This window comes from Tiliqua scincoides, chromosome 4 (assembly GCF_035046505.1).
Source record: "Tiliqua scincoides isolate rTilSci1 chromosome 4, rTilSci1.hap2, whole genome shotgun sequence".
Lineage (NCBI taxonomy): Eukaryota > Metazoa > Chordata > Lepidosauria > Squamata > Scincidae > Tiliqua > Tiliqua scincoides.
In genome coordinates, this window is record NC_089824.1 from 27086986 (window position 1) to 27231164 (window position 144179).

At 43.6% G+C, this 144179-nt stretch overlaps 1 protein-coding gene across 1 annotated transcript; it reads right to left on the reverse strand.

The window, feature by feature from the left end:
- Positions 1 to 538: 538 nt before the first annotated feature.
- On the reverse strand, positions 539 to 87215 carry SDC2 (syndecan 2). The gene is made up of 5 exons (XM_066625221.1): positions 86610 to 87215; positions 9365 to 9476; positions 5705 to 5841; positions 3395 to 3533; positions 539 to 1773 (listed from the first exon to the last, which is right to left on the reverse strand). Exons 1-5 carry the CDS (start codon positions 86667 to 86669, stop codon positions 1610 to 1612), a joined length of 612 nt encoding a protein of 203 aa, XP_066481318.1. The 5' UTR covers positions 86670 to 87215; the 3' UTR covers positions 539 to 1609.
- Between the last annotated feature and the right edge of the window lie 56964 nt (positions 87216 to 144179).

A 144179-nucleotide genomic window follows, 5' to 3' on the forward strand; every position in this document is an offset into this window, starting at 1 on the left:
CCCTCCCAGCTGGAATTGTGGACCTGCATTTGTGACAGGAGAGGAGTAAGCAAGCAGAGAAGAAAGCAGTCCTCCCACTCCCATTCACTGCTTCTTCTTGGCAAAATTGTCTGCTGCTGCTTTTTCTTGAAGAAGTTGTAGACAGTTTTCCCAGACACAATCACTGTTCTGGCCAAGCTGTAGGTACTCCTTTCCACAGAGACAGACAGGTCTGGAATAATGATGTTACTTTTCCACATTGCTGGTCTGAAGGGGCAGTGAAAAGTATTTTTTAAAAAGCCAGTATAGCACATGGAGAATTGAAACTTTGTAAGTGTGTGAATTTGAGCTGTACAAAAGCTCATATGGGTTAGTACTTTAGGTACATGTACATTTTAATGAGGCTTAAATGCAATTTCTTTTGTGAAACTCTTGTTGGCCACCTTTTGGGCCTTTATTTCCAACGAACCTCTTATCATGTACTAGATACAATTTGTGATATTATGCACAGAGGTGGCAATGGGCAACAGGGAGCAAAAAAAGATGCACAATAAATATCTCAGAATTAGGCCACATGATTTATTCAGTAGTGTTTATGTTCCCAAATTACAATTTATGTCTATCCATGTAAGACTACAAAAGTTACCAGAATTGTCTGTGCTTATAAAATACCAACATTTTCTTTTTCTTTTTTTTACTGTTATATACTCATTAACACCAGTCTGCAACAAGTTACATAGAATCATAGGCACTTCAAAGGCTTTAAAAGACGTTTACAACTTAAATGCATTTTTTTAAAGAACAAAAAAAAGAACAAAAAATTTTTAAATTCCTCCTCGTACCTTCAAATTGCAAGAAATTAACAAACAGTGGCCATAGAAATTTGCAGCAACCTCTTGGAATACTGTTACGAGTCTTTGGGTTTTTGTAGGCTTGTCAGAAGCTTACTGCAAATCTCCCTTAAAGATAATTTGTTTTGTAAGGGTCCAACTACATTGCTTGCAGTAATAGTCCTATTTTACACATTAATTTGCTGCTATAAGTTTCAATGAAGCTGCAGGAACATGGAGAAACAAAGCAAGGTGTAAAATGGATTTCTGACACTAAAATTTATACAAACTGGGAGGTTAAAGTTCACATAGCTGAAAAAATACATTTACACTAAGAGTTACCATAATCTGAGTTATCCGAAGACAAATTGCACCATGACAACTACAAGAAGGCATTTTTATTTTTTTTGGAAACAGATAAATTAATGAAATAAAAACTAACTTGTAAGATCAATCAGACATGCTGACAAAAATTAAACAACTTTCATTGAACCATAGGATAAAACAATCATTTTTCATTTATGCATAACGTTTCAAAATGATTCAGTGAACATCAATGGCTATATAAAATAATGTCTTGCCACTGTTATTCACAGAACACTGCAAAATGTTAAGATTTTACTTTACATTTTCTTAAAAGGAATACATGAAAAGTTTTAAATACAATGGGTTTTTTTTAAATCATAAAGGTGCCGTTAAAGGCTCTTTAATGAAAAAAAGGTTCTTCATTATTCTATGCAAAAAAAAGCTTTATTTAAAAAGTTCAGTGATCTCTTAAACAGAGACACTAAGGAAGAGTTTTATGCATAAAACTCTTTAGTAGGTGCTTTCTGGTAGGCACCACTGGAGGGTTTGCGTTCTCCGAGGTCATAGCTGCCTTCATCCTTCTTCCTCATACGATAAACCAAGAGCAAGATAAGGAAGATTGCAAAGAGAAAGCCAATAACTCCGCCAGCAATAACCGCTGTGAAAAAAAGAAAGCAAGAGAACAGGAAGTGATGTCATGAAGGATGCCAAGGAACAGTGCATAGTTTCCAAGTGGTATCTCTCTGGAGAAAATTAAACGATTTAGGGCGCAATCCTGACCCTTTATGTTAGTGCTTTCCAGCACTGACAGAAGGGCAATGCAGCTCTGAGGTAAGGGAACAAACATTCCCTTACGTTGAGGAGGGCTCTGTGAGTGACACCCAACTGCAGGATGCAGCACATGTCCCATTGGCACCGCTATGCCAGTGCTGGAAAGCACTGACATAAGGGTTAGGATTGCGCCCTTACTGGGTTTTCAACACTTCATGCAAAAAAAAAAAAAAAGGTAATTTCAAGAAGAAAATGTGTTGGTACACTTAAACATAAGGTTTAAATTAGGTTACTTATGCACTATACAAAGAAGTCCTTACGCTTGTTCATTCTAAATCTCCTACCCCGTTTAAATGTAAGGTTTAAGAGGATGGGAGATTTAGAATGAACAGGTGTAAGGACGTCATGTAGTGCATAAGTAATCTAAGGAATTTGCTATCACAAGGTATGGTGATAGCTGCTACCTCAGGTGGGATTAAAATGGAATTAGTAGAGGTGCCTTCAGGTGAGTAAAATGGATTACAGCCTTAGGGTCCAATCCTATTCAACTTCCCAGTACTGAAGCAACTGCATTGCAGCTCTGAGGTATGAGAACAAACATTCCCTTTCCTTAAGGAGGTCTCCATGACTACCCCCCTCCCAGTGTGCAGCACACCCCCCATTTGCACAGCTGCATCAGCACTAGAGAGTTGGAGTGGACTGGTTCCCAAGTCTTACCGAACATGGGCTTACTTCTGAGTAAAAAAACACCATTTTCAAACACCTCTAGGGATCACACAAATTCATTGAGGACAAATGTATCGCGGTCTTCCTATGATGGCTGTATGCTACCTCCAAGCTCAAAGGCGGTTCACACTACTAAATACCAGTTGCAAGGGTGTAATGGAAGAGTAGCGGTATGTCTTCATTTCCTGCTTAAGATAAAATAAGAGCCCTGGTGGATCAGGCCAAAGGCCCATCTAGTCCAGCTTCCTGTATCTAACAGTGGCCCATGAAATGCCTCAGGGAGCACACAACAAAATACCTGCATATTGTTGCTACTCCCTTGCACCTGGCATTCTAAGGTAGCCTATTTCTAAAACTAGGAAGTTGCACATGCCCATCACAGTTTATAATCTGATGCACTTTTTTTCTAGAAATTTGTCCAATTACGTTTTAAATGCATTTAGATCAGATGCCATCACCACATCATGTGACAAGGAGTTCCGTAGACTAATTACTGCTTCTGGGCTTCATGGAGGCAGCTGGTGGGCCATTTTTGGAAACAAGATGCTGGTCAAGGTGTGATGTTTTCCTGATCCAGCAGGGCTATTCTTAATATACAAAATAAATGATTTCTGTACACACCTGATGGTGAACACTACTGCTATCTCCACATGGAGAATGAGGCTATGAGATGTGACTGTGAGTACATGAAAATGTGCGTTTTCATAGAGAGGACCAGACTCTCCTACACTACTTTTCCTCCTCCTTAGGAAGCTATAGAATCCTTGATACATTCCACTCACCTGCCAATACTTCTGTTCTCTGAAAAAGGTTTTCTGAGTGTTTTTGAGTTAATACATCCGTGTCTTCACTTGGTTCATTCTTGGCATTTCTGTTTTCATCAGGCTTGAGAATTTTCTTTTTATCAATCTCTTCGGGTGACTGGAGCACAAGAGGTAAAAAAAAACAATTGCACTGAGTGAACTCAGACAAAACAGAACTACTAACAAGTATTAACATTCTCAGTTTAACGTTCTATATTATTGTGCACTGCAGTTCAACACTTTATGTTTACTTAGAAACCTTAAAATAATTTTTTGGGCAGGGGGACTGGAAAAAATCTGTTTCCACATTTGTTGCTGGAAGCCTCAAAATGCTCTTAGGCAGCAATCCTAACCAATTTTCCAGAACTGACATAAGGGCAATGCAACTCCAAGGTAAGGGAACAAACATTGCCCTACCTTGAGGAGGCCTCCATTACTGCTCCACAACTGCAGGATGCAGCACATGCCCCACTGGCACAGACAGCTATGCCAGTGCTGGAAAGTTAGTTAGGATTGCACCCTCAGTGTAATATCTCTTAGAGTTCTTCTGCATTACAAAGATTAGCTTACTTATATGAAAGAACATAATTGGTCAAATTTCTTACTGAACAATTCAATGATGAAGCTCCTTCCAAATTTTTCTACCTTGTACAGGTGGTCCTCTGTACCAGCGGATCCAGTATCCATGGATTTGCCCCCTTCCTGCACCCATTACAATAATTTAAAAGCTTACCACGGTAAAGTGTTTCTTGCTTTTACAGTCACTATAACCTTGCAAGCTTATAGCAAACTGCTGGCAGCCTGAATGTTTGAAAAGACTCGTTGGCAACCTTCAGTCTTGAAAGACTATGGTATAAGCCTACAGCACCCAGTATTCCCAGGCTGTCTCCCATCCAAGTACTAACCAGGCCTGACCCTGCTTAGCTTCCAAGATCAGGCATGTGCAGGGTAACAGTTGCTGCTAGATCAAAGGTTAACAGGAAGCAGTTAACTTCTGCTTCCAGTTATCCTTCAATCTAGTCTTCAAGTATTCAGGTTTGAATATATTTTTAAAGGATGTTCTCAGAAACCATTCCTTTTGAGGATTTGCATTTTCGCTGTCACATGCAACACATTTTACAGGTTCAAAATTCATAAATGGAAGCAACATTTAAAAGGAATTATGGCCCATGAAGGAGATGGAAACACACTAAAGGGTTGCAGCTTCTAGGTCAGCGATTTTCAACCAGTGTGCCACGGCACATTTGTGCCGCAAATGGTCAGCATGTGTGCCACAAGAATTTGGGGTAGGGTCATTGATTAGAAGGGCCATTGGGGGATGTGAGCCCCCTTCTAGTAGTGCCGTGTGCCTTGTCAATTGTCAAAAAACTGATGGTGTGCCTTGACCATTTTAGCACCTAGTCAATATGCCATCAGATGAAAAATGTTAAAAAGTGCTGTTCTAGGTTCTTTGGTATAGCCAATCTGACACAACTCAAGAACAGCAAGATGGTAGCTTCTGGTGGCAAATTTTTCAGCTATACATATGTAAAACAGGAAACATAAAACTGCTTATGTAATTTAAAAGCAGTTACCTCCTATGTGACAAAAACATCCCCACCCCTTTCAGACGCCAGGTCAAAAACTGGTTCCTTTAAGACTATCTTTGGGACTGATTGACAGCACATCCAAATTTCCAGAGCCAATGCAGCCATGCCAACAGGGTGTACATTGCATCCTGCGGGGGAGGGTAGTCATGGAGGCCTCCTCTAGTAAGGGTTTGTTCCCTAACCTAACCTTGATGCTTCATCGGCACTGGAAAATTTGATAGGATTGGGCCCTGAGTTGGTGATCCCTGTTCATTATGTGCAGTTTTCTTACTCTAATGGGCTGTTATTTCTTGAGTTCCTGCTGCACTGTGATGGATTATGATCTTTTGGTTTCTAAAGTCCATGTAATTTTCTTCTGACTTTTAAAATGTTATTATCTTAATATCATGACACAAGGATGTAAGCCACTTTGAATTCTTTTTTTTAAAAGTCAGGCAGACTTTTAAAAATGAAAAAAACATCATTACTCGACTCATTTCTCCAGTGTAGGTCCTCCCTGATTTCAGAACAGGACAAAAAGGCTTTGCGGTTCTCTTAACAGACTGCTACAATATCAAAGGAGATATCTTTATGGTAAATCCACAGTTTTGCACTAAATCTAAAAATCCTCTTAAAGCATATACCAAATGGCATTTAAGGCTATATTACACTACTGTAATATCATTCTTAGTATAAATATAAATAAACCTTCTATGCACACCTTTGTTTGTGTGGGTATCTTGGTCTGTGTTTTCACTGTGGTTCTCTCGGTTCTGGGTGCATCACTCGTTGGCAGCATTTTTGGAACCAATCTAGATTGCGTTACTGTCTCTGCATTATTTTCCTCTTCTTCAGCCCCTAGAGCATACGAAGAACATTAATGGAAATCAATCTGTATATGCTTGGGCCTGAGGAGCAGCATGTTCATCACAAAAACAAACAAGCTCAGGGCAAACTGCAAAAAAGATCATTAACAAGCAAGCATCACATCAAAATTGTCAAAACAGCAGCATCAAAATCAAAACAAGGTGTACAGATAAAAATGTGCCAAGCAGTTGCCCCCACGAGCATCATGGGACAAGCTTTCTACAATCTAGAACAATCCTAGGTAATTACCATCCTAGGTAATAAGTTCTAGAGAGTGAGCATCACCAATGAAAGAGGCTCTGCTACGCCATTAGTCAACCTCTGGAGATAGCAACATACAAAGCAGTTTCACCTGTTGACCTGAGTTTACAGGAAGGGTCACATGAGATAAAGCCTATGGAGATCTAGACATTTTGGGGTGCAATGTAAGAGCTGTGAAACTTTTTCCTGACATCATCGTGAATGGGGCAGATCCTTTTTGAGAAGGCCTGTGACAAACATGTTAGACTGAGTCACAGTCCCAATCTCCACATTACCATACAATGGTTGAATTTACAGTTACCTGTCACATCAGAAGAGTTCTGCTGAATAAGAACCAAAAGGTACCACTAGTCCAGGATCCTACTTTTCAATGGCCAATGGGATCCTTCTACAAAGTCCCACAGGCGGACAATTAAGGCAAACCCCTCCTACCGTTCATGCCTTGCCTCATGTTAGGAAAAATGCAGGAATGGCACACAAAATTTCCACCTGGATAAGGCAAAGTGTTTCTCTCTCCATCAGAGGCAAGAATCACAATCGGATCTCTTATTCTGAAGTATCTCGGCAGGATCCCTCATGCTTATTTTCTGCCATTTTGGAAAGAACCCTCTCTAGAAGCCATCCTCACCATTTGCTTTTTTAAAGAACAGAATTTAAGATAAATAATTTGAAGCCACACCTCTGTTTCCACACACTCAAGGGGACTTTTGGCTTGCACCTTTCACACACGATCTTCACTCCTGGGCCACAAACTGCACTTTGATATAGAAAGGGGCTTTCACAAGCTGTTACTGATATGGCATTGGGAGGGTGGAAAGTTCAATGTTCAAAGCAAAACAGTTCTCCAAAAGAATACCTGAAGAGCTCTTTGGTGGCTGGCTATAAAGGGATGGACAGAATTGAAATTGCTACAGAACTGCCAAGATGAGAATACAATCAATGAATACAAAAGATTACCGAACCTCAATATGACAAACCATTCACAGAAACATCTTTTGCAACTATCAGGACAGTTTTATTGGGCAAGTACTGCAGTTTCCTTAGATCAGCTTGAAGGCTTCACCTCAATATGCTAGTTTTCTATGTATAGGGATTTTTATTTTTCAAAAGGAAGTACAGGTATAACCTAATTATCCATGGATTTTTCACCTGCGGTTTTATCTCAATGTGATGAGAAGGAAAATTAAAGGAAAAAAGTCATTTAACAATAGCCTTGTTAATGCGAGAGAGGGCAGCTGGCTGACAATCCATCAATCATTCTCTCTCTAGGCACTTAAAATAGCTTCACTCCAAGGCAAGTGACCCTCCCTTCCCCCCTGAGCATGTGGAAGAATGATAATCACTTTGCATTCTTTCCCAGCACTGTGCTCTGGCTGAAGGGAGGGGTCACTGGCAAGGAGTGAAGCCTTTCTAAGTGCCTGGAGAAAGACTGATTGATGGATTCTCTGCCTAATGATTCTGTCTTATATCACAAAGGTCAGAAAGGCTGTTTTTAAATTGCCTAGCAAAGGGACATTGTTTTTTAAATGGATTTGCTTTAATGCGATTTTTGTCATCCACATGAGTTGAGGGAACGAAACCTTTGTGAATAAGGAGACTCAACCTGTACATACACACACACACACACCTCTTGTAGTCTGAAGAAACAGTTCAACCACATGATTCGCAGTTTGTATAGACTAGCTCTTAATTATTCAGGTGCTGGCTAATCAACAAGTTCCAAGATTATTTTGTGAAATTTATCAGGTTAGAAAAGGACTGGATAGGAATCAGACTCTATTATATAGTGACTGTTTTACACTGGCATTAAACATTCACTGCAATTTACACAACTGATTTAATTTCCATTTTATTTGTATTGGCAGCACTTGGCTTCTTAGGTTTAGTTTTCCATTACTCAGAAGCATCCAACCAATTGCACAGGAGGCAGAGGGGGAAAAAAGGCAAGCAGCATGGTACAATCGTTTTACATCTAAAGAAATTACCCAGTTTGGATCTATTCAAACACCAAATCCCTTTTCAGTCTCATTCTCTCTCCACCTTACCATCTTATTTAACAAATCCAACAGAATGCCAATGTTAAAATTCACACATCTAAACTCCATAAAATAGTTACATTCTGCAAGAGGAAGTTTCAGAAAAATGCAGGAAGTGGTATAACTATAGAAAAGCCCATGAGTTTCATGGTGGGGTGGCAGGGGAAGTAGGAGAATGGGACAGAAAGCTTCAGTTTTTTCCCACCATACAGTCAGCATTCCCACTTCAATTCCCCCCACCCCACAACTCAGTACAATGTACTTGGTAGCTATGATGTATGCCAGGGGTCTCTAAACTTTTCGGCCGAAGGGCCGGATCAAAATTTGGCACAGCGTGTCAAGGGCCCAAAAAAAATTAAATATAAAATTTAAGTTAATACATTAGAGATAGAACTTAGATGAATGAATAATTGAATGAATGGGTTCAAATGCCGAGGATTTCTCCAAGCACCAACACAGTCCAAGAAATAAAGCACACACTGAAATGGACCCCTATTCTTTCATCCCACAAGCACAACTCTGGTTGTGTTTGGTCAACTGGGCCAGAAGGGCTCAGGGGATCAGAGACTGGCTGTGGGCTGGACAGAAGCTGGCTGCGGGTTGCATCTGGCCCCAGGCCGGGCTTTGGAGACCCTTGATGTATGCCAAGTTCACAAAAGGCATATAAAATCATAACTATGTTCATTAACAGAACTTCTGTGGTTCATTATCTATTTATAATGTGTAGTCAATGAGCCACAATTGCATCACCCCAGCACTGTCTGTTCTAGTGGCTGTCTGCTGGTATTCCTTGGCATCTTTTTAGATTGTGAGCCCTTTTGGGACAGCGAGCCATCTAGTTATTTGATTTTTCTCTGTAAACCGCTTTGTGAACATTTAGTTGAAAAGCGGTATATAAATACTGTTAATAATAATAATAATAATAATAATAATAATAATAATAATAATAATAATAATAATAATAATCTTGGTTGCTCAAATTTACCCCCTGCCTTTACAAATCCCTCCAGGATCACTCTCTCTAAATGAGACCAACACTAGTGTTTAGAAACGAGTGGTTCTTAGCATTTCATGTAAACAACATTACAGCTTCAACAAGTATTCAACTGATAAATTGATCTGCATTCTACAGGATTGGATTCTGACCTTGTACTTGTGGGTTATGGACTATATTACACATGTCAACTGACGTGTAATACACGTATTTATGAACTTACCTGAGCCTGAACCAGAAGTATAATCATCGTCGTCAATTGGATAGACTCCTGATGCTTCTTCAATGGAACTGTTGTCAAGATACAGGTCTTTATCAGAGGTCAATTCTGCTCTCTGGAAAGGAAGGTGAAACACACTAAGTTAGTCATTGCATTTTTGCACAACAAACCACTACTAATGTCCAATTCAATTCCATCCCAGTAAATCATTAGAAAACATAGTAGTAGGCAACAGTTTAAAATCAGTCAGCCCCATGTTGCTGGGGCCCTGGAACAAAGCCCCCCCCCCAATGGTGCATTGGGTGCTACCCACTGCAACCAATACTGAGAGTACAGAGGTCAGCCCAATCAGGTGGACTCTCTGATGGACATTGGCCCCCAGGCAGCACCCAACAAGGCCAAATGCCTGAAGCTATCCTAGGTGGAATCTTGCTATGAGAACATCTACTAAAGTCAATTTGGGACTTTGTTGAACCAAGGATAGACAACAGCCATGGAAAACATGCCCACCTATTTCTGACAGTCAATATTTTTAACTTTATTTTAAAGATCTAAGCTTTGTTGGCTCAGACCATGAACTTCAGAATTTGCAATGTATACCTTAAATACAAAAGATTAGCATTATGAGCCCCCCTCCAGTTATTTTCCAGCTTTGCCACTCTCATAATTGTCCAAGTTCTCATCCTTCCATCTATCCACGCACAAGCCTCCAAATCACCTTCTTTCTACCAAGACATCAGCAGCACTGAGAAATTTAGATTTCCTGAGGTTACTAGTGCCTGAGTTGCTGCCACAGTGTGCTCCAGACACTGGAGGGCCAAGTCAGAGCTCCCTCTCTTCCTCCAAATAATGGAACAGCACCAGATCAGTAGGTGGGAAAGAGACTCATGGGGGGGTTAGGGTAGTGAGCGGATTGCAACATATCCTCAGTGATGTCACTGGGATAGAATGAAGTCCAATTTGACTTGTAACAAGCCAAATTATTCCCTGATATTTGGGGGGGGGGGACAAAGTGACATGTAAACTGGCCCAGAGAACGCCAACCAGAAGTTTCTGAATCTCAAGATGGTAATAACCTCAGCCTTTTAACTTCAAACCTCTCACTTTTTCTTTCTTCCCAAGAGCCACCACAGATGAGAGCAGACAGTCCTGGATTAGACAGACCAAACAGTCTGACTCAATAAAAAAGACAAACACAGCAATAGAGTCTTGTAGCACTTTAAAGGCTAAGCAATTTATTTCTGCACAAGCATTTGTGGACTGCAATCCACTCCATCAAAACATTCATGCAACAAAGGGAGCTTCATATTGCATATATGAATACTAAAAAGTATTCACATAAATGCAAAATACTTTCAAAATGCATCTGACATTTATACTGTTCATAACAGTGGTAACTCATGATGTGATTGGAAAAGACATGGTGAAATGAACTAAAATAATTGACTCAGAGGCAGACGCTCCAGACACACTTCATTTCACATCAGGTGCAAAGACCTGTAACAGAGACCTGTGAAGCCTGGCAAAGGCCACGTGGATGGCCCAGTACAATGATTACTGTAGCTGTTGCTCTCTCAGTTTCAGAACAAGAGAGGAGAAAAGGTAGGCAACAAGTTGCCATAACATTGTGCTAGCTTTCTGTGCCAGAACAGGAGCACAGTTATTTTAGCTGGACTAGACACCTAGGAAAGACCAGTGATTAGAAAGGTGGTAAACTGGTCAGCGAGAGAAAGGGAAGAACAGCAGAACACAGAATTCTCTCCTGAATAATTATCTGTAAAGTTCACAAAACAAGGTTATGGCCAGTATAATTTCCAAACCATGGTTTGGAAGTGCTTTGCAGGTTTGTGTGCTCCCTCAATCTCTTCCCCTTCCAATCCCTTGTGTTCTCAGAGCTCCCTCATGACTAGCACTGTACTTGCACCAACATTTTCACTAAACATAATTAGCTCCAAACCACAGTTCAAAAGATTGTTTATTGTATTAGCTAATAGCCATCACAATAAGACAAAACATATAAATCCAAAAATACATCAAGATACAAACAATGATAAAATTAGGTCAAAATCAAGCACAAAAGGCTCCTACACCCATCATATTAAGGAATCTCCTTTACAATCTACCGCTATTTCCCCCAGGTAGTTGGCACGAATAGTTCTGGCAGCTTTAGCAAACAACGCCACACTACAGGTGACCGATGGGTCACAATCGGAAAGTAACCAATACAGTTTCGTAAGTGTGTTCTCCCCTTGAAGGGTAGCCAAAATAGCTCCAAAAATCTTACCCTAGGATTTTGATAAAGCTGACAATGAAGCAGGTAATGTGCAATATCTTCAATCTGTCCTTCTCCGCAAATACAAAGCCTCAAATGCCTGGGAATGGACATATATCTGCCATCTAGAACTGCAGTTGGCATAGTTTGAAAGCGCAGTTCAGTGAACGCCTTTCTCAAGGAGGCAAAGGTAAGTGAATATAAATATTGCACTCTTGAGTGGCTTGGTTTCAGGAAACAGTACAACTGGGAAAAATTTGAAGATCTTACTATATCTAAGTCCTGATCATTATCCAGTTTAAACATCCATTCCCTTAGCATTTGCCAAACCACAGTTTGAAACCATGGTTAATTTTTTTAAAAGTGGGTTTTGTAAACAGTGGTTTTCAGCATGAACTAGAGTTCATTAGAAAAGAGAGAAAGGAGGAGAGAAACAAGCAAGAGGAACACATGAGCCTGTAACATAATTTCAATGTCCTAATGATGTTTAGGGGACTGAAAAGAGTCATGTCTACATTGGTCTTGCACCAATCTCAGGGAGTTTGAGAAGGACAAAGGGCATGTCTCATAAACCTCTCTCCTTAGCAGGTGTGGACATAACTGGTTCTATATTTTACTACATAAAACAATGCAATAGATAAGATTTATTAAATAGCAAAGTTCCAGACAAGGATGTCCCCTTTGGCATTTAGCTGAGGCCCACTGCAAGAGTTGTAGAAAGCATTCAGCGCACTCAGACAGGGATTGCATTCCCATCCATCAATTATTATCCCACTTACATGGGATATTCTTAGAGTATAATGCAGCAAAATCCTGTGACCTAAATTCTTCACATATTACAAGCCAATGATCATTGGAGCCCAGTCTGGTTACTGCATAAACAGGAATAAATCTAAATCTAGTGGATGTACCGCAGATTAGTGTCCACTAAGCAGTAAATACAGGGTTAGTTCCAACTCAAATTATGGGCTGAGAGTAGATTGCACATCTGGGAGACATCAGCTCATTACAAATCATCAACAAATTAAAAAGTGATTTCTGCAAAATCATGTTATATACTCCTAGCTCAACATTCAATGGTAAAGTCAGTTCTTCCCCAACCACAAATATAAAGGACGAAGTATCTATGTTGGGTTTTGTCTTGTTTGTTTTGCATTTACGTCTAAATAAGAACAAATTCAAAACTTCAAACAATCTGCAGAGGAATAAGGCAAAGCATGTCTAGAAAGTGCTTTCTTTTCAGGACCAGACACCAACACTAAACAGGATACCATAAAAGTTACAGCATCCACTTTTAGATTTTTTCAGCAGACAGATCCAATGTGCAAGTACACAGAGTCAAACTCAAAGTATACCTATATTTAGATTTAACTCATTTTGTAGTCACTTCCTCTCCCCAGGAAACCAAAGAAGGAGACTGGAGATCTCCAAGAGAATTCTCAGAGCTTGTACAGTACTGATAATTCCCAGGATTCTTTGGGGAAGAAATGGCTCTTTCAAAATGTAAGTTGTATAAAACCAACATAAGCTTGTATAGCAATGCATCCAAGAGAATGTTTTCAGATAAAAAAGAAGAAAAAACCCCTTATTTAACTCTATCTGGAAGATACAGAATGCTGCATATAGGAGAGGTCATGAGTGGGCATTTTTTTCAAAAAGTTATTGAGACTTTTGTCTGTGCACCATGACCTGTGCACCAAGACCTATCCTTCACTCCAATTTTCAATAGTGTCTTCTGGGTATAAGAAAGACATAACTATATGTAGACAATTTGCTTCTTGCCCCTCAAATTGTTTACCCCCAAAGAAGAAGTGCTAGCTTTTAAGTACTCTCAGTTGCATTTGCCCTACATCAAATTATAACATTTCTGCTACCTCAAATTTAGTACAATGTATTAAATTTATAATGTTTATTGGGTTTACGCTTTCAAGAATGTAGCTCATTGTTACATGGAAGGCAGACAGGGATGTTCACAAGTTCATACAAGAAGACTGTGACAAAGGTAGTGTTAAACTAGAGCCAAATCCAACATTCTTCTGTTTCAGTTTTCAGGCTCTAAGCAGCGCTTTTTGTATGCATGTGTGTGTGGGGGGAGAGTATTTCTTGAAAAAATCCTCAGTACCATCTCTCTCACTGCCATTGTTTACTTTTTGATGTTTCTGACACTTTTTGCCTCTTCCTGGCAAAAATTACTGCTGCCACTTCCTGGATTAGTTACATGGATAATCTCATGTTGAGTGGGATGATGTTATATAGCTAGCTAGATTTGGTTATGCAATGACGTCACTGAGAACAAATGAAGTGAATTGGAGCAATGGGTGATCCCAGTCAACTAGACATCTCCTCATGAACAAAGATTTGGCTACAGGATGAAGTTATTCAAAGTGAACAGAGTCTATTCAGAGCGAGGGGAAGGCTTCCAGAATAGAGGAATACCAATCACTATGAGATGAAGCATTTTTTCCAATGAACAAAAAAACTCACTCAACAGTAACTTTATGACATGCCTTGGATTTTTAGGATAATCCTAAAAACTAGGATTTGGGGCTTACTCTTCCTCAACACATATGCAAACTCAACTTTCTAAGATGTTAAAAAAAAACTGGTTTCCAGTAGGAACTATTAAAAAACCTAAACAACTGTTTCCCCATTAAACTACAAGCCCTTTATTTTTTTCTGTTAGAATGTGCCTTGGCTTCTTCAAAGTCAGGGGAGTAACACTCTACAATGGATGGTTTCTAACTAAGATTTTGGCTAAAAATGCAGTATGCTCAACCAAGCACTCCTTCCTCAGTACACAATAAGGCCCAGAACATCTGTCTGAAAAATCCCTCCTCTGAGGAGGTTGAATGGTCCTCAAAAATCAAATTAAAATTCATTGCTTTCTTTCCCAAGCTTTTCCCAGTACCAAATGAACCCAAGACACACACAGACAGAGTGAGAGAGAGAGAGCAAGAGAGAGATTATAGAGGTTCTTAAGACATGCGCCGCATCTGTTAATGTGTTTTATATGCTTCTTGACATAACAAAGCTCTTGCCCAGACTTAAAAAACTTCTCAGCTCCAATGGAGGATGAGTGATGCCCTTTGGCTAAAGAAGGCTCAGCTAATCTCACAGTGCTCAAACACATTTGCTGCCTTGACAAGGAACTGGAATAGATGCAAAACTTGTTTTGTAGAAGTTTATGCAGAGACCCGATGTCAGCAAACTGAAGTAGAACGCAGGCAGTTTTACTGCCCCAAAGCAAAAAGAGCTATTCTCTCATCCAACCCACATTCTTTTTTTCAGAAACTATGGCCAAGTTCCCTGGTGTGGCTAGAATTCAGTTTATGTACTGAAGAGAATGTTTTAATGCACCACTATTCTAGGCTGCTAGCTCACCCATTTCTTTAGCAAAGGCTATGGGTGGGCAGCACATTAAGCACATTAGAAATGAAGTGGTCTCATGCATCCAGCTGCCATGGAATGATGTGCTATAACACACACATTTAGAAGCTACATTTTGTCTTCTCCCACCCCTACTTCTATGTCCCACGCAAACTGCCGGCTTCCAGAGCCTGGGAAGAATCACTCCGGAAAGAGACTAATGCTACTGTGAAAGTGACATCATAGCAATTGCTGCCACTTCACAATCACATCCTGACAAAATTCCCAAATGTCCAATACTTTGAGTCTTTCCCATAGCAGGAAGAAACCTTGACTAGGCTAAAAGGGCAAACATCAGGCAAACTCAGAGCCCAATCTTATCCTTCCCCTCTGCCAATGCAGCCATGCCAAGAAGGTGCACACTGTACACAGTGGGGGGAGTGGTTGGATTGGGAGGCTTTGGAAAGGAAAGGAAAATTATTTCCCCTTACTCCACTGTAAGTCTGCTGCTCCGCAATGGGTCTCCTTGGACCTCAGCAGGCTCTGTAGCTGGCACAAGTCCAAGGAGAAGAAACACCTGTCAATGTCAGCAGGTGGGCCCAGGCAGTTGAGGTAGGGAGGGGATGGAATGGAGTGAAAGAAGGAGGTGATGGGAGCAGGAAGGAAGGCAGATTTGGCCCAGAAAGAGGGCAGGTTCAGCATCTTGCAACTTCTAATACCATTCCAGGGCCTGATTCACCTTCATGAGCCCACTCAGATTTATGCAAGCCATATTACCGTCGCAAGTCCAGCTGAACCCACTGGGCTGGCAGAGGCCTTCCCTGAGGACAAGGAAACAAATGTTCCCTTGCCCCCAGGGAAGTTCTCCAGAGACCAAAGCTGCACTGCAGGATGCAGCAGACACCACATTGGCATTGCTACACAGGGAGTTAGGACTGGCTGTAAATGCATAGGTATGCACTTATATATTTGTGTACTATTTAGGTTTATACTCTCTATGATTTCTGTACAGAGTTCTCACCTATCAAATGTTTATGCCTAATAAAAGGTTTTGTTGACTGTTGACTGACTGGCTGTAAATGAACAACAAATCAAGTCACAGAATAACTGTGACTGGGGTTGATGCCTGGGGTTGAATTATACATGACATGACATGAATGTTCGTATTTCCATATAGCAGGTCTGGACCACAGTGCAAAAGGAGATGGAGTTAACCCCTTTCCCCTGTACCACAGCCCCACTGAAAGTTGCATCCTCCCACACAGCTGCTCTGTGCCCCAAAAGGAAAGCTGTTATGGGCACAAAACACACAGAGACCAAGAAGGATGGGATGTTTTATCCTAAAGATGCAATTGTTTCCTTGAGTAAGGGAAAATACAGTGGAACCACAGTATCCCACTGGGGTTCCACCCCAGAATCCACAGTGGATACTGAAATCAGTGGATGCTGGGGTTCACCTTTAAGTGTCTGGGAACAAGGGTATAGAAGCTATACTGCATTCAGCCACTAGATGGGATGAATAATGGAATCCAATTTCCCTGGGAAACAGATAACGCTGTGAAGAAGCTGGTCCAGAATCACCCAGCTTGGAGTAGAGATTTGAACCCAGATCCAAATTTCTAACTATCACACCAAAAACTGGCTCTGCACTGCTTGCAAGTGATGTATAACAGGTTCCTATTTAACAGTTTCACTAAATGCTTTTTCCTGCACCTCTAGTGGTCTTTTCCCCCTATGGCAACAATACTTTTGCCTGCACAAAACACAACCACAAACACCCTAATCTCACTCAGCGTGAAATCTGCTACTCTGTACAGAGCAGGATGTCTTATTTTACTCAGCTCAGATTCCTTCTCTTAGGCCTTTCTTTTATTTAAACTGAAGAGTGACACACAGCTTATATAAAGTGATTTAAAGTACCAAAGGACATTTGCAGATCTTCCTTATGTAAGCACAAAACAGTGCTAAGTCAGCATTTGCATGTGTATCAAAAGTAGATTTGGAACATGAAAGCTCAGCCTTGGAGTTGAAAACCATGTTCAGGATTATGCTCTTGCCTAGCTTACTGGTGTAGCCACTAGTAGTAGTAGTAATTATTGTCATTGTGCTACAGCATTCAGAGCAGCATTCAGAGTATAACATTCAGAGTAGATCCCAGAAAGATGTTTCGTGCTCCCTGTATCTAAGAAAAGACCTTCCTCCTGAGTGAATGCATGTACTCAGGGCTCTAAACCTCTCATTGCAGATAAAACCCAACTTGAGCATTTCCAACCATGTTGAGTAAAACAAGCTCCAAATAACTGCCTACACTGGTGTTATGTGCAATGAAGCAAGGTGGGTTTTGTTTTTGTTTTTTAGAGATGGATGTATACTAAGACAGACAAGCTGCTTTAAGCCATAGAATGAAATTATGGAAAACTAGTATTGCTTTCTTAAAAGCATATATACAAAACAAACAAACATTAATAGATTATCAGATTACAAAGCTGAAAAATCAGATGAATCTCATCACAGAGGCTGACACATTATTAGGTCTCCTAAGCTGCATTTCCTTGGGCATCTTCCCTTAAAGTACATGTTTCTTTATATGGTGGCTACAATGCTACAGGTTAGTACTGCAGCTTGATTTCAACCACAAAGAAATGTTGTGGTTTACATATATGCTCAAATACCCTATTAATTTCTATTCATTACCCATTTTGTTTATATTCCGTCTTTCCTCAATGAAGCTCAGAAAGTCTTGCACCCAGGTGGTAAACAGACTCAGACTTATTCAGTTGCTGTACCATCCAGCTTCAGACAATGCTTGGGAACCATCAATGTTCAAAAATAAACCATTTCCAAAGTTCTGCTACATTTTTAGAAAATTCTGTTCACAGGATGGTCAATAAGATGACCTCTTTCAGATATGGAAAAGGGGACCACATCAACAGCTTCCTGCTTGCTACCTTTCATACAAGCAGAGTATCTTGACTAAGCCCACTGGGGAAGGGGAGGTAAGAAATTGAAGGATATGCTTCATGGAACACAGTAAAAAGATTCTGTGGATTTTCCAGTCCAACAATATACCCAAAACTGAGTGTGCTACAATAGCCATTTTCAACCAGTGTGCCATGGCACATTGGTGTGCCACAGTCTGCAGGTGCCACGGGAGTTTGGCGGAGGGTAATTTATTAGTAGGGCCAATGGAGGTGTGAGCCCCCCACCAGCAGCATGGTGTGCCTTGTCAATTTTCAAAAACAGATGTTGTGCCTTGACAATTTTAGCAACTTGTCAGTGTGCCATAAGATGGAAGAGACTGAAAATCACTGTGCTACAATTAGGATTTCACAACTGTTTGTGTTATGTATAAAACACAGCAATGAAGTACCTTAAGTTAATCTTTTAAACAACGGCTGCAAAAAGGTACACGTGGAAGTATTTGGGCAATATCTGATGAAATCTCATCAAGCAAAAAGGGGGCTGTTTATAATGGTCACAGCAGGGAGTTACAGTACTGCACATAGTACTTTGTCCCTCCCTGGCTAGCAAAACTCTAAAAACATACATACATTTGCTTGATTGTGTAAATGTATACCTGTTGCAGAATCCAGTTTTTCCTTAGCATAAAATTTGGTGTAGGACTTGGATTTTTTTTTTTGTTTCGGTGCAGAACCCAACATATTTGGAGTCAAGCTTTTTATCGAAAACTGCCAAAGTAAACAGATTCACATTTCGAAGTAGCCAATCACATGACTGAACAATTTCTTGGGGTCTCTGTTACATGATGAGCTAAGAAGCAGAAACTTTTCCCCCCCTTCCTAAACTTAAACCAAACCAAGCATATTTGCTCCTTTTATCCTCCCTGTATCATCTGAATTAAATGTTCAGTAAAAATTCACATGCATGGGTATTTTAGGCACTAAATTTATTCTGTGGAAAAGCAAAGTCTTCCATCTACATATTGCAATCGCAGCCACAACACAAAGAGGACAATATTTAACTCCATAAAAATGTTCAGATGATTCTGGAGCCTCCAGCTACCATATTTATGTTTGTACTTGGACGGAATGCAAGCAGTCAGCTCCAAAGAAGTCAGGCACTGAAAACTTATCTGTGATTCAGTCCTCAAGCGCCTCTCCAGACTGATACTTTAACACAGTGGTTCTCAAACTTTTAGGGAGATTTACTTCCTAAGTAAGTCTTTGCGGGGGGAGGGGCAAGGACAGCGATGCGACCCCCCAGGATCATGTCACTATCGGGGGACACTTTCACTTACTTTCACTTCCAAAGGGCTGCTGGAGGCTCCAGGAGGTGGGGGGAGCCCCACACAGTCCTCCGCAGGGCTCTGTGATGCTTTTAGAATCTTTAGATAAAGTAACACAAAGCACTTCTTTGCAAACGCAACTAGGAGGTGCTTTGTACTCACTTTCCTGAAGATTCTAAAAGCACTGGGGAGCCCCGCAGAGGGCTGTGCAGGGTTCCCCGTACCTCCTTCACCCCCTTCAGTGACGCAATCCTGGAGAATGTGTTGCTGCCCCTTCCCTTACCCCAACCCTTAAAGGGGCAGAAATAAAGGAGAAATATTTCCCCTTACCTCTGGGTAAGGGCTGCTGGCCCCATGGGTCTCCTCGGACTCGCACCACCTCTTGAGGTGGCACAAGTCCAAGGAGAACGGAACAGCTTGAAGCTGCTCTGTTCTCCCTGGGAACGGGGGTTGGGATCTGGCATAACTGCCAGATCCCAGCCCTGCCCACCCCCAGAAATTGGAGTGAAGAAGAAATTCTTCATTATAACTCAGATAGTAATATGACTGGAAGGTATAGGCAACTATCAATCTCTGCTGGTGTCTGTTAATGACAACATGGATCAGGATTGTCAAACATAAGGTCCATGGGCCAGATACAGCCCACAGAAACACTTTATTCGGCCCACATGATAATTGGGCTGTTCCAGCACTGCCCATTTTAGCAGTGCCACTTCTGCTGAAGCTCTGAGAGGGAGAGACAGAAAGAAGCCTCATAAGGCAAGGGGAAGTGGCAGACCAAGAAGGGTGAGAGAGGGAGATGCTGCTGAGGTAATGGGAGAGTCCAATTATCTTGCAGGCACCCTTTCGGCAGCGCAAATTCTGCCGAGGCATCACTTTGCCCAGCACCTGGCAGAAGAGTAGTGGCTGAAAGGTCGGCCCCAGTGATAACTGGGCTCTCCCTTAACTTGAAACTATGATCAAGGTTTGCATATTTTTCTCTTCTATATTTGACAACTAATGAGTTCCTATGCAATAACCAAGTGCCAATAACTTCTGGCCATCACCTGCTTAATGACATCACTTCCTGCTTAATGACGTCACTTCCGGCCTTCAGCAGGCACCATGCATGCTATCTGGCCTGCTGCATGAAACAAGTTTGACACCCCTGAGCTAGATGCCACATTTATTCCTTTTAAAAGTGTGCTGAGGATCCTGATATCACTAAGCAACCCATCTTGAAGATTACATACTTCTTCCTTTAAAAACAAACCCCCCAAAAATCTGCCACTGTTACTGAGGTTGAGAGGTCCACCATTTCCCCCCTTCACTTGTCCTAGTTTGCTCAATCAGATCCATTTTACCCTTTTCAGAAGACCTAACATTTTCCTTCCAGCTGCTAGAGAATGAGACTTAATGATTAAAGCTGCCAAGGTAACCTCACTGGCATGCACCCTGATAACTCATCACCTAAACAGCCTTCCCTCTGCCTCGCTGCCCCAGCCTAGCAGTGATTATTGTAATCTCTCCAAAATGGTCAAATTGCAAGGCATACCCCATGGAAACCTCATTCCAAAGAGAGCTGCTTTGAAATACAGGTTTTTTTAAAAGCCTTAATAATAGCTGTAATCCATAGTACCTGAGACAAGGTTGGGCAGAGGGACAGATCACCAAAAATCTGCCAACCTCAAAACTCCTACTGATTCTTTTCTAGCTGATGGGGGAGAAGGGGGGATAGAAGTGGGAGAGAAGATGTATGCTTTAGTAACTCAAACATAAATTTCATACTGCTCTACCACAGAAGAAGCTGAAGAATATTTTGGTTTAATCCCTCCTCAAAATCCAGCTTTACCAGTGAAGGCTTTGGACCACAGTAAATGGTAACCAGGTCCATATCTATGTGATACACACTTACAAATGCATCTCTTCTTAAAAATAAAGCCAACCTATCATGTGCAAATATCAAACCAATCCATGCTGCAAGAATGTTGCAGTTGTTCAGGCTTTGTATCCAGGCACCCAGTTTCGACTTGGTTATTAAATTTTTCACAAGACTCAGGAAACAACAGCCACAGAATACAGGAATGGCATTGCTTTTATTTTGCAATTTGACATTTTTCATGTTTATGGTCACACTCCAAAGTACTTCGGAGTGCTATCGGGAACTTGAGGGAGCACACTCAACCACTTTTTGAGGGAGTAATAAGCAGCAGATAAGCCTATGGATAAGGTGGCTACCCTTTCTGCTCCTCTACAATGGAGGGAAACAGTGAATCTAGAATGGAAGCACTATATTCCCGAGAATAGCATATATGCAGTAGAGTAGCCCAAGGGGTGGCAGCACAGAAAGTAAGGCATAGTTGAGTACCTGCGTGTTGCTGTCTATACCTGGGATGGTGAGTGGGAGGGGCCACTTACATGGCACACTGTAGCACCTGCAGTACACACCACCCTCCGGCTACACTACTGCATATATGGCAAACCCTGTGGGACTGGCTGGAGTGGCTTCTTAGATCTCACATTGCAGCTCCAGAGTGACATTCTAAACTGTCACAGCTAACTAGGCCAACATGAAGCCCTGGAGCTGCTGCAAGAGCAGGAGCAGCTCAGAGCAACCCAGGTCCTTTCAGGTGAGAAGGCATGGGCCTAGGGCAGCTGTGCTCTGATGCTTTAACATAGTTGTAATCCAAGATACAAAATCAAGGTGATTATTTCTCCTCTGAGTTCCTACAAGGAGGGAAAACCTGGAGTCCCTTTTCATTGACTGGAGCAGCACATTTCCTCCTATAGACTACACTGACTGCAGGGATGGGGAAGTCTGGAACCCTTAACAGAGCCATCGGGTACCTTCCTTCTTCATCATGTCAACCAATGTGTGGTCAAGTGGTCCCTTCACAATCCTTCATCTGAGGACAGGAGTTTACACTCTGTAATGCTTGAAGGAAAGAACTACAAAGGAAGTCACCTGAGCTGTGTTTCCCTTGGTCCAGCCTTGCGGTGCCACAGGCACCCAGGAGCATTTCAACATACATGGGGAAATTGTAGAGGGTCCTGGAGTCTTGCAGCCCTTTGGCGAGCCTTCCCTCCACAGCAGTGAGCCCACTTCTGGTTGGGGGCTCTGGAGCTCAGAGCTTTCTATACTGGGAATGGGCTGTGGTGGCAGATCAGAGTTCAATGCTGCAGAAAGAAGCCTCACCAAGGGGGCTGCAAGCCTCCAGGACCCTCCAGGAGGTTGCACAATCCCCCCAGATATGTTAAAATACTCCTGAGTGCCTGCAGCACCGCAAGGCTGGACCAAGGGGAACACAGCTTGGGTGACTCCCTTCGTAGTTCTTCCCTTCAAGCATTACAGAGTGTAAACTCCTCTCCTCAGATGAAGGACATCCCACTACCTGCCCCCGACAAAACTTATCAGCAGTTCTCAGGCTCCTGGAGAGTTTGAGAACCACTGTACTATAAAGTTTTCCACACACCATTTAAATTAAGAGTTCCGAGTCCCCAAAGCTTGGAAAGCACATATGCCATTCCCTGTACATTTTTACTCCTACAGTCAATGGTTTTGTCCTAACACTGAAGACTTCTCTCCAAAACCAATCAGCACACAAAAGATAGGAGCAGAAAGGGCCCAATCCTATCCAACTTTCCAGTGCTAATGTAGCTATGCCAGCAGGGCATGTGCTGATCCTGAGGTGGGAAGGCAGTCATGGAGGCCTCCGCAAGGTAAGGGAGCAAACATTTCTTTGCCTCAGGGCTACATTGGCACTGTAAAGTTAAATAGGATTGGGCCCCAAGTCTCTCAAAAAGACTCTTTTCCAATTTGTATTGCTTCAATTTGTGCAGCTGATAGAGCACAGGGTAATATATGGCTATTTTCAAGCATCTGAAATGTATAATGATTAGACAATCTGTAAATAGGAACTCCTAACTGGGAGCAGAAAGCTGTTTTCCCAGGGGGCAATCCAAAGATTTAAATGTGTTAAAGAGCTGCTTCTAGCCAACAATATGAAAAACTTATAATTAGCACATGAGAAACAGGTCCAAGAAATCCACCTTCATTAGAAAACAGAGTTTAAAAAATGGCATAAGGAAATGATTTTGAGTTCGCCCTTTCCAGCTCTGAGGCCACAAAATTCACTGCGTAGTTTTTAAAAACATGCTTCAAAACATGCCAGCTGATCCAGCCTGCCATGCCACCGAGCCAGCAAACTAAGAGCCCAACTTGGGCTGAGTGCCACAGCTTCGTGCTGCTGCGTACTGTCGCAAGCATGCCATAAGGCACATTTGAGAGCCTCACCGCCAGGCTACCGCCAGCACCAACCGATGCTGGGCTAGCGCGAGGTGGACACCCAGCCTCCGAGGTCCGTGAGACCGCCGAGCCGCAGCATAGTAAGTGGGGCGGGGAGGAGGCATTTCAGGGAGGGTGGAGGCGAGCAGGGGGCGGAGAGAGGGCGGGTGGGAGACGTGATGGGGAGGCAGGGGGCGGGCAGGAGGTGTGCTGGGGGGAGGGAGGGAGGCGGGTCCATGGAGCTCTGCTCCACTGGATCCAAGGTGTTCGTGGAGGGCTCATCTTCGTGAGGTTGCAATCTTCTGGAGTCAGCTGCAGGGCCTTTGGGATTGGCTTGTTGCTTTTCTGGCCATGAGATAAATGGTAGATGAAGATGAAGGAGAAGCCAGTAAGGCAGAAAAAACCCCACTATCACCTTTACCTGCAGTTGTCTCTTTAAGCTTGAACTGTGCCCTTCCCCCTGCAACGAGCCCAGAGGCATCAGGTACCCCAACTACTACCCTATAAGGAGGATAAAAAGCAGCAAGCAAGGTACATTTCCTTCCCTCCCAAAGTAACCCCTTTTCAGTTGTAATTACAGGTCAGCCCTCTTTATCTGTGGATTAGGTATCGAATGTGACTATCAGCAGGTGCTGAAAGCATGGCATCAGATTGACCTGCATACACACACACACACCCTCACAGAGGAAACCAGAGCTGTGCTCCAGTCACATTCAGAGGTATGGCATGGCCTGACCTGCAGATTTCATTATCTGTGGGTTTTGGCATGCGTGGGGGGTTCTGGGAACAGAACAGGCACAACTGTGTTTCCAATTGTTTGATTTTATGCAAACCGTTCTGGGAGTTTTGTTGGCTGAAGGGTGGGGTACAAATGCTTTTGCCATTCTAACTGCAGCAGCTATGTCAGGAACTCCTCATGGAGGGGGTTGTCAACTGAGTTTGGCGAACAGCTTCCGGAAGATGACATTATGACAAAAGGAACACAGTGAGTACATAGAATCCCATCCAGTGGTTTGTGTGCCTGCATTAAGCCAAACCTTTGAAACACATAGATCTCAGTATTACCACCTGAATATTCATCCAGCAAAATTCTGAACACCACACACACACCTAATGCTTCTGGCAGCATTTTTAGCTTCAACATGAACACGGCTATGAAATGGAACAGTCTGAGGGGCCATCCATTCACATCTTTTTTAAGCTTTCAGTTTTTGAAAGCAGCAATTACTGTGTAACCAGTACATCTAGAAAATGGGAGGAAGGCTCGGGAGCCAGTGCTGACATAAGTAGCACTTAAAAATACAAGCCCGTTAGAATGCAGATTTCCACTTATGTAATTGATGGTTATATGATAACTAAACTCGTCCCTCTGTGTGTTTCATATGTAATGGCATACTGAATGGTGTCAGACTATGCGGTTCACCAGTGAAGTCAGAGTAGTTCCTCTTATCTGGCAGCTTTCCATTGTCAGAAGAGAGGACGACACAACAAAAAGTAACAATAGCACCTAGAATATTGCTAGTTGTTTAGGCAGATGCACAATAACTATGATTAATTCAATCACGCAGCACACTGACACTCCAACAGCACTATAGTACGATTATACACACACGGATTAGAATGTGCTACTTAACAATTAGTGTTGAATCGCAGCATGGGAAAGAAGGACCTCATCAACCACAACTGGAATCACTTCTCAACCTACCATTTTTTGAGTGTGTGTCTTCTCTGGTGACTGTTGCTATGAGTGTTCTATTTTAGGAGTACTGTTCGAAGAAAGCATAGTGCTTCTATTGTGGCAAGAGCTCTAGGGTCATTCATTCAACTTTTTCAGAAAGTTACTCAATAAAAAGGCGGCTGCCCCAAACAATCTCACAAGAATGTTGCATAGCAGCTATCAACAGGAAATAAGATCCTTACTGCAGTTTGTTGTTGTTTTTTAAATGAAAATGAAAAATGTGCTACTGAGCCATTAACACTAATCATCAGAATATACTCAGTTTCCCTTCTTAGAATTTAAGATAATTCCCCTGTCAATTTCCCCTCCCCTGTTCCACGGTGCAATTCATTTGTTTCAAGACTGCTTCATATGAAAGTGGAATATCACTGCCTTTAAAATACCTGTATCAACTCGTATGGAATATGACTGCCTTTAACTGTACGTATTTTGGGCTTTTTCCTCTAACATTTATATGCGTTACACTTTCAATAAAATTGGGGTAAAAAAGAAAATCAGAAATGCTTGTGAAGGAATTTTTTTTAAAAAAACAATGTTGTCTACTAAAATTACAAATAAATAACTACTTCAGATACTGCTACAAAGACTCAGGAGAATACAAGCCTCATGCATGCATTTTTAAAAATAAGCCTCAACGGATTGCTATTTCACTGAACTCCACTAGGATCCATTAAAGGTTTATTACCACTAATAATCCCATAATCTGTGAGTACAGAGTCTGGATGGAAGACTGAGAGCTCAATCCTGTGGTCGGTGGCACGGCTCCATGCCACCATCCACAGTTGCAAACGTTCTGTAAGGCACGTTTGCAGGTCTCACCACTGGGCTCCCGCTGGTGCTAGCCCAGCACCAGCAGGTGCTGGGCTAGCGTGGGGCGGTCGCCCAGCTTCTGCGGCTCGGCTGTTTCCCAAACTGCAGAGCAGCGGAGCGGGAGGTAGAGGCGTGGACGAGGGTGTTCCGGGGTGAGGGGAAGTCAGTGGGGGCGGGTGGGAGGCGTGCTGGGGGGCAGGCAAAAGGGGGATCCACGGAGCTCAGTTCTGCAGGATCCAGGGCGCTCGTGAAGGGCTGCACGCCCTACACGAGCGCCTTTTCCTTACTGCCAACCTTTTGGTTAGCAATAAAGTTAGTAGCCCCATTGCGGGGCTGCTTACCTTACTCGGGGGAAGGGGACGAATGTCCCCTTCTCCCGAGGAACCTCCCGCAGTAGCGCGGGAGGCGCAGGATTCGGCGGCAGCCCTTTTTGGTGCCGCCAAGCCTGGGCACTCCGGGCAGCTCAGGACTGGGCTGTGAGCTACTTCGTATCTCTGCTAAAGAAAACTGCCTTAAATAGAAAACCAACTACCCACCCCATGCATTCAAACTGTCTGTACAGCCATGAAACAAAGGAGCAATCAGAATTTACAGCAAAGAAAAAAAGAGTGAACCATTCATATACTGCAAACTTAGCAAAAACTCAGCTGAAAAGAACACAGAAAACCTTTTCAGAGATTTATTTATTGGTTACATTTCTAGTCCAAACTTCCTCAGACAAACTTAGGCCAGCATACACCATAAGAACATAAGAAGATATAAGAAGAGCCCTGCTCCATCAGGACAATGACCCATCTAGACCAGCTTCCTGAATCTCACAGTGGCCCACCATTGTTTCCACCCCCTCACACACCAATAATCTTATCTTCACAACAATCTGGTGAGGTAGGCAAGACTAAGAGATAGCAACTGGTCCTCAGACAGCTTCACGGCCGAGGCTGAAGCTTCACGACAGCTTCATTGTGACCATCTCCCTGCTCCAAGTTCAACACTTCTACAGCTCACCAGATTTTTCTTTTTAAAGCAAAATACAGGAATGCCTTGCACTTTGGTCTGTTGTTGGACCAGAGCATGAATGAAAGTAAAAAAATGGATGAATGTCAAAGCATAGCCTCATTTAGCATGCAAATTTATTTTGACCTGTGAAAAGTATAAGTAACTATATAACACATGTGAATGCGTCCAAAGCCTAAACAAACAGAAATAAAAGTAAAATAAACATAAGGATGTTGAGGAATGTCATGGAAGATTGGATGAAATTAGACAAAAGAGGAAAAAACATGGACGAAATTTGAAACGTGGTTATACAGCCAGGCACCACTTAACGATAGGAATGCAGACCAGCATCCCTGTTGTCAAGCAGGTCTTGACACTACGGAAAATCCGAAATCCTATCTACGCGCTGTCTCTGGGAGGCTCAGAAAAGCCTCCAAAGGTGAGGGGAGCAGAGCTCCCCTCACTTTCAGAGGCTTGGGGGGTGCAAGCTCCTCACCAGCAGTGGTCGTCACATATGCGAAGTTCATTAAGCGGTGCCTGTAACTGAAAACAGCTAAAAGAACAAAGTGATGAGTGGATGAAGCTAAGTGGATGAAAGTCATAGTATTGTTGTATGGAGATAGCATATTTTTCCAAGACATGTTTAAGACTGCATGCATTCACTTTATCTTGACTATCAGGCCCTAGGGACTGAAGATATTGAAGATAACCTAGGTCCTAGGGAGGCTTTGCTGTCCCTTTTCTATCTGAAGTGCAGCTGGCAAATATGCAGAACAGAGCCTGTTTGGTTGTGGGGCCCAGACTTTGAAATTCTGTGCCTCAAAAGGCCCACCAAGCCTTACTCCTTTCGAAGACAGGCAAAGACGGCCTCATTGAGGCAGGCTTTAATTTACTTTCATTTGTACTCCCTAACGATGGACTACTTGACTGTGCTATAATTTGTGGTTTTGCACTGTTATTGTGCTGTTCCTCTTTGCATTTTCCTGCTACCACTGTTTTATTTGTATTTCTCAAACAGTGATTATATACTGCTTTGGGGGCTTTTGCCCAAAGATAGCCTATAATTTTAAAAGTACAAACATACAAAGCCACATTTTGCTGGGGGCTGATGAGTGCTATGAAGTACAGTATATTAGGTTATTGGTGAGGAGCACTGTATAATGATTTCTATATAGTGCAAAATAATGGCAGAACCAAATGAATGAGACATAGAAGAAAGTACCTAATGTGCAGTCAGACCATTATCAATACTATCAGCTAAATAGTTCATAGGAAAAAAATCAGGCTTATCTGAAACACTGTATTATTTAAAAGAACATCCAGCCAGTGCAGAATTAGCTATTGGATGTCAGTGGTCTTTTTTAATAAGTCACAGAGATGCTTTAAACCAGTGTTTCTCAAACTGTGGGTCACGAGCCCATTTCAAGTGGGTCCCCATTCATTTCAATATTTTATTTTTAATGTATTAGACTTGTTGCTACCAAGGTATGTGACAGCTTTTGGGGAAATGTTACAGATCTGTACTTTCAACAGGCTACTATGTACACGTTTTTAACAATGATAGCAAATGGGACTTACTCCTGGGTAAGTGTGGGTAGGATTGCAGCCTAGGATTGTGAAAATTTTTCCTTCCTGACGATACCACTTCTGGTCATGACATCACTTCCGGTGGGCCCTGACAGATACTCATTCTAAAAAGTGGGTCCCGGTGCTAAAAGTTTGAGAACCACTGCTTTAGACAATGCAAAACCATCTGTCAATTGACAACATCCAACAAATTGCGGTTCAAGAGTCGTGTTCAAGTATGGACAAGCTGCGGTTTGACGTTCCAAAAGGATCGAGAAACTGTAGTTTGGGACGTTGTTCCACCTTCCAAGAACTCTGAGATAACATCCAAGAATTCTCAGGGAAGGTAAAGGACACAATACAAACCATTGTGTCCGGATTTTTCTGTACATCCGGCAATTAGCATTGAAGACCATAGTTTAGCACAGCATCAAAACCAGCTCAATCCCTTTGCTAATTTGAAAGAAAAAAAATCATGGAAGACTTTTTTTTTTTTTTAAAAGAGTAAGCATTTTTCACCTGCAATCTATACAAAAAGACAACAGCAAATTGTCTTCCTGATTTTTTTAAAGTCTTCCTCCCCTTCTCTAATTAAAGTCTCAATAATGCACACACTTCTGTGTTTATTTGGTACAAATCAAGAATACTATGCTTAGTTTGAAGTGAAATGAGCAAACCTTACAGGAACTATACTGCTTACTTGTGATCTTAAAACCCACTGATTTTAATGAAACTTAGGCTAGAAAACCGCCAAAGTTATTACTTTATTACCCCAAAACATTATTTTTCATATAAAGCTTGGTAGAAGAACTACTCAAGTGACAAAATTTTGTTTAGAGAAAATCCATAAAGATTGAAACACAGATCATAGTGGATTAACACTTTTTAATGAGGACTAAGAAAAACTAAAAGCGAAACCAATGACTATTTTTGTGTCCAATTAAAAAGTAATTGAAATACACTTTTTTTTTAAAAGCAACCCTGAAGTACAGCAATAAAATCAAAAAGCATACTGTTCTCTTAAAGGTGTGCTTTCTGCTTCAATGGTTAGTATTAGAGATTTCTGTAAAAATCAATTAGAAAGTGATGTGTTTGATATAATTTCTTGTCTAAATGACTTACAGTTAGACATACATTAACACTAATGAGCAGTTAAGGCTGCAAGCCAATACACACCTCCCTGAATGTAAATCACAATAAACTCATAGGACATTTCTAAGTAGACATGAACAGTCTTTTTAAAACATTTGTATTTGTTCTTAAACCACTGTTTTTATATGTAGTTGTGAGTGTATATACCATTTGATGTCTTTGCAGTATAAAATACAACTTAAATAAATATTCTTAAGGTACCAACCGCTCCAAGAATCCATGTTAACCTAAACTTCTTACAAGGTTAACCTGCAGTCTATAAAAATTATCTGGCAGACAAAAACCTGTACTTCTACCATTTCAGCCTCTCAGTGAAGCAAAAGCTTTTGAAGGCAGAATATCAAATGTTAGTAGAGGCCAGAGAATACTAAGAGCTCAGTGTTGTATCTTTGAAAAAAAAAAAATCAGGTTACAAAGAAAAAAATATTCTCTTTTAAGTCCTTTATTATGAAATAGCTATTCACAGATTCCTGAAATACCTACAATTCTTTTCATTCAGTACTAGGAAACTTGTACAAAGCTTAATGAATTGAAGAAACACTATCCTATAACAAAGACAAGATGCTTCAAGAAACAGGAGGAATGCTCATTCAGAATCTCACAACATTAAAAAAAACTCTATAAGGAAACAAAGATGATTAACCCATTTCTGCCCAGCCCACAGGTGTACACATTTGATCTCTGTTGCAGATATGCAACATTGGGCAGAAATGGCTAAGGTAGTGAGTATGAAAAAAGGAGTAGAATATGTTACAATAATGGTAAAAAAATGCAGATTAGAAAAAAGGCAGATTCCTTGGAATTGTTTTTTTGTGCTGACAGAACTTAAACTAATAGATGCAAAACGCATTTTCAATAACTCTTCGTGTAGGCTGGATAGGCGAACACTCTACTTTTTAAGGGGGTGGCACATGGGGGGGAGGAGAAAATGCAGTCATGCTACCTGCTTTTTAAAAAGCATTTTCAAAAAGCTTTATATCAGCTTTTATTTATACCAAAAAGCTTTGTGCCATTTTCAAAAAGCTTTATACCACAGTTTCCAAAACTATGTGCCGGGACCCACCAATGAGCCAATTTTGGTGGATCGCAAAAAGTTTCTGAAACATTAAAAAAAACAAAAACACCTTCATAAGCATCCTTGCCTAGTTTGCAGAAGAAAATAATTAGTTGGAATGTTAATGCTAACCTATGGTATGAGGTTCATAGCCCCAAATTAAAATTCCAATTTTCTCTAGTAATTGGTGTGCTATAGATAACATGGGAACTCAGTTTCAGCCTTCTGTCTGGCCTGGAAGTCCCTCACTGCACATCTTGCTCTCCAGTGCAGCCTTCTGGGTACCTTGGAATGACTGTCAAGGTTTGGGGCAGCCACTTTCAATCTTTTGCAGCTCGCAGCACACTGACAAGGCACTAAAATTGTCAAGGCACACTACCAGTTTTTTACTTACATTAAATTACTACATTACAGTTAATCTGGAATTAATAAAACTAATACAATTAAATCATTACATGACAAAAAAAAATTGACAAGAAGCATAGAGAGGGAAGTATATGTGGTTTCAGAAAAGGAGGAAAAATCCTATGTTCAAATTCTTATCAAAAGTGCCAGAAAGTGTTGGTAAAGACAGGGCAGGTTGATCACATAGTGGGTGAGGGGCAGTGAGTAGAAATGATTGAAACAAGTGCAGGATTAAACTGGGGGTGGGGGAGAGAGAGAGAGAATGTGAGGCAGTGATTCTGTATCTTTGGAAGGTGTGGACAAGTGAGGGGAGGGACAGTAAGAGAGTTGCTACCTGTGATTGTGAGATGGGGGGAAATATGCTTGGGGAACGGGGTGGGGTGGGGGAAGAGAAGAGAATTGCCAATTGCCTGCTTGTGTATTTGAGAAAAAAGAGTGCAACCAATGGGCTTACTAGTCAATGGGGCTTACTCCCAGGTCAGTGTGGATGGGATAGCATCCCCAGAGCCCAATCCTATGCATGCCTGTTCAGAAGTAAGCCCCATTATAGTCAATTGGGCTTACTCCCAGGAAAGTGTGGATGGGATCACACCCCCAGAGCCCAATCCTATCCATGCCTGCTCAGAAGAAAGCCCCATTATAGTCAATGGGACTTACTCCCAGGTCAGTGTGGATAGGATTGAGGCCCAGCACCCTCCCTCTAAAAGCCCCAAAGTGCAGGGAGGGTCGCTTTGGGGAATTGCAGGCAAACTGGCAAAGAAAAGGGACTTTCAGGAACCCTTTTCACTGCCAGCCAGTCCTTAGGTTGGGGGCCTCAGCAGACTCGCTCACGATGTACCTGCGTGCCGCTTCTGGCTCCCTCTTCTCACTCACTCTGCAGCTCTCACCTCCTGGCTTCTCTGGTTGGGGAATCAGCACGTAGGCAGGCAACAACCTGGTCTAAAGCAGGGGTCTCCAAACTTTTTGGCCAGAGGGCCGCATCAAATATCTGGCATGGTGTGGAGGGCCGGAAAAACAATTTAAATATAAAATTTAAATAAATAAATTAGAGATGGAACTTAGATGAGTGAATAAATGAACGAATGGGCTCATTCATTCAACCTCTCTGGCCCTCAGAACACCCTCCAGTCACAATCAGAGCACAGTTGTGGTCACGTTCAGTCGAGTGGGCCAGAGGCTTTCAGGGGACAAGAGGTTGGCCTTGGGCCAGAAAGAGGCTTGCTGTGGGTTGCATCTGGCCCCCGGGCTGGGGTTTGGAGTTCCCTGGTCTAAAGGAAAGCAAATCAACTATTTTTTTAGGAAAACAGAAGCACGGCGAAATAGGAAATGATCAAAATTCTTCCATTTTCATCCAAGATAGCATCACTCTAATACCAGTGTCAGCCGCTTTGGGTGCTCAGCATGGAGAGAAAGCAGGACAGAAATTCTGAAAATAAATAAATATAGTCTGAACATACTGCAGTTGTTTAAGAATGGGTGATTTGCCATTTCAAATCTTTATGCCACCTCATTAAAAAAAAAAAAAAAACCTCTTCTCAGTGCTTTTTTTGTAAAAGAAAAGGTGCAGGAACTCACAACATGTTAATCTTTTATTTGTTTGTTTGTTTGTTTGTTTGTTTTTAAACCATTTTTTATTGGAGAAATAAAATCTTTTTTATGTGCTTCCCCCCTAAAGATGAACTTACTTCTGAGTAGACATGCATAGGATTGGGCTGTCAATGTCCACATCCCCTTCCCCCTAGCTACTTTTTCTACACATGAGGAAAAATACTGTACAGGTGTAGCGTGTAGTATGTAGTGTGGCACTACTTCGAGGAGAGGAAGCAGTGAATGGATTCTGAAAAATGGCTTACATGAGTTCCATGTAGTAAAATTACTCTAAGCAACTGTGGGAGTAAGAACAAAAAAGGAATTCTTACATGAGAGGGGTCCTTAGGTGCACATAGAAACAGCTACGTTTGCAAACAAGTGATTAAATATGGTTTAATTCAGGTATCAGAATACTCTGTGTCTTTGGGAAGGCGCTTGGCATGCAATTGTATGTTCTCTGCTGCCCTGAGCAGCTGCTGTGCATTGCTGGAGAGGAGCTGCAAACGCTGGCTGGAGGAGGGCATGCTTGTGGGGGAAGGATGAGGAGGATCTCTGGCAAGGCTGGACAGCACGTTGTATACACGTAGAATCCCTTTTCACCTGCCCTTAGCATGTGAAAACGGGTGCAGATATATATCTCTGCCAGGATTAAGAGCCCAATCCTAGGTATGTCTACTCTGAAGGTATGTCTACTCTCATTCTAGTCAATGGAGCTAACTCCCAGGACAGTGCCTAGGATTGCAGCCTAAGAGCCCAATCCAATGCATGTCTACTCAGAAGTCCACTTTAGTGAATGGGGCTTACTGTGCATAGGATGGCAGCCTCAGGGCCCAATCCTGTGCCTGTCTCCTCAAAAGTCAGTCCCATTAGAGTCAATGGGGCTTCCTCCCAGGAAAGTGTGGAGAGGACTGCAGCCTCAGAACCAAAGCCTATGTCTGTCTCCTCAGAAGTCAGTCCCACTAGAGGCAGTGTCAGCACCTACCCAGCGAATGCCTCTGTCTTGCTCCCCCCCTGGAATGTCTCCGAAGGGGAGGGGCCCCTGCAAAAAGGTGCCAGAACTCCGTCCCCCCGCGTTCCATTAGAAAAAAAGCCCTGCCTCTTCTCACAACTCCCTAACATGTTCAATGAACACATTGGGAGAGAGCAAGACTGCACCCATTGGTCATATCCCCAGATCTGGTGTATCCACCAGCCATGGGATACAAAGCCATGGTTAGTGAGTGCAATCCCACTCCCCCCTCACACTTCACTGAATGCCTGGAAAAGGGGCACAAGAAGAGAGTTAAAGTCAAAATTTAAAGCAAAAAAGTAAAGAACACAACGTAAAATCCATCAAATACTACAGCTGTAAGATGAAAGAAGCTGATGAATAATAACTCAAAACACAGTTTGTCATATACACTGCAGAAGCAGTAATGGACATAAGAAAAGCCCCACTGGATCAGGCCAAAGGCCCATCTCATAGTGGCCCAACAAATGCTTCAGGGAGCACACAAGACAACAAGACACAACCTTCGTCCTAGTGCCCTTCCCTGCCTCTGGCATTCTGAGGTAGCCTACTTCTAAAATCAGGAGCTTACACATACCTATCATAACTTGTAACCCATAATGTTAGTAGAACAGAATAATTCTATTATAGGAATGGCATGGAAAGATGCAGGGCAGAATGTCAATACCTGAGCATGTTTAGAGCAATTATTCTGTTCTTGTCCCATTTATAATGCAGATACACAAACAAATATCACAGGTCCAAAGCACTGCAGATCTGTTCATTTCCACTACTGTAAGTACAGACTAAGGTCACGTCTTTAACCCAAACACTTCAAAGAACAGCAGTGGATTCAAAGCACACCATGCAAACATATACAAAGTGCTGTATAGCCCCAATTTCTAACCATTTCAATCAAACTGAAAGATTCAGACAGTAGCCAAAGGCAGAACAAAGAAAATTAAGCACACCCAGATTATTTTGCTCAGCATGTAGAAAAGGATAATAAAATACTTACTGATAAAAACTATCCAAAACTCAAAGGAAACAAAAAAAAGAAGACAGTCTAAAATTAGATAGTTTAGTGAACAAAAATAATGACCAAAGAAGCAGATCACTTTCTAATGGTGATGCCTATTAGCTTCAAGAACACATTTTACACAGTAGACACCACCACTTAAGCTCCGACTAACAGAATACACATAAAAAAATGTAAGACATGGGAAAAGTCTTTCCAAATTAGGGAAATGGATGTGATGACCCATCTATGCTTTTCCCTCCTCATCTTGGAAACATTCCATAAGAGTAATATTGGAGGGAGAAGAGGCACCCAGCTGCCTGCAAATAGGAAAATTACAACTGCTTTCACAGATATTACCCCATCTGAGACAAAATTGTGGTAAAAGAAGCATTTATATGGCACATTAGACTCCCAAGGACCTGAACTCTAAACAGCCTGGCCAATTTCTACAATTTGTTAGTTCTTAAAAGAAAGGGAGATAATTATAATCCAAAGCGGCAAATGTACCCAAACAAAATGTATTTCCTACAAGGTGTTGATTGGCATTAGAGAAAAGGATATATTTGAACATTTTTAGCCCTATTGGTCAGGTGCAGAGAGAACACTGGGAAGAAACACACACACACACACACACACACACACACACACACACAGAGAACCTGGCATTATTGATATTTGTATAACCTAGCACACTTTGATTAATAATTATCATTCAGTGTGTTCCTATACATGTCTATTCAGAACTAACACCCACTGCATTCAATGGAATTTATTTCTATGAAAGAGTACACAGGACTGCAGCCTTAGATATCTTATGGCTACACCAAACCACCAGAATGCTTGTCACAGTTCATTTGTCCAGAGGCTGAACAAACCATTTTGTGGTTCAGATCATGGCCAAAAAAGAGTTTGGAGCTTGCTTGAAGAAGCTACTGAGAGGCTGGCTTCAAGAAGCAGCTTCTAATACACTGTTGCTCAGGGAGCTACTATTACCTGCACTTGCTCTGAATGTGCAAAGCCTGTAACATTTGCAAATAAACCGTTTATTAGAAAAAATAGAACCGGCTTCCAGTACTGTAATCAAAATGTGATTTGCATACAAATACTGGCATCTTCCAGGATGGGATCCAGAAAGCAGGGCTTGAATTCTTGGAGATCTGTAGTCGTCAGAAGAGACACCACTAGGCTGGATGGATGAATTGTCTGACCCAGTATGAGGCATATTCATATATGTTCAGTTTCATCAGGCACCATCCCCTGGGGGCTGGGGATAAGAATAGGCCCTCAGTTTGGCTGTACTTGTCGTAAGAGGCGACTAAACAGCCACAGGGTAGATGGGACTCGTCAGCCTGGGAAGGCAGCTCATCTGAGAGAAGGAAAACTCTGATCCCAAACCTCCACTGCCTTGTGGCTACATCCAGTTATGGAAAAGGCTTCAGGAGTCATCCTCGAGGCAAAATCCGGAGCCGGAGTCCCTGAGGCAGTTCATGGCTGAACACAGTCACGTTCTGGCAACTCCTGCGACACCGCTGGAACCAACCGTATTGGCCTCTGCCTTTCCATTGGACCATTTCAGCGACGTGGAGAGGGGGGATTTGCTGCATGGCTAACAGCCTATCCTCCATACCTACTTTACCCAGGCTTCGCGCACTGGAGAGGACACTCTGTTCCAGAACCACCATTCAGAGCGTGACACCATAGTCTTCCAAGACTGAAGGATGCCAACAACCTCATCAGGCACCAACGAGCCAGTCACTGAATCTATAATCTACTGAACATAGGGCTCACTCACCCTCTCACTTCCAGAACCACTAACTCATATCCTGCCTCTTTCCAAAAAGAGATTAAGAGCATTCAACCCATCTCTGTGGTCAAATGTTCTCAGTGTTAAGACTTTGTTAACCACATCACATTCCAAAGCACTCCACAAAATCTAACCAAAGGAAAGCTTCTGTAAAGAGTCATACATTTATATATAAAAAATGAGCTAAACAGACTGTAGATCAGGGTGGCCAACCTGCAGCATGCCACATGTCACTTTCTATACACAGAATCCTGAAAGTGCCACTCCCAACTTATTTCAGCCCTCTCCAGACCAGTTCAGGTGGTTTCCACATGATCTGCTGAGCCTCTGCTCAGTTATCTTCACCCCACCCCAAGCTTTGTCACTTCCTTTCTAGGCTTCGTGCTGAAATACGCTTTGCAGCTGCGGAGCCCTTTGCTGGCTGGCAGGATCATGATAGGTCACTTTGTGTTTGCTGCTTAGGAAGTGTCCATGTGCCACTAGAGGCCCACTTGCTGCACATTGCCCCCCCCCCCGCTGTAAAATAAATACCCTAAATCACTGGCTTTCAGTTAGTGGGCCATATCACCTTTTAAATTTTTGTTTTGGAGAGAAACTGGAGGGGAAGGGTGACATGATCAAGAAAGGTGCTTCTGAGACAGGCTGGCTGAGACAAGACCTAGGTGTGAAGAGGCTGCCAATGATTGCTCAAATCCATACACCGGTGGTTCCCAAACTTTTTTGACTGGTGGCTCCCTTGACCTACTTGGGCTTTGGTTGTGGCTCCCCATCAGGAAAAAAAAAGAAAAAATGAGAGAAAAACAGAATATATACTATCAAGGGACGACTGAACACCATTTTCTTCAAGACATGTGAAACTACAGTACTATTTGGCCAGCAAACCAAGGAAGAAAAACAGGAATCAGAAACCTGGGCAGAGCTGGCCTCATATTCACTGGCTGTTTCATGGCACACCGCCTTTTTCTCTCATTGTTTCTGGGAAATAAAAGCAACAGCTGTATCTCCATAATAAAGTCAAACCACAATGAAGAAATCACTCTGACTAACAATCTTTAAGAGATCCAAATGGGTCCCAAAGCTAGACTTTTCGAGTCAACAATGACTCAGTGGCAATTGTCTGATTTTATAGTATCATTTTCATCACTTCTCTTCTGTCCTTTTCAAAGGAAAAAAATTGGTTGTGTTTGCTAACATGAAATCAAGTGCCCTAGAGACCATTGCTCAGCCATAGATAAAGACCTAGTACAACAGCTGCTTCCTATACAAGACAATCTTCTCAAACTCTTTGTATGAATCGGCTCCCAAAAATTTTGCTGCTAGGTTTATCTTTATGACTGAGGAAGAGAGTTCAATTGCAATGGCAGTTTTAATATGCTGAAATCTGCCCAACATCAACCCAATGTGGGGGATGCTACAGGGTGCGTCTAGCTCAAAGCAATATATATGCTGTTAGGTTTCTCAGCTGTCTGTGGAACCAAACCTTGATATCAGACTCTACTCCTACAGTGAGAAAATGCAGCACAAACTGCAATTTGGCCAGTAAATTCTATGATCACAAACTAAATCCATACAGGATGGCAGCAGAATGGGCCACTCTTGTCCATCACGTAATTGCCATCCTGCCACAATTTTGTTATATAATTACTGAACTCAATGGCATAAAAATTTCCTTGAAATAGATGCCTGTTGGAAAAATACATGATTGAATCAGAACTAATTGATACAACCGCAAAAAGATGTTTTAGTCACTTCAGGATGGGAGATCAGATGGGTCTTGTTCAATGTACTGTCTAGTTTCAGGTCAATAATTGTTTCACAAGTTATTAAAACATCAAGCTTACTCAATCAATGTTAAGCTTACTATTTGAGCTGTGCAGTAAGAAGTCAGTGAGTAGAAAACCAGAATCAAGCCATGAGGTGAGAATGAACTAAGAGTGTGAACATACCCAGAGCCAAGGAAGACTATCATTGCTGAGACAAAGTCCCAGTCTGAACTGGAAGGTGTTTATAACAACACTTCCTGTTGAGGACAGATGAAGTCACTGAGTCTGAAATCTCTTCAGAGAAGCGTTTCTTACATGCAGTATGTCCCCTGCCATATCACTTTAAGTTCACCTATTGGAAATACCACAGGAAGTAACTGGCGATGTCATTGCCAGTTACTTCCAGACTGGGAGGCCAGATGCAATGAGGCTCTTACAAACATTGGTAAGAGGCTTAGGCCGGGTGAGAGAGCTTTTTCAAGCATGTGAAAAGTGCACGCTGGAGCTCTGTCCACCGAGCTGAGCCTCCTACTGCTGCTTGTCATGTTGCAGTGCTGGTCTCAGTGCCAGGGGGTTGGGGCTCTGGGGGTCCCACGAGTAACACCAGGCATCACCTCAAGTACAACCAGTGGTACTTGAGAAATTCTGTTTTGGTGATGTTCAAACTGTAGACCTGGTGGCTCACCACAGGAGGCAATCATGCAGAACTAAAACCACCAGTAAAATTCTCCTAATTACAGTTGTTCTTGGGTAAGACATGGTCACTTACGAAGGCCTGACTGCTATCTTAGAACTCAAGACCTCTGACCGACGAAATACACAAGAGGTCACAGGATATGCATGTGTTTTAAGCATAATGCCACTTTCATGTGAACTAAAAACTGGCATGGAAACACATTCAAGTTTGTATTAAGATTTCTAGAAATTGGTACCAAAAGAGCTACTCTTGTCACAAGGCATATGTAAAAACACAGTAAAACTATACGTTATCAAAGCAGTACTGGATCAAGAATTAACTAATGAAGGCCACTGAACAGCATACAATCTCCCACAATTAATATGAAAATCCATACTAGGGAAAAATACCTTAATTATTTAAATCACTATTACCCTCAAAGAAGAATTCAGAAAATTAGAGGATTGTTTTTACTAGATACCATTATCACTCAAATTGTTTGGATAAATGAAGCTGTACATCACCCAACAAGGACTATATCACCATCACCGAATGAATCAATTTGAAACAATCCAAAGTCCTGAAATGAAACAAGAATATAAAGCCAAATGCATTCGAAAAGTGCCTTCCACAGATTTGGAAGATGGATGCATTCCAGGGCCTATACGCTATGTTGCAACCATCAAGATAGTGCTTCCCCTCCTCTAAAGGGTGCCCCACATTTCATTCTTCCCCTGCAGTGACTCCCTGGGTTATCTACCATATGGTGGCAGTGTAGAGCTATGAAGGCCAGTGTAGGGCTATGAAGGCCAACACCTTAGCAGCCAGATATTCAAGGCAGGCTTCATGTTGCCTACCCCTCTCAAAGATTATAATATACCCCTCAGTAGGATGTTTTTTAAATGTATTTATAAAATTAAGGATAGAGATATATCATAATCCGTACAGAAAGACAAATGATTGCCAATATTAAAATGTTCATTTTTTTAAACATGCATAGTAATTTTGTCCCATTTTAAAACCATTTACACAATATTTCTAAGGGTGCAATCCTAACCCACTTTCCAGCACCCAGATAAGGGCAATGCAGCTCCTAGGTAAGGAAACAATCATTCCCCTACTTTGAGGAGGCTTCCATGAGTGCCCCTCAACTGCAGGATGCAGCCCATGTCCCATTGGCACAGCTATGGCAGTGCTGGAAAGTGAGTTAGGATTTGGGTCTAATGATATTTATAGTCATCATAGCCTTTCTTGTATCCAACTGAATTAAGAGAGCATTCATTCAAAGTATAATCAGTTTCTATAACATAACTTCATAAAAGTTACCATAAACCTCTTCCAATTAGTTAATACAGGTCCTTCCTTCATATCCGTGGATTCGGGACCTGCAGATTCCAAACCAGTGGTGGAAGGATGGACGTGAGTTCCCAGATGCAACTGTTCTCCAGTCATGTCTGAGAGGCTTTCCGATGCCCAAGGAGGCTGACCAGGCCTCAGAACGGTGGTGTCAGAAAGGCATTTCCATTTTTTATGAAAACCAGAAGTGCCTTTCTGGCACCACTGGAGGCCTTCCTGTGGTCCATAGAGACTACAGGCCTCAGAAACATCTCTGGGTGACTGGAGAACATCCAACTTGCAGATCTGGGTATCTGCAGGGTTCCGGGAATGGATTTCCCGTGGATACCAAGGTTCAGCTGTACTATAAATCAATATTTGCATTATCCAATATCCAAACATGAGAGGAACTGTTTATTCTTATAATGTAACAACTTAAAGTCTAATTTCACAGTTCTTCCCGTTCCATTTCAATATATAAATTTAGATTGTTAGAAGGTCTATGCCATAAATTATAACTTCCCCAGGGCACCCTAAACAGAATCTAAGGCATCTGCAAGGCAACAAATACACCAACATATACACATTAAATTAAAATCTAGTTGGCTCACACTTGTAAAACATTTTGTTTTGGTTTGCATTCTAATTCAAAATAAATCATAAAAAAGTAAAGAACTAAAGCTCTTCCATAGTTAACCACCTTCAAAACAAAAATTTATAGAGATTCAGAGTTCTCCATCATAAAGCCTTTCATTCTGCGGTATCTCCATTTAGCCACACGGAAAAGCAAGCAAGCTGCCAACAATAAAATGCAGTGCATGATTCAACTTTGGCTTATTGTTTCTGTGTCCCCAAAAACACTTTAGAAACACAAAAGTTTCTAAGGAAATCTGCATGAAGGCCAAATCCCATTCCTTCTCAGAATTAATTTGGTTTTACTACTCACTGCCACCTCTTCTGCCCAAAAGCAAATAAAATGTCACCCTAACTACAGTTTTACTGGAGGATAGAAGCAGACTGTTAAGCTTTACAGAGCAACTAAGAATTTAGAGCTTCAGCTGCCGAGAAGCATGAACTCTTAACACCAGAATCCCCAAGTCACAAGTAAGCAAAATATTTTGCACAGGCTGAAAAATATTTCCCCCACTGTCTAGACCAGGGGTGTCCAAAGTTTTTGGCAGGAGGGCCACATCAGCTCTCTGACACTGTGTCGGGGGCCGGTGAAAAAAAAAGAATTAATTTACATTTAAAATTTGAATAAATTTACAAAAGTTTACATAAATGAATATATTAAAGATGAACTTATATATATGAATGAAGGTCTTGCGATAGCTCAAGGCCTATAAAAGGCCTTGCACAAAGCAAGACTGGTCTTTCCTTTGCTGCCGCTACTGCATCACAGACGTGAAACAGCAAGCAGTGGAGGGAGCCCTCATCCCACAGCTCACACGAGAGGTCAAGCAGTCGCCCTCATGCTGAGAGCAGTTGCGTCGGGCCAGTGTGGGCTCCAACAAATCTCTGGAGGGCCAGAGGCTCATTGGAGGCTGGGGGCTCCCTGAGGGCCGCATTGAGAGGCCTCAAGGGCCACAAGTGGCCCCAGGGCCAGGGTTTGGGCACCCCTGGTCTAGACCAGTGATTTTCAACCTTTTTCATCTCATGGCACACTGACAAGGCACTAAAATGGTCAAGGTGCACCACCAGGTTTTTGACAATTGACAAGGCACACCATGCTGCCAGTGGGGGCTCACATCTCCCATTGGCCCTATTAATAAATGACCTTCCCCCAAATTCCTGTGGCACACTGTGGACCACTTGCGGCACACCAGTGTGCCATGGCACAGTGGTTGAAAATGGCTGGTCTAGACTGTTTGAATCTCTTTGAGTTTAATAATGAGTATTAAGGCCCAATCCTACCGTTTCCCCCCTCACCCTGCAAATGCACCACTGGAACGTGTGCTGCATCCCAGTGGTCTCCCAGTGGCAGTCCCAGTGGTCTCCCCTGGGTACGGGAACACTGGAACGTGGGTCTGAACCAGCAGGTCTCTTCTTGTGTTTATACAAATGGTTCCTTTACTATAGGCTCTCTATAGTACAGACTCTACCAGTGACCATTTTCACAAACATGCCGGGTTTGATTAAGACACAACCGAAAGAATCTCTCAATTTCATTGCAATAGCACTTATTCTAGCATTTTATCCAGTGAAATGCAAAATTATTTACTATTTATGGCAAATTATTTTTTTTCCATCTTCCTCAAAGCTTAAAGGTACTGAACAAGTCAGACATGAATGCAATACCTTAAAACTATGTTGTATATCATTTTATAATGTCATATACATAAAGATACTTGGAGGCAGGCATGCAGAAATATAAAATTAGTTAGGATACCTCCCCACCATTTGCAAACATAAAATGTGGTGCACATAGAAAAAAAATCCAAAAGTTCACTGCATCCTTGCATTTTAAAAGAGGGGACGTAATATACACTCCCAAAATGTTTACAGCAGTGATTCCCAAACTTTTTCAATTGGCAGCTCCCTTGACTCACTGGGCCACCGGTTGCTGCTGTCCATTAGGGCTACAATCCTACACACAGTATAGGGCAGAGGATTATTTGTGAGGATTCCACGGCTCAGTTTGAAATGGGCTTGCACCTCGATAAATGTGCAAAAGAGACTGCTGTTTCAGGATCCAGGTTACAATAAATACTACGTACGAAACCCTGACCCAGACTGTGTCAAGGGCTGACTTTCAATACTAACTGCCATTAATAGAAGCATGTCTGATACACATAGACCAGTGGTTCCCAAATCCTCCTTAGGAGGAGGGAACCATGTAAATATTTATTGGGGCGAGGGGATTGCAGCAACATGATCCCCATGATTGTGTTGCTGCCAGGGACGGGAAGGGGGTGTTTACTTATCTCCAGCCTGGGGGTCTGGGAGCCCTCCACAGAGGTCCCCAAGCCTCTGTAAGTGTGAAAAAAGGGGAAAAAAAAAGAAGGGGGGGCATTTCTGGTTTTCATCACCTTAAAGGGGCAGGGATAAGTGCTTCCCTGGCTGGTAGGTTGTGACCCACCAGTTTGGAACCCACTGACATAGACCATATAGTTTATAAATTACAAGGCAATAAGATTAAGTTAATCTTCAGTGCAATCTTACACGTTTACTCAGGAATAAGTCCTACTGTATATAGGACTGCAGCCCGAGTTGCTCTGTCCCATGTCTTCTTGTTTTGAAATCAATGGGACTTACTTCTAAGTAGATATGCACAGGCTTGCACTGCATGTTGTTCAAGTATACATTCATAAAACAAAGAGTCAAGTCTTAATCCATTAAATCAATCATTATTGGATTATGCAGAAAAGAAAAACCAACCCAAGTCACAGCAAGACCACAATAAAAAGGAAATAACTCACTCTAAGCACCTTGCTTTCCTGTTAAGGCCTTGAGGACAAGCCAAGAATGCATGCACACACTTAGCTCAATACTACAGCAGATCTTGCTGGCTACTTATGTGACAGTATTTCATATTATAGAATGCCACTGACCATCTCAAACATTGGATAGTATCCTCACAGGCATATGCTACACGCAATGTTGTTCAAGTGGTATCCTTTCTCCTTTTCAAACAGTGACCATGAGGCTTTATTCAGCCCAGGTATTTTTCCATTTGGGGCATTCAGGCAACTTTCTACATCTACTTATTTACACCAAGGAACTCCCCATTCATCCACCATGCGTTGCAAAAAATTCTGGACATATTTCGGGCTGCAGTTTTCATTTGAATTTTGTGTCATTTTAAAACAGTAAATTGTTCAAAAGTGCATGCAAGTTGCACCCCCTCCACTTACAACAATAATTTTACAGTTGTTACACAGCCCAAATCTAGAATTTGCTGTGTCCACACATTAAACACTCTTCCTTACTTCACAGACTAGGTTGAAAGAGAAGGCACAAACAACACACATGCATGCACACGCTCCCTCCACACAAAGTTTTACAAGTTCTTTAAAAGCCTCTTATGAGCAAATAAAATTTGCTGAACTGTGCTTTGCCTGCCTTTGTAACTGTGATAATTTCTGTCTCTCTTGTATGGAACTTGCAGTCACATTACACAAAAGGGCCAGTTCCAGAAGATAATTCAATCAGCCTATTTAAATGCATGAAGAAGAAAAGTGGGTGGGAACATCTGTATGGGGGGAAGTGCTAGAAATCCCTGCACTGCACAACTAGGCATCAGTGCACTGGGGAGGGGGGAGACATATGGGGCAATAATCTTCTCCCATGTGTTTATGGGGCTGAATCAGAATATGCTTCAAATTGGCAATCCAAAACTTAAGATTATTGATACAGGTGCTGCCTCTGTATCCACAGGGGATCTGGCCCACTGGAGCTCTGAACATGACCAAAGCCTTGCTCTGGTCGTGTCCAGAGCCGTTCTGAGGCGCGTAGATGCTGCGTGCCTAAGGAGGTCCTAGAAGGGCACTTCTGGTTTTCAGAAAATGGCATTGCAAAGCTTTTGGAGGACTTTCTGGGGCCCTTAGAGGCCACACATAGCTCTCTCCAGTGGCTCTTCTGCCGCTGGATAGCTCCAGTCACCTTTGGAGGCTTCAGGTTGCGCCAAATTTGGCTCAGAGCAGGTCTGGGAGACTGCATTGAGCCAGATCTGCAGATACAAAATTCTGATTAACAGGCTAGACCTGTATACCTCTTTATGCTTCAAGTCGGTGTGATGATGGTGACAGATACTAGTCTCCATTTTCATTAGCAAACTCTGACAATACAGTACAGGTTGCGTCTGATCATCCGTGGATTTTTCATCCACAGGTTTGGCTCAACGTGGGTCCACCGCTTCAACCTGTAGCCCTCCAAATGTGACCAGTCACATCCGGAGGGCATTCTGAGGGCCAGGGACAATTCTGAGCATATTTACCAAGAAGTTCCACTAAAGTCAGTAAGTCTGTTACCAAAAAGGCTGCTTTGTTTAGGGGAATTAGTATATTAGCCTTTTGGAAACTTTTTTGGGACCATAGGCTGGATAACAAGACAGCGTAGAGCAAAGAGATCCCTTGCCTAGCTTAATGAGGAGACTGGGAGAAAGGTAACTTTCAATCAAAGGATTATATTTTTATTGCAAAAACACACAAAGGTAAACATAATACACATGGAGAATTGATAAGTATAGATTTCTAGTACTTGTGTATAGTGTACCTAGCTAGTGGTGGCTGCATGTGCTATGCATTTGGGTGCATCTGAAAAGGAATCAGAAACGGATAGGGTGTAGGGAAGTATTTAGGGGTTCCTTAATCTGCTAAACCCAGTTTGCTAACTAAAGATGGGGGAGAAGGGAGGAGTAGATAGGGAAGAAGGTAGGGAGTTTAGACGCAAGTTATATTTACCTGTCCGGGGGGGGGGGGCAGTTGGAGGAAGAGTCCCGTGTAGGACCACTCCCACAGGAGGGCAACCAGAGAGAGAGAGACATGTGTTCTGAGTTCTCTCTTATAAGAGTTGTCTTTGACCTGGAAGTTGACCTAAACTGACCGGAAGTATCCCAGAGCTGTGCACATGCTCAGTATACACCCAGGTGAAAGAAAGGTGGAAGGGTCCAGAAATCAGCTATCCGCAAAGCCTGACTCTGGGGGAGGGGCAGTCTGCATAAGGTGCTTAAGAGTACAACAAAAGAACAATAGACCTTTTCCTCTGGAGGTGCAGGCTTGTTTTGCATAATCAGGAGACATTCCTAGACTGGAGGAGGGGATGTAAACACCACTTTGCAAACTTGTGACTTCTACCAGGGCCTTGGACTGGGGGGAAGGGTGCCCTGTATCCTGAGGTTTGACCTGCATGAGTTTTTAGTCCATAATACATACAAAATCACAACTTGGAAGGGAAAAGGAGATTTTCACGTAACAACTTTCCTGGAAGTAAGTCTCATTTAACACAATGGAACTTCCATCTGAGTATATAGAATTATGCTGTTAGCTTTGCAACCAGTTTAATTCAGTCAGAAACCTGCATCATGTCCACTGGGACGTACACTCAAAAAAGGACTCCAGAAGCACACATCCTACCAGAGACTGAGAACAAGGAAAAAAACAAGAAGTAGACAGCTAACATGGGGAAGTCCATATCATGTGATGTATGGACCTATGCACAAACCAACAAAAGAAGCTGCACAAGCTTGTCTCACTGGGAGAAAAGATTCTGCTTCCAATAAACCATCTCCTTAATTTGTGCATGGGTCCATGTGTTGAATACTTGCAATAATTCTACCACAGTAACCAACTTGGTACCCTAGGCACTGCAGAGTACCAGGGCAGCGCAATGCAAAACACCACCCAATGCCAAGTTTGCCACCTCCTCAGCTCTTCACATGCTATGCTGAAACCCAGAAGTTGAGCACTTCTGGGTTTCAAGGTAGCACACAAGAGTGCAGTAAATAGCAGAATGATTAGCTTCACATTCAGGTGCATGCAAAGCAGAATCTGCAAGACCACTCCAGAGTGAAGTAAGCAGACTCAATGTTACCCCAAGTCTGCCACCCCCTTGGACTGCCTCAGAATCTGCCCTGCAGAGTACAACTAATTCCTCTCTGAAGTCTGAAAAGTATTTGAATATGTACCCAAACACAAGCTAAAAAAATGACCAGAAATATTTCACTGTGTTACTTCGCACACAGAATACTGGCCTATACAACATTAATAATGCCGTGATATAATTAAGTTTCGGAAAAATGCCAATAGTGAAAAACCTCTTTGACATTGTAGGAGTTCTTCTTGTCTTCAGATTCAGAAATGTCAGACTGAACCAATGAAGAGTGCCAAGTTTCGAGCAGTGTTTCTAATGAAAACAATAGAAAAATACACTTAGCCATTGTATAGCCTACGTCGTGCGGATGCATTAACTATAGCATGCATTCTGGTTTCTTCATTCACAGTTGAACCCTGCAACTAACAGACAATACCTCTACATTTAGCCTGTATTTTGAAACAGGTTTCAGTCATCTAGTATGGTAGATATTCAATAATGCTTGAACAGATATTTATTTATTTGCAAATTTATACCCCAATAGGGTGTTAAGTACCTTTGGAAGTCTGCCACCCTTGGTTTTGGAAACTGATGGTTAGGACTGGATGAAGAGCCCAAAAGATAAAGAATGATGGATATCTAATTTTCTTCTCCCGGAAGCTAGGTTGCTACCAAATCCCAAACCACATTTGTGACTATGCAGTTGGCATCCTTGTGGCTTGGGTCAATCACCACACATGGGACATCTACAAACACCAAAACTAGAAACAGAGAAGTACCCACATGTTTCAAGATCAAATTATAAATACTTAACTTTCTGGGTCACCAGGAAATGCATTGGTAACCCATAATAGTGGTTTTATGTCATCACACTTCAATTAAATGTTTAAAAAACTTTTACTTATCTTCCCGTCAGATTAGCCTGACCACAACAGGTCAACCCAATGTGAAGAACAAGAGAGACTCCAGCCCCAGTTATGGAAGAAATGCTTTGCTGAGTCTCACCAAGGCCCTCTAGTCTAGCATCAGGCTCCAATACCAGCCAACCAAAAGCTTCCAAAATCTCACAAGGTAGGCAGAAGAAGCTGGTCCTCTTCTATTTGTCTCTCAACTAAGAAATTAACTTGTTCCTGCCCAGACAGCTGGCACCACTTACAAGTTGTGTTCAGCCAAAAGAAAGCCACTATGGTCTACCGCTTAAAGTACTGGACTAGGACTAAGGAGAGCCAGGTTCAAATCCTCCTCAAATCTGAGGAAATATACTCCATATGCCTGGTCTCAGGAAGCATGCAAGTGCCAAATTTTCCACTAAAAAAAAATGAAATTAGTTTGTTTCTGGTTTCCAAACCATCTTCAAAGGCAGAACTTATAGAGCACACTGCAATAATCCAACCAAGATGTTACTTGACAAGGATTACTGTAGGCAAGTTATGGTCAAAAATGGGTCTTGGGTGTGGTGAGTATGCTATGGGCCACACAAGCAGCTGCTAAAGTAGGTTTTGAGTAGGTCCCTTTGGAGAGAAAGACAGGGTAGAAAATTGTTGGCAACCTTCAGTCTGGAAAGACTATGGTATCGCGCTCTGAAAGGTGGTTCTGGCACAGTGTCTAGTGTGGCTGAAAAGGCCATTTCGGGAGTGACAATCCCTTCCACACTGGGAGCAAGTGCAGTCTGTCCCTGGTCTGTCTCCCTGACTAAGGGCCTTCCTTCTTTGCCTCTTAGCCTCAGACTGTTGGCCAAGTGTCTCTTCAAACTGGGAAAGGCCATGCTGCACAGCCTACCTCTAAGCGGGCCGCTCAGAGGCCAGGGTTTCCCACTTGTTGAGGTCCATCCCTAAGGCCTTCAGATCCCTCTTGCAGATGTCCTTGTATCGCAGCTGTGGTCTACCTGTAGGGCGCTTTTCTTGCACGAGTTCTCCATAGAGGAGATCCTTTGGGATCCGGCCATCATCCATTCTCACAACATGACCGAGCCAACGCAGGCATTTCTGTTTCAGCAGTGCATACATGCTAGAGTTTCCAGCACGTTCCAGGACTGTGTTGTTAGGAACTTTGTCCTGCCAGGTGATGCCGAGAATGCGTCAGAGGCAGCGCATGTGGAAAGCATTCAGTTTCCTCTCCTGTTGTGAGCGAAGAGTCCATGACTCGCTGCAGTACAGAAGTGTACTCAGGACGCAAGCTCTGTAGACCTGGATCTTGGTATGTTCCGTCAGCTTCTTGTTGGACCAGACTCTCTTTGTGAGTCTGGAAAACGTGGTAGCTGCTTTACCGATGCGTTTGTTTAGCTTGTTTTAGGGTAGAAAAACAGTAAATAAATTTTGATAAGCCTATCATACAGGATTGGTGCTTTATTTCAAACACATCTCATCTTGATTTGCAATTAGTGGTGGACCAAATCTGTTATACCCAAGGCTAAATTTTGACAATGCACTGCTTTTTGGTAGTTTATGTTGCAAGAATTACATATACTCCTATACCCAGGTGCAGAGAGACAGCATGGTGGAAATAATATATTTAGAACGAAATATAGTCCTAAGGGACATGGCAAGTTAAGTGAGAGTACAAATCTCTCCCTATCCTAAAAAGGCACTATTAAATAGGAATTTCAGCCAGTTTTTTCAGAAAGTGCCACTCAAAGCAACCATTGACTTCCCCTGCCAGTTTCGAGAAGCTACTGAATGTCCCTGCCAATTTGTACATTTTCTCACATAGACGCCCGTTTCCTTCTCTTCTTGTATTACAGGAAAAAAGATACCAAATGAGCAAAATCTTCTAGACATCAAAGATGAAGGAAGAAGTGACCACAAGAGCTCTCCCACAATGGCCAAAGAAGGTCATTAAAAGAGAATCAGCAACATTCTATACAAGGCATGAACATAGCTCAGATATAGGCATTAAGCAAAGACATAGTTCCTTGGACCTTGAGACTATTCATATATTTGCAGCATTGGATGTTACAAGAACAAAATTGTTTTCCCTGCATGGTAACTGGTTTTGTTCCCCAACCACAGGAGAACAATCAGCCAAATAAGAGGATCCCTTTGAGCAGAATCAGATTATTTTGTTCATAAACATCCCCCGCTCAAATCTTACTAATACCTGTACTTTAAACACTCACATTTGCATCCAATACCATCCATGTATTTGCCATGTATCTTATTGTAACATATAAAAATAGTATAGGTCAAAACACTATCTTGGCTTAAGCCAGGGGTTCTCAAACTTCTCAGGAATAAAATCCCCAAGGTAAGTCTTTGCAGGGGGTACACTAAGGCGGATGCAATCAGATTGTGTCACTAACGGGGGTAAAGAGGGGTTTCTTTTACTTACAGGGGAGCCCCGTGCAGCTCTCCTCAAGGCTTCCTGAGTCTTAGAAGTCATTCTAAGACTCAGGGAGGCTCCCTGAAATTTCTGGACCCTGCAGCGGCCCTCTGTAAGTAAAAGAAACCCCTCTTTCCCCCCATTAGCAATGTGATCCTGGGGATAGAATTGCTGTCTTCCCCCTTCCCCTGACTCTTAAGGGGCCAGTGACAGAGACTCTTAGGCAGGGGTGTCACGATGCCCCAGTTTGAGAATCTCAAGTGTAAGCCATGACTATATGACTCAGAGGAATGCTTAGGCAGTTGCAATGTTGTAAGGCAGTCACTGTAATCACTCATTTCATCTTGACACACACCTCTTATCTTTTGAGCACAGTGTTCATAAAGCCTTAAGAGTGCACTCCCACTCACAATGGCTGATTCTGGGTTCCTAGGAGATTGCAATAACTGCAAGAATGGTACTTGAAAATTATGTGCATGCCAACTTGCAGCCTATATTTGCAGATGATATTGAAGGGGTAATTGTGTGCAGGATCCAGTATTTGGCACACCCAACAAATTCTACATATGGGAGCTCATGTACAACCCTAGAAAGCCATGGACTAAGAGCTACATGCAAGGGATTTTTCCTGTGGCTGCCACATGTGAAGGCATCTGTGTTAAACAATCCCAATTTATTATGTGGCAAAGAATGCTTCTGCTTATTAGCAAATAAATGGTTTTGCCACAGGGTGCTTCATCAAGTCACTCTACCATATCAACTGTAAAAATCATTACAGTGCTTGAAACCCTGACACAGATCAGCATTTGGTCTCTCGATAATGCTTCCTTCTGACTTGTTTTAACAAAGATGGCCTACCATTTTCATCTACCAAGCACCTATGAGAAAGGCAGGTAAAGCAGAGTTCTTTTTAGCTACAGCAGAACTGTGGAACACCTTTCCTTTGGAGACTGACCAGAGTTGAAACTTCTGCTTCTTCTGGAAGCATTGCAAGAGGCAATCAGGACCCCTTTACGCAGCTCTGAATGGACAATTCTGGCATGATTTATTTTGTTGCAGCTGCATTGTGCTATGAAAAGATGCACCTTGGAAAGTGTACAGCTGGAAAAGGTTGTTGCAATAATCTCTGTACCTTTTTGGAGGCACAGGATATGGGAGCCTTCACAGGGTATGAACCTGGCAGCACTAAAGGTCTTTAGCTAGCCATTTTAAGTTCTTTTATTCCGTAGAGATTTTCCATGGTGTTTTAAAGAAGAGGATAATTCTAAATGAAATCTGAACACTATAATGGACTTTTTTGCAAATGCAAGATAGCCCTGTGCTGCAATTTCAAAACAAACAATATGTCAAAAGTATGGAAGTGAGAAGTGACAGAAAATCAAGTTTAGAGGTTTTTTAATTTTTCAGTTGTTTAATCTTCGCACTTTGCTGCAGTTCCCATTTTTCGCTCACAGCAGTTCATTTTGTAAAAAAAGAAGGCCAGCCATGCACCTGGATACATTTCAGAGTCTTTGATGCATGAACTATTACATTCCAGACATACCAACCCAACAGAAATATTAACATGTCTCCTCTCAGGTCTGCAACCCACAGTCCTATAGTCAGAGGAAGGGGAGGAAGCATTCTGTTAGACCAGAGTTTTGAAATAAGAGTTCTCTCTCTTATCATGCATGCTATACATTTACATACAGATAATATCATCTGAATTGTAGGATTCAAACAACTCTACAAGTGCTTTAACCTTAGTCACTACTTGTTACAGTCACTGATAAAGGAAACTAATCACCCTAACTAACTCCTTTAATGTTTAGTTACAGAACACTTAGTACAGCCATAATATTCACAACTTCCTAATCATGGTCAGGAGATGCCTATGTGCTTCCACATGCCTGCCACATTGTCAGGCAAACTAGTTGCAGAAAGCCCACAGGGGAGTAGATTCTAGTGGTTATTTCTCACTCCTTCCTACTCTCCACTTGTTACTGGGTCAGCATCTGAACATGCATGGAATTGCTGTCTTCCCCCTTCCCCTGACTCTTAAGGGGCCAGTGACAGAGACTCTTAGGCAGGGGTGTCACGATGCCCCAGTTTGAGAATCTCAAGTGTAAGCCATGACTATATGACTCAGAGGAATGCTTAGGCAGTTGCAATGTTGTAAGGCAGTCACTGTAATCACTCATTTCATCTTGACACACACCTCTTATCTTTTGAGCACAGTGTTCATAAAGCCTTAAGAGTGCACTCCCACTCACAATGGCTGATTCTGGGTTCCTTCCTTTTTCGTGTGATACAGTCGCTTTGTTTGCAGTTTCACTCTGCTGCACACCAGGGAGTGGTCAGTGTCGCAGGCAGCACCATGATAACTGCGTGTGATCTTGATGCTGGGAAGGCTGGAGCGTCTGGTGAGGATCAGGCCTTTGGAACTACAACAGAAGGCATCTATCTCCGGACCAGATCAGATGGAAAGCTCTTCAACCTCTCCAGACTGAGAGCAAAGTCCAGCTGAAATGTCTGCGCGACTTCCTCTTTGCCGACGATGCAGCTGTCACTACCCACTCTGCCAAAGATCTCCAGCAGCTCATGGATCGTTTTAGCAAGGCCTGCCAAGATTTTGGACTGACAATCAGCCTGAAGAAAACACAGGTCATGGTTCAGGATGTGGACTCACCTCCCTGCATTACAATCTCTGAGCATGAACTGGAGGTTGTCCATGACTTTGTGTACCTTGGCTCAACGATCTCCGACACACATTCTCTCGATACCGAGCTAAACAAGCGCATCGGTAAAGCAGCTACCACGTTTTCCAGACTCACAAAGAGAGTCTGGTCCAACAAGAAGCTGACGGAACATACCAAGATCCAGGTCTACAGAGCTTGCGTCCTGAGTACACTTCTGTACTGCAGCGAGTCATGGACTCTTCGCTCACAACAGGAGAGGAAACTGAGCGCTTTCCACATGCGCTGCCTCCGACGCATCCTCGGCATCACCTGGCAGGACAAAGTTCCAAACAACACAGTCCTGGAACGTGCTGGAATCCCTAGCATGTATTCACTGTTGAAACAGAGACGCCTGCGTTGGCTTGGTCATGTCGTGAGAATGGATGATGGCCGGATCCCAAAGGATCTCCTCTATGGAGAACTCGTGCAAGGAAAGCGCCCTACAGGTAGACCACAGCTGCGATACAAGGACATCTGCAAGAGGGATCTGAAGGCCTTAGGGATGGACCTCAACAAGTGGGAAACCCTGGCCTCTGAGCGGCCCGCTTGGAGGCAGGCTGTGCAGCATGGCCTTTCCCAGTTTGAAGAGACACTTAGCCAACAGTCTGAGGCTAAGAGGCAAAGAAGGAAGGCCCATAGCCAGGGAGACAGACCAGGGACAGACTGCGCTTGCTCCCGGTGTGGAAGGGATTGTCACTCCCGAATTGGCCTTTTCAGCCACACTAGACGCTGTGCCAGAACCACCTTTCAGAGCGCGATACCATAGTCTTTCGAGACTGAAGGTTGCCAATACCAGGACTAGCAAGCAAGGAGTCAAAATATAGTCAGTTTATTAAAAACTCAAAAGAAAAGAAGGAATTAAAATGGGAAAAGGGGGTAGAAATATGCAACAAGGCAGGCTGATGCAAGATGCCTGAGCTCAGTAGACACACACAAAAAAGCTTCTCCAAATTGCTTACAATAATTAGTAACACCCAGCAGGTGGAGTTCGAATGCTACTCAAGAGCAAGAGACACAAAACCCCCAATGTGCCAGCATGTGTCATTGTCATTGTGGTGTTGCGGTGTTGGACCTGGGAGATGCAGATTCAAATCCCTGGTCACCAACGAAGCTTCCTTGGTGATCTTGGACCAGTCACTATTTTTCGATGAACCTACCTCACAGGGTTGTTGTGAGGACAAAAAGGAGGGGAAAGAACCATGTACACCATTCTGAGCTCACTGGAGGAAGGGCAGTATAAAAGGCAGATAAATAAGCCAGAGACATTTGCAGGCTGACTTGGAGTAAACAGGGCAGACAAAAATTTTCCTTGATGTGTTAGCTAGAAATACAGTCCCCATTGCTAGCTACTTACGTTGTCCCAAGAATCTCAGTTCCTGTACTTTCTGGTAAGTAAGCGGATATGCCTTCTGTGAGCCAGCACTAGTTTTCCAGCAGACCTGGCAGAAAAATACAGAAGCATTCCCGTACTTGAACTTAAATAACCTAGAACTGATGATGTCCTAGAATTATCTGATTAGAGGAGTGGTCTCTCCATCCCACCCCATTATCCAGTCAGACAAGTTCACCTGACCAACAGGCCAAACTAGCAAACTCCACTCATGAAGGACCATAAGAAGGAACCATCCAGCACATGGCTGCCTAGGAAAGGCATTTTTAGAGTTAGAACAAATGCTACTGCAGCAGAATGTCCCAGCAGACTCCTGGGTAAGTGTGGGTAGGATTGCAGCCTAGGTTTATTAAAAAATTTTCCTGCTTGATGTCACTTCTAGTCATGACCTCTCTTCCAGTGAGTCCCAACAGATTCACAACCTAAAAAGTGGGTTCTGGTGCTAAAAGTTTGAGAACCACTGTTCTGGGGGTTGAAGTGTCCAAAAATAAGGGGGAAAAAACAGGTCACAGGGCATTCATCATACATATTTTCCTCCCCTCTTCAGCATAAATTCCTTCCCCCCACTTTCCAGGGTACTACATATAGCCAACTATGGTTGATACTTGCCAGGATTACTTTTGTAACCAATGTTTACAAACTCATTTAAATTCTGGTTTCAGAGACAAATCTACCATAGTTAAAGCAAACCATGAAAGGTGATTTTAGAAATGGGCTATGTCAGAATGCCAGGCGCAAGGGAGGGCACCAGGATGCAGGTCTCTTGTTATCTGATGAGCTCCCTGGGGTATTTGGTGGGCCGCTATGAGATACAGGAAGTTGGACTAGATGGGCCTATGGCCTGATCCAGTGGGGCTGTTCTTATGTGAGGAGGGAGACTCACTCGGGAGTAGGCAGGAAGGAGGAAGAGGAATGGTAAAACAGTTAGATTGGGAAAGGAGCCTGAATGCCTTTCACTAGCTCTAGGAGGTCTAAACTGGGTGAACATTGGATGTCCACATGGCTCATGATCAAATCCATGAAAGAAAGTAGGGTAGGAACTAGCTTTTCTAGAATCTTTCATCTTCATGATTATGGGCTGGAAACTGAATTTTTTGTCTTAGAACAGTTGAACTGCTATGGCTATGTTGCTTTTGCTTGTTTTAAAGTTAGTTTGTCTTAGTGCAGTGGTTCCCAAACATTTTAGCATTGAGACCCACCTAAACAAAAAGTTTTACTTTACCAGTCACTCAATCGTCTGTGGCTATAATGGTGATGGGGAGGAACATTGCTGCCTAAAGTAGTAGGTTGTTTAACCCTTGATGCACGTAGCCTAATTTGCCCTGTCAGTTTTGCAAAACATCAACAATTGGGTCGTGACCCACTGGTGTGCCAAAAACCCTCAGTTTTGGGACCTGTCTTAACGGTTTGGTTCATCATAAGCGGCTTTTTGTTGCAAGTTGCAGATATGTGAGCTTTACATCTTCTAAAAAAAGTAAGAAATCCGCAGATTTTAGCTCCCTAAAACAAAACCACCACCCACATACACTTTCTAAATGAGATTTTTGGAATCAATTCACAGAAGATTTGAGGACATTCTCCTCTTTATATGGTTTCCAGCAGGGTTTAAAAGCACATCTATTTCTCTTGGCCTTTGACGAGGGATAATGCTCCTAGCGACCCCTTTTTAAAATCAGTGTGAATAGGTTTTACTCCATCCTGTTTCTATGGTTTTATTGATGTTCTTATAATCCGATCCTGTATTCTTTAATTGTACAGTATTTGTTTGTTTTATTGTATTTTATGTTTTAAAGTATTTTATTGGTATATTGTGCTATACTGCTTTGAGATCCAGGAAAAGCAGTACATAAACCTTTTAAATAAATTGGTAGAACTGAACAAGTAATGTCTCCTTATAGGACTAGATTCATAGATTGCTTTGCTAGCAGCGTACTCCAATTCTCCATCTCTTTTCTGCTATTCAATATCTCCTTCTACAAATGGCCACCTAAATCAAGACTGAGCAAAATACCACAAACACATTCATAGCATTTGAAGAAAACTCACATATGAGATCCCAGACTTCTTACTAATACAAACAGAGACCTTGGTAGCTTAGGAGCCACAGCACAGACATTTCGTGCATTGGCTGCATCTTGCTTTACTTCACTGGTACGGGAAGGAGCAACACTGCCACCAAGATAACCTAAGAACTCGTCTTAGAAAAATTATTTCATTGTGCTCAAGGGATGATCCCTTTCAATCCTCACTGAAAGTCAACTGATTCATGAATCTAAGGATTTGTCCTTGAGCAGCTACACAGCACTTCTCCACTAGGAGCATTTAAAAAGTGACAATGGTAGAGCGACAAAAAGCAAACAGCCAACATTCAAACCCCAGGCTGAAAACAAGGAGTTTACATAAAAACATACAAAGATTCAGTCTTTCAGATTTAAATAGTGAAAATGCAACTAAAAGACCCCACTACAAATCCACAAACACATATTCAAATTTAAGTCTGAAGCCATAAGGTTCATGACTACGTTCTTTCACAAAACCTGCCTGTCACTAATAGCTCAGACCTTCATACCAATAAGTAAGCAGCTTAAAAAGGTAGTCCAATGCATCATGCTTGCTGTATATTTCCCATGACATTCATACTAGTCAAGGCATACACATGTACACTTTTGGGACTTAAGAGTTTTCAAAAACTTTGTAGGTAGGTTATGACATGTGCTTCCTGCAACAACTATAATGGCCATATCTGCGCCAGGTTTGAAGCCCGACTATTTAAAGGTTTCTCATATGTTTGAAATATAAAGTTTTGTTTTCAATGCTTGGGATAATTAATTAACTATACCTAACTGTTGGAAAGTCAAAATATACAAAAACCTATTGTGCAGCTAGTAAGAATTTGCTGACGACAAGTAGGTTCAAAAATTGGGGTGGTGATAATGACATTAAACCCCCCCCCAAAAAAAAAGTCTGGAGTAGTAGTTTTTTCCATTACTACTTGTTGATGAACTAAAAAACTACTGTACCCCTCAAGTCATCAAGCCTCACATACCCCCACCAAAGAATTTATTGGCTTCCTCAGATAACACAGGCCAACACACATTTTGCTTCCTTACATGTTACACCAATTCCTGGGTATATTTGGGGTGCCGATTCCAAAAATGGCATCCGTTTTGCCCTATCACGTCTAGTTTGGGAAACACGGCATAGCCTCATTTGTGAATGGTTCAAGCAGCTTCCTCATGAGGAAGCCTACACCATGGCTTCCTCATGAGGAAGCTGCTTGAACCATTCACAAATGAGGCTATACTATATCTCCAAAACTAGACGTGATAGCGCAAAACGGATGCCATTTTTGGAGTCGGTACCCCAAATTCATATCAAACCACCATAAAGTTTGGGAAAAACTTTTCTGACCCTCAATTTTGTAGGCCTGTGTAACCATAGCATTTGACTTCCTTGGATGACAATACACGACATACCAAAGACTTGGTGGATCATAACAGATTAAGGCAGTTTGTTAAAGAAAACAGACCAATGGGCACTTTCAAAGCTGGTTCGCTTACCACACTATATATTTTCATGGTAACTATCTATGCCAACTAATTAACTATGCTGCCAAGAAGACATTCTGTTCTCTCAGAAAAATACCACACTTTTTACAAGCTTCCCCTGTCCCCCCATGCAAAAACAGAAAACCTTATTACTTCCAACTTGGTAAGGGATTTCTCTTCCAACCCTCATATTTTATAAGCAAAACAAAAACGGCAAACCTTACATTAAATCACCACTGAAGCTTTTTGGGAAAGAAAGGCCAAAAACACAGTCCACTTTTAAGCAGCATGGGAGAAGTAAACATGCACTATGCACACAGTCTATTGTCTGACAAATTCAGTAACACGTCTTTTAATGCTCTAGATGTGTTTTCTGGAACAGAGTGCTGTATGAAACAGTGCCACGGGAGGCAATTCTAACACTGTTCTAACATAGAACATTAGAGCACTGTACTCACCAGTTCATTAGGTCAGAGTCTGCTGTATAACTGACCAAAGCTGCCATCTCTCCACCTGCATGGAAGGAGGTGGGAGGGAATGGAAAGAGCTACTCTAAGGATGATGGTTGTGATTCATCCTTCTTGTTGAAAAAGGCATCTAAGGTAGATCTGCTTGCCCACCATATCATATAGAGAATATATGAAAAATTCTCTAGTAGGCAATAATTGGCATTGCGTGCACCAGAATACACCCCTCTCCTTGGCACAAAATATTCCAGCCAGAACATGCAGCTTCCCCTGGGTGAAAGCACAGTGCTGATAACATGAAACTTTTGAATCTTTTTCTCCCCCCCCCCCCAATACTGAACAAATTACACCAAGGACGAAGTGCTATAATGAAGCAGTGTTATAGGAAGCAGACTTCTAGAAGGTCTTACTGGAGGTATTAATATAAAGTTGTATATTTTCAAACAATAAAGCCACACAGTTCTCAAGGGCACCTGCTACTCTTTAGAGGACATACTATGAATGTATCATCTTCAGAATTGTCAACATTCAAGTGCTTTTAGCATTGCAAGTTCCCGAGCAGAATAATGTCAAAAGGCAATTAATAGAAGACCATTGCAACAATTCTCCTCTTTGATCTCTTTGTTGTTTTTTCCCTCACTAAAATGGTTAACATCTCCCATGAGAGGCGTGATTCCTAGTTGAGGAGGCTCAGCAAAACTTCCCAAAGCAGTAACCTACTGCACAGAGACAATATTAGTAAGGATTGCACACACTTTCTCCTTAGCCAGCAACCAAGAGCTGGAGATAACTGCTTGCAGCCATTAAAAGCCCTAGTGCTGCTTTCACAGTCTTCGGGCTCCGTGCCTGACAATCTTTGGCAATGAGAGCGCTTATTGTTGGCTTAAAAGCCTTCTAAATAAACAGAGTAGGTGGCTTATACTGAACCAGAAGCAGTAGAGAATCTGAAATAAAGCTGACAATATATATACATTTGGGTGTTTTTCCGTTTGGAGATGAAATTTGAAACTGCAAGTTTTTCAGTTCAGCTTCTCAGCAAGTTTCATTTGGGGCAAAGAAAATGCTACCTGTAAAGACTACATCAAAACCTTCAATAAATAATATTTGAAAAAGATATAGAGTTTGTAATTCTAGGGTTCTCAGAAGCTTCCATAAATACTAACAATTTCACTTTTCTTTTTAAAAGGGAGAGTCCAAAAAAACGGCTGATATATTCTATTAATGACTCCTTCCTTAAATAACCAGGGCACTACAGCAGTGGCACAGACAGCAGCTGGCAGTTTTAGGGCACAATCCTAACCAACTTTCCAGCACTGGCATAGCTGTGCCGGTGGGACATGTGTTGCATCCTGCAGTTGGGTGTCACTCATGGAGGCCTCTTCAAGGTAAGGCAATGTTTGTTCCCTTACCTTGGAGTTGCATTGTCCTTACCTCGGTGCTGGAAAATTGGTTAGGATTGCGCCCTTATTCTTACAACAATTCTATGAAGTGGATTGGGCCAGTCATGCTCTCTCTGTCACCCACCTTGCAACCCCATGTATGTATACTCAGGACTAAGTCCCATTTATTTCAATGGGCCTTATTCCCAGGTAAGTGTGCACAGGACTGCAGTCCCAGTGAGCCTCATGGCTGAAAGGGGATTTGAGCATGGGCCTTCCCAGTACAAGTCTGCTGCTTTAGCTACTCTATCGTAGTGCTTGTTAGGAGGGGGCACCACCAGTGGCCTCCCTAGGGTTTGCATCACCAACATAAAGACATAAGAACAGTCCCACTGGATCAGGTCATAGGCCCATCTAGTCCAGCTTCCTGTATCTCACAGTGGCCTCATCAAATGCCCCAGGGAGCACACCAGATAACAAGAGACCTGCATCCTGGTGCCCTCCCTTGCATCTGGCATTCTGACATTGCCCATTTCTAAAATCAGGATGTTGAACATGCACATCATGGCTTGTAACCCGTAATGGATTTTTTCTCCAGAAACTTGTCCAATCCCCTTTTAAAGGCATCCAGGCCAGATACCATCACCACATCCTGTGGCAAGGAGTTCCACAGACTGACCACATACTGAGTAAAGATACATTTTCTTTTGTCTGTCCCAACCCTCCCCTCAATTTTAGTGGCTGTCCCTGGTTCTGGTGTTATGTGAGAGTGTAAAGAGCATCTCTCTATCCACTTTATCCTTCCCATGCATAATTTTGCATGTCTCAATCTTGTCCCCCCTCAGGCGCCTCTTTTCTAGGCTGAAGAAGCCCAAATGCCGTAGCCTTTCCTCATAAGGAAGGTGCTCCAGCCCAGTAATCATCTTAGTTGCCCTCTTTTGCACCTTTTCCATTTCCACTATGTCCTTTTTGAGATGTGGCGACCAGAACTGGACACAATACTCCAGGTGTGGCCTTACCATCGATTTGTACAACAGCACAACCAAGTGCAGGAGGCCAGCATGTCACCCCCAAGATGGACCTCCTCCCATGCAGCGGGCAGACCAACACCCCAGACAGCAGGTATGGGGATGCACTATTGCCCCACCACACTGGGTTTCTGGCTATAACTTTTGATAGAATAGATATATTTCAACACTGTTTCAGTGCACTCCTTATGAAATTACGCAACAAATGATATATAACACAATGGTATGATTCAAAAATACCAAGATTTTAAACATTTTGGCTAGTGGAGCTGTCATGTCCCCCGTTCCCCCCCCCCGTGTGTGTCACCTGGTGAGGCTTACACCCCCTGAGCTCCCTAGCAACACCACTAGGCACCACATCCCAGAAGACTTTGGTGATCTAGGGTGAAGCCTGGAGGCAGAATGGTCCTTCACTTCTGTAGCTACAGGACAACTGATCATTGCAACGTATCACTGTCTGAGTAGAAAGCAGAGGGATGTCCCAGTAACTGCCAGATGGATTTTCACCTTGCTGGTGGTGTTCTTGCTATGTTAAATTAAATGCTATGTTAAAAAATAGATTTTTTTATTCTGTTAATTAACACAGATAACGTTACTCCTGCCCACTATTCCCAATACATGAAAGCTCTGAGCTGCTAATATACTTTTTTTGCTGTTTCACTTATTTAACCACAAATGCAATATGATATTTTGTCTATCCACAGCCTTCCAGTGTTTTTCAGCAACTTTGGCTCTGTGGTCTAATTGGAGTAGATGGGGTGGGAGGGGAAGTATCAATACAAAAAGTGCAATTTGATAACCTATACATCAAGACGGAAGCCACAATACATTTTATCTACACAGGTGAAGTGAAAAAAGGAAGGATGTGACAGTAGTCCTGTATGTCTAGAACAACACAATGCAAGTTTTCTTATTTCTTATAATTTATAGACCATATTTTGGCCACAGCAACTCCCAGCAACACAGTACAATAAAGTCAACAGCTTTGCCAACTAGAAACACATTCAACGCAGAATGTGTAAAATGGCTCCCCGGAAGCAAAGCTCAATGTGTAGCCTGGATGATTCACTGTCATTCAGCCTACAAGGATCATTGTGAAAATAAAATGAGATAGGAGGCATGTAGCATATCTACACTCAGCTTAAAATGGTTTAACAGTCAATCTCCACCTCGGGGAAAGTAGAAACTGTAGCTCTGCAAGGAGGATTTTGAATCATCAGCAGAGAATTCCCAACACCGTCACCAAATTACAAGTCCCAGGATTCCTGCAGAAAGCCATGCCCAATAATCTGGTATAAAACAGAGGCTTGCAAGGGCAGACAGGAACCTACTGCAACTCATGCTAAGCTCTTTGAATAGGGCAACAAAGAAATACAAATACATACAAGCATTAAATGCAAACACGACTACTGAGCCAGACTGGGACATGCATAAGAGATAAAGCTGAAAATCTGTAGATGCTCTGAGAATTCAGCATCTAGGATTTTGACACTGATGCCTAAGAACTCAAACATGCCAATGACAGCCATATTCACACATACCTAGTTGCACTAAGAAGTGGACTGGACTGCACATTTGAACATATACCTCATTGAAAACCACTTGGTAAGAACGTAAGAAAGCCCTGCTGGATCAGGCCATAGGCCCATCTAGTCCAGTTTCCTGTATCTCACAGCGGCCCCACCAAATGCCTCAGGGAGCAAGCAAGACAACAAGAGACCTCATTCTGGTGCCCTCCCTTGCATCTGCACAGCCCATTTCGAAAGTCAGGAGGTTGCACATACACATCATGGCTTGTAACCTGTGATGGACTTTTCCTCCAGAAATTGGAGGACTTTCCTCCAGATGGACTTGGATGGACTTTTCCTCCAGAAATTTGTCCAAAGGGGGTTGCCACATCCTGTGGCAAGGAGTTCCACAGACTGCTGCTGCAGACAGATCCATCAACACTTAGGGGTGCACGTGTCCAGCAGGTGTTCTTAGCTAGATTGGAGTTACGGTATTTCAACTCTATACAGAACTATGCCTAGAAGTTTGATCCAGACTCCTAGCAACTGGATGAATGTTCCTAGACCTCCTAATGAACCAATGCAATCACTTGCAAACATGTATCAGAACTACTGCATATGTAGACCAATCCTGCCTTGGAGAGATCTTCCCATTTTAACCTTTGATTTGCTCCAAATTGACTATCAGAAGGAAGGCAAAGTAAGGAAGGATATTTATAGCTGAGTGTTAGTGCATTTAGCGGGTCCTCGAGGTTAATAAGTTGTTCACAATGTAGGGTGTGCATAAGCAAGCTCTCAGACAGCAGCTGTTGATCTGAAGATAATCCTTCAAGAGTTGTGCCACGGAGACTCCCCCCTTCAGTCTTGCCTAGTGAGACAGCTTGGCAGTAGGCCTGAGTTGGTTGGACTGTATGTTCCAGACACATTACATGCCTGTGACTGGTGTGTAATTGACTCAATGAAAGCCAGGATTTTTGTGGTTTGTTCCGCCGCACATAAATACACACATCATCCCTTTATGCCTTTCAGTGTCAATACAGCAACACTGTAAAACGTTGCCTAAAAATGCAACTTAAGGGAAATATTTAAAAAGGGAAATACCTCACAAAAGGTAAAGCAATGCAAGTAGGTGGAAGTGGGGGCTCACGTCCAATGACTCACAGAAGCCATGACTTAACATCATGCAAAAGCTGCACTTTCTCCTAGAAACAGCCAACTGTCTCTTATCATTCATGCCTATGTAGCATCTGCCATGTGCCCTATGTAGCGCTGCCACTGCAGATCGGATAGAAGCATGTAACACTGAAATTTGCTTCTCCATGAAAGACAGTGAAGACAAGGCAAGTTCCAGCTTCCAGGGGCCCTTCCATCGACTTCCGTCCACAGACCATCTCCTAGCTGCGCGAACCCCAAGATAATCACTCTGCCACCACTGCTGCTAGCACCACCACCTCCACCACATGAAGGTTACACAGGTGACCTCAGGAATCAGCAATGAGCTCTCGGCAGCTACCCAACAATGCAGAGTTCAACACCTGCCCTGCAAGGACAAATCTCTTCTGCAGCAATTACACCAAGTACAAGCAGTTTCTGCATGCAATTCAAGGAGCTGGTTTTAATCTATATAACTTGAGAACATCGTATTTGAAACAAATATTAGTTATGGGGACCTGAAGGTTCTGAAACTTCTCAGTTGCATCGAATGTTTCTCAACTGTGACTTATTTAAACAATTTCTACCCTGCCTTTCCCTTGCCAACGTAAATGCCCAAACCATCAATTAAAAGCTAAACAAAATAAAAACATTCTTAGCCCTTGTTAAGAGGCTGTTGGCAAAAGAATATTTCTTAAATCCCCTGGGATGCAGTTCCATTACTACAGTGCCACTACAAGAAGGCTTGCCCCCATGCCACCATTCCCCTAACAATTTTAAAATGTTTTAATTATCTTTCTTACTAGAGGTGGGCTCCCATATCTGTAGATCTGGTATCTATGGACTCAATAATTATCTGCTGATCTGCCCCCACCCCACCCCCACCCCCCAGTGCGCCATTAACATTGTTTAAAAGCTTACTGGTAAACGTTTCTTGCTTTGACAAGTTGCTATAAACATTCAAGCTTATAGTGAGACAGAAGCAGGCTGCTGGCAGCCCAAATGCTGGGAAAAAAACTAGATCGAATGGTAACAGGAAGCAGGAAGTTAACTGCCCTGAGCGCCTTACTGGTGTTTGTTGTGCTGCATCAGGCCTCCCAATCTGGAAGTAACTGGAGATGACATCAACCCCAGTTATTTCCGGTGGTACTTCCAACAGGTGGACGATGAAAAGTCCTATGGCAGGGGACAAACATTGAGAAACCTTGGCCTAAGTATTACAATAGAATGGTTACAGAGTGTGCCTCTCACAATTCATTGCTCCACAACCCCCCAACACACACAAGCCTGCCCATTGATAATACTTCATGTATCTGATAAAGTAGACTCTAGTTCAAGCAAGCTTATACAAAAACAAATATATTCACCTTTAAATTACCACACAACTCTGATGTTTATGAAAGCATGACGAAACAAACAAGCACCTGTCTAAATGGACAAACAGAAGTATATCCTGAGAAACCAGATGACCCAGGTTATCATCCCAGTGCTCTTTAGGGAAAGAATCTCAGGGCAGTGTTGATAAAAAAATAAAATAAAAGACTTTTGAGACCCAGAGAAGGCAGTACTAGACTAGGAGGGACAAATGATCCGACTCAATGTTAAGCAGTTTCTTCTCTTTTTTCACCTTACATTTAAAGTCTCTGTTTATGAAGACTAAAACTAATTTGATGCCAATTCCTGCCAAGCAAAAATGAAAGCCAAGGAGAGGAGATTCTGATCCTGCATTACATTGTCCAACACACTATGCAGCTCTTTCAACATTTCCACATTTATTCCCACATTTATTTCTCCAATATTTCATTCCATGGAATGGTTCTAGGTGTAGGTCATCACTATCTATAACAGAACACAATTCTGAAACCCATATTGCTGATACTGTTAAGAGCATTATGTCCTTATATTCTGTCTTCCTTTACATTTGGTGTGGTTTGACCACTTACAGTGCAAGACACTGGCCAAGAACATCACAACCGCATACCTAAGAAAAAGATGAAAGAGGTTTTCCTTTCGGTTTCAAGAAAAGAGATGGTTTTAAACACAAATACAGAAACGATTTCAGTTTTTAAGCAGGCTAGTGGACAAGCAACAGCTAAAGAAACTGCAGGGTTATACTGTTATAGGACTGATGCTGCTACTTGCTTCTCACCTGCTCCACCAGTACAGTTGGTCCTTGTCATCCATGGGTTCAGAACCCATGGATTTGACCCTCCATGGGTGACGACCCCAAGACTGAAAGGCCTCAGAACATCTCCTAAAAATCAGAAGTGACTTTTTTATGCTTCCAGGAACCTTTCTCAGGCCAGGGGAGGGTTTGCATGGCCTTCCCATACCTCAGAACACCTCCTGGACATGGTCAGAAGGAAGATCTGGTTGCATCTGGGAAGTCATTTGAGGGCTTTCTGCACACCCCAGTATCTGCATAAATCGGCATTCATGGGGGGCCCTGGAATAGATCCATCATAGATACCAAGGGCCCACTGCATACAGGGGGGGGCCATATCTGCAGATTCACTTATGCACAGATTGGATCTGCAGAGCCCTCTGCCCGCCCCCTTTGGAGGAGAAGGAGCTCCCTCGCCTCTAGGGGGTCCTCTGAGCCCTAGAATGAAAAAAATCAATTCCAGTTTTTTGCTAAACCGGAAGTGATGCTTTTAATGCTTTATAAGGCAGTATCCACAGTTCACCTGTATCCACCAGTTTCCGTCAACTGCAGGGGATTCCAGAATGGAACCCCCGTGGATCCCAGGGCATGCCTGGTTCTATAAAAAGTTCTCCACAAACGCACAAGACTCATTCCCGACAAAGGAACAATGAAGCCTAAAGCAGTCCAGAAATTTCCTATCTCCCAGTGTAAACAGAAAAGTCAGAAATGTTCACGGGACTAATTAGGCACTTTGCATACGACACGCTCCTTTCGGGGCTTCCAGCATGCAGGCTACTTTTAGGAAGAACACAAGTAACCTGCACACCAGGACTGGAGCAGGCAGCTGGACAAGCACACGCATGGCACAAAGAAGCCTCATGTTCAGGCACTGCACTGCTTTGAACCCAGCACAGCAACAACACACCTTAACATTAATAAAGTAGTTTTCTGCTTTTTCATTTTACGGTACAAACCTTCTATATTATAATGGGTATTTATTCTTCTCTTGAAAATAGCAATAAACATTTTGAGAGTCTACTTTAGAAAGTTTTTTTTTCCCCTTAGAACCGCCCCACATCCCACGCTAATTAATCTGTTTAGGCTCCTAATTAATAATCCAAAGGCAAACTTGGCACACATTTTTGCCTTTTAAATCTTTGATTAATACATTCCTATATTTTTGGTGGGCGGGGGAGGTGTCCTTATGGACTATTGCTATTTAGAATTTCCTTTCTTTTCTTTTTTTTAAAGATTGCCTCTTTCTCCATATTTATTTCATTAACTTTCTAAATTGCTAACTTTTCTATAAAGGTAGGCACTGCTTTATTCATCACTATTTATTTCTATTCCAGCCGCTTTGAATGCCCATTAGGGAGAAAACGGGATATAAATTTGTAAATAAATATTTGAGTACTCAGATTCATATTTTTCATTTCTATTTACAGTACTTCTTTCCTACAATTTATAATACCTTGTTTTCTGTTGGTATGATTTTTCCATCTTCCCTATGGATGATTGCTGCATTTTTTCCACCATCTCAGAAATTGGCCAATTGTTCAACCTACAGTCACAGGTAGCAGCGTATATTCTTCAATGGTTGCAAATTGGTTAGCTGCAGTTTACAAATGTGTATGTGTGTCAAACTGTCAGCTACCCAAATGTTCTAATCTTTGCCTAAACTTCCCTACCATCATTTTTCTTTCTGTGCATGTCACTTTGTTTTCCTCCTCTATTGCCAGTGCTGTCAACTTCCTATTATCCTTTCAACCATGTCCACAAATATGTTCCAATAGATAGCATACATCTTCTCTTTTTGTTAAATAGGCAGTCTCTTTTAAGTATTACAAAATGACAGCCTAAACTTGCACAAACTGAAATTCTAAGGGGTGGGGATAGAAGAATACGAGTAAAGTCTTATTCTTTTCCCACTACCAATGTACAATAAAGCACAGTAGAATGCTCTCCTCAACTTCATTCCACCCAGTATAACTCATCTAGCCTCCATGTGTGCCTCTATCTGAATGTGTATACAGCCCTCAATCGCCTTTGCATGCCCTCAAAGTTCTTTAATTGCACATGTGCAGACTATTTCTTTAAATACGCACACGTAACACAGCTTCTCCCCCAAATCCAGTTTTGTCACATACCTGTCCGAGGTAATTTCAACCACCCCATCCCAAGAAAATAATTCCTTTTCTCTCCCGCCCCCATGCCTCCTGTGCACCCAACACATCCGCACAAAAAAGAAACCCACTTTTTTAAGGAGAGTAATTTTTAGAATAGTTGACATAAATGGAGGGGAAATTTTTACAAAGATTCCAAAATCCAAATATAAAATAAGCAGCAGCAGAAATTAATGTGTGTTCTACCTTCTCCCCTCCCACCCCCACCCCCACTGTGGGAGCTCAGGGCAACGAACATCAATATACACAACATCTAGGATGTCTAAGAGCCAGGATGGTGTAGAAGAGGCTCTTTCAGGTGCAATATTTCAGGAGTGTTATTTGCAATACTTGATGCAATATTTGAAAACCCAGGTTAAAGTCCCTGCTCAGCCATGAAGCTTTCTGAGTGATGTTGAGTCAATCACCATCTCTCAGCCACACCTCCCTGGATTGTTGCGAGGACAAAAGGAGGAGAGGAATCGCCACCTTGAGCTTCTTGGAGGAAGGGTAGTACAGAAATGCGAAAAAAACGAACACCCACCCATAAAAATCAACTTAAAACAATCATACATGAATCAAAATAACCATAAAGACCTACACATTTATGCTTCTTACACAGACAGAGAGCAAGAGACATAGTTTGGGCATAGCCTTCATTCACAAAAGCCTCCAGCAAAGAGACCTCTCTCGTAATAAAGGCTAATTGACAACTGCAGAGCACAAAATAAGGGACTGCAAACCACTTAATTGCAGATCAGTCCTGCTAAGCCTCACGCTATATTTAACGCGAGCTGCCGCCTGTGTAAATGCTCCACAGCAAAGTTTCTCTGTGCATGAATGTTTTAATCCATGGAGAATTTACCTCAAAACCTTTCCCAACAAATTAGCAGGACGAGGCCAACTTGCACACTCTCTCAGCAGAAGTAGGTCAGGACTTTTCTGAAAGGCTCCGTTTGAAGACTGTGCCCAGAATGCAGATCAAATGCTTTTCAGTGGATTAGAAATAACAGTTTAAGAGGTAAATTTATATACTACTAATTATTACCAGAACAATAGAATACAGCCTGCTTCTTAACCTGTGGACAGTTTAATTACCTGAACCACACAGTTCCCTGAAATTAAATGCCTGGATCAAATTAAAATGAAATTTATAGAAGCAATATTATTCTGGTTAGACTTCAAAGAAGGAGAAACAAAGCAGTTCAAGGAAGCATCGCTGTTAAAGCTGTTCCACCTCTTCCTCAACAGAACCAGGTGGAGAGAAGGGAGACCATTTTCCTGATGCTGTAGTTTGTCCCTGGGAACCACACAGCCATTACTGAGCCAGTCAAGGGTTACATCAGCAAGTGCTTCCCCTGGCAATGAAGTGTGCCAACACTCAACCTAAAGCAAGTTGGCACTTTATTCCATAGGAAACTTAAGCATCACAAACGATTTTCAGGGCAGATTTTTTTTTGGGGGGGGAAGGGGTGAGACCGCAGTTATTTAGCATCAAATATCTGAAGTTATATCATCATCTTCATTGCAATTTCTGCCATTTTAAATGTCCTGAAAATCTGAACTCCCCCCTTCCTCTCTCTACCCCAACCCATTTTCTCTTGGGAAGATAGGTAGGCACTCACCATTACCACCACTCAAATGCACACCCCCTACCATATCACCTACCATTACAGAGAGTGAGGATATTGATAATCTAGCACCCTGGAAACAGCAGCATTAGCTACCCAAGAAAAAAAGTGCTGATGTAAAAACAAAAAAAAACCGCAACCATTGTCTTGGATAGTCAAGAACTTGGTGTTACTGCTACGTGCAGAAAATGAGAACTCAGCCACTTGGTACAGAATAGGCAAAAATACTACTCTTCTGCAGATTGTAATTATATGTTGGGATTGGGCATCTCCCATGACCTTCTCTTGAGAGAAGTTCACTGAAACAAATGGAATGGTTCATCCTCTCTGCAAATGGCCATCCATCTGACTAGGCTTACTCAGCAGTTACCGATAAATGATGCTTAATGTCTCCAGAACCCTCTATAATTTCAAATTATGAGGCATTGTGACAAGAGTTTATGACTGAACAGATGTTGGACTTTTCCAATTGTATGATGGTGCCTTGCTTTAAAAAAAAAAAGAATCTGGGCATACAGAACCTGGAGTTTGGAGGATACAAAGCTGCTGGAGGTTCAGCAGCGGAGAGATGAACGGACACCCTTGGCAGAAGTGGCACTGCTCAAAGGGCAGTCCATGTGATAATTGGGCTCTTCCAACACCTTAGCAGTATCATCCCTCTTGGTCTGCCCCTTCTGTTACAGCAGTGTTTCTCAACCAGTGGAACATGTACCACTGGTGGTACTTGAGGTGGTGCATGTGGGACACTCAGACCCCCGTCACCTAACAGTGAGACCAGCAACACAACATAACAAGCAGTAGTAGGAGGTTCGGCAGGCTGAGCTCCAGCATGCACTTTTTGTGTGCTCGAAAATGCTGTCCCATTCGTCCTAAGTCTCTCATTGGTGTCTGTTGCATTGCGTCCGGCCTCTGAAAACAAAAGTAACTTGGTGATGACATCATCAGTTACTTCCCGTGGTACTTCTCTAATAGGTGGACAATGCAAAGCGGTACGGTAGAGGACTTCATCACATTCCTCTCTGTATTGTAACCTAAATCCTCACTATCACGTTTACTTGAATATGTAATTTATAAACAAAAATAGACTCAGTTCTATAAAAAATCTGGAAACAGTAAAGTCATGCTCCTCCAGTGCTACATCCCCATTTAATTTTTCAAGTCTCTCATAGGACTATTTGTAATAAAACGGAAGGTTGATTTATTTAAAGAGATATTCTCATCAGTTGAGATCCAAGTAGCAAAGTTGTTAGGGGACTCCCTAACATATTTGAAATAATTTGAAATAATTCCTGATGAACTGAACTTTCACAAAACCAGATCAAATCAACTGTCTGCTTTGCCAAAGGTTTTGAAAGTACTTAGTCATCCTACCAGTTACAAGGTAGAGTATTCTGACAGGGGGACAAGACCAAGACCAAGAGCACATGGCTCTCCTAAAGCCACCTAGATAGACTGTCCCAGCCACATGTTGGTTTGGGTAGGAGGTCTGGTCTAGAGGGTAGAGCCTCCATTAGCCTGAAGATAACATCAGAAGGTCGCCAGTTCGAGGACACCGGCAGCTCCCTGAACGGCTGAGAAGGGCGAGACCTTGAAGCAGCTGACAAGCCAAGCTGAGTGATTCCACCTACTCTTGGTGTGAGCAAGAAGCATCTTGGCTGCCCTCCATGTGAGAGATGGAGTTGCTTGCCAGCCTGCATGGCAGAACTGGAGGCCAGAAGTGAGACCAAACCAGGAAGATCCATTCTGAAATGTTGTTGGTTCTTGAAAGAGATAACCTCTATGATTGTAAAAATCCCCGAGGGATTTAGAAACGCCTGCCTATGTAAACCGCCTTGAATAAAGTCAGAGCAGTAATCGAATGACCAGAAAGGTGGTATATAAATACCTAGTTGTTATTATTGTTAGCATCCATACTACATCAGCTCTAATAGAAAAGAGTTTTGACTTGCTGATGTCAAGAATATAGGGTCAGTTTCTGGCATGCATCTGTATAGGTGGGAAGGTATACTTAACTTGTGATGCAGTGGCACTTAAGCCATATTGCACAAAACAATGGAGTGGTGAGTAAATTCCACAACTAGAGAGTGTCATAACAAAGGCAACAGAAACAAAATCAAAAGGGAGGGACAACACCAAGAAAACTGAAAGCCTAAAGAAGAGAAGGAACAGTGAAAAATGTCAAAAAATACATTTCACCGTATCTTCTTCAGGATCAAACATTTCTATTTCACTTATTGCGCTTTTTGTTTGGAGACAAACAAATATGGAGTCAATGTGTTTTGAAACAAGACTAGAAATCTTTTTGCCCCTGGAGGAAACAATTCAGCAAAGCGTATTAGGGAATACAATTACTTCCAACACATTTTCCCCCACTCTGAGCATCATTTTGAGGCTCCAATCCAGGTCCTCACTGATCTCATGCCTTACATTCCAAGTAAACATGTATAGGATCAGGCTGTCAATCAGCTCAAGCCCAAGTACCTCAGCTTAACTGGATTGCAGATCAGGCTGCTGGAAATGCTAGCCAGGGTATAAACATAAAGCTAATGCCAAGCTCAGCAAACTTAATAGGCTTCCCAAAATACAGACTCCACAGTCAGTTTCCAGCCGGTTTCAAGCAGTTCCTTTCTTTAAAACTGCATGTTATAGTTGCAATGCCAAGCCTCACAGCTAAGGAATAATCAAAGAGACTATGCAGGAGAAATTATAAACAAACCCATCAAAGACTGGAAGCTGTGTACAGTACTTCAATGCAAGGAGACAAGTATGAAATTTTCATTGAGCTAATAAAAGCAGCAGTAATGTTACTCCAAACCTTTTGCTTTGGGATAGCTATTCTTTTCTCCTCAAGAATTCAAACATACATCGCACAACACAGACACATTTTTAAAACATGCAACTAAAAAAAAAAGATGTAGTAGCTACTGAAGTTTTTCTTTGCATACATATTGAGGCCAAAGAAAATGAAGGATTCACATCTTAGCCCAGGATCCAAAATGAGTCACCTTGTCTGAGTGAGGTTTGCTGAACTGATGCAGACTCAGTACTATGTTTATTTCTGTGTTGTTTAAACACAATACATCCCGCTTATTCTACCAAGAAACAACCCAAAACAGACCACAGATTAAAACACAATCAATAAGAGCATAAGAAGAGTCCCACTGGATCAGGCTGAAAGCCAATCCAGCTTCCTGTATCTCACAGTGGCCCTCCAGATGCCTCAGGAGCACACAAGACCACAAGAGACCTGCATCCTGTTGCCATTGCCTTGCATCTGGCATTCTGATGTAGCCAACTTCTAAAACCAGGACATTGCACATATCCATCATGGCTTGTAACCCATGATGGACTTTTCCTTCAAACACCCGTCCAATTCCCTTTTAAAGGCATCTAGGTCAAATGCCATCACCACATCCTGTGGCAAGGAGTTCCACACACTAATTACATGCTGTGTAAAGACATACTCTCTTTTGTTTGTCCTAACTCTCCCAACAACCAATTTTAGTGGATGCCCACTGGTTCTGGTGTTGTGTGAGAGGGAAAAGAACATCCCTCCATCCACTCAATCCCTCTCCAGCATCATTTTGTATGACTCAACCATGGCCCTCCCCAAGCACCTTTTTTCTAGCCTGAAAAAAGCGCGCGCGCACACACACACACACACACACACACACACACAAAGGCAAAAACAGAAAACAAATCAACAATTCAGCACAACAAACCCAAAAAGCATCAATCAACAAAATGACCAGCTGAAAGTCCAATAAAGAAGCCACATGATCTGTTTGCTTCTTTTTGGTCACTATACAGGGCACCTGATTTTTGTTGTTATTTACCTTTCTAGTTTTAAATGGGAAGTTTAAGTTGAAATACTGCTATGGTGAGAGAGTGTGCTTTGTGATGTTGCAGACACCAGTCAATCAGTGCTTTTCATAGACTTTTCTGCTTCACACTTGCAGAATGTTTACCCCAAATTTGATCCCCAGGAGAAGACCAAGTGTCGCTAGGGGGGTGCAGGCTGCACCGGGTGACTTGCCAGGGAAGTGACAAGCTAAAATCATGGCTTTAGGAGCCACCCCATCATGCCATACACCATTGGATGCGGATTGTCCAGCAGAATGCAATGCAAAAAACCAGAGCAAAATACCTCCTTTCCTTCAAAAGTTATGGCCAAAATACTGGAAAGAAAAAATGCATGGAGCCCTATGGAAAGTAAAAGTGAGCCGTATCACGTGTTACTCATGAGTAGGAATACTTGCCATAGTCCGTCGGAAAGGGCAGGCTGAGAGGAATCCAACGACATCAGATTGGTCCCTATCAAATGAATACAGCCCCAAAAAAACACCCGAGAAGGAGATCCCTCCCTCCCAGCTTTGAGTGTATTGAGCCCGAAACGAAAACACATGGCTGTATTTGCTTGCGAGTAGGCGAACTTGCCTTAGTCCCTCAGACAGGGCAGGCTGAGAGGACTACAACAACATTAGAATGGTCCTGATCCAATGAATGCAGCCCCCAAAAACACTGAGAAGGTGGTCCCTCCCTCCCAGCTCCGAGTCTATTGAGCCCTATGGAGAGCAAAGCAGCCTCACGGTCGCGTTTACTCATGAGTAGGCAGACGTGCCTTGGCTGGTGGTCAGGCCAGGCAAAGGGGAATGTGAAGACACCAGAATGGTCCCGATCGATGTAACTTGAGCGCAACAAATGCTCCAGAAGGCAGCCTCCCCCTCCCCCACTAAAAAGGGCAAAAAAAGAAGCTTGAACTGGTAAGGGGAATGTTTTCTATTTTGCACTTGCAGGTGGGTCTTTATCCTGATATGCCTGAAATAGAAGAACTTTAAACTGGGCACTGGGGAGGGCTGGAAATTTCACTGATTCTTTTTGGGGGTGTTATTGCAGGCAGATTACAGAGAAAATTCACTTGGTGGAACAGGGCTGGCTCCCCCTTATTTAATTATTTCTTTTATTTTTATTTAATTATTTATAATTATTTATTTTAATTTGCTTGATGATGTCACTTCTGGCTATGACATCACTTCCAATGGGTCCTAGACAGACTGTCATTCTAAAAAGTGGGTCTTAGTGCTAAAAGTTTGAGAACTGCTGCAATAAGGTGTTAGTAAGTTGACATGGGTGTGTGTGTGACTCTACAAGTTTTCAAAATCACTAAAATCAGAGTTTGGAGAAATAAAACCATCATGTTATATATCAATCAATGCGTAATTTCATGCAAAATGCAATGAAACAAACCACATAGAAATATCTGTTTTCTAACAAAAGGTACAGCCAAAAAACCAGTGGAGGTGGGGCGATGGTACATCACCACACCCACCTCCTGGGGCGTTGCCCCGCCCACTGCATGGGGTGACACACAGGCCTCCTGCAGAGGGTGACGTGAATCCTAGTGACGCCACTGCTGGGAAGGAAAGAAACTGTTCTTATTGGTAGTTCTTTTTCTCCCTTTGTCCCCTTCTTGTGTGGCAGCTATTGCCACTGATTGGGTGCTTGACTGAGAGTGCCTGCTGGTTGCAAACTGGAGCTAAGGATGTTGGGGCCAAACTACAAGAGATGTTCAGTTATAACACTGTCCCTTTCTTCTGCGGTTGGGAAAGCAGGCATGGAGGTCATCTTGAGCCAATAGGTAACCAACATGGAAAGAATTAAGCACTTTCTCCTCACCTACTAGTTCTCTACTAGTCAAATATACATCTTTTTCATTAGAGGAAACAAAACATCTGAGAGAAATAAATCACTAATCATAGTATCATGTGTAGTTTGGCCCCAAGAGGCCAGTCATTGCCACATACACAACAAGAAGGGTGGAAAAGAACAAGCTTTCTGCTCTCTTCAGCAACCCAAGCACCAGGGCCAAATGAGATACCAGTTTTTCACACTCTAGATTACAAAAAATGGATAGAGAAAAAAAGCAAGAAAGCAGGATCTATACTTAACTGATTATTAACCATTGCTGTAACTTAATATTTTTTCATAGGGACTCAATGTGCCTTCTACCAAGTCACTCTTAGAATTGTGTACACTAATTGACTGGCCTCAGCTCTCCAAGGTTTCAGACAGGGTCTTTCCCAGCTCTACCTGGAGATGCCAGGGATTGAACCTGGGACCTTCTGAATGCAATGCTTGAGAAATACTACTACGCTACAGCCCCTTGGCTAGAACCAGGAATCCTCAGCTCTTTGATGGTCTGACCCTACAGTGAAGACCACAGCCTGGAACATATCTGGGCAATCAGTGTCTGCAGGTTCTGCGCTGGCTCTGCACAGCCAAGGTGCCTAAGCAAGATCTACAAATGGTTTCTTGTATACCTAGGACCTTGCTTGGACAACAGGCTCACATGGCACCTGACTCCCACTTCATCCTCCAGCTCCTGGCTCCACCCTTACTGTTGTCCACAGAGTGTTCCTATTTTACAAGCCACAGTTTGCTGGATTCAAATAGGGCTGACAAACTGCAGTTTGGTCTAAACCAGGAAAGGAAGTTACCTTTCTTCCTTTCATGCATGAAGGGGGCGAGAGAACTGAGCCTCATGCCAAGTCTCAACCTGGCTCATGTGGGTTTGTTTTTGTCTTAAAATGAACCATTTTCAAAATGGTAGACGCCATGTCCAGTGTGTTAAAAGCTAGTTTTCTTTAAAAAAAATGATTTTGGAAACAGGAAAGAGGACAAAGTGTGTATTTGTGTTCAATATGCAACTCAAACACAGCTTAACAGAGGTTAGTGAGCTTTCCAAAATAAATTCACCTTTGACCAAGGACAAGTTACCCCCCCCACTGGTTATTTTTTAAAGGAGAAAAAAAAAAAAGCAATCTTGTGTGTACTTTTTGTGTGTTTTTTGAAAGTTATGTACAATTTGTACTTTACAAGTTACTTATGCAATATTAACACATATTGCTCATCATGGATCTCCTAGTATTTCATCCTGAGCAAACTCGGAGACAGACAAAAATAATTCACAGTGCTTGTTGGAAATGAGTCCCTGCAGGTTTTTTAAGCTCTGTACAAAGGTTTTCCCCAGAGTTGCTTCGGAAAACACAGACCATTCACTGCTTGTTGTATTCTTTTTGATATTGTTCAAGACTATAGAACACACACATGCATCACTCTCTCTCTCGCCTTCTCTGACCACAACAAGTAAGTACCGTTACATGGTCAAACACTAAACTCTCTTTGCTCAAAAGAACTGCAAATTATGTTGTTCAGTGAACAAGAGTACTTGTGTTTTTAGAGCATAAATTGTGCAGTGTCATCTATAACTAAATTAATGACGCTGTAGATGGAAGACTCCTCACTTGCCTTGCAAGCTAAGGACAACTAAACAAATTTTATGCGCAGAACAGCCTGAGGTAATTCTCTCATACTTGGCTGTACAACAGGAAACCCTTGTCATACCACTTTAGTAATGTGTCTTGAACCAAACTCAAATTGCTCACTCGTTACTTGCTGCCGCGAAGATGAAACACAAAAAAGGGGTCTTTATGACTTTGATACACAAGCAGCATCTTACAGAGGACCCAATACAACCTCTCCATCTTCAAAAGAATAACACAACTCTGTTTAAAAGAAAACAGTCACATCTAATAAGATGACGGAGTGCTTTTCTGCAGCTAGACAAGCGCTCTTTTATTCAGTCGCTGGATCACAACACATAAATAATTATTCACCATAAGAAAAACATTTGAACTGGTGACCGGTAAAAATTGACTCATTTTCCAGGGCAATTAATAGTCATTTGCTGGTGATAATATAATTAATAGATCATTATGAATGCACCATACTACACATTAAATAGAAGGTGCTGGCAAGCAGAATAAAAAATGCAACAAAATCCTATTAACTCTTCTGTTTGGACTACTGACTATCTTAAACAGAAAGATCACAACTACTGAATCCCATAAATTCCTTGATCTTCCCCATGATTTGTTATACCAAAAAAAACAGTTTTGAATGTACGGTATAAACAAAAGCAACACATTCACAAGGAATCTTCTGGGAAGAACTACTTCTAGCCCCAAACCTCAATAATTCATTTTGAACCCTGTTTAAATGACAGTTTTACTGGATTAACAGTCATCACTGTTTTTCATTTATCCTTTGATTTCAGGGCAACCCAGAAGCTCATTTTCAGCATCTGACCAATAAAATGATAAGTCACTTGCTCTATCCAGCAAAGGAGAATATAGTACTGAATGAGTGGCATTTCACCCAACTACACCTCAGTACTTCACTAAACTGTGTGCAAGTGTCACCCAATATATCATAGCAGAGAAATTCAATAGGACAACACCACTATAAAAGTGTAGAGTTAAGGACATAGGGTTAGGCCAATCTAAAGCTCCTGCTCCCCAAAAATATTAATGGAGCACATTTCCTGCCATTAAGTGGCCAAAAGTGGCTGTGAATGGCACAATCCCATTCATCCCTACTTAGATACAATTCCATTGTGTTTAATGGGACTTAGGGCCCAATCCTGCTCTGTGGGGGCCGGCTCACCGCCAGCATGCAGTGTCACAAACATGCCGTAAGGCACATTTGCAAGCCTTACCACGGGACCAGCACCGGAACTAGCCCAGCGCAAGCCTGCACTGGGCCAGCTCCTGTGCTGGGCCCACATTCAACTGCTCAGCGACTTAACTGAACCCCCAGGCAGCAGAAAGGTGAGTGGAGGCATGGGGAGGAGGCATGCTGAGGAGGGAGTGGGGCGGGGCTGGTGGAGCTCAGCTCCACTGGATCCTGAGCGCCATGTCGGGCTGTGTGGCCCAACATAGGGCTCCTTGATTCTGCACCAGCTCAAGAGGCCCAATCAAATAGCCCTATTGCGGAGCTACTTCCTCTTGGCAGTAACTGTTACCCTGCACATGCTGGATCTTGTCTGATCTTGGAAGCTAAGCAGGGTCAGGCCTGGTTAGTACTTGGATGGGAGACCGCCTGGGAATACTGGGTGCTATACCAGTCTTTCGAGACTGAAGGTTGCCAACCATTAACCATTCCCTTACCTGGGGGAAGGGGACAAACGTGCACTTCTCCTGAGCAGTTGCTGCGGACTGCCCGGTGTGTACAGGATATCACAACAGCTACTTTAGGTGTCACAGCAGTTCTGCACGCCAGGCAGCTCAAAATTGGGCTACCCCTCCCAAGAAAGCGTGTATAGGATTGCAACCTAAATCAGGGCCTCTGAGAGGAATTTTACCACATGGTACAATGTTTCTTTTGGGCCCCTTTGCAAAGGGGGATGGTGGTGCCAGGTGAGCCCAAAGGAGGCAGGGTGGGGCAAAACGGGGGGGGAGGGTAGATACAGCTGGAAAAGTCTTTGGAAAAGGAGGGACAGCTGAAAAAGTCTTTAGAGCCCAGGTCTACCTACCCATGTGGCATCAGCAGCTAGATACAGTAATAGGGAAAACTAAACACTCTTAAGTCTCTCTAAAATCTTTTAAGTATAGAATATCATGTAGAAAATTAGCATCATCATATTTAAACACACACTCAAATGGAAAGTGACCTGCGCATACCAAAACTTGCTTCTGCAGCAACTGTAGCCCCACAGCTGTTTCCCTGAGCTCCTATACCCTCCTCCATGGCAAGCAGATCCACAAGCCAAACAACTACTGTAGCAGGCCAGTTTCCTCCTTGGTTTGACACTGTGTTAAGGAGTGTCATGCATGCCTTCCTCGGCCCAGCATATATGGCTTGCCAACAGCTGCAGCCGCATGCTCGTGATAGTGTCCCCAGCATCCTGTGAGGGCAACGAGTCTGAATAGATAGGAAAATGTAGATCCCAGGAAATTTCTGGGCCCCCTCTCTTGGCTCCTGGGCCCCCTTTTTGATCCTGGGCCCGGGTACAAATTAGCCCCCTTACCCCCCTCTCCTAGGCCCCGACCTAAATTAGTGAGGCTCGCATATTGCAAAAGTCACAGATACAAGCAGTGACAAGAAGTAAGCAACTATTACTAAAAGGATGTTTTTTTGCAAGTCAGCAACTTCCAAATGGTGTTCAGAATTAGTCTCCCGCATTGTCAAAGCAAGCATATTTTAGCTTAATGCTTTCTCTGTTCAGACCAATATCTAGCATTTTATTTGTCCGGAGTTTTAAAATGCTAGACTTATTGTACCCAGGATGTAGTAAACCCATCACAGACAACAGGTGTACATTCCAGCAGCCCGCCAAGCCAGAAGACAGATATAACAAGAAAGGGAATTCACAGTGTTGCCTCTAGCATGCCAGTAAATCCAATGCCTCATTTTTGTCCCTTCCTGCCTACTGGCTGCTGCCTCCTCCTAGGAAACCAAGTCAAAGAAGGAAGTGGTACAACCTCCTGCTCTCTCAAGTACTGGATTGCAGAGTGCTTAGTTTCCCTGCCAGGCAACAGCCAGGGTTGCAACTGTGTAGTCATTCCTGCTAACTGAAGAAAAGAGGCACCTTGAAGTGGCAGTTATATTTAGCAGGGAAAGAGCAACTGTCCCTATTCGTTTGGGCAGAAAGTCCTTCCTAATGGCCATTTATTGGGGTCTCAAGATGGTGGGCCTCTCTGGGCCAGAAAACCATTTTTTTTTCATTTCTTCTGCAAGGCCTATCACTTTCCTAATATATTTTTTTTCAGTAGCATATGAACATTCTAAATCAGGGCTCTCCAGACTCCAGCCCACGGGCCGGATCCAGCACCCTCGCTAATGCCCATGTGAATGGATCCATACTGAACCTTCATCAGAATTATTTACTTGTCCAAGGACAACCTGTTACAATCCTATGGCCCTGTAGCACCAGCACTGGCCCAAGAAGGGTGTAGGATGTGTCAGGCTAGAAAGCGAATTGGCTTTCTGAAGTCTAAACCTGATTCAATATGGATCAGCCATGTCCAAGGTCTAAACCAGCTCATTTGTGGAGGCTGGGGCTTTCCTCAGGGGAAGGGGATGAAAGTCACCTTCCCCTGAGGTCAGGGTGACCAGATCCAATGGAGGACAGAGCGCCTATACCTTTAACCACTGTACAGAAGAGGGAATTTTGACAAGTGCAGCTCAACATGGAAGGGTTTAAAAAGCTGCACCTGCCAAAAACCTCCTTCAATACATTGGTTAAAGCTATAGGCACCCTGTCCTGCATTGTATCTGGTCACCCTGCCTGAGACGACCTCGGGCAGCTTCCTGTTGCCCACAGGATACAGAGGTGGCCATTTTGGCATCACTGTTCCTCCAGGTGCCAGGAGGCTTAGGATTGTGCTGCCCATGAGTTCACATGGCAGAAGTATAATCCAAAATCAGGAATTTCCCAAAGTATAGCTCAGGGTCATAGTCACTACTATGCTACAGCTCTCTAGACTATTTGGGAGAATTCCCTACAGTTCATAAGAAGGGGACACAAACACCCTTTCAACCATATGGATGGGACCAACAATCCAACTATCTTCATCCATCACTAGGATAGTTTCAACTTCATAGCATTTACAGCAGTTCTTAAACTGTAGATGGGTCACACCAGTGAGTTGCAATCCAGTTTTTGGTGGGTTGGAAACTGACAGGCTGATAGCTGACAAAGAAAATGTATTGAGCCCTATGAAAAACGAAACTGAACAGTACCTGCATAATAATCGCAAGCAGGTGAACATGCTTTGGTCCACTTCAAAGGGCAGGCTAAGGGAACACAACACCACCGAAATGATCCCAATTCAATGAACACTGGCCCCAACAAACTCTCAAGAAGAAGTCTGCACCCTCCAAGCTGACAAGGAAAATACACTGAGCCCTATGGAAGGCGAAACTGAGTCATAGGTGTACATTTACTCATGAGTAGATGAACATATCCCAGCTCTTACCAAAGAGGTAAAGGGGAATGTAAGGCCACCAGAATGGTCCCAATCCAGCAAATGTGGAGCTGAAACACTCCAGGAGGTGTGTGTCCCATCCCGTCCCCCCCAATAATAAAAAGGATAAAAACAGAGGCTTGAGCAGCTGGTAAATGAAACTTTTTCTGAATTCTCGTAAAGCTAGGTGGGACCGAATAGAGTCTCATTTTTTAAAAAGTGGACCCCGGTGCTAAAAAGTGGGGAAACCACTGATCTATAGTATTTGTTGCTGATGAAATACTGTTGCCATTTTACCTTCAGGAACCTTGAGGCAATTGGTGCAAACAATCTGTGACAACATGGGATGTTTTGAGCATGTCCAAAAAGATACTCTCAATATAAGATGCCAAGTACCACAACTGTGTCACCACAACTGAAGCTTTCAGTGTTTACTGAAATCCTGATATAATCTTCTTTGCAACACATACCTGTGTAACACACTCGTTTAACACAGCGCAATATATATAAGTCCTCTATTACAAAGGCAGCCAAACACATCTCACTTCTATTTTTCTTCTTTTTGAACAACTATTGGCTAGAATTTCCCTTTCCAAAAAACAAAGAACAAAGATGGACAAAGAGCTACAAGAATCAGACAAGTTTAGGAAGGGTAAATTAAAGATTAACCCATTTTTGCCCAGTCCAAAGGTGCATACATTTGATCCCTGTTGCATATATGCAAGGTTGGGCAGAAATGGCTTAAATAATGGCACAAGAAGCCCCTGCAGCAAAAGCCCATTCAGTCTAGCATCCTGTTTCCTACAGTGAACCTACAATGGCCCTCCAGTGGCCTCTGGAAACCCTACAGGCAGGAGGAAAGTGCATACTTCTCTTCCACCACTGCTCTCTTGCAACTCGAAATTCAAAGTATTTCTTTGAATTGAAATACTCTGGTATTGCTGCTCAAACCAGAAGCAGTGCACAGTCGTTATGACTTTAGCCACTGATAGATCTGCCGTCCATGATTTCGTCCAATTCCCTTTTAAAACCACCCAAGCTATTGGATATCACTTCATTCTGTGGCAATGTATTCCACAGACTAAATATACATAGTATGAAGTACTCCCTTTGTCTGTCAAAAATCTCCTACTGAGCTGTTTCAATGAAATGACCCCAGGTTTTAGTATTGTGAGAAAGGGAGAAAAAAAGTCTCTACCCCATGCATAATTTTATAAGTCTCAATTATGTCCCTACTTATTGTCTCCACCCCCACCCCCCCAAAAGCTAAAAGTTCCCAATGTTGTTGCAAATGAAGTGGTCTAATCCTCTGGTTATTTTTGGATTTTTTCTTCTGCATCTTTCAGTCCTGCAATATCTTTCTTGAGGTGCATTGACCAGAATTGTAAATGGGATTCCAAATGCGGCAGCATCTCAGATTTATAAAGGGACATTATAACATCAGCAGTGTTATTCTTGATCCCTTTCCTGAAGCATTCTATGCTAGGGGTCATTTTCTTCACGGCTGCTGCCCACTGAAGTTTTTATTGCGCTATCCACTAAGATGCCAAAATTTCTTTCCTGGTTTGTCACAGACAGCTCAGACTCCATCAGTGCATTATATGAAGTTGGGGTTTTTGCCCCAAAGAAAACCACTTTATACTTACTGACAATGAACTACATTTTCCATTTGATTGCTCAGTCACCTAGTCTCCCCAGAGTAATCTTTTCTGAGAACTTCACAACCTGCTTTGGTTTTTACCACCCCAAAAAGTTTGGTGTCATTGGCAAACTTGGCTATCTTACCATATATACCCCCTACTCCAGATCACAGAGAGCGATATGACAACATTTGGTTACGCATTTGACAGCAAAAATTGCTTCCTCATAACATTACTCAGTTGACAATACAAATTTAAAGTTATCTCAACACGTATTCTCCGAAAGAAAGCCATATTAAGTTTAAACTCAAAAGGAATCATTCAGAAATAGCTGTATAAGTGATGAAATATCCATGAGCAAAGGGTTTGTCTGGAAAGGCCCTTAGAAAGTTCTAAAATGTTACATCATTTAGAAGAATATTCAATAAAGTATTTCTACTGGTATTCACTTGTACCATGATCCTACATAAATTTACTCCAAAGAAATTTCACTGATTATAATGGGAACATTATGAAGGTATATGCAAGAATGCAGCCTTTAGCTCAGTATATTCAATAAGACAAGGTGCACCAGGCATCAATTTTCAAAAGTCTGAAGGAGGCCTCCTCAAGATAGTTGCCATGAGAGATACAAGTTCCTCCCTGACAAATCCACCTTTCCCTCCCCTCAGTTTAGCAGGTGCAAGGCTGGAGCAGAGAAGCACCAAATTATCCTTCCCAACCAATGTTAGACAGACACTTGTCTGGGTTTAAACCACTTCACATATGTTCCAATGATGCTGTAAGCCAGGCTCCTCATTTTCAAAAGGCTTTTTCTCTGCATAGATTTTAAACATGTGGTTCTACACAATCCTTCCCTGCCTTTTTGCTTTTGCTCTTACTACATCCAGACAAAAAAATGAGCACCAAAAATTCAGCCACCTTACCTCAACTACTCATTTTTCAAAAGGACCAATTGCTAGCTCTTGTTGAAGAATACGTTTGCCAGAAAGCACCAGATCGTGTCGCATTCTGTAGTTAGTGCAGCTGCTTGTGAAGTTGCCTAGGCATTTTGATTGCTTAAAAAAATTGCACATACACAATTATTCTCATACCACTGTTTGATCAAACACAGTCATTTCACATATATCAATGGAGGAAGTTAAGAAAATGCTGCCAGTTCCTATCCTGCTCAGTTTATGAAGAAGCAAAGCAAATATGCATGACGGATTGTCAGTTAAGACACCGAGATCACCACAGCCGGGCTAAGCATAGGTCCATTGCAAAAACATACATGCAAGTCCCAATTACAAGGCTGATTCAAAAATAAATCTTACTGAATTCAGCCAGGCTTGCTTCCATATAAGCAGGCAAAAGATGGCCAGCTCAGTGCAAACCTTCACATTCTTGCTCCTCCAACTGGTCAGTTCAAAGTATTTTCTGGGCTTCAGTGGGAACATGAGTACTTATGTGGGCATATGTCTCATTTAAGACTTACATCACAGTAATATTCATACAATCAGGCTACCAGTACTAGAAGCTTATGACAACACCACCACCGTACATTTGCTAGAGGATCAGTAGGGAAAAAAGTCCCCATACTTGGATCACAAACAAATTTTCCACCACAGAGGAACACTTGTTTTTTTGCCTCCCTTTGACTTTAAGTATGAGACTGTCTGGAATGTTTTTCAAGGATAATAAGACAAATAGAACAGGGAAACCTGCTCTTTGCCCCCAAATCAGAAAAGCCACCAATAAGCCCTAAATGAACAGAGAGGGGGAAATTAAAGCCACATCAAAATGTTAAAGGGGCAGGGAAATCTCTCAGAGTACAGTACTTTCAGTATGGCTTAATTATTACTACCTGGTAGATCCAATACCTATATTATACAGAGAGAGGACTACATGGGGAAGAAGGAACAGCAAATGCAAACATTTTCCAGGGTAAAACTCAGTAAAATTCAAGAGACCTTGAACCGTTTCTCATCTTGAGCCAAAAAATAATAATAATGATAAAAGCGGCTGAGAAAAACAGGAGGTAATACAAGGATAACTACTGCAAGATTTTGTGCTCAAGACATCTGCAGGTGTGTTCGAGTGACAAGGGGGGAAAGCTGCAAGCCATTCTGTACAAGAACTGAACCTCATAATTCTCAAGGGATCCAAGTACTATCAGCAACAGAAACCAGCAGGGATTTGAGCTAGTCTGCAAAGAGACTTTCCCCCACTTCTCCGTAGAGGCACTGAAGGGGCGGATGGAGGGAGAGTTTCTATTACACAAGGATAAAAAAATGCATTCCTTGCTGTCCAAAAGCCAAACATCAAACCCTACTGTACATCAGAGAGGCTACAAGGCAGAACCAAATATCTTCCACTGCACTCTCAGTAAGCACCATAGTTACAGCCCAGAGGAATCCCTAGCTGGTTTCCAAAGTTAAAGAAGCCCATTAGTTAACTGCAAAACATGCCCCATGAGGAAAGTGAATGTTTTTCCAACTTTACTCTGACAATCTGTGCCACCCAGTACTCCCAAGAGTCCCACCATCTCTTCTGAAATCACGAGGGAAATTTTTTTTAACTCTTAGGTGTTCCTTAATTATTTATGCTTCTAGTGTAGGATCACACACACACACACACACACACACAGAGTTTGTCACAATCTGATCATAATCCAAAACTTCAGTGCTGATTAACCAAACAGAACTCTGAAAATTTAGACTTTGCCCCCCCCCACGAGCACCTTCAGAATCACCATCATATCATGTTCTCCTCAAGACCTCCAAGCCAGCTGACAAGTTGCCTCAACATCAGAGGTCTGAAGATACTATTATAAGCTTTTGTGGACTGTGAACAAGAATGCCACAGGAACTCAGACTCAGTCACCCTTTGTTTTTAAAAGGGCTGATTTTGCAGAGATTTCTTTTCCATACATCTTCCCCTTCTCTGCATGATGGACATCTAACTAAAGTGCCATTTTCAGACTCTGTTGAAAATAAAAACCTAAAAGTAAACAGAAAAAAACCCACACACCAAAGGCAGGCACCACCCCAGCAAGACATCAAGAAGCAGAACAAGTTGGAGGGCTGTCAGATGACTCTTAATAAGGACCATCCCTCCTTGTGAAAGACTGGCCCCAATGCCAGGAAAATCATTGCCCCATCTGCTAGGAGTGGATTCGCCTCTGCCCACCCCAGTTCCACATACCAGGGTGCACCGCTGAACACTGAAAGGGCCCCCTTTCCTTTAAAAGTTTTGATCTTCAGGGATGACCTCAGCAAACTTCTGGAGAGCAGATGTGGGAACTGCGGGGGCGTCCCATCCTTCTTCTCTCTTCCCACCCCATTTTGTCATGTCCCAAATTACCCCCCCCCCCCAAATTCAGTACCAGAAATAGCTTCTGGAGTCAAGAAGTGGGATTTTACTCCAGGATAAGAATCCACCCATCCACCTCCCCCAACACCACCCCCCCCCCAAAAAAAATAGTGGACAAGGCTCATCATGACAATTCTTGTTGATCACTGTTGGCAGAGCTGGGAGGGCAGAAAAGAGGAATCCTGAGCATGGGAAAAAGTCAGGCGAAGATCTTCCAAGGGTTCTGAGGCACAGGGGGGGTTGGTTACCCCAGGGGGAAAGGGGGGTGCATCATGTTTAACTGCAACAGTTGACCATATGCAGAAGGCAAGGGGGGAAGAGAAAGAGAAGAGGGCTCGCTTCAAGGCTTGGGGAGGGGAATCCAGAGGGAAACGACCACTCCAGCGACCCCCCCTTGCACCCCAACGACATCAACTTCACTCACCGTCTCCCCAGAAGCGCAGGCCAGCCAGGAGAAAGCGAGCAGTATCCACACGTTCCACATGGTTACTCCCGGGTTTGGCGGAGCTCTCCGTCTCTCGTGCGCTTGGGGGCAACAGTCAACACAGCCGCCGCCAGCCAGGCTCCAGCACGGGATTCCCACGCCCCCTCCAGGCGGCGGCGGCGGCAGCAGCAGCAGCAGCGATGGCCTGGCGAGCTCCCCTCGTCCGCTGCCTCCTCTTCCTCACTTGTTGGCTCGCTCCAAGCCCACCAGCTCCAGGGCGGAGTTGGCTGTCTGGCTGCGGGGAGGGAAGGGGCCGTGGAAGGGCTGCGCCTCCGCCTGCCGCCCGCTTCGCCTGGCTCCCTCCAAGCCCGTCCCTCGGCCGCCCAGCGGGGAGGAGGAGGCGGCGTCCTCGCTGCCAAGCTCCCGGGCAGGGGAAGGAGGAGGAGGCGGCGGGCGGGAGCGGCGCGAAGTTTGGGCAGTAGCGCCGGAGGGTCCCCTGGGCGAGCAGAGCAGAGCAGAGCGCAGCGCCTCTCCCAGCGCCCCCGGCCGTGCACGCTGCCTGCGAGAAGCGGGCGGGCAGAGCGCGGCTCCCAGTTAAAGCCCGGAGAAATTCCTGCAGGATTAGCGCGCCGATTGGCAGCCCGTCCAGCCAGTGGGGAGGAGCGAGCAGCGAGGGCAGCGGCTCTCGCAAAGCCCGGCTGAGCCCTCCCCACGGCGCAGCCGCCCCCGGCCCGCCTGGCACGCCGCGGGGAAGGCAGCGACTTGGCTCGGGGGTCCCTCCGCGGGGCACTCCGGAGCATCCCCGCCCCTCCCGCCCGCGCGGAGTTGGGATGGAGCAGGCTGGAGAAGAAGGAGCAGAGTCTGCGGGATACTCTGAGGACCCCTGTGCAATCCTAGCGGTGCTTGCTCGCGAGGATGCCCCTCCCCACTAACAGCCCAGTCCTAGCCACACTTTCCTGGGAGTAAGCCCCGTTGACTCTCATGGGACTGACTTCTGCGTAGACATACATAGGATTGGGCTCTGAGGCTGCAGTCCTAGCCACACTTACTTTCCTGGGAGTTAGCTCCATTGACTGTAATGGCATTTACTTCCGCGTAGACAGGCATAGGATTGGGCTCTGATTTCCCATCAAAGTGGAGAAAGTAGGATTGCAGCATAAGGTCCTCCGTTGCCTTTAATTCAGGGTGTCCCAAACTTTGCAGCACCAGGACCCACTTTAAGTGACACTCTTAACCCACCTAAGTTTATCAGACTTAAAAAAATGGAGATCAAGAAAGAAAGAAAGAATTTTATTTGTTTATTTATTCAACCAACCAGAAAAAAAAAGACAGGCTGTAATCCTATACATACCTTCCTGGGAGTAAGTCCCATTGAGCACAATATAACTTACTTCAGAGTAGACATGCATAGGATTGTGCCCTCAAACATTTATCACCCTGTATTTTCACCTGCTTGCAAACCACAGGCGCTAAGCTCCTTGCAGGGCAGGTAGCAGCTGTTTTGCAAACTGCAGGAGCTGAGCTCTTTGCAGGGCAATTAGCAGCTACAGTATCTGATTTTCAAACAGCCTCAGAGCTTGAGGAAATTAGTTTTCTGATCTTTCCATCACTCTTTGGTGACCCACCAAAAATCGGATTGCAAACCACCAGGGGGTCATGACCCACAGTTTAGGAACCACTGTTCTAAGTAATGAGCATTTCAGTTTGGGAATTTTGGTCCCAATCCTATGGGCCTCTAGCTCTGGCACTGAGCTCCAGCAAACATCCCATAAGGCAGGGGTGCTCACACTTTTTTGGCTCGAGAGCTACTTTGAAACCCAGCAAGGCCCGGAGATCTACCAGAGTTTTTTTTACAATGTTCGCACCATCATAACATATAACATTTATGTGTACAATGTATGTTGGTGTACCTTGAGCCCCACTGAGTATAACAGGACTTACTCCTGACTAGACATGCCTAGGATTAGGCTGTGAGGCTGCAATCCTAGCCACACTTACCTGGGAGTAAGCCCTATTAAGTACAATGGGCCTTACTCCTGGCATTTCCTCCCAGAGGCACCTGAAGGGGGGGTCGGCACTCCGCGATCTACTCATTTTGCCTCACGATCTACCAGTAGATCGTGATCCACCTATTGGGCACCCCTGCCATAAGGCATCCAGAGAGGAGGGAGCACCAGCCCAGCACCAGTTGAAGCTGGACCCAGCACCAGACAGACACCACCTGGAGCAAGGGAAGAGCTCCAGGTGGTGGTAAGGGCTTTTGAGGTGGGAGGATAGCAGGGCATGAGGAAGGACCTGAGCAAGAAGGGGTGGGACCCAGCAGAGCCGTACTCCACCATATCCTATCCTCTGTGTTGGGCTGGAAAGCACCACACAGAGGTTCTCAAGTCTGTACCAGAAAAATAGCTGGTGCAGACTTGAGAAACCCCATTGGGGGGCTTGGGGCTTTCCTGGGGGTCCCTTCACCTGAGGAGACCGCCCTAACAGTGCTACTGGATACAGCAGTAGCCATTTTGCATCCAGCAGCACCACTAGGGATAGGATTGGGCTGCCGGTCTCCCTTTATAATAAAAGGATTTCAGAAATATGCTCATTCTCTTGGCAAAGGCATCTTGAATCCTAACCACAATGAACTGTTCAGAAAATGGCTTCAACTACTTAGGGCCAAATCCTGTCCAATTTTTCAGTACCAATGTAGCCATGTCAATGAGGCATGTGCTGCATCTTGTGGTGGGGAGGCAGTCACAGAGGACTCCTTAAGGTAATGGAACATTTGTTCCCTTTCCTTGGGGCTGGATTATACCAGTACTGGATTGTACCAGTACCTAGCCCATCTGTCACCCTGGACAAACTAACATTTTGGTGCACCCCCCATGATTTATTTAATTAATTAATTAATTAAATTTATTATTACTGTATTATAGAAGATAGCAATGTAAAAATGGTAGATGAAATAACTTCAGCTTACAAAAACTTGTGCCACATTACTTTGTTAGGGCACAACCCTAAGCAAGTCTACTCAGAAGTAAGTCCTATTGTGTTCAATTGGCCCTACTCCCAGGAAAGTGAGGTTAGGATTGCAGCCTTAGGGCCCAATCCTATCCAATTTTCCAGCACCAGTGCAGCTGCAGTGCAGTCCCAAAGTAAGGGAACAAATGTTCCCATACCTTGAGGAGGCCTCTGTGTCTGCCTCCCCACCACAGGATGAAGTGCATGCCCCACTGGCATAGCTGCACTGGCACTGGAAAATTGGATAGGATTGGGCCCTAAGTTGTCACAGGGTCTTGAATATTTTACAATCTTGGCACATCTCCCACACATACAGTTCTGTCTTAAGTAGCATTATGAACTCTGAAAATATCTGATCAAAAGCATTCTCTCAGAGACAACTGCATCCTAAAGTGTTCTGTCTCTTTAAAATGCAATGTAAGTGGTTGCCCCTAAATCATAATCCTGAGCACATTTATTTGGAAACACAGAAATAAATTAAATTTACTTACAAGGTAAAGGTGTTTGGGTCCATAGAGTTAGGTATACCATTTGTTATTATAATATGAAATCCGTAATGTTCAGAATGGTGCATATGCACAGGATATTTTTCAGGGACTAAAATCAGTGTTTCTAATTCTGCAAGCCTGTCATAAAACAATCTTTTCTGGCGCATAGTTCCTATGTTTCTAGTTTTGCATTTGACATAAACACAGATCTCTCCTAAGCAAATGTGCCCAGAAAATGACCCTGCCTCATATGATATTTAAATCAGACACAAAATAAAGGTGCAGCTAATCAGTTACAAACACACTCAAACAGCTTTGATTGGCAGAGTGGCCATGCTTCCTAAAAAGTACACAGCACTCATGAAATTGGCAGGAAACTCCAGGGCTAGCCCAGGCTAGGAGGCAAACAGGATCATTTAGCCAGATTTCTGCTTCTCCAGCAAGGTCATACCACAGTTACTGTGCGAGCCTGCTTTGGGTCCCATCCCCACATGTTTCCTATGCCTTTAACAGTGACAGTCTACCATAGGCAAGAATTCAGTTGTTCTCTTTGCACCAGGGAGAAGCTATGGGAATCTAATTAAGTTCAAGGTTGGAAAGACTGGGATTCTCTCATGTCAAAAGCAACAGAAGAGAAGTTGAAGAGCTGCCTCTGTTCTCTCCTCCCCCCACTAGTTTCACCTTTAATTTTCCTCACCCACCACCCCCTTTTTTTGGTGCTTAACATTAAACATGATAATGAACTGAAAAGCAATGTTTGTTCAGCTTTGGTTCTAATGTGTATCATTTGTGTATGTGCGTGTATTGGGGGAGGGTGACTAACAGCTTTCCACTGTGCCAGGGACTTCTCAAAAAGTCACCCCAGACTACCCACCCCTCATTGCCCAGCCTTTGCCTGGGGTGGGCTTCTTTCCAGACAGCTAAGACCCCCAAGCCCCTCCTACCAGAGGATGCACACTTCTAGTGGGAAGAAAAAGTTCTTAATGGAAGGAGCTAACTTTCAGGCTGCAATCCTCTATGTCAGTGGTTCTCCAACTTTTCTGGCCCACTGCTCCCCTGATCCTTATGGCCATTGGCCATGACTCCCCATTACAACACCTCACCTCAGTTACCCCCAAAATGGGGGTGAAGGTGTTATAATTATACACTAGAAACAAAAAAAAGCTGCCAGCACTTTGAGGCTGCAATCCTAACCACCCTTACCTGAGAGTAAGCCCCATTGAACAAAACAGGACTTACTTCTGCATAGATCTGGTTAAGATTGTGCTGAGTTTGTTAGCAGCACACCTCAGGGGTTTTGGAAAGGGAGGGGGGAGTGATTAATTTGCTGGGGGAGGGGAAGACTTTGTTTTGTGTGTATCTGCTAATTGCAAACTGAGACTCAGACTGGCTGCAATCCTAACCTCACATTCCTGGGAGCAAGTCCTACTGAATACAATAGAACTTACTTCTGAATAGACCTGGTTAGGATTATACCTTCTGTCTGATTACAACTCACCCCCAAAGTAAATGGGGGCCTGCTCACACACATACACCCCAACATGCAGATGCCACCCCTATTCCCCCCCAGGCAAGATGGAGGAATGCAGGCTGTGGCATTTGGACACCCCAGGCTCCCTCCTTCCCAAGCAGAGGAAAGCACTGTGCTGCCTGTACTTACTCTTCCCTCCCTCCCTCATCCACCTCACACGACCTGCACCCGCTTGCTTCTTCCCCTCCCATCTCTCCATGCGCAACCTCACCCCCTGGGTGCCCTGGGATTGATCAAAGCTGGAGGAGAGGAGAAGAGTGTAAGGGGTGCCTAGAAGGCCTTCGGGCATTTTGCTGATTTTCCAGCAGAGATCATGAGCACCCCTTCTCCTTTAAGAAAAGGACAAATGGGCAAGGAGGGGGTGAGGCTGGTGCAGGCACCCCCAGTGGGTGGGGCATCTGCCCCATTTGCCCCACCCTAGGTCCACCAGTGCTGGAAAGTTGGATGGGATTGGGCCCTTCATTACTGCAAGAAATGTAATGGCAAAATGATCAGAATTTGTTTATTTAAAACATTTACACCCTGCTTTTCTGAAGCTCAAGGTGGCTTACAAAATTTAATACATAAAACACAGCATAAACTTATAAAATAAATAGTTAAAATTGTTCTGCCAAATCCTAATCCACTGGGCCTCATGCCCACTTAAGGCTGATTAGTTTCCCTTGTGAAACTCACCAGTGCAGCAAGCAAAAGTCAGAGTCCAGTTCCAGCCCACAGATTCCAAGTAAACCAGTCCAATCAATGAGAGTTGCCAAATCAGAGTCCAGAGCCAATAAGCTGAGTTACAGTCCAAGGTCAGGTTCCAGGTAGGTAAGTCTAGTCTCCTCTCCAACCTGCACTCCTTCTACAACCACCCCACTACTTCCTCCAGGTGCTGTTTATATGCTCCCAGGTTCACTTTAGCCTCTAGTGGCTGCAGCTGTGCAGCACCCCTCCAGCTACCATCTGGGCTTTAACCCTGCATTTACTTAGAGCAAGGGGCACTGTGGACACCACACCCTATCTTCTCGGTAATACCTTCCACAATTCCAATACAAAAATCTAGATCATTTAAAACCAGCACAGAAGTGGCAGCCCAATCCTTTCCACACTTTCCTGGGAGTAAGTCCCATTGACTACAATAGGACTTACTTCTGAGTGGACATGCATAGGATTGGGCTGTAACAGGATAATTCTAAAAACCCATTGTATTGGAATTGAGGAAGATCTGGCGAGGAGGTAGATGTGGTGTCAGCAGTGGCCCCTTTAAGGGTAAGGCCTGGGCATCCAGCAGTGTGTGCTGCACAGCTGCAGCCACTTGAAGGCAATAGGGCCCTCAGAGATATAAGCAGCACCTGAGGCAGGAAGGGTTTATGGGTTGTAGAAGGAGACTGACTGGGCTTAGAAAGCTGACTGTGACTTGGATACTCTGACTGATTTGACTGACTTACCTGGAATCTGACCTTGGACTGTGACTTGGCTTATTGACTTTGCCCTGGATACTCTGACTGACTTTGTGACTAACAGACTGCTGGAGACACTGGAGATTAGTGTGTGGCTGCTGTGCCCAAGACCTGCTGAGGACCAGGGGGCTGCTGTAGTGGCTGGAGGCTGCTGGCAGGAGAGAGGACCTCTGCAGGTTGAACAGGCGAGCTACCCTGGAGGTGGGGTCCAGCAGGACTGCAGGGCAGAACCAGGGTCATTTGTTGGGGAAAGAAGGGGAGCTAATTTGCTTAAAGTTGACATAATTCTCCAGGCAGAGCTTGGCCTTGGAATCTGGCAGAACACCCATAGGTGGTGACAAGTAAAAAAGCAATAGACAACATGCTAAAAACATGTGAATACACAATAAAAGCAGGCTACATAAAAGATACCCAGGAGTATTCTACTCCTCAAAAGCAAATAAAAATGTTTTTAGGCCTCACTAGAAAGGGATAGATTTTAGAAGTTCTGGCAGTGAGTTCCAGATTGCTTATTAGGCAATAAACATCAAATCTGGACAAATTGGTTGTTTTTTGTTTGTTTCCTTAAATGAAATGAGAATATAATCTCAAATATGTATCTATGCACAAAATCGGAGTGTCAAAACATAAGTCCCTCTTTATCCAGCCCCCATCATTACTGGACTCTCTGAGTGCCTCCCTTTCAGCAGTGCTGCTTCTGCCCAGGCTCTGGGATGGAGAGATAGAAAGACACCTCAGGAGGCAAGGAATGCTTTGGGGAAGGTGCAAACCAAGAAGGGGAAAAGGAGACACTGCTGAGGTGCTGGGAGAACCCATTTATCAAGTGGGCCACCCTTTCAGCAGTGCTACTTCCTGCTGAAGTGTCACTTTGCAGACCACCCCTCAGCAGCTGAGCTGTGAAGTGACACTGAAGATAACTGGGCTTTTCCATATCGAAAGTATATAAAGGTTTGCACATTTTCTCTTTCATTTGTACATGAGTTCCTATGTGAGAACAAAGTGCTTCTTTCTGGCCATCATCTGCTTAATGACATCACTTCCTACTTAATGATGTCACTTCTGGCCTCAGCAGACTGCATGAAAGCTCTTCGGCCCATGGTATGAAACAAGTTTGACATCCTTGCACTAAATGGATGATTTAAAACACAGCCCAATGTTGATAATTATTCTATTCAGTTTTTGGAACTGCCATGCATGAAGACAAATTTTGATGGAATGTCAGAAGTTATGAGCATTAATAATTTTTGCACAGGGTGCTCCTTATAATTAGCTAATGCATCATTTGAGAATGGTTTGCACATAGTGATAAGAGTAGGCACTGGGCCTTCTGTCATTCTATTTTGTCACATATTGCTTCCTTCTCAATCATTTTGAGTACAGTCAGACTGAGCATTTGTATTTGCAGAGTCTGATCCCAGATTGTGATGCTGCTGCCTGTGTACCGCTAACAGTGCCTTACACATGCATGTTATCACACCATAACAGCTTGGGAACTATCGTTCAGTTATGCATACATTTTAACACACTCCAAAAGGATGGGAGTAAGCTCCATTGAACAAAATCAGTCTTACTTCTGTGTAAACATATACAGGATTGCACTCTAAGCTCTTTTAGAAACAGACCAAGCAGTTCTGCCTGAATCCTGCCTGCTCCACTGGCAGAATGTATATTCTGCTGATAAAGAATTTAGTTTGGATTGGGCAGATAGCTTTCCATAAAAAGACAATTTCTCCAGCATAAGTGATCAGTTTGAGAGCAAAATACCCTTCCCAAAACTAAGCATTACAATCCTTCTGGGACTTCAGTATGTGAAGAATCTCATGAATGGATACACCATCCCATGAACAACTCTCAGCTTCTAGAACACTAGCCTCTCAGGCAGAATGGCTGGATTCTGGCCTTTTCCTTAGCATGTCACTTCTCATTGTGCAGGGATTTTAAGACCATTCAGTCCTGTGATTTCCTACTTGCATCCTGCTACAATCCCAGAATGACAGGATCATGTGACTTTTCTGAACATATAACTCAACTCTGAAATGTATTCAGAAGTGTGCATTTAAATGGAAAATTCAATCACCCTTTCTTTCAGTAGATCCACTTAAAATATAGCTATCTCAACAAATGAAGAACATTAATCTGCTAAATTATAGAAAAATGACTCACCTGAAAATGTATTAGAATTAAAGGATTACTCTCCCAGCATTCCTGTTTGTAGAATTTGGAAGATTCATTAAAGTTTAAACGAAGACAAATGGAATTTAATTTTTCAGTCTAGATCCTCCTTTTCAATGTGTGTACATTTAAGGAAAATCCATTACACTGTTGTACCAGTGGCATCACACTGATTACTGCAGAAAAAAAAGTATGCTGGCAATGTGGAACTCGCATCCAATAATTCCTACCTTTGGTACAACTGTAATAAGGTTCAGAAGTTTTGCATAGTAATAATTAGCAAAATCAAGAAAGTGACAGCTGTAATTTCACTAATGAATCCTGTGGTTATATTCCTGAATTGAGAAAAGCAATGAGATAAAAAGCAGGATGGAAATGGGTTTTGATTTGCTTCTGACTGTAGGTACACCAGAATGAGAGTATAAATGGAGAAAAGTCAAGTCATTCGTAGGAGAATTAATTAAAATTGAAAACATGGTTTCCTGCCAATGGGTGCTGATGCAACCCATCACTTCTTGCTGAGCCATGGCCCAATGGGAAGTAGCAGATGCTCCAGGGAGCTGGATGGACCACCCCCAGCTACTGCCTCCATCTCCCTTGATTTATTTTAATACATGCCTGAAGGGATGCCTGAAATCTCATACAAGAAGCATTTTTGTAGCAGGGAGGAGAGCAATTGTGCCTCTTCACCCCAGAATGTTGTCTGTTCCAGTGTCTGTTGCTACCAATGGTGCAGTGGTTCTGAAGTTGACTTTGACCTGGAAAATTCAGGTTCAAATCTTCTATAACAGTGGTTCTCACTCATTTAGCACCGGGATCCACTTTTTAGAATGAGAATCTGTCAGGACCCACTGGAAGTGGTGTCTTGACTGGAAGTCATATCCTCAAGCAGGAAAATTAACAATCCTAGGCTGCTATCCTGGGTATCCACTCTTACCCAAGAGTATGTCCCATTGACTATCATCGTTAAAAGCAAATACGTAGTAGCTTGTTAAAAGTACAGGTCTGTAACATTTCCCCAAATGCAATCACATACCAGGGTAGCATCAAGTTTTAATATACGTATTAAAAATAAAATATTGAGGCTGCAGGGCAGGGTGGATCTGCCAGCAATGGCATGCTCTGGATCCTATCCCGCTTTCCTGAAGCCTCCCCATCCCCTTTCTCCTTTCAGACTTGCACTTGCAAAATCATTATTGACCCCATTGCAGGTCAGGGGGCTTACAGAGGTGTAAGGGGATTTAAATCCCAATCTGCACCACCCTGCTAGATAAAGCATGTCCATAGTGCAGCTACACTGGGGTGGGGGGTCACACTAGCCCAATAGGATTGGGCTGTTAGTCTGCAATAAGAGTGACAATGAGAGACAGGCGACACTAACAGTGTTGCCAAGAGAAAACAGAATTCCTGTGTGTGATCCAAACACTCTGTCATTAATCACTGCATGTCACCCTTGTTTTCATGCAAGATAAAAATGTTCCTCCATTCTCCACTCTGTTTCTTTCTCTCTCTTATCAGCACAACAGTGTTTGCTTTAGTTGAGTAGGTATATGAAACTGCCCTAATCATCCGGTCTATTGATCCATCTAGCAGCTCATTATTACACTGATTGGCAGTAGATTTTCAGGGACTCCAGGCAGAGGAACTTCCCAGTCCTCCCTAGAAGATCCCTGATCCAGATGGTCTTGTAATGATATCACATCATTTTAGGGAGGTTAGGGTCTTCTACTGCTATGTTTTTTGGTTTTGTATTAGTTTTAATGACAAAACAGTAATGCCTTGAAAATGGTTGTGTGTTAGTAATATTTCATTATTTAACCTTGAACTGATTATGATAGTGCTTTTTAATTGTTGCATGATATTGCATGCTGGTATTTAATGGTTCACCTTTGCCATCTTGACTGTCATTCTGGAACGGAAGAAGGAATGTATGAAACAAGCAAATATTGTAGAAGCTGAATCAAAGCGGAAATACTGAAACACTTTATTAATTCTGATCTTACTTACTGATTTGTCATACATAGGCTTTGAAATTGCTGTGGGTCCACTGTAATAGGATTGTAATTCAATGCATACTTTCATGTGAGCAAGACCACCTGGATGAGCAGACCTCCCTGAGTTCTTGTGACAATCCTGTTCTTTTTGAGGAATGTCTCATGTTCCATGAGTTTCTCTCCAATGTGTTAATGTTCCAGTTCTGCTTACTTGACCACCACCAACTCCACTGACTTGCCTCCTGCCACTGCTGTGGCCTCTGTATCGTGTCCTGCCCCAGAACCGACACTGCGTGCCTCTTTGCCCACCCCTGCTCACCACTTCTGGCTGGCTACATGCCTGTGCAAGAGGATTTGTGTGGGAGGTGCAGGCACAAGGCAACAAAGGAGGACCGAGGCAAGAGTGGCCCACTGTAGCAATCCCTCCCCTCAAACAAGTGCCAAGTGGGACTTGGTCAGGAGACCAGGACTCAGGATGGAGTTCTGACTGAAAAGCAAGAGTGAAGGAGATTGGAGCGGGTAGGTGCCCCCAATAGCAGCAGTCGTGTACCCCCCTCCCCCGCAAGACACCCATGTTGGTGGATCAAGCACCACCCATACATGCAGGACTGACTGGAGACTGAAATCATTTTTAAGGGAGGAAGGTCTCAGTAGTGGATCAGGTCCCTCTCCATAGGAGGCCATGGATGCATGCAGGAGACACAAGGCTAGGCTCCCATATCAAGTTAGGATCTGTTGCCCTTAATTATATATATTTTTCAATTAAAATTCTTCCTTTTTTTTTTTTAGGGATTTGAAAGTAAAAAATATGGTGCTACCTCCCACCTCCTGCCACCTGGCTGTAAGGAAAATAAAAATTCTCTCTCTCACACACACACACACTTTTCTTTTACATTAAAAAAAACACAACTACTGAGTTTATTTTTATGACCAGCTTATAGGTAGATAGTGAAAATACTACTGTTCTCCCACCCCACCCCCCAGTGTAGAACTCTGTAGGCTAAATTTCACTGTTAGATTTTACAAACTGTAGACTTCTGGGGCATTGCAGCTTGACAAAAAGCTTCATCAAACCATCTAGCTTGACAAAGAGCTCTGTAGGACTCCAGATCTTGCTCTTTGATATTGTTGTGCTTTTTGGTACTAAGGAAGCATCACCCTTTTCCCCTCTGCCTGCCATCCCCAATCTGCTTTGCATCCTTCTCCCTTTGGCAGTGGGTGAAGGCGCAATCGCATCGAATTCTGCGCCCTGCTTTCGGTTTTGAAAATCTGGTCACCCTACCATTGAACTTAGCTATACTTACTTTCAAGGAAGCCAACTTGAAACAGATTAGCCTACAAAGGGAAAGAGAAGGCGGGGCATACAAGCCTAAACAGGAAACAAAATGTCAACCAAAACCATTCTTCTTTCAGCCCAAGAACAAGCTTTCAGATTTCTTGGCCTGCAGCATCTGGAGAAGTGTAAAGAGTGGATCTGAAAAGCTTGCAACAGCAGTAAAAGAGGCAGTGCAAATGTATTTGGCACTAGTCAACGTTTGTTGTGTATAAACCACCAGTGGTTTTTCCTTCCGCTGGGAATGGAAGAGGACTGGAGTCAAAACCACATGAAAAGTTTTACAAGGTTGTTGGTTCGCCTTCATAACTTCTACAAAGAATATGAGGAAAGGAACAAAGTGGTGAATTAATTTGTTGTTGGTTTTCAAGATGATGGCATAATTAATTATCTGAAAATGCAGTAATTATTTTGCTGTGTGTGCCTTAGTGATTTAGAATGGAAATCATGTATTCAAAAGGAAATTATCAGAAGTTCCCCAAATCATTAGTGCTTTTGCACTGCAACATTACAATGGTCACCTGGTCTTTTTGATGCAATAAAAATGTTCCAGAACTGCACCGTTCTTTTGGCTTTTTTTCCACAAGCATTTAAAATTGAATTAGCAGGCGTGGAAAGAAAGGATTAGTTGAAGAAGACAAAGTACCTCATGGGATTGTTCTAAATTGTAGGTTCCTCCGTGTATTTTGTGGAGGACAATTTGCAATTGGCTAGGATTAGCCAGGGATGCACATGCCGGATCTCGGAAGCTAAGCAGAGTCAGGCCTGGTTAGTACTTGGATGGGAGACTGCCTGGGAATACCAGGTGCTGTAGGCTTATTATACCATAGTCTTTCAAGACTGAAGGTTGCCAACCAGCCAGGGATGATCCAGAAAAAAAACTGAAGGAAGTTTCGTCCTGCCTTTAAAGCAGTATTATATATTCAGCAGATTACAGCAAGTCCTCACTTAGTCATTTCATTTTAAGTCTTTTCATTACAAAGCTAATGAGGGGGAAAAAAATTGATTCCCAGCCTGAGCCACTGCCTGCATCGTGTTTGCACATTCTCCCCATGTCTGTGTGGGTTTTCTCCGGCCCAGAAAGCTCACATTTATTTCAATGTTTACTATTAGAAGTGCTTTGGGTCTTTATTTAGAAATCTGGAGATAATTTTGTGACCAGGAATATGCTGTAGGAACACAACTCTATGTATATCAATTAGCCAGCAGTAAAACTGGTTTCATTATAAAGTTGCAGTTTCCAAGAACATAAGAAGAGCCCTAGATGGGCCTTTGAACTAGATGGGCCTTTAGCTGCTGGATTAGGCCAAAGACCCATCTAGTCCAGCTTCCTGTCTCTCTCAGTGGCCACCAAATGCCTCAGGGAGCAAACCACAAGAGACCTGAATCCTGGTGCCCTCCCTTGCATCTGGCATTCTGAGGTAGCCTACTTCTAAAATCGAGGTCGCACAGAGCCATCACTGCTTGTAACCTGTGATGGACTTTTCCTCCAGAAATCTGTCCAGTTCCCTTTTAAAAGCGTCTAGGCCAGATGCCATCACCACATCCTGTGGCAAGGAGTTCTACAGACTAATTACACACAGGGAAAAGAAATATTTTCTTTTATCTGTCCTAACTCTCCCAACACTCAATTTTAGTGGATGTCCCCTGTTTCTGGTATTTCTACTCTATCCATCCCTTGCATAATTTTGTATGCCTCAATCATGTCCCCCATCAGGTGACTCTTTTCTAGGCTCAAGAGCCCCAAACGCTGTAGCCTTTCCTCATATGGGAGGTACCCCAGCCCAGTAATCATTTTGGTCGCTCTGTTCTGTGACCTTTCCACTATATGCTTTTTGACAACTTTAAGTGAGGATTTGCTGTATTTGGTGTAAAGTCTATTTGTTGCTTTTATTTGCTATAATTTCGTAACTGAGCATATGGCGATGGGGTGTTCTGCTTGTGTTGTATTCTTACCATTGTTCTCAAACTAAGCCATTCACGAGTATTTGAACATCTCAATTTGGTCCCTGTCAATGATGGGAACTGGCAAGGCTCATTCCAGGTTCATGACTCTTCTCTGTACTGATGGGATCAGAAGCAATGAAACACTCATTCAGTAGCAAAGCAGGGTACACGGTATCCGATTAGTTGCTGATTTAGACGACCATCAATTTGGGGAAGCAGAGTATAATGTCCTAAATTTAAAAAACAGATAAAATGGACCAATGTCACATATGGATAGTGTGTACTGTGCCCCTGTTCAGAGAACTTTATTAGTCAGATACAGCATAGTTCCAAGACTCACTGAGGTCCTTGGTGTATTTTTTGACAAGTGAGAATTTGGAGTATGAGGCATTATTTGCATCACAATAGATCTGGAATATACTGTACTGTGTGGGTGGAGTACTTTCAAATGTTTGTCAAATATATTATTCGATCACATTTTTCCATTCTGAACCACATTCCCCACTATCAAGGAGCTTCTAGTCTCTATCAAGGTTTCCAGCTTTTTATTTCTGTATCCTCCTCACATCTGCCTCCTTTGTGTGCACAGGTGTATAGATAAATATGCCGGCAATGTAGCCTTATGCATTTTTATGCCTCTCCTATTGTTCATTGTGTACGTAATCTGAAAGGATGAGGTATGGTTCAGTGCTCTGACATGAGCTTGCAGTGCTTTCAAAAGTGGCACCTTCACTTTCATTGTAAAGTTAATTTTCTTTTCAGTTGTCATGCAACAATTTTGCAAAACTGTCAGAGGATGAAGCAGTTTTCACACAAGGAAGAAAACAATTAGAGCTGACACATTGCTTTTGGGTAGGAAAGTCAGTTGTTGCTCATGGTATATGCTGATGTATTCATTTGCTTCCTTAAAGTAGTCCAGGGGGAAGGGTCGTGGTGCTATAATCACTTACCTGGAGGTTGTGCTGGCCCGAAGTTCACTCCATGGGCCTCTCCCCCTCCTCAGAAAGCCTCTAGGATAGCCATTTTCAACCACTGTGCCATGGCACAATGGTGTGCTGCGAGTGGTTCACAGGTGTGCCACAGGAATTTGGGGGAAGGTCATTTATTAATAGGGCCAATGGGAGATGTGAGCCCCCACTGGCAGCATGGTGTGCCTTGTCAATTGTCAAAAACCTGGTGGTGTGCCTTGACCATTTTAGTGCCTTGTCAGTGTGCCCTGAGATGAAAAAAATTGAAAATCACTGTAAATCACTGCTCTAGGATGTGACCTTCTGGTTCATGTCCTTGGCTTCCTGTAGTGTCTGAGAGGTGTTCTGAGGTGCAGGGAGAACCATGGAGTGGGTCATGGGCCTCCCTGTGCATCAGAATACCTACTGGACATGACCAGAAGTTGTGGACATGAACCAGAAGTCACTTCTAGTTATGTCCTGAAGGTCCTCTGAGGTGCAAGGAAATGGAATATGCAGATGTTGAGCCTTCAGGGAGCACTCTATAAATAAAACTGGTGTACATGCAAACAAGACACTCCATGGGGTGGGAGAGGTTGGAAAGGTCCCATTCCCATATGAGTTTCATCCGTTCCTCACCACTGCCATAGGGTGAGTTTTCTCTGCCATCTTTATGTAGTGTTCACTGAAATGTGTCCTCATACAGTGAGGGCTGACACTTAAAATAGAGAAAATAATTATCAAAGTGCCTTCCTGCGGCAGTAAATATGCTAGATCTCACCACATGTAGGCGCACATTCAGGAGAAACTGATCATGTGAATGAAAGGGGAAAATAAGCTTGTGATGGCTGGACTACAGTGGATGGCAGTTGAGCAGACAGCAGACCAATCTTAAGTAGAGTATAGGAGAAAATATTCAATTCATTCCCCCATTTCATGTCTTCACCAGTACATTCTCAGTTGAGAATGACTAAAACTCCCTCACATGTGTTTCTCCTTCTTAAAAAAACAAGCAGGCCCAGGGAAGAGCGATTACAGAAAATACACAGGCAGGACTGCTTGAGTAGCCCTAGCATTGTCCCTGCCTGTTGTAGCTATCCTAGGTCCAAATCTTTACCAACTTTCCAGCACTGGCATAGCGGTGCCATGGGGCAAGCGCTGCATCCTGCAGTTGGGTGTCACTCACAGAGGCCTCCTCAAAGTAAGGGAATGCTTGTTCCCTTACCTCAGAGCTGCATCGCCCTTATGCTGGTGCTGGAAAGTGGCTGAGGATTGTGCTCTGAATCAATGAAGTGATATCTTGGTAGCAGGACTATGTTTTTTTTTTTAAAGAAAACTACTGCACTTTCTGTTTTGTTTAAAGAGACTGAGAGAGGGAGGAATGAGACGAAGGGGAGGAGACTAAAAGTGAGCAGGAAGCAGATCAGAGCGGCTCCATCTGTGGGAGTTGGAGGGAGGCAATGGCAAACTCGGGCATCCCAAGCCTATTCACCACTTCCCATAACATGCCGCTTGATGCGAGTCGTATTTTCAGTGTCGTGCAAGGGCGACCTTGGATAGCTTAGCCTGGAGAAGAAATCTGACAAAGCTAAGGAAGACACCGTCCAAGACAGGTGCATTCCCTACCACTGAGGAGGAGCCCAGTTTATATTCCATATCAGACTCCATCGTTTTATCTAATTAATCAGAAGTGAAGGAAAAGTTCTCCCTTCTGCTTCTGACTATTCATTCCTGTACATTATCTTAGTAATTCATAGTAGTAGTGATGTGAGAACCACCTACAGCTTGTCCTCCAAAATCTGTTAGGAGTTCCTAGTATTTTTTTTTCAATGTGTGAAAAACATAGAGAGATTAGTCAAACATTTGATGGGAACACCAACAACAATAACTACAAAGTTGACAATAGTGCAGACTTCCTTCCCTACCAGACAGAAAAAATATCTCGGGGAAGGGAGAGGGAGCAAGACAGAGGATTTGTTTCCCCACAGGAGAAGCCTCACAAGCCTCACTCTGCACATGAAACCCTGCTTAAAGAGTCCTTATGGGGAACTGACCCTCTATCCCTCCTCTGAAGTACAGCATTTGTTTGCTAGGGAAGATGGGGGGAGCGAAGACAGTGAGGTACAGACCTCATTTAAAGCTGGAACTACTTTTAAGGAGGCTGAGTCCCACCTGGAATGCAGCCAGACTTTTCAAGCAGAGGGAGTTTGCATTTTGACTTCCCCTTTCTAAAGTCTTGCACCAGCCCTCATTTGTTAGTTATTAGAGACACTTGGCCAACAGTCTGAGGCAAAGAGGCAAAGAAGGAAGGCCCTTAGTCAGGGAGACAGACCAGGGACAGACTGCACTTGTTCCCAGTGTGGAAGGAATTGTCACTCCCGAATCGGCCTTTTCAGCCACACTAGACGCTGTTCCAGAACCACCTTTCAGAGCGCGATACCAGAGTCTTTCGAGACTGAAGGTTGCCAACAACAACAACAAGTGATTGACATAGAATCACAAACCTCTTCTTGAAGAAGGTTCACGGTGAGACACAGTATGGAACAGGGTGAGAAAGGGAGGCTGGGATGTGCAGTGGAAGTGTTATAAAGCACGCTGGTGTCATAAGAATGGAAAAACAGTAAGGTAGGCCAGTATTGTTATCCCCTAATTTCTTGTGGTGGAGGAGAGGACTAAGGCTGAAAGGCCACCTAGGAAATGTGAACTGGGGACCACCTTGTTCAAACTCCAGCCTCTCAGCAGCTGCCCTAGCTCTGCCCATTAGCTCTAATGTGGGCAGAGCACATGGATGTGATCCCTTCTATTCCATGTGGTTGTACTCCAAATGGATAACAATTATAGTACAATTTGGAAAACTGAATTCAGGAAGCCAAAATTCTTTACAAAGCAAGGTTCTTCACTGAACGGGACAAATTTAGCTCGAAGCACAATCTTCAACAGTGATAGACCACAGCACAGGCCCGCCCCTCTTGTTTTGTATATCAGAGGCAACTGCACTGAATTCAGTTGGTGTTAACACAGCAGGAGCAGAGAATTATACCTCTTGTTCAATGAGACACTCGTTGATAAGACATTAATGACTGAAAAGGATTTAAAATTCCCTGAAAAGGATTTAAAATTCTATTCCAAGTCCAGGAGAAAAACTAATAAAGTTTGCTGTCATAAACGGAATTAGCATCAAATTTGTAAATGCAAAGAGACAAATAGGAAAGGAGAGATAAGTGGCTGGCAATACACTGAAAGCATTCTCAAAAGATTCTCTGATACCGTGTTGACCACTACTACCTTGAACATCCACTGGGGTAGGGCAAAGGGTGAACACATGAGAAAAACAGCATGGTTGCCAACATCAAAGCCATGGTTCTGGTTAAGCTGAGTCCCATCACTGGGTATCAGCCAATCAGCACCGGGTCTATTCCAGCATTTTATTAAAACTTCTAACGTGGAGCATTAATTAAATATATTCCAGTCATGTTTTTTTAAACAAATTCCAGCTGGCCACCATCCCAATGGCAAAAGAGAAAGGCTATGCAAACTCAGGGTCACAAGGACTTTGATCTTGGGAGAGCTTTGTAGTTGCGGAAGGAAATGGGAGGGCAACAATGACAGAGAAGAGCACCAGTTCTGGGGGTGGGAAAAGCAGATAACACTGTCTGAGGATGGAGTGAGAAATATCTCCTGCAACTTGAAAGAGGAGGTGGGATGCTTCTCTCTTCCCTTGCCTTTTTGATGATAAGCTTTGTCTAAACCAGTCTTCCAACTGTGTTCCAGGAAAGCTTGGGCTTCTTTCGAAGCTCGCAGATGTTCCACAATGAAAATGTCAGTAACAGTAGACAGGTTTTCTGAAAGCTAACTTGCCCACAACTTCTGATCTTCCACTACAGTATGCACCAACAAGTTCACTCTTAGGGCCCAATCCTATCCAACTTTCCAGCACTGATGCAGCCATGCTAGTGGGACATACACTGCATCCTGTGGAGGTGGGGCAGTTACAGAGGCCTCCTCAAGGTAAGGGAATGTTTATTCCCTTATCCTTATAACAGGGCTGCTGCACTGCGGCTGCATCAGCACTGGAAAGTTGGACAGGATTGAGCTCTACATTCATGCAGCACATAAATTTAGAGTGCCCCTGTTTGTGCACACTGTAGAGAATGTTCAGTAGTGGTAGGTAAGCTAGCTTTCAGGAAAACTTGAATACCATTACAGATATTTTGATGAGGCCCACAACCCATCCAACTTCTCTGATGAACCATCCAATACCCTTGAGGTAGAAACAAGCCTCCAGGAACAGTTTTGCCAGAGTTGACAGCCCTGGGTGTGGATGGGTGCTAGTTCTCTCACCCTCATTTCTCTCACCTCTATCCAGCACTCTGTGACAAAACTCATCTACCACCCTCATCCCTCTGACCAGGTCTTGCCCGTCCTTATGTTCTTACACTGGTTTTTTATATGCTCCTGGATCCTGAATAAGTTTCTGGTCCTGACCTTCAAAACCTCCCAGGACCCTCCCCACCTTTGCTCTGATATCTGGATACATTATGCTCATCCAGCTCACTATCTGTCTTGCTTCTTCAAATATCTCCACTCTTTCTGTTTGGCTGCTGTGATGCCCAGAACTGCCTCCCATAATGCCTTTGTGATGCCACCTTCCTTACGTCTTTTAAAACCTCCTTTTCAAGTCCCCATCTTTTGTTTTTGTTTTAACTAAAAGACATGTGGCATACTGAAAGGGAGAAGGATTTCAGGAACCCTTCCACCCATCCCCCTGGTCCCCATACTTTCCTGCAACAAAGCCCAAGAAAGCAGACATGACAAATCATTGCATATTCATTTCCAGCCTTTCCCTGCATCCTCTTCCTTCTCCTTCCTTGTGTTCTTCCTTCTCCCCCTTGTGTTGCTTTTAGACTGTGAGCCTTTGAGACAGGGATGGTGCTATACAAATAATAACACAACATATCAGACGATAAGGGCAAAAAGGAGAGGCGGAGTTAGCAGGTGGAGATAAGAACATAAGAACAGCCCCACTGGATCAGGCCATAGGCCCATCTAGTCCAGCTTCCTGTATCTCACAGCTGCCCACCAAATGCCCCAGGGAGCACACCAGATAACAAGTGACCTGCATCCTGGTGCCCTCCCTTGCATCTGGCATTCTGACTTAACCCATTCCTAAAATCAGGAGGTTGAACATGCGCATCATGGCTTGTAACCCGTAATGGATTTTTCCTCCAGAAACTTGTCCAATCCCCTTTTAAAGGTGTCCAGGCCAGATGCCATCACCACATCCTGTGGCAAGGAGTTCCACAGACCAGCTACATGCTGGGTAAAGAAATATTTTCGTTTGTCTGTCCTAACTCTCCCAACACTCAATTTTAGTGGATGTCCCCTGGTTCTGGTGTTATGTGATTGTGTAAAGAGCATTTCTCTATCCACTTTATCCTTCCCCTGCATAATTTTGTATGTCTCAATCATGTCCCCCCTCAGGCACCTCTTTTCTAGGCTGAAGAGGCCCAAACGCCGTAGCATTTCCTCTTAAGGAAGGTGCCCCAGCCCAGTAATCATCTTAGTCGCTCTCTTTTGCACCTTTTCCATTTCCACTATATCCTTTTTGAGATGCAGTGACCAGAACTGGACACAATACTCCAGGTGTGGCCTTACCATAGATTTGTACAACGGCATTATAATATTAGCTGTTTTGTTCTCAATACCTTTTCTAATGATCCCAAGCATAGAATTGGCTTCCTTCACTGCGGCCGCACATTGGGTCAACACTTTCATCGACTTGTCCACCACCACCCCAAGATCTCTCTCCTGATCTGTCACAGACAGCTCAGAACCCACCAGCCTATATGTGAAGTTTTGATTTTTTTGCCCCAATGTGCATGACTTTACACTTACTTACATTGAAATGCATCTGCCGTTTTGCTGCCCATTCTGCCAGTTTGGAGAGATCCTTCTGGAGCTCCTCACAATCATTTTTGCAGGCAAGGATCACGTCATGCTGGCAATGCTCAGTTACGCCCTTGACAAAGGCTATGTGTGTGAGGCTGATATGAGCTTTTCAACATTTTTGGTCTGGATATGTTGCCCTCTCAGAGCACCAGTGAAGCCTCTGGTGAAGACCTGAGAAGAGTGGCCATTCATCCTCTGCCTTCCAAGCAGCCAGATTTACAAACCCCAGTTCACTAACCCCTCACCCCACCAGCTAGCTACAACAAGATCTGTTCCAAGATGCAGAGATCCTTCTAGCCTGAAACATTGACATTTCCATTCTCATGTAATGAAATACAAATGTTAAATCTATTGATTTTGGCTTGCAGGAGAAAGAAAAAGCATAACAGGACAGAAGCTTCGGCATGACTCAGAGAGCACTGGCTTCTGTGATTTCCTGGATCCCCAAAGCTACCTCTGAAAACAGCTTCTGCCAAGCTGTGAAATGATTGCTTGTTTTTATCCAGGTATCAGCTGTATTGAAAAAGAAAAAAAATGCCTGAAGGATAGAACAGAACACAGCTCCAAAATCTCAGAAGGAAAAGAAGAGCCTCCCTTATGCCCTTCATTTAAAACACAGACAAAAGATGGGAGGGGGCAAAACATAAGCAGCTTCCATCAGCGAGAACAAGTCTTTTCCTTTAGAGAATTTTCTGCTCCTCAGCCATCCTACAAAATATTACTTCATGTAATTGAAATCCATCTTCAAAACAGTTTCATTAAACAGGCACAAAAACTCATTAAAAAAAACCCTTGGATGTTAGCGTAACATTATGCAGCGGGGAGATGGCGTCATGGGGAGGTCGAGCATATGCTTTGCTCATAGATGCCAGTCTAGTGAGCTCAGTCTCCCCCTTCTCCAGTTAAAGGGGCATTGTGCTGAGAAAGACCTGAGGCCTTAGAGAGAGATTACCAGCTGAAATAGGCAATACTGGCCTGGATAGACCAACGGCAACTTCACCATGCCAACGAGCAGAGGGGAACACCATCTTGTTTAAGGGACGCAAATCTTGCTGCAGGGGAACCTTTTAGTGCCAAATCTCTCCCCTTCAGAATGGGCTCGTTTGGCATTTGCTACTAATTGGCTTCTGCTTCATGTCAGGACCTAGGACCACTAGACTTCATGCATGCTTCCTTACTTGGCACTGTCACTTCCATTCCCTCTCTATGACATCAGGTACAATAGCACAGCTATTTCTCAATATTTTTCCCCTGCCGTACCACTTCACATGGTCCACCTATTGGAAGTACCACTGGATGTAACCGGTGATGATGAGGCTCAGGGCAGACAGGAAAGCTTTCTCAAGCACATGAAAAGTGCATGCTGGAGCTCTGCCCTCTGGGTTGAGCCTCCTATTGCTGTTTGGCGCATTCCATTGCTGATCTCACTACCAAGAGGCAGGGGTCTGGGGGTTCCATGAGCACCACCAGAAACCACCTCAAGAATCACCAATGGTACAAGTACCACTGGTTCAGAAACGTTGCTCTAGCATTCTTTTATCTTCTATTGTCCTTGAAGAGCATGGTCATATGCAGCAGTGGTGTTCCTGGGGTGGGGGGGAACGGTAAGGGCCCAATCCTATCCAGTTTTCCAGTGCTGGTGTAGTTGTGCCAGTGGTGTGTGCGCTGCATCCTGTGGTGGAGGGGCAGTCACTTGGACCTTCTGAAGGTATGGGAACATGTGTTCCCTTACCATGAGGTTGCATTGTGGCTACACTGGAGTTGGAAAGTTGGATAGGATTGGGCCCTAAGTTGTGCAGACACCTCAATGTGCTATGTAAGTGGCCTTTCCGGGCAATGAACCATTGTGGGCAACAAACTTCCACATTGCTCCTAGCGCTTGGAATGGCTTGGAGGCAAGGGGAAGGGCCACGTACACAGTGTGGGAGTGGGTGGGCAAAGCCCCACAAACATGTGAAAAGAGTCCATTGGACAAAGTATCATCCGACTCAGCTCACTGTCTTTACCTGAAATTTTCACACTACATTGGGGGAACCGAATGGGAAGCCAGCTGATGTCGCTTTGTCCTCAAATTTTCTGGAAGAATTTTGCTCACTCCAAATGAACACTGTTAGATAACAAAGCCAAGACACTTTCTGTGGAGATCCAGGTGCCCAGCTAACGTCACCCTTTCCTTGACTGGAATGTTCTTTCCATTCATGTAAATGACAAAGGATAGTTCCAAAAAGATCCCAGTCAAGACAAAACCTGTGGTGCAAGATGTGTGGATGCACACATGTATCTTCCTGGCATCCTCCCAATTCTTTTCAAAAGATAAAGTACAGGATGAACATCTGGTTCACACTATTAAAACCTTAATTAAAACCGAATTTCTTCTCCAGAATAACACCATCTGTCACTGCTCCGTCTCTTGCTTTCTAACAGAGATCCTACTCTTCCCCCACCCCCGCAAAATAAATCTCTAATTGCTACTATCTCTAGAATCTCCCTTCTTGAAGAGCAAAATGGCAAGACCGGATCTGGTTGTTTTATTTTAAATTGTTGCAAGGGCCATTCTGCAGGCTCATGTGTCCCTTACAGGAAATGGTAATTTTAGTTACAGTTATTCATCTAGGTTTGAGCGCCCTTACGCTGCTGTGACTAGTTTTGCATTCTGTGTTATACTCTAAGGGATTAGGGTTAAATTTACCCTGTGCTGATCCTACTAAACACAGAAGCATGTGTGTGAGTGCATGCATGTCTGTACATAAGTGTGCGTGAGTTTAAATATATAGTGGCAAAACAAACATATCTGAAGCAGACTTCTGAAGTTAAAAGATTATGGCTTCCCTCCAAATTATAAATTATCAGTGGCAAATTATCAGTGGCATAGCTAAGAGGGGTGGGGGGGTACATCGCCCCAGGTACCATGCCTTGAGGGTGTGTCTTAGAGGCCTCAGAAAGGCACTTCCAGTTTTCACTGAAAACCGGAATTGCCTATCGGAGGCCTCCAGAAGACCCTCTTAGAGGCCTCCAAAAGGCACTTCTGGCACAGGGGTATTGAAATTTTTATACCCCCGGTTGCCAGATGCCTTAGCTACATCACTGCCATTAACCGATGTTTTGAGCATCTCTTTCTCTTATTAGGTCTACAAATACACAGCATTGTTCAGTCACTCAGCAGTGTCAATGCCAGGTTGAGAGGGGTCCTGGGAAAAAGCCCTGCACCCAGCCCCCTATAAGTTCCCCTCACTGCCACTTGAGAGCCCCAACCACTGGTATCACTGCTCCTGGAACTGAGGGTTCAAGCCTGGTCAGGCAAGACCTCTGATGTGCATTGGCTCTTGGACAGCCGTCTACCCTGGCTGACCCCTGACAGCACCCCGCCAGTTCCGTTTTACTTTTTTATTATTTAAATTATGATTTAAATTATTTGTATATTGCTTTTCAGCAAAAAAAAAAAAACTTCACAAAGAGGTGTTCACAGCACACTGAATTTTAAAAATAGTGTTGCCACCCAACCTGCAAAGACAATAGCTGTGATCCGGTTAGATTTGTAGGAAAAGACTCACAAAAGACAGCTGGTAGGCCCATTCCCACTTCCATCAAGTGACACTCCTAGATGATTCAACAGGGTTTGGAAGAGCATTGCAATCTAGATACGGAATGTGTGCCCAGATGCACATCTCCATCACTAATATATCACACAGAAGGCTTGTTTATGCATACAGATCTCACTAGCTGGATCAGGACAATTTAAAGCACATCCATTTATGCACCACATCTGGGCACAGCAGCACTAGTCCTCTGAATACCCGTTGCACGGGAACAACGGTGTGAGCAAAGGATCCCTTTCTTGCCTCCTTTCCCAAACGCAGTTGGATGGCCACTGTGGGTAACAGGTTGCTGAACTAAATGGCCTTTGGCTTGATCCAGCAGGGCTTCTCTTACGTTTAGTATTACATAACAGATCTCTTCTAATGACAAAACTATTTATTGCTAGCACTGTGCACTAGAAAGCCTAGTGCAAAAAAGTTAAACTGGTGAAACAAACAAACAAAGCATCACTTAGCTGCAGACTGTCTCTAGTTCATCTGTCTAACAGCCCAATCCTATCAAATCACCACCAGCCTGCCGATTCAGCTGCACCACTGCAATGTGCTGTGTTCTGTGGGTGAAAGCCCTGGAGGTCTCTATACGTTTTCCTAGTCAGCTATTGGCTTGTCAGTTTCAGGACCCACCAACAAACATGTCATGACACACTAGTGGGTCACGACCCATAGTTTGGAAAACTCTACAGGCTCCCATAACCCCTGGAATGTAGTGAGTTCTTTGAAAAAATAGAAGAACAAACTCCAAGCATCACATCTGCAATTATTCTCAGTCGACCAGCCCCATAAATAGCTTTTTATATGGGCATTTACACCCTCTTAAGTGGGGGCCTGGAGAATTGCAAGTTGTTAAGTTCAGAGAAATTCCCTCTGCTCTTATTCTTCTTTACAAAATAACATTGCAAAATGCTATCTTTTAATGAAATCTGAACTAGTGTTTGTGAGGAATTTAATTGCATTTCCTACATTCCAGAGTTCCTAGGCAGTGACAATGAAATGCAGCACGGGCATTAATAGTACCATTTTGCACTTACATCACATGTAACACCCGAGCCATTTGTGCAAACTCAAGCTCATGTGCTCAACAAGGCACAGTACAGCTAAAATCTCTTCCTGTTTGAGGAATGAGAAGAAGTGAATGGCTAAAGATCATGTGGACTTACCTCCACGAAAGAGGCTCTTGGGAATCTTGAGCCAGGTTATAGTACAGAAAAAGGGAATGAGTGAATGGCTTCCAGAACTGGTCACTGGGAGGGGTGGGAAGGTCACTCAGGTAGCAGCCCAATCCTAAAAGCGGCACTGCCGCCAGTTGCTACCACTGCATCCTGAGGCAGCCGCCAGAGGTCTCCTCGGGAGAAGGGGACTTTTGTTCTATTTCCTCAGGGAAAGCCCCAAGCCCCACAATGGGACTTCTCAAATCTGAGCCAGATATTTTTCAGGAACCAGTGCAGCAGGGCTCTCCCACCCCTCTCTCACCCCAGTTCCTTAGTCTGTGGGGTTTACAGTGAAAACAGAGACCTGGTGGTGCAGGACGTAAGGGCCCAGAGCCTGCTGTGAGCCTTGGTTTGAAGTGTGCGTTCACACACATGCACACATACACAGCATGTTGCATCTTTTCACATATTCCTGGAAATTGTGCTGTAGGTCAAGCTTTTTCTTGGTGTCCATCCAGCCCAGTTCAAGTATTTTTCATTAGCCTGTTTGTACTTTTCTATTTGGAATCAAGGGTTGGACATTACTGAATGGATAATTTGATTCAAACCCCTGGGGGCTGGGGACAAGAATAGGCCCTCAGTTTGGCTGTACTTGTTGTAAGAGGCAACTAAACAGCCACCGGGTAGATGGGACTCGATAGCCTGGGAAGGCAGAAGCTCATCTGAGAGAAGGAAAACTCTGATCCCAAACCTCCACTGCCTTGTGGCTACATCCAGTTTTGGAAAAGGCTTCAGGAATCAATCTCGAGGCAAAATCTGGAGCTAGAGTCCCTGAGGCAGTTCATGGCTGAACACAGTCATGTTCTGGCAACTCCTGCGACGCCGCTGGAACCAACCATATTGGCTTCTGCTTTTCCATTGGACCATTTCAGCGACGTAGAGAGGGGGGATTTGCTGCCTGGGTAACAGTCTATCCTCCATACCTACTTTACCCAGGCTTCACGCACTGGAGAGGACACTGTTCCGGAACCACTATTCAGAGTGCGATACCATAGTCTTCCGAGACTGAAGGATGCCAACAGTAAATTTGATTCAATTCAACTTTTTCTTCCATTCCCTCCCCCTCTTTTGTTTCGTTATTTTTCTTCTTGGATTTTTAGTAAGCCAGTTATATTTTGACTTCTTGCCTGCTTAGTCTGTATTCACAGATAATTCAGAGGATTGTCACTGATATCTCCCAGATGCTACTGTGGTTTTGATTTTAAATAAGAACCCCCGGGATTCTGTGCTCTCTTGGGAGGAGTAGAGGCACACCCCTGTACCCACAGAGTCAGCAACCATGATTTCAATTATCCGTGGTTCCATGGATACTGAGGAGTCTCTTTTAAAAGATAGGGAAAGTGAGGAAAAAAGCCAGAAATTGTTTTTCCTACTGGTGTGCAGTGAAACAGTTGCATTTTGACTGACAGCCCAGTCTTATGCATGTCTACTCACAAGTAAGTCTCATTATAGTGAATGGGGCTTACTCCCAGGAAAGTGTGGATAGGATTGGGCTGTGAGCAAGGCTCCTCTCTTCATCCAGTGTAGCTCCAGAATGCATCACCAGGTGGATTGCCACCAATCTGCTACCTAAGGTGACTGCTTCAGTCCTGGGTGTCTGGCATATATCAAATATGATGTCATATCGCTTAGAAGGTGCTGCTTGCAGAGATTTCCTCCATGTGTGTGCGTACCAACTTTTATGGTTATCATTTTAAAACAGCAAAAATAAAAATAAAAAACACAGTTTGTAGAAATGTTTTCCTAGAGATGAAGGAGGTGATAAAAAGAAGAAAATGCTTGATGATATGACACCTCTGTTGAGGGCTGTCGCAAAGATTTTTTTCATACTATACTCAAATATTCTTTATTTTTCAGCTCAAGAATTTTCCTTTGAAGATGATTAATCAAATATGCCATACAGAGAGGAGAATACCTTGATAGGGTTTAGGCTTTTTAATGGTCTTCTGAGATTAATCCCAATCAGCCATAGACATCACAAAAATAGATCCAGTTGAGTAAATTACAGAATTTTCATCAAACTTAAGACTTCCAGAGTTAAAGGTCCAGCCACCAGGAAACTAGAATCAACTACTCTCAGAAAACCAGGGAGATTTCAATATATTCATCTGGAAGAATAGATAAAGTGACAGTACAGATCATATTCTGTGACACACTACGGACTCTCCCAACTACCCAGAGACTTTGGGTATGCCAAACAAGATTTGATCCTGAATCCATTTATTCTTTATCCTTTTGGGATCCATTCATTCCGATCTTGATCCAACCTTTTCCACCTATCACACCAGCCACTCCTCTCGGCCATGTAGAAAAAGCAGGCACTCGGGTGGCACTGGAAAGGACACAGAACACCATTCTTGGGTTTTATGTAGCACCAGCAGAACTTTGAAATAGCCATGAGTGTTTCCACCTTGTGAAATTGAAGGCAAATTTCATACCCATATAGAATTTCAGATCTGTCAAAATCCAAAGAATAAAGAGATGTTAACAAGCCTGAGGCACTCAAAGCCTCAGGTTTCAACATCACACTTGAAAAGTGAACAGCAAGATTTCAAAATCTAGAGAACGTTAAATTTTTGTCAGATATCTGCAGTGAAGTAAATTTATATAAATGAGCTGGTACAGGATGCTCAGCGGAAGGAGAACAAGTTAGTGGCATTACTGGGTTCACATCTCCCCGTGCAGGTCAGTGTGTCACCCCCATGATGGACCTCTTCCCATGCAGTGGACGAGGCAACACCCTGGGCAGTGGGCGTGGTGATGCACCATTGCCGTGCCCCACTGGTTTTTTGGCTATAACTTTTGATAGAATAGAGATATTTCAAAGTGATTTGTTTCTTTGCATTCCTCATGAAATTACGCATCAAACGATATATTGTATAACATGATGGTGCGCAGCGAGATTTAAAAAATGTTGGCGAGTAGTGGTGTCACCCCCTCATGTGCATCTCCCAGTATGGCCTGCACTCTCTGCACCCCCCTAGCGATGCCACTGGTAGCAGCAGAAAGTCTGATCCCAATTGGGATCACACTGTGGGAATACATGGGGGCAGGGGTAACTTTTTTTTTTTACACAGTCCCGGTTCAAATCCCCATGTGGGTTCCCCCCTGAGCAAAGCAGGCATTAAAGACAAGGAGGACAGCTCTTTGCAGGGGTAACACTTTCCTGCAGCCTTGTAGTTAGAACAGCTAGTAAGATTTTGCTGCTGGATGAAGTCATCTTGAGCTGCCCTTTCAAAACATTACTGGCTGCTCCAACAAGCTGGCATCATCTTGGATACACTTCTTTACCCAGGAGAAGATCAGATCAGATGTAGCTGGAGATGGGGAGGAATATACCACTTTCCTGCCCCATTTCCTGCCTGTAGTATGTGCTTCACAGTAAGATTGTCCGGTGACCCATATATCTTATTACATCCTTAATGTGCAAGTGTAATTCTTCTGCAGAAGCCTTTTATTTAAGATTTATTTGGTTTATGCAGGATTTATTTCCTGAATGTCTTCTTTTTGTCTTAATATCATTTTTTCTTTCTTCACTAAAATGCACATGATCATTAGAAACTGACATATTCACCAAGACCCCATATGAGTGCCTCTCTGTGCAGTCTACTCATATTACTTGTTTTAGATTTGGTAAGCACTTTCAATGAGAAGCTGTTAAACTAATCAGCAAATCAAAGAGTACTTCTTTCTTGCTCTTCAACACATTTGAACCACAACCTTATTTTTTTTTCCCAATGGAAGGGGATGGGCACATGCAATGCAGTTCAAAACAAACACTGAGATTATAAAATCACACTTGTTCAAACAGGATTAGGACATTTATTTGAGCTGCATTTGCAAGACAAATATCTAATTTTCCTCCTTCATTTGGAAAGATGGAAAATATGCACAGATGTATCATTTAAGCTGTCTGAAGATGACACAGTTTACCTCCCTAGTCTTTTTCAAGTTATGTGCGATTTGCCTTCCCTATTCCTGAAGCATCTGATGAAGTAGACTCAAGCCACTGAAAATTCATGTCCAGAACAGTCAATCATGAGGCAAACAAAATTTGAGGGTAGCAAAGGATAGATCATATCTATAGGACAAAAGTCAGTTCCCCTGTGCAAGCCCTCCAAACCGGCCTATGGAGTAGTGCTTCTGCGCAGCTTCTGTTCATTTCACAGCCCAGTCCAATGCCGGTGCTGTGCCGGAGGCCTGGACACCTGCTGTTGTTGAAGTACTTGCCACCAGCGGGCAACATATGGTGCCAGCAGAGAGGACAGCGCCATTTGGCATGGGCCTCCAGACTGGTGGAACTCTGGAGAAGAGTATCCTTGCTGCTTGGCGGGAAGACTTTTTGGGGTGGGGAGGACAGAGGGAAGGCAGGGAGGGTGAAACTGTGCAGGTGAGGGTGGGCCAGAAGCAGTGGCATCGCTGGGGGCATGTGGGGGGTGCGGACCGCACTGGGTGACGCGCACAGGGGGGTGACGCACACTGGGGGGTGACACGCTAAAATCGTGGTGGTTAGAACTAACCCCATCATATTATATACTGTTGGATGTGGAATTTCGAGCAGAATGCAATGCAACAAACCAGAGTGAAATATCTCCTTTCTATCAAAAGTTAGGGCCAAAAAACTGGAGAACAAAAAATGCATGGAGCCCTATGGAAAGTGAAAGTGAGCCTTATCACGCGTTTTCTCGCAAGTAGGCAAAATTGCCTTAGTTTGTCAGAAAGGGCAGGCTGAGAGGAATCCAACGACACCAGAATGGTCCTGATCCCATGAATGCAGCCCCAAAAACACCTGAGAAGGAAGTCCTTCCCTCCAAGCAGACGAATGTACTGAGCCCTATGGAAAGCAAAATGAAGCCTCATGGTCGCGTTTACTCATGCCTTGGCTGGTGTGGAAGATCAGGTGAAGGAGAGTGCAAGGCTATCAGAATGGTCCTGATCCTATGCACCTGCAGCTAAACAAGTGCTCCAGAAGGCAGCCTCCCACCTGCCCACTAAAAAGAATCAAAACAGAGGCTTCAGCTGATAAGGTGAACCTTTTTGAGACTTGTGAAGCCAGGTGGATCCTGACAGTGATCTGGTTTAAACAGAAGTTCTTAAATTGAACTGGGCACTGGGTAGGGCTGAATACCTTACTGGTTTTGGAGGGGGTGCAATTGCAGGCAGGCTACAGAGGAAATCCACTTGGTGGAACAGAGCTGGCTTCTGCTTATTTAATTGTTTTACTTTATTTATACTTATTTATTTTAATTTGCCTGATGATGTCACTTTCACTATGACATCACTTCTGGTGGGTCTTGGACAGATTGTCATTCTAAAAAGTGGATCCCAGTGCTAAAAGTTTGAGAACAGCTGCAATAAGGTGTTAGTAAGTTGACACCCTGGGGGGGGGGGTGGCACCACTAGTGACCAAAATCACTAAAATCACAGTTTGGAGGAATAATACCAGCATGTTATATATCAATCAATGCATAATTTCATGCAGAATGTGTTCTATCTTTGTTCTATCAAAGTTTTTTTCTATCAAAGGTTTTGGGTACAGCCCATCACCTTGGGTGTCACCCTGCCCACTGCATGGGGGGTGACACACTGGCATCCTGCACCGGGTGATGTGAACCCTAGTGACGCCACTGGCCAGAAGGCAGATCGGGCCTGGGGCGGGGGCAGGGATGGTGGTAGCGGCTGCCACCGCATCCTATCCCCCCTCCCAAGCCATGGAGCCCGACACGGGTCTCCTTGGTCCTGTGCCAGCTAAGGAGCCGGCGCAGATTCAAGTAGACCCATTGGGGCCACTAGAGTTCTACATGGGGTAAGGGAACATCCGTTACCATGAGTTACCATACCATGAGGCGCTAGGGCAGCATCGGATTGGAACCCCAGTGAGACTTCTGCAGGAGAGCTTGCCCTTTAACTGTGCCTCATGTTAATTAGTGGACAGGAGATTCAATATGGACTTTCCATCTCAGATACCTTGCCTTTGGATCATCTCTTTTGGCATCTCCCCAAAAGGAGAAAAAAAAAAAGAGCAGCTGCCCCAAATTATATATTTCTTTAATGATGTTTCTGACACATTTCAAATAATTCTTTCTCAAGGGAATATTTTACAGAACAGTTTACTACATAAACTTCAATCTACATAGGTTGAATATGGGCTTAACTCTTGAAAGGGGGTCACTTTTAGGATTATGGTGAATTATGTGCTAAACTAGAAGGGGCTAAACACTTTATATAGCAATACTATTGTGATGGACATTTCGTACTCGGGAAAAGCAAGTAGACAGACAGTTGTCTAGATCTGAAAGAAATGTTAGTAATACAGCTAAAACCGGAGAGTGGTTTCCTCAATATAATTGCATTCTATCAGTAACTGAATCCACTGTTGAACAGAAATTTAGATCAGCATGCGAAAAGGATCTGAATTGCAATGTCACAATGGACAAGAGGAAGTATATACTTAGCCAAAAAAAAATTAAATTTTGCATAGCAATCAATCCAAGAAAAAGTTCCTTTGAAATGATGCGCAAATGCTATAAATAAAACATCAGCTGTATTAGGAAAAGTGTATCATTCGAAAGAACAATTGCTGACAGTGAGGACAAGCTGATTATCATATTTGGTTGGTCTACTGGAACAATATTTGCCTTTGAAAAGATGTAATTATGATAATAATAAAGAGGCTAACAGGACAAGAGCTCCCATGAAATCCATTTATTGTTCTTGTAAGATAGGTCAAGCATGATGTAAAACAGGAAAATAAGTTAGAGAGTAATTTATTATCAACAGCCCAGATTGAAATGACATCCAAATGGTCATCTATGCCTTTGGTCGTTTTAATACAGAGAAGAAAAAGAAATTAGAAATTGATTTTACAGATGACTAGAATTTATTCATACATTTTTGTAAGAGAAGTCTTGGAAAAAGCAACTCAAGAAATATTATACTGACCTCTGTCAGGGAACATACTTCTAGTGTGATTGTGTATGGGTTTTAGGAGCAGATGGGATGTGGGCTGGAACTATCAGCTCTTTTTTCTTACTCATTTACCTACTTTATGTGCATGGAAACTGATTAACACAAATTTTAAAAGAAAAAAAAATACTGAATTATCTACCTTGGATAGCCACTATGCAAACATGCTCATCATGTTCCGTCTCACATACACTAGAACGTAACTCAACATAAACTGTTGCATGATCACTGTGTGGGATGCAGAAATAAACCCATCATCTTTGGATGACTTATGTCCCTTTGGAGCTGAAGAACCATTCTCTACTTCTCTTTAATGCACATCCAGGGGTTCTAGGGCCAGGGAAAGCAGTGGAAATCAGTTCCAAGGCTGAAGAGTGATGAATTCTGTCTCAGGAGATGTGGGAGATTCCTCATCACATATGCTGACAGTATCCAACATTAGTTTTCCTCAGCTGCACTTACTCCTGTGGGTATGTATGCGGGGGGGGGGGGGGGAATCAGTTATCTAAATAATCTTGTTCTTTGATTGGAGGACAAACATTTTGGAGTGGAAAATTGCCCAGAGGCACTATCAGCCTGCAAATTCACATCCGCTACAAAGAAACATATGCTACGAATGAAACGTTCTTAAGATAAAACTTTGAGATGCTGCCATAGCCGTATGCAGTTGCCCAAACACTTGATCATAGCAAATCACTAGATCACAGCAAAACACTAGATCATAGTAAATTGAATCTTGTCCTTTTATTGAAAATATTTTTCTTTCTGTTTACTATTTAACCAGATGGATGTGCACATATCCAGATATGTGTAGTCGATTTTCACTTAGGAGAAAATATTACCTTGGGCAAGTACTACAATTGCATCGCAGCCTCTCTTCCAATTGTGCCATGAAAAGTATGGAACTCTGAAAAAACAGCTTCAGCTATACCTATCTCTGCAAAAGACTAAGCTAAAACAAGTGGGAGGGTTGTATTAGCTATGATTTTTTTTTTTTTTGCTGCAGACCAAGTCATATTTAGTCACCACAATAGGATCTAATTAGGCTTCCTGCTTTAATTCATGACTCCAAGATGCCCCCGAGAGCTGGGATAATAAGAGGGAAAATGTATGATCAGGTTCAAAGTGGAATATTGCTATCAATGTAAGCCCCTGGAAGGAAATGAAGAATATTTATTCATGTTATAGGTCTGCTATGAACAGCAGACCTCAGACAATTGGATTATGGGAATGCACAGTGCCAAAATGAAACATACTTGTTGTCTGAATTAAACCCCAGACACTCCTCGATTCTCCCCACTTAGAAACATGTTGTGGCTCATTTGCTGTAATAGTTTTAAGGCATAGGGCTGCCCTTGCTGGAGGATCTATGTGTGTACAGTATTTTGTTCACCATGTTCTTCTTTTTTATTTATCTTTCATTGCACATGCACACTCCTTAAATAGTTAGCAATACAGGGTTACCAGATGTCCCTTATTATAATCAGAGCTGGTTTTGCTGCTGTGTATCTTCTCTCTCTCCATTCAGTGTCTGCATTCAGCATAAACTATGCAAGTACATGCAATTTTGCACTGATCTTTCAGTTCCAAAGCCTAGAAGAAATTCTTGTTCATGCTCAGTAGAGATATTGTATTTTGTCAGTTGCATATGTGTGGCGTCCTACAGGATCCTACTGCATCTGGAAAAATGAATAGACCCATGACTCTGTCTTCAATGTGTAGAAGTCTTCACAGTGTCCTTCTATATGTAGGTTGATTACCATGTGCTCAAGATGTTGTGCATTTATTTATAGCATTTATATCCCATCTTCCTTCAGGCATGGAACTTAAAGCAATGTACATGCGGTCTCCAGGTGGTCACCCATCCAAGGTCCTGATCAGGCCTAGATTTCTTAGCCTCAGTAAGACTGCTGCATTATGTACTCTCACTCAGACCATGTATGGGAACCGTGTATGTAGAAATTGATGCAATTCTTTGTGCATAGACCAGTTTTGGTCACAGTGCACTGGGCTTTCTTCACACACTAAGAATCTAATCCAGAGGTACCCTTGGGCCGGTGCAAGTCCCTCGGGAGTCAGCAAGGCCGAGGGAGCAGCGGCATGCTGGCCTGCAGAGACTGACACAAGTCTCTACACTGATGGAGGCATCGAACCTTGCGTTGGCCCAGCTGGGTTGATGCAAGGCTCTGGTGTGGGTGGGGAGGAGGCGGGAGGGAGGCTTTCCAGGGTGGGGGGGAGGGTGAGCGGTGGGCAGCCCTGGGGTGGGGAGCGGGAGGTGGGACTGGAATCCAGCAGTTATGCTGGATCCCAACCCCCATTCCTGGGGAGTTTGAAGCTGCTTGAGGTCCCAATTCTATCCAACTTTCCAGCACCAGTGCAGCTGCAATGCACTCTCAAAGTAAGGGAACAAATGCTCCCTTACCTTGAGGCGGCCTCTGTGACTGCTTCCCCACCACAGGGTGCAGCGCATGCCCCATTGACACAGCTGCACTGGCACTGGAAAATTGGATAGGATTGGGCCCTGAAGCCACTCCGCTCTCCTCGAACTTGCGCCACTTCAGGTGGTGGCGCAAATCCAAGGAGACCAATAGGGACCAGGGAGCCTTGCCCAAATGTAAGGGGAAAAGTTTCCCCTTACCTCTGGCTGAGCCACTTTGAGCCCCTATTCTGCTCTGGATACAGTGCAAGCCTCTTGGCATGCCTGTTCCAGAGCAGGGCAGGACTGTGCCCTAAATGATTGCCTTCTTGCCAAGCTACCTTCTTTAATGATACCACAAATGAGATTTTTCAAACTCCATGCTAGCATCCAGAACCACAAAGATTTGCAGAGGAGAGCTATCTGGCACACACAGTCTAGTCCATGAGCAGAAAACAACCCTATCTAACAAGTCCCATTCGACTTTTTTAAACTATAAAGATTTAAATGGAAAGAAAGTGAGGGAGGGTACGATTCATAGTTTCTAGCAAGGTCAAATTAAAAATATGATGAATAAATTAATATAGACTAGGGAGGGTTTTGCTGTGCTCACTGGGAACTGTTGAATGCCATGGTGCTGGGTGCCCCTTAGTTATTAATTGCTCCACTTTCACTCTGGCACACCCTGGACATGGCTTTAAAACTAACTCAGAAAGGGAATTAGCCTAATCAGCTTTACAGTTGACACTGCAGTTCTGCAATTCTGGCTGCCAACAGATGCCAGCTCTTCCAATCCAGACCAGCAGCTACCTTGATCAGTGGTTTTGAAAGTCCTACTTGGACTTTGGGACAAAAGTAAGTCTTGGTGGGGGCAGGGACTGGGGCGGGGACGACCTGATGGTGTCACAGTGATCATGGTGCCCTGGGAACCCAGGGGCTTGTACCCTTACCTTGGGGGGGGGGGTCGTGTTGCTTCAGGGAGGATCTGGGAGGCTCACAGCCCCCTCTGCATGCCTCCTCACTGCTTGTAATTGCTCTGATCAGCAATCTGAGTGCACTTCTGGGTTTCATGCAAAAACCAGAACTGCACTCATCACTGATTGAAGCAATTACAACCAGCAGGGAGGCACGCAGAGCCTACAAGCCATTGTGACCCCCCAAGTAAGGGTACAAGCCCTTGGGTTCCCAAAGCACTGCAATTGGTGTGGTGCTATCCAGCACCCATTTCTGGGCCACTCCCCTTAAGGGGGAATGACCCATTTCTGGTTCCCGTGGCGGGTTGTGACTTTTGCTGACATAGATCCAACTAACCAGGTATCACTCTGGACCAATGCAATTCCAAGGATTCAGTTTCTGAACATTTAGACCCCAAGGCCTTAGATGTCCTGGGTCACTGTCAGCCTCTCTTATGATTAATGCTCTGTAGCTTAGACTAAAAACACTAGACACACAGTGTGAGATAAGCAAGTTTATTTTAAGAATAAAATCTCAGTTAAGGTATACCTCAACAAGGAGACAATAAACAAAGAAGTTAAGGGAATGCAGACATTAGACAAAGGGAAACACCAATTTCTTTCTAGCTATTGCTTAGTGTGAGGTATTACATGGAACGTAGGCTCTAAAATCTTACTTACGTATAGCAGTTTTAAACTTCAGAAACCTATTTCCACAATAGCATTAAATGTTCCTATGGCCTGTTATTAAGCAGAAGGAGGGGAAACTGGTCCTTCTCGTTACATGGTTCAGATCCAGTTCAAATAGGAACAGAAATAGGAGTCCATGAATGGACTTTTGTTTCAGAACCCAAAAGGTTTGGCATTAGGGGTTAGCATCCTGAGATAGTTGCTGAGGATCCTGGTATCATTAAACCCGGAGTGCCCTCCACAGTGGGGATGGTGGTGTAGCTCTCTCACCTGAGAGAGTCTCCTCCACATTATCTCATTTGCAAATGGGAGCTCTCATCTTTGCAGCAGCCACTGGAGACAAGCTCCCGTTTGCAGAAGGAGATGACTGAGAAAAGGGGTAGTGGCAACATGACTGCCTCTTCCTGACAGTTGCCCATCCTAAAATGGGAGCTCCCCCCACCCACCCACCCACCCAATGCAAAGATGCCAGTGCTTCTGTGAGAAGGCCCACATTTGTAGATTGGGAAAGCATCAAACAATGACACTCCTGACTTTTTTGTCCAGCTGAGTCACTCCAATGCTGTCTCCTCCCATCCACAAATGAGCACCTGAACCCAGATTTGTGTGAAGACACACAGGCCTGTAAGGGTAAACTCCCATTTATGGCTAGGATGCAGCGGTGTTGCTAAGAGGGGACTGGAAGGATGCAGCATCCTGGGTACCATGCCATGAGGGGTGTCAAAAGACTCCTCTGCTCTGCTCTCAGCAGCAGCAAGGAGGAGGAGGCAGCCTACGTCAGCTGTGGGTCTGTGAGGGAGTGAGAGATCACGAAGGTGGGTGCAGAAGAAGGTAATACAGCCGCAAGGCAGTCTCTTGCGTCCCCCTCACAGGCAGGTTGGAGCGGTTGTCAGCCACTCTGAGTAGTGATGGATATTTTAGGGGTTAACCTAACTTCTCTCAGAGGAGGAACATTAGGAAAAAGCATGACTAGTGTTTTTCTGTTAAAAACAGGGTAGAAAAGGTCAAGATGACCTGGAGAGAGAAACATGCGCGTCATAGCTTTCCCAAAAGGAACATTCCAGGGTCTTATGTAATCAAAGTTGCAGGCCAGAAACTTCTCCATACATGGCTGACAGACTTCCCAGTTAGGGCTGGAACCATGCACCAGTATGCCAAATAAGGAGAGGGAAATGACATGTATATCACATCGGTCAGTTGTTTGTGACAGAGTATAAGTAAAGGAGTTTTGGGTGTGGTTCGGGGAGAAATCAAAGATCCACCATGGGGTAACTTCGAACCTGTATCCATCCTAATCTATTCCTAATCTGTAAATAGCATGTAAATAAATTTTCTATATGCTTTTAAAGGAGTCTATGTCTGCTTAGCATTTGACCCAGAGACCAAGTCCCAGAAAACTCTCTATCAGTAGCCAACAGCTTTTCTGGCATTTTTTTCCTGTGAAAAAAGAAGTCAGTTGCTCAGAGCGGTGCTCAACCACTCGCAGCACACTGTAACCTGGAAGTAATTAGTGGTGACATCATCACTGCAATTATTTCCTATTCTAGCCCATGGCTTTCGCCAGGGCTAGAGGTTCTTTTGGGTTCTGACAAAGAAGCAAGTGTAGTTCAAGGTTGTCTTAAAGGAGCATTATTTTATTTTTTAAATTAGAGCATCAACTTACAGGAGCACCTTCTGATGTACAGAGGCACTTCCAGGCACAAAACTTAAAGGACCACCTCTAGGTATCTAGAGGTGCTTCTGGGCACAAAAAAGAGCACCTCTAGGTATCTAGAGACATCTCCAGGCACAAAACTTTCAATGTTTCTAAGCATAAAACTTTCACACAGGCATCTTTATAAGACCTTCTGTGTCTTCAGGCATGAGAGCACTAACTCACATGGGCCTCTCTAGGCACTTCAAAGCAACCCCATGAGCAGCCTCTAGCTTCCACCAGCAAGGCTCAGGGCAAAGCAATGGCCAAATAAAGCATCTTTATAGAACTAGTTGTTTACTTCAGTTGCTTTATCAAGAAATCAGTGCTAATTGGCAGAGGATGGACCCCTTGACAGCAAAGTGATAAATGTCTGACTACAGCTGGGGTTCTAATCATTAAAAGATATCTTATTAGCCATGTGCAACAGATAATAGGCTAGACTGATACCAACAAAAGATGTTCTTATCATTAGGATCAAGACATGTGCAAGGACAGTATCCCAGCTGATTCCAGCAGGTGATGTTCCCTTCATGAAAAAGAGGGCTATCTGGCAGGCACTTCTACGTTAATAGCCTCGGTTTTGAAATAGATACATCTTATCACTCTATTCTAATAAGATTTGGTAGGTGCAGTGGCTGAGGTTATTTGGTTCGGGCCCAACTTCTCACGGGAACAGTCAGTGAGTAAGTAGAAAGGTCCCAGGGCTGGGAGACATACAGAAGATGGCTGACAGGCACACAAGATTGAAGATGGTTGCCAGGCTTTACATCAGCTATTACATTTCCAGTTGGTGACATCAAGAGTCATGGCCCCAGGTGCCAGAGGGGTCTGTTATGCCACTGCTTGGATGATCAGGAAGAGACCACTTGGGTGACCACTGCCTTTTTTTCTCCTATCCATCTAGAAATAGGAGCCTCCCCACAGGCAGACCTTGGGAGACTCACGCATAGGAAGAGACCTACAGAGGGCACTTCACCAAGGGCTCCCTCAGAACTGGAGCCAGAACAATGAAGTTCAGGTGGATAGAAAGGAAGACCAACAAGAGAGGCTGCAGTTCTTTGCGTACTTACTTAGGATCAAGACCCATTAATCTCAGTGGGGCTTACTTTTGAGCAAACATGCCTAGGATTGAACTGTAAATTAATATTTCGACAGATCTGGCGTGCTCCCTGGGGCATTTGGTGGGCCACTGTGAGATACAGGAAGCTGGACTAGATGGGCCTATGGCCTGATCCAGTGGGGCTGTTCTTATGTTCTTATTGTTTAGACAGATCAAGGAACTCAATGGTCATTTATTAGACCTTTTGGCCTGGCCAATATGGTGTTTCTGTCCTGCAGGAGTTTGCCTAGAATGACTTCCCGACACTGAGGCTGACGTGCCATTGATCTTTTCCAGGAAGGAACACATCAGAGGTTTATCAAACATCCAGTATCCTTTGATGCTGGGAAGAGATTCTTCAGAGAATTAACTGACTTTCTAAATCTGCATCTGAATGACAAAGCTTTGCCTGTTAGAAAGCAGAGCAGGGAGAACAAAGACATGCTTCTGGAATTAAATGTTCATCATGGACCTTCTTCAGAAGAAATGTAACCCAAGGGCTGGATTCAAAACTAATAGCTATCTGCTGTTATTTTGTTGTTGGTGGTTTTTGCTATCCTCACAAGTGCCAACCAGAAAACCTGGGACCGAGGTATTGTTGGCATCCTTCAGTCTCGGAAGACTATGGTGTCACACTCTGAATGATGGTTCTGGAACAGAGTGTCCTCTGCAGTGCGCGAAGCCTGGGTAAAGTAGGTATGGAAGATAGACTGTTTCCCATGCAGCAAATCCCCCCTCTCCACGTCGCTGAAATGGTCCAATGGAAAGGCAGAGGCCAATACGGTTGGTTCCAGCGGCGTCGCAGGAGTTGCCAGAACGTGACTGTGTTCAGCCATGAACTGCCTCAGGGACTCCGGCTCCGGATTTTGCCTCGAGGTTGACTCCTGAAGCCTTTTCCATAACTGGATGTAGCCACAAGGCAGTGGAGGTTTGGGATCAGAGTTTTCCTTCTCTCAGATGAGCTGCCTTCCCAGGTGTAACCAATTCAAAATAGATTAATTCAAAGGAACAATAACATGAAAACTGGCTGCTCTGTTCATCACAAGCAATTGTCCACCACAAACCCAGGAAATGTTCACTCCAAACTCCAGTACGGTGCTGAAAATGGATGCCAGTGAGCTCTACCCATGGTTATGGATAAATATCCAAGGAACCTTAATTTGGGATCACCTCTGTGTTGAGAATTGTTGATCTAGGCAAGTCTTAGCTGGCTGGCCTGCTACACAAATTGCTGTTTAGCAAAACAATTGTGGATCACTTGTTTCCCCCTCCCTACTCAGTGATCTCAGCAAAGGTGTGGTGAGCGTGGACTCGCACCATAGTAGCGATAAAGTGATACAGTCAGATGACAGCAGTAACTCTCTCCCTTCAGTCTACAGGCAGATAGCCAATTAAGATGTCTGAAATTTATCACAAAAAGTCAGCCCACACTCTTTCATGTCCCCAGGCCAAACAACAAAGACATAACTTCAAACAAGGAACAGCTCTAGCCCTGCAGAAAATTCTTTCCTTTTGAAAATTGGCTTCATGGAAGAACTTCCCATCTGCATATTTTCAACACGCTTTCAGGTTAAGGTGAGTAAACCAGACCAGCACTGGCATCGCTAGGGGGGTGCAGGGGGTGTGGGCTGCACCAGATAACGTACAGGGGGGGTGATGCGCCCTGGGGAGGACGCGCTAACTTCACGGTGTTAAGAGCTCCCTGTCATGCCATACACCGTTGGATGCAGAACAGCCAGCAGAGTGCAATGCAAAAAACAGAATTGAACTCGCTCCTTTCCTTCAAAAGTTATGGCCAAAAACGGAAGGAAAAAATGCATGGAGCCCTATGGAAAGTGAGCCGTATTTCGCGTTTACTCGCGAGTAGGCGTACTTGCCATAGTCCTTCGGAAAGGGCAGGCTGAGAGGAATCCAACAACACCTGTATGGTCCCGATCCAATGAATGCAGCCCCCCCAAAACACCTGAGAAGCTCCCCCTCCCAGCTGCGAGTCTGAGCCCAAAATGAAGCCACGTGGTCGTGTTTACTCACAAGTAGGCTGACTTGCCTTAGTCCAGGCAGGCTGAGAGGACTCCAAAGAGGTCAGAATGGTCCTAATCCAATGAATGCAGCCCCCAAAAACACAGAGGAGGTCCCCCCCTCCCAGCTGAGAGTCTATGGAGCCCTATGGAAAGTGAAGCAGCCTCATGTCGCTTTTACTTGCAAGCAGGCAGATGTGCCTTGGCTGGTGGTCAGGCCAGGTAAAGGGGAATGTGAGGACACCAGAATGGTCCAGATCCAATGGAGCTGGAGTGCAACAAATGTCTAGAGGCAGCCCCCCACCCCCCACTAAAAAGGACAAAAAAGAGGCTTGAATGGTAAGGGGAAAGTTTTCTATTTTGCACTTGCAAAGCCAGGTAGGTCTTTATCTTGATGTGCCTGAAATAGAAGAACTTTAAACTGGGCACTGGGGAGGATTGGAAATCTCACTGATTCTTTTTGGGGGTTGTTATTGCAGGCAGACTACAGAGTAAGCCCCATTGACCACTATGGGACTTACTTCAGAGTAGACATGCATAGGATTGGGCTCACAGGCTGCAATCCTACCCACACTTTACTGAGAGTAAGCCCCATTGACCACAATAGGACTTACTTCAGAGTAGATTCACTTGGTGGAACAGGACTGGCTCTTATTTAATTATTTTAATTTAATTTAATTATTTATAATTATTTATTTTAATTTGCTTGATGATGTCACTTCTGGCCATGACATCACTTCCAATGGGTCCTGGACAGATTGTCATTCTGAAAAGTGGGTTCCAGTGCTAAAAGTTTGTGGACTGCTGCAATAAGGTGTTAATAAGTTGACATGGGTGTGTGTGTGTTTGAGACTCTACAAGATTTCAAAATCACTAAAATCCAGGGTTTGGAGGAATAAAACCATCATGTTATATATCAATCAATGTGTAATTTCATGCAGAATGCAATGAAACAAACCACATAGAAATATCTTTGTTCTAACAAAAGGTACAGCCAAAAAACCAATGGGGGTGGGACAATGGTACATCACCACGCCCACCTGGGGTGTTGCCCCACCCACTACATGGGGTGATGCGCAGGCCTCCCTCACTGGGTGACTCGAATCCTAGTGACGCCACTGCAGACCAGTACAACAGCATCTTCCTCTCATAGACACAAATGCTTCAAGCTTAATTCTGGCCTTACTAAGTTGATTATCCCGTTTACACTTCAAAAACCTCTCCAATTCAACATGCAGATAAAGGCCAAACTAGACACCTTAATAGACAAACTAGAGAGATGTTCTTTAAAAAGCCTCTTCAACTGATCCATTTGATGGATCTGCATAGCTTCAAGTGGGGTTGCTGGATTGTGCGCCTTCAGGCCATGCCCTGAGACAAGTGGAGCTTAGGATGACTGTATATTAAGTATATGATTCCATACTTCTCTTGATATGTAATGCATTTTTAATCATGTGCCATTCAATGAGGGAAGCCCTTGAGAGGTATATCCAAAGTAAACCTACCTTCCCGCTAAATAATTATTTTATAGGTTTCTTTCTGGATTACAGTGCAGTCCCTTTTGATCTTTGCCAGACAATGTAGAATGCTGCAAAATATATATCCTTCCCCCATCAGTAGTTCAGCTATAACAAAAAAAATATGTCTGCCTAGTAGGCCAGGGACGTCAAACATAAGGCCCACGGGCCTAATGTGGCCCCTGGAAGCAATTTATCCAGCCCCTATTATAATTGGGCTATCCCAGCTTGATAATTGGATTCATATCTTGAAATATGAACAAGATTTGCACATTTTCTGTTCTGTCATTTGCAGCTAATGTGTTTTTGTGTGAAAACACAGTGCTCATTTCTGGCCATCGCCTGCTTAATGACATCACTTCTTGCTTAATGATGTCACTTTCGGCTGTCAGCAGGCAGCATGAATGCTAACTTTGGCCCTCTGTATGAAATGGGTTTGACATCACTGGTCTAGGGCAGGGGTGCTCAATACGTTGATCGCGATCGACCGGTCGATTGTGAGGCAAAATGAGTCGATCGCAGGCTTCTCTCCCATCCACGCATCCCTGGGAGTGAGCCCTGTTGACTCTACTGGGGCTGACTGGTGAGTAGACACCAGGGGTTTTGCACTGGTCTTGCTGTGATGTCTATATAGAGATCTTCCCTCCCCCACACCTTTCCCCTGTTTTTGCACTGGTCTGTATAGAGATCTGCTCCCCCCCCCCCCCACTTGTATTGGAATCAAGGAAGATCTGGTGAGAAGGTAGATGTGGTGTCAGCAGTGGCCCCTTTAAGGGTAAGGCCTGGGCATCCAGCAGAGTGTACTGCACAGCCGCAGCCACTTGAAGGCAATAGGGCCCTCAGGGATATAAGAGCACCTGAGGCAGGAAGGGCTCCACTTATTTATGTGAATCAGCCTTTTCCTACATGAAGATCATTAAGTCCAAGTACCCTTCCACCATGACTGATGAACATTTGGAAGTGTGCTTGAGGCTGGCTGTCAGCAGCTACTGTCCGGACTATGCATCCTTGGCTGATTCACTTCAGTGCAAGTCATCAAAGTAAACTCAAGTAATTACAAAAAATGTTTATAGTTAATTATGTTGTGTTGTGCAATATTGGCTCATGCGGTTATGCAAGGTACACCAACATACATTGTACACCTAAATGTTATATGTTATGATGGCGCGAGCATTGTAAAAAAACTCTGGTAGATCTCTGGGCCTTGCTGGGTTTCAAAGTAGCTCTCGAGCCAAAAAAGTGTGAGCACCCCTGGTCTAGGGTAACCTGACAGCACCAGCTCAATACTTGAAGCTCATCCAGGTTAGGGACTATTTTGTCTTCAAAAGGAACACCTTAATTAATTGAATCCATTCCATCTGCTGTGTTTCCCCTAAGTAATGGCTCATGGGTGTCGCACAGGGGTAGCACCAATTTTGCTAAACAGCACGAGGAAATAAATAGCCGCTAACTGCTCTCAACTGAGCTCTCATAAGATTCAAACTAAAGAAAGCAATAGGGACATTTAGCAAGTGGGAGAGTGATGCCTGAAGGCACATGAAAATTGGGTCAGTGCCGGAGCCGATGTTCCGGGGCCATTTTCGCAAGTGGCTGCTAAATTGTGTTTGTACCTACAAAGTGGGAAAACTTGCATTGACTACAGATGCATATTTAACTGGAAAATTGTTTCTTCTTCCTATCCCACATTCACAGAATTATCAAAAGTCTCAAAGCAAACAAACAAACAAGAAATCAAAAAGCTGTTCTTAGAGACATCACTTAAGTCCCAGACAAATCAATAGGGCAAGTTAGTTCTAACCCCATCTCTATTGATTTCAATGGGGTTTGAGCTGGATTTTAGTTGGATTAACATCATTGGTTTTTTTACGCAGAACAGATTTTATTTTTAGCAGAGACAATGAACTATTTTATGTAAGTGTGTTGCAGGCGTGGAGTGAGGAACATTAAGCCCGGAAGCTCATGTGTGAATGAGCTGTCACAGATGTAACACCACGATATAGTTACATATAATCCAATGTCTCCACAAATGCAACAATTTTTGATGAAGTCACTGCACACAATGAACCATCAAGGGTACAATAATCAAGTGAACAATAATCAAATGTTACACCTGCATGGATAAATATGCATATTCAGGGGGAAATTGTTTTACTGCACAGATGAACTATGGAAAATTAAAAGGTTCCCATATTCAAAGATCTCTTTTCCAGAGATCTATACAGTAACACCTGTTTCCATGTAGCAACTAGATATTTCAACATAGCTGCCCTGAATTGATTTGCAGTTCAAAGAAAAAACCAAATTTGGAGGAGAGAAGAGTGATGGGCTAGAACACTGAAAGCTCTTCTGTTCCATCCCTCACAGTCTGAGGTATAACTTGGGCAGAGCCTGAGTGGTATCTGCCTCAGGTGCTACACCAAGAAGGGGGTGCATGACTTCTCCAACCTAGTTACAGAGGAGGCACTGGCAGCTTTGTGCATCCCATTCCTTCTCCTGTGGAGGCTCCCCACAGGGCACATCAAGCTGCCACAGTGAGCGCCCCTCCTCCGAGAAGTACCCGGAAGTGACATCACATGACATAATGTGACATCACTGCCAGCGCACCAGGCTTATGCTTCTATTCACAGCTGTAGTAGAGGTAAGAAGATGAACACAGGTTAGACACCCTCTGCCGATCTGCTGCCTGAGGCAACTGACTCAGGGCCCAATCCTATCCAACTTTCCAGCACCAGTGCAGCCCCAAAGGAAGGGAACAAATATTCCCATACCTTGTTGAGGCTTCTTTGACTGCCTCCCCACCACTGGATGCAGTGCACACCCCATTGGCAAGGCTGCACCGGCACTGAAAAATTGGATAGGACTGGGGCCTCAGCCAGCCTTGTGGATGGGCTGGCCCTCGTCCTGTATTCTGCTGGGTCATAGGAACAACCAGATCAGCTTTTTATATAGGCAGCTTCTTTGTGGAGAGAAGTACTGGAGTGTTATGTTATATGGATAATACTTGTTTATTTGCAAGTGTACAAGTCAAGCATAAGTAAGCAAGCAGGTGTTTGTTAAAGCAGCATTGGATCTCCCAAAGCAACAACAGCCCCTAGAAAGCCTGTTTCTTTCCAGCTAGCTCCAACACAAAGACTTCTACCCTTTCTTTTGGGCTACATTCAGAACAATTCCTTTAAGAGTGGCAAACATTCACCTAAGAACTCAAGCCTCTAAGGAACATCAACAATTTCATCCATTCATTCTGATCATTTAGTATTGCACTTTTAAAGGACTCACAAAGTAACCAAACAAAATAAACCACTAATAAAAACAGTAACAGTGTAAAATCACAGTTAAATAATAACACATTTAAACAGAAGAACTGGCATGATCTTTCAGCATTAAGGCAGATCTAAACCTGTGAGAATCTAAATCACCTAGGCAAATAAAAGCCACCAAATCTGATATTCAAGTTTCCTTCAGATGATCATCCCAAAGCCAGGATACCACAATTTAAAACATCCTATGCCTGGTAATCACTAATCAAAATGCCTAGTAATGCCTGAGTCTCATCTGAGGGTCATTTGGAGAAGGACCTCCCAGAATGTTGGGCTAAGCATATAATTTGAGGGGAAGAAGCAATTGGAGGAGGGGGCTTTACTGTCAAATCCCTTCTTAAAGCTCACCATTTCCAGGAAGCATTTGGCACCATGCCTTACAGCCCAATCCTATCCACACTTTCCTGGGAGTAAGCCCCATTGACTCTAATGGGGCTTACTTCTCAGCAGACATGCATAGGATTGGGCTGTTAGTCCTCACCCCCTATTGTAACTAAACCAAATACAGTACATTGGCTGATACAATCAGATGCTTTCCCTGTTTATCCCGCCTCTCTAACCTTTCCACACTCTGTTGTCTCCCTTGTGTCAATGTCTAGATCAGCAATTTTCAACCTTTTCCATCTCATGGCACATGGGCAGCCCAATCCTGAGCTGGCACCCTGGGCTACCGCGGGCAGCAGCTCGGGAGAAGGGGACTTTCGTCCCCTTCTCCCAGGTAAGGGAAGCAGCCCCACAAGGGGGCTACTCACTTTACCGCTGACCAAAAGGTCAGTGGTAAAGGCATTCGTGTAAGGCACCGAGCCCTGCATGAACGCCTTGGATCCACGGACCCACCTCCCTTCGTCCCCCCAACATGCCTTCCACCCGTCCCTGGCCCCCCACCAGCCTCCCTGGAACGCCTCCTCCCCACCCCACTTACTGTGCCGCGGCTCGGCAGTCCGTGAGACTGCTGATCTGCGGAGGCTGGGCACCTGCCCCACACTAGCCCAGCACTAGCCCAGGCCGGCACTGGGTTAGAATGGGTGGTAGCCTGGCAGTGAGGCCCACAAACATGCTTTACGGCACATTTGCAGCAGTGCATGGCAGCACGAAGCCAGGATTGGGCTCTGAGAAGGCACTAAAATGTTCAAGGCATGCCTTCAGTTTTTTGACAATTGATAAGGTCCACTGCATTGCCAGCCATGGGCTCACATCTCCCAATGGCCCTACTAATATATAGCCCACACCCAAACTCCTGCACGCCTGCAGACCATTCACAATACATCGGTGTGCTGTGGCACAGTGGTTGAAAATTGCCACTCTAGATTGTAGGCATCTTGGTAAAGGGACTTTACAGATTTTCAGTCTACGAAGCAGCATGTACATTCATGGCACCATATAAATAAGTCTTTCCCCTACTCATTGCTTGTCCCTGGATATGTGTTTGACACAACTGGGATAAAAGTTGCTGGAGAAAGACAGTGCAAGGGGGATGTGGTAGGCAGGGAAAGGGTTAAATAGTACAGTACCCCTGCCCCACTGCTGTAATGGAAATGTGCAAGATCCCTTGAGGAGGTAGGGTGTGGTGTCAACAGTGGTCCCTTGCTCTAACAGGTCTGGAAAGCATGGAGTTAACACCAAGGCCTTAGATCATAGTGAATGTGCTGCACAGCTGCAGACACTTAACAAGGCCCTCTGGGATAAAAGCAGCACCTGGGTACCTGGAGGAGGGCTAGTTTGTGGATGTAAAGAAGGAGCTTAGAGAGACTGAAAGTGTAGAAGGTGGAAAGAGGACAGATGGGCTGATTGACCAAATTAGCTTAAAGTGGGCATAAGTTCTACACATGAAGTTGCCTATTGCCTGTTGCTTATGACTGCAGAAAGAAAAGGAAGTGGTTTTCAGAAACTGGTACGGATTAGTCTAGACTTGCATTTCTCTTTGGATTTTGTATATAAGAGCTTGGCCAAGAATTGCATAGTAAAGCCACAAGTCAATATGTGGCATTTCATACACATTTTATTTTATGGCTCTCTCATGCACATTCTAGAAAGGCAAAGGACCACAGCCAATCTGTTTCTTGGAGGGATCTCAGGAGAGGTATATTTAATCTTCAGCCTCCTCCATACCCAAGTGCCATGTGCTCTGTAACTGTGAAACCCTCAGTAACTTGGCATTGACTTAATTATGCAACCTGACAACTTGTGAACAAGCCAAGTGCAGCATCAAAATAAAGTTCCAGCTTCAGATCACTATCTGGTGAACAGAGGCTCCCATGAAATACAGAAGCTGGCCATCTCTGTGTCATGATTTGGAATACTTCCAGTTCTACATACAGCATACTAATCAAAGAAAAAGTCATAGTGTGTGGGGCAGGAAAGATACTATCTACAGCAGGGGTGTCAAACACAGTTCATACAGTGGTCCACATAGCATTCATGCTACCTACTGAGGGCCAGAAGTGATGTCATTAGGCAGGAGGTGTCATTAAACAAAACCAGAAATAAGCACTCTGTTCTCATGTAGGCAATCATTAGTTGCAAATAACAGAAGAGAAAATACACAAATCTTGATAATATTTCAAGATACGGGAGAGCCCAATTATCATGCTGGCCATCCTTGCAGCATAAAAAGCTTCTGCCCCTGGGCCTTGTGTTTTACACCCCTGATCTACAGCTTACTGTGCAATTCCAGTGACACATATAGGCATAACTCCACTCTGTCAAATGGCTAAAGGGAACAGTGATAGAATGGGTCCACTGATCCCAAAGCAAATACAAGTGCAGTCAAAATAGACACTTACAAAACAGATATTGAACAAATGTTTACTTAGAAAGATCAAGTTAACATTCATTTCTTCATAATCCAGGCTGTAGTTAATTATTAGGCCTGTTTTGCAAAAATAAGATTATTTTGACCTATGTTAAACCTTAGTGTCAAAAACTATTATCAAGGACTGTGCATGATGCTTCCCAAGGGACCCAGTCTGGGTGGCATGAAGTTATGGTACAGCTGGAGAATCTTTAGTGGTTCATATGGCTCTAATTTGCATCGCGACAGCAATGTAATGATCCGAACGCCTGGACATCCATTAATACTATTCAATTTGTTGCAGTTCTGTAATCTGCATCGCAGCTCTTAATTAAAAGGAGAGTCCAAATCAGGTTGCAAATTGAGAAGGAGAACCATGAAATTGTATTCCAACGATGAAGACCGTAGGGGCCAGCATGGACTATATTTGCTTACATTTTCCGGCACCTGAATTCCACAGCTGCATCACTGACAACAGTTGCCAGAAACCGTCTTACCGTGAGGCAAAATGAGACAGCCGCTTTAGGCCATGCATTTTGGCCGACCTAAAGAATGACAGAGCAGGACACAGACAAACCTGAGCCTTGGGACATGAGACACTGGGGGGGGGGGGTCCTTCTTTTCAAGCTTTACGGAAATGAACAATAATTTCATGGGGGATTGTGCCCATGTCAATTAGCAGGAGAGTGTGCCATTTGGATTTTCCACTTCAGACACAAAATCATCTTGAGGCCGAGAAAGGGGTTTCCTTTTTTCACTTTAGAGTCTAGTTAGACGTGCACTTAATCACACAATTTGCTCCAATCAGGTCTTAAATTTAATTATAAACAGGGGAGAATGGTTCGTATCCTGGCCAGATTCTGCCTGAGTAATGTCTAAAATAATCTAGCCTGGTTTTGACACTACAAACAATTCTGAGTAAGACTCCAGTATAGAGTACATGATTTGTCCCCTCCTACATATTTATTTTTCACATTTTTATACCGCCCTTCCTCCAAAGACCTCAGGGCGATGTACAGAGCTGCTCCCCTCCTTTCATCCTCACAACAACCCTGTGAGGTAGGAGAGGCTGAGAGAAAGTGACTGGCCCAAGGTCACCCAGCAAGTTTCATGGCTGAGGGAGGATTTGAACCTGGGTCTTCCAGGTCTAAGCCTACCTCCTAAACCACTACACCACCCTGGCTATTTACCCCAAATTTTCGTGGTCATTTTGCATTCAGCACTATGATTCCAAACCTTCAGTCCCTGAAGGATGCTGGACAGCCGTATGAAGCCTGCTGCCTGCAATTCTGCCTTCCATCTTATTTGGTGGCACGTACAGTGTCCTGTGAGCACACCTCCTACTGCTACTCAGAGTCTTACCTCAGAACTGTCTTATCACCTGGCTTTGGTGCAGAAGCAGCTCTTTTCCTCAAATGAAAGCAAACATTAAGCTAAACCCTGGCCTACCCAAGCCTGGCATGAAGCAAAGTAAGCATATAAGCCACCTAACAAGGTTGGCGGCCGGCTCATAAAAATAATCCCTCTCTGTTTGAAAACCAAACGCTTCATAAAACCGTCATGCTGATTTGAAAAACAATTTTACAACTAAAGCAAGGAATGCCCAACCAGTATAATTCATTACTCTGAGGAGGCTTTAATAAGCCAGCCAAAACGCACAAGGGAGTTCCCCTCCAGCTATAATAGAACACAGATGCCATAACACAGCGCATGCCGTCCTTTTCACAATCCTGAGGGCTCTGATTCCAAGGCAAAAAAATTTTCAGGGGTCATTTCTCAGTCTTACAAGGAGGCAGAGTCTCAGCCAGCTTGAGCTGGGCCTTATATCAGAAAGACTCAGCCCGTGCGGCTGATGTCTCACTAACGCCACCGTCACATATTATTCTCTGCTCATGCCTGTATGCAAGCATGGGGAGGTGGGAGCAAAATGAGATACTGACAAGCTCAGCTCTCTTTGATGCCACACACATGAAGCTTCCCCCCCTGCCCCCGATCAGTGTTTGTGGTAACAAATGCTGTTTGTGGGGAGAGTTCCTTCCCATGATTGCCACCTCTGGTATGTTCCAGGGTGATAACCGCTGCGGGGGAGGCTTTACATGTAGTCATTGTTAGAACAGGGCTCACCACCAGACTTCTCTCACACCCATCTACCCACTGCCTTCATGTCATGTATAGGAATATGTGGAGGATAATATGTGAAGAGGGCTAAAATCTAGAGGGCTAGCAGGTTTGACACTACAAATGATTCTAAGAAGGGCTGATAAGATTATCTGTTTTCTTTTGTCACCATTCGTGCCATGGAAGAATACAGGAACTGAAGAGTAGGGTTTGCCAGTCTGAACGCATCCAAAAGTTTGAGATTTCTGAGATGAAGTCTGGGGATGTCGCAAGGTTACTGACTCTTCAAAAACTGAGACACAAAGGGCCCAATCCTATTCAATTTTCCAGTGCTGGTGTAAGTGTGCCAGTGGGGTGTGTACTGCATCCTGTGGTGGAGGGGCAGTCACTGGGGCATTCTCAAGGTATGGAAACAAGTGTCCCCTTACCATGGGGTTGCATTGTGGCTACACCAGAGCTGGACAGTTGGATAGGATTAGGATCAAAATGGTACTGATGAGGGAGCCTACAATAAAGCCCCCCCCCCCAACCCCATGACCTGATAGAAGGAAAAAAGCTGGGAAAACAGGTTAATTTTTTTTGCAAATTGTTAACTATGAAGAGAGAAACACACATCTTGGCAAGTCCCCAGTAGGTCCATAGCCAAAAATTTGGGGAGAAGGAATGTGAGAAAATCACAGCAGAACAACCAGAACATAAACACATGCAACCAAATGTATCTGAAGTCATTTGATTGCATTGCTTCTTAATGAGTAGTTGGGTAGAATAGGACCTGCATGCCTTTTGTTATGTCTCACAAATTAAAGGGCTGGAAATTGACTTTCTAAAGTGAAAATTCAGGGAGGAATTGGAATGAGGTTGGCTCACATCTTACACGCAACTGACTTGCGCCAATTCAAGTATACGTGCTTGCCTCCCCAGAACAGAAAGAACAGTTTAGTGTAGTCATAGGCGACTCTGCCCACTATTCCTCTGTTTATGCCCTAGGACAAGTCTGAAATGGGAGAATGAAGCTGCTGTTCCCTCCATCCTCTCAGTTCTGTGCTTTTAATTCTTAGCAAGACAGCATGTATTTGGTGGCTGTAAAGGAGTTTCAACTATATACAATTTTGGCTTTATGCTCTGACCTTGGAATATAGCCCCTGTATAAAATGCAGGCCAACTTTATTCATGAGGGAGCTCCCACAGCCTGCCAGGGTTACTGCCCTCATCTCCAGTAGCCTACAAGCTTGCATCCTTCCACACTCCTGTCCTCCCACAGAAATGGGAGGTGCCCTGCCAATGAGACTGATAGCCCAATCCTATGCATGTCTACTCAGAAGTTAGTCCCATGATAATCAATGGGGCTTACTCCCAGGTAAGTGTGGATAGGATTGTAGCTTGAGTCCTCTGAGCCAACTCATTGCTTCGGTTGGCTGCTTCATTCAGTTTACACCACACTTGCCACCGGACCACCATTACCTCTGCTGCTGTCCCCACTTCCTGTTACTAATCTTGTTAAAAGATAATTTTAAAACTAGGGGATGATGGAGACCACCACTTATTCTACCCACACCCTTCAGTTTTCCTCTCCCTGCTTTTTAGGGCAGCTTAGTGGCAGACAGAGAGGGCAACAGTGCAGGCTAGCAGTTCCCAAACTGTGGGTCACAACACACCATGAGCAGATTTTTGGTGGGTTGTGAGGCCTCCCAGGTGAGTTTTGTATTTCCTCTGGATCCAGCAAGAGCCCCAAGATGCCAATCTGCACTGCCTTGCCTGTGCATGGACTGTTTCTCTCCTTCCCTTCAGCCTCAATATCACAATCCACATTCTCATGAGATCAGCAGCCCTAATTAGGTGCCTCATTGGCCATTATATGGCCTTGTTGAATCATGGGAGAGAGGCATTAATCCACTTGGTTAATATTATGGGGGTTCCAAAGCTTTGTCAGTCATACTGCCAGGTAGTGCCCCAGAACGCCTTGTGGCGCCACGCTGGTGCCCTGCCTGCTCAATCATTTACCCTGCTTAGGTTAGCTGACCGACTTGGCATCGCGTTATTTAAATTAGTTATATAAATCATTTATTATTTATTTAAAGTCAGTCATGGTGTTAAAAAAAGTTTGGGAAGAACTGGTGTAGGCCAAGGAGGTAGTGGCAGTGGTAAGGCAGTGATTTTCCATGCATGTGAAAGCAAGGGGAGGCAGCAGCTTGCCTCAGAAGCAGGGGGGACCTCTGTCCAGCCCCAGACAGCAGAGAGCAATCTGGACAATGTCAACATCCTCAACAGATTCGGATTAAAGTGTGTCTGTTGTAAGACCTGGCTATATGCAGATGAGCCTTGTAAAACAAAATATAACTGCTGGCAATATAACTGTAAGCGAGGGCCATGACAGAGCTCATGTGCCAGACTTTCAGTTGCTCAGGGAAGGAGAACACAAAACATGTACACTAGTGGTTTCGTACCCCCTCCTAGTTCTTTGTGCTGGAAGTTATTGTTGCTTCTAGTAATTTTTAAATTCTCATTTCCTGAGGCAAACCCAATGCATATGTAGAGACATGAGTGGAGGTTTGGGTATTCAAGGTCAGCATCACCCTTCCTGGTTATATTGGGTACCCACAGTGTCTGCTCACTCATGGCAAATGGATAAACAATCCTATTCATTCTCTATGTACCAAAGTTCACACATTTCACATCGCAAACCACCAGGGCTGTAGATAGCAGTGGTAAAACTGCCACTCTGCTCATAGCAAGAAAATAGGGTTGCCTGATCTCAAATACTGGCCTACAGTCTCCAGCAACTGGAGCACACACTGCTGCATGTCACTTTTCCTCCTTTTCTTCCAGGCCAATTGCTTGTGCATAAGAGAAAAGTGACACTGTTTTCCCCCCAATTCCCACCCCTTTCCAGTTGTACCAGATCTCTTGATCTGCAAAAGTTGGCAGGCTTGTGACATCACTGTGACATCACTGTGATTCTCAGGGAATGGCATCCTGCGGCTCAGGAAATGGGATGCTACTGACCTGGTAATCCGACAAGAGCATCCAGTGACTCATGTGCTCTGAGCAGGAAGGGGACATTAGCTTCAGTGTTTCAGCTTCCTTCATTCCAGACCAAACCAGAATTCTCAACCATAGCCTGATTTGGAGAACTTTTGCTTTTCGTCTCCTTCCAGAGAGGTGATCTGAGGGCACGATAAATCTCTCATAGCAAAAGCTTTGCATTTGGGCCCAATACACTGTTTCATACCCAAAACACAAACATCTGAAAACATGTAGCGTAATGTGAGTGCTGGCAGCTCTCAAACTACAGGGAAGCTAATGAAAGCAGTGCCCTGTGCACAAAAGAGGTTTTAAATGCATCTGTCCCAGTTTTGCTTCTAATGAAATTCATGCATTTAAGCTACAAAAACAAACAGTTCCCGGGAACTCGGAGCTCTCTGGCTAGCTGGGTAACATTCCTTATTACCAAATCCAATCTCATCTGCAGTGAGAGAGGGCAGTTGAAGGAAGGGCTGTAACATCTGGACAGCAGCTGATGGCAGCTCCAGGGACTTAATCAAAATATCCAGGAAGAATATATTTTTGCAGAACCCCAGACAATATTGTTGAATCCCAGCTAGAATGTGTGATTGTTCATGTGACTAAGGAAAAATGCCTCCCCCCTCCTCTATAGACCTCTTCCCCCTAGCTCCTCCTCCATACACAGAGTGAGCAAAAATGGAATTCTTCCCTTTCTCCAGGAATGTTTCAAAATATCTCCATGTTTAGATAAAGCAGCATGTCTCATTCTTGGGAGAGAGAGTCACACATTTGGCAGTGTTCCCTCCTTTTGTTTTCAGAAAGAAAAACAGCTGAATACTACTTTCTTCCACCACATCTGATTTGTTGAGCAGGCAAGCAGAACCCACGGTGGGATTTGGCCTTTTCCACAGTCTCCTGCTAGAATTCTAAGTGTTCTATTGCCTTGCTCTTAAATGCTACCCTTGGAGATTCTCATCCGAATCCAACACGTTTCTGTTTTGGAAGACTGGACAGAAACCTCCATGAAACCTTTCGGCATGTCTTAAGAAATGGCTTGAACTGCTGTTTCAGCTTTTGTGGGGTGAATATAGAAACTGAGCTGGCTTGTAAATACTATACTGCTTGGTGAGTTCCCAAAACGCACACAAAGGAATTTGGGGCCCATTTCAGCGCTGTTGAAACTTATTAATGGGGGTGCCATTGAGGGAAGGTGGAAGTAGACAACTTCCTCACCATGTGTTTCACACATGGATTTAAAGAGGACATATATTTATGGCCAGTTCATTGGTTCTACAACACTTACAACCAGACTAGGTGCAACCTTAAACATGTCATAAGACTTTCATGTTTGCAAGATTTTCATCTTGTAAACTTTTCCTGTGCAGTTCTTGCATTTATTTCCAAGGCCAAAGACTGAATGCATTTAAGAGTTTACACTTGGTGTGATCACTGAGTTGTGGCTGCTCCAATGTTGTAGGGGAGGCTGGAAAATCCCTTTGCACGCAGTACAATATCCACCCACCCAACCCCTAACTGGAGACAACCAAAACTATCAGTCATGTATCTTTTCCTTAGATGTTATAGGGTGGTTTACTCATACACATCCTTATGAGTAAACAAGTACCTACTACCTAATTCCCACTCCAGTGGTGGCACCTGTTTTCTGGTGGTTCTGAGGAAAAGCCCTGCATTGGGCTCCTATGGTGCCAGTAGTACTGAAGACTTAGGAGTCAGCCTGGTCAGGTGGTCTCTCTTATGGGGATTGTGACCACTGCCCAACTTGGCTGACCTCTGAAGGCATCCCTGGCCCACTCAAATACAATGCTTTGACCATGGAGCCATTATGTTGCAAGTCGACCTGTACTGAGTAATCAAGCCCCCCTTCATACACACCTGCACACACACACATGCTAAGGGGGCCATCAGGTAGGAAAGACCCATGCAATGCACTCCATTTACCCACATACCACTCCAGTGTGGGATCCCACTATGAAGGATGTGCGACCTCATTGCCCAAATGATAAGATACCAAGGTCAAGCATTTGTATAAATTGGATCTATCTCCCATGTATATTCCCTTCTGAATATCTATCTCCCATGTATCTATCTCCCATGTACATTCCCTTCTGAAGATTTAAGTTGGCTAACTAGGAATACAGGTAGTCCTATAGAAACATGGCCACTACTAACTCAAGTTGACACTTTAGAGTGGTGGGGTATGAGGAACCCAGTCATCAAGGACAAAATCTAAGCATCATGGCCTTGGACAAAGTAGCTCTGTTAATTTAGAAGCCTGAATTGTCCCCAGTCCCAGCACCTCATTTTCTTCCTCTTCTTCCTGATCTTCCCCAGCACACAATGCTACCCAAGAACTCTAGATGTTTAAGTGCTACAGAATAAAACCATTAAGTGTAATTATCACACATTAGCCTCTGATTTGTTTTGTTTAGCTAATTTGAAAAACTGACAATCTGAAAAGTGCCACTCAATTCAAAACTGCAGGTGCTTTCTAGCCTTTGTTGGATTACCATATTTTAGCATAACTCCTTTGCCACTTTACATTTTAACAAAACAAACAACTTTCAAAAGGAGCATAATCTCTTCTTTTAAAAGCGGTTTTAAATGCCATTATGTTTTGCCACTAAAGGAGTATTTAGTTTTAAATGATTATGCCATCACTGCAGTCCTTTGTTTGATTATTTCACCTGGACACTGGACTTCAAAAGTGAGAGCCTTCTTTCCATCCAGTGCAGGAAAATGAGATTCTAGGTGCTTTCATTTACTAGCTCACTTGAATTCATTTAACTGCCTTCAGCAATGTCACAAACCTGGGTATAGATCTTTGATCTCTGTCCTCCCTTCAGAATCATATAGGTACTTGTATATTTACCCCATGATAAATAGCAGCTTCAGGGATAAGAACATTTTGCCTGAAGATAACATCCGAAGGTCACCAGTTCGAGGCCACCGGCACCGTGAACGGTGAGACCTTGAAGCAGTTGACAAGCCTAGCCGAGTTATGCCAAGTTATTCCACCTGCTCTTTGACCGCTGTCAGCCTGTGTGGGAGGAAACTGGAGGCCAGAATGTGATGCCAGCTCATAAAAAAGATCCATCTGAAATGTTGTGGTTCTTGAAAGACAGAACCTTCTTCAATTGTAAAAATCTCTATTGGGATTTAGTAGAGCCTGCCTATGTAAACCGCCTTGAATTGAAATCTGAGGAGAAATCTGACGACCAAGAAAGACGGTATATAAATACCTGTGTTGTTGTTGTTGGGAAACAAAATGGAGGAAAACACATACAAGGATTGTGGTGCCAATCAGATTCCATCACTATCCATTCCCCACTAGAGTAGGGTCAGGAACTGC

What these genes read in the sequence shown, in the direction of transcription:
- SDC2 (XM_066625221.1), bottom strand. Translation starts at nt 86,669, where the DNA reads ATGTGGAACGTGTGGATACTGCTCGCTTTCTCCTGGCTGGCCTGCGCT. An exon ending in CCTGCGCTTCTGGGGAGACG is followed by an intron (nt 9,477 to 86,609) that starts GTGAGTGAAGTT and finishes CTTCCTTTCCAG; the next exon opens with AGAGCAGAATTGACCTCTGA. An exon ending in AGATACCCACACAAACAAAG is followed by an intron (nt 3,534 to 5,704) that starts GTGTGCATAGAA and finishes CTTGTGCTCCAG; the next exon opens with TCACCCGAAGAGATTGATAA.